This window comes from Vigna umbellata, chromosome 4 (assembly GCF_029865625.1).
Source record: "Vigna umbellata cultivar VRB3 chromosome 4, Vumbellata_1.0, whole genome shotgun sequence".
Lineage (NCBI taxonomy): Eukaryota > Viridiplantae > Streptophyta > Magnoliopsida > Fabales > Fabaceae > Vigna > Vigna umbellata.
The window spans coordinates 10,770,140-10,903,441 of record NC_142168.1 but is presented as its reverse complement, the minus strand read 5'-3'; the positions used below and the strand labels follow the sequence as shown (position 1 = coordinate 10,903,441).

Genomic DNA, 133,302 nt, shown 5'->3' with positions numbered 1-133,302 from the left:
AAACCATTTTCACATGTTTAATATAGAAAATGTGAGTCCCAGCATGTTGGTTTGTGCGGAACTGACTTTGAATTCTATGAACAATGTTTTATGTCGTAATCTTTAAAATGAAAAGCATATAATTAATAATACAATGATTAAAAAAAGAGTGAGAAAAAAAAAGAGAGTATATTTTGATTTCCTTCGCACTTAAAAATATGTTGAAAGCTGGTATTTGCGAATGCTTTTGTAAAGGTGTTTGCTTAGTGAAAAGTGTGCGTGTTTGTCTGTTGAACTATGTATTGGACACGTAGAAAAGAACATTATGTTCGTTTGAAGAGAAAACACTGTTAAGAGGAATTTGAGAAGATGAATTTTGAAAATAATTGTGTTCACATTAAGGGATTTGCAACGATTGATTCTCGCTGATTTGCGGGATGAGGTGCTTTTTTCTATCCACAGGGATGCAACGAGATTTGGAGGTGATTATGCTGAAAAATCTTTTCTACCCCTGTGAACAAGCACAGACCACATGAAGCACAGTTACTCCTCCTGCCCAACTTTATAACAAACATAGGATTTTATATGATGTGAAGAGAACGTTGTTTTGTCTCTCTTGACAAAATATTTTATATAATTTTTTTTAACATCACAATTGTTTTATTTTTATATTATACATAGTTAATAATAATAATAATAATAATAATAATAATGATAATAATAATAATAATTAATAATAATAATTATTATTATTATTTCAATTTACTAAATTAATATTTTTTTACATTTTAATAATTAATTTTATTTTTTTTTCTTATAAACATTTTTACAATTAAATATAACATTAAAAATTATCATTTTATATCACTTTAATAATTAGGGATATTTTGGTAATCTTAAATTTCTATCAATTAAATAATTTTGTTTTATCTGTCACATCAATTAAATCCTACACTAATTCTCACAAACTTTACCCTCAAATCCACTCTCAATTACCCACAAATCCACTCAAAAAAACAACAAAAAAATTATTCTCAAATTCACTCAAATCCATTCAAATCATCTCTCCCAAATCATCTCCCTCAAATTCATCTAAAAGAACACGTCCTAAAGAAAGAAAATGAAAATTGTTGTTTGATTGAATGTTGAGTGTTGCAGCAGCAGCAGCAGCAACAGTAATAATAGGAAAAAAATGTAGAAGAGAGAGGGTGGGTTTAAAAAGAAGGAGAAGCAGAAAGAGACACGTGTCTAAGAGAGATGGGTAGTTGCGTTGTAGAGAGTAATAACACTGTTCCTCCTGTCACCTCAATCTGACACACAACCTAGCGCTTTTTTTCACCACATTCACATTAGCCACGTCATCCTCTCTCTGCAACTTGCTCCTCTCTCCAACCGTGCAGGGACGCGTGGCAGTCACCCGCTCAATGCAGAAAAGCAAAAGCGCAAGTTGGCCTCTGCGCTGGGTCCCACCGCCGGATCTCAATATCTCATCTGCTGCCGTGTTGTCCGGAGATTCCTTGGGCTTCTGTCTCTCCCCAACCATTCTCCACCCTCCGATCCCAATCATCCTCTTCTTACGTACGATCCACGATTCTCCCTTCACACAACTTGCTATTCTCTATTTTTTTATTTATTTATTCTCTTATTAATCAAACTACACATGTTTATGTCATCCTCATGGCTAATCTTCGAGGAAAAAATAAATGTAAACACAACTTTCTACAAATCCTCACACAAACCATGAATGGACCAACTTTTGTTATATTTCCTTATTCGATTTGAACGATGTAAACAATTACTTGAATTCATATATTTCACTGAAATAGAACCTCCAATAGAATTATATATGCTTTCTGCTCCTTCTAATCATTCAAAATAATACTCATAAAGCAAAACCATATCGAGCAAAAATTATCGAATATATATACAAAGCACGCAATGTAAGATAGAGAAATTATTAAATTCATAGCAATTGGTTTAAAAACCACTAATTCTTTGTCTGATACAATAAAGAATGAATATATTAAGAGACTTATTTAAGGAAAATAAAGTCATATTTTTAAAATGGTTTGTTTCAGAGAAATACTTAAGAATTGGGTAAGAAAGAGCACAATAGAAAAAAATGAAAAGAAAGTGTTCATTGTTAAGTGGTTGTTTTTAAAATTAATTATTTGAATAAAATTTTGATAAATGATTTTTGAAAAACAAACCATGCTAAAAATATAATCAAAATTTTGTCTTCATTTCTCCTCTACTTTTAATCTCTGGAGGTTTTTGTGACTGTTAAAATTTAGATGCAAAAGTATTAAATATGTGAATTTAATGAAAAAAATAATTAAAATTGAACCATTTTAAAGGTCAAGACTGTTTTTTTGAACAACCTTCTTCAAGTTTCAAGATTAAAGATTGAGTGTAGGAAAAACAGTATTTATTTTAAATATTTAATTTTTTCTGTTCTTGGAAAGAGTAAAATATATACAAAATATTATAATTTTATTATTTATTACACTTGTTAATAACAAATTTATACATTTGTTGTCATAAAAACATTAATCTTTTTAAAGACGTGTTTGGATAATATTTTTATTCTAGATTTTTGTGCCAAAGACATTTTTTAAAGATTTAAAAAAATTGAGTGAACTTTCTCAAAAAAAAAATGAAACGGTGGTTATCAGAACGTACTCACTCAGATTAGTTTTATTTAAAAGAAGATAAACTTGTATATAAACATGATTGATTTTATTGATCTACGGAAAGACTCGAGAAAAAAAAACTAAATGAATAGAAGTAAGGAATTACTTTTTGGTTAGACGAAAGAGTAGTTTATTAACCAAAAGGCAAACACGTCCTAAGGTTAGATGTTGGGAGAGAAATACGGTGCAGAGGTGATCGAAGTGAGTGAAGTAAAAGCCAAAAGAAATTGTTAGAAAAGATTGTCGTGTATGGAAGCAGAGCAGGAGGGTTTATAGGTTGAAAGAGCGTAGAAAAAGTACTGCGAAAAAACAAGAACCCAAGAACATGCATTTGCGAAGAAAGGTGTCGTAACCGATGAAAGTGTGCGATGATTCATCATTCAATTGAACTAGTTGCTCTTGCACAGGAAAAGAAAAGAGTGCAACTGAGTAACCCTCCCTCACCCTTTCACCTCAATCAATTTCTTGTTATTGGGTTCACTTGCACACAAAATTAACTTCAAACGATCCAATAAACCTGTGGGGACCGATTCAGAGTAATCATCGAATTATGTGTTACAACGAAGAAAAAAACATATTTTTGAATGAAAAATTATAAATGAGAAAAGGTTCATAAATATATTGTATTGAAAAGGACGCTACATAATTGACAGAAGCACATGTCTTGATCTTTCGTTGTTCACTGTCTGTCCATGTAGGCTCCACGTTCAACCCTGTTCATTTTATTCATATAAATTCTATAAATATTCTAGCTTTCAACTTGAAACTGTAACTGAATTACTGAATTAATTCAAATACCCATTTAGTTAACTGATTTTATTATCACATTTAACACCATATTAAAAGATCAGTTACTCAGATGTAAAATGCTGGCCAGTAACAGTAATTAAAAGATGGGAAGTTTAAGAAAATTATATTCAGAAAGGGATATGTGTTACATTATTATTGATGATAGATGACATAAAATCTGGGATTGATTCAGTCATGTGAGTAGATAAAATAAAATATGTTTTTTTTCTCCTGTAAAAAAAAAAGAGTGAGTGAGTGCAAGCTGGGTGTTGTGGTTATCTTGTATTGCAGTATTCATCCTAACCCATATATGTGTCACCTTCTCATTCCATCACGTGTGGTTTGCTTTCACTCTCACCATTGTGGCGACACGTGTGTATCGAAAATTGCAATAATCTTTCCCAATTTTCTTCTCTCCCACCTTTCCTTTCCTACGAGACAAACACAATAGCCTCGTACGCGCCACCTCACCACTCTCTCTCATAGCCACGTGTACCTCCAAGCTTCCCTCCTCTCCCCACGTGTCGCCTCCTTATCCCTTAGCCCCATTCTCGTCATTTCATACCTTTTCACTCTCCGCTCTTTTTCCTTTCTCTCATTAATTCCCTTATTTTCTCTCTCTTTATCCCTCTCACAACAACACACTCAGAAAATGTAGAAATGCAACAAAGTTTTCTTCCAAACAGAAAACTGATGAATTGGTCGGTTTAACAATGAATCATCTTTCCTTACCCACATAATCACCAACTCCAATTTTACATTTTTTTTTTCAGGTTTTACCCTCTCTGTCTCTTTCTCTGTTTCTGTCTCTTAGTTTCTTTCAATGGCACAAGTTCAAGACAGAGACAACACCCACAACAAACATCATTACATTTCTTCAGCATCCACAACAACAACACAATCTCCAATGAACAATTTGCCACGAGATCTGTTGAGAAGCTTCATGGGAGTGAATAATCATCACAGCCGCCATGGTAATCATCAGAATTTGCCTCTGCCGGTGGTGAAGTTGGAGGAAGAAGAGGAGTTGGAACTAAGTCTCGGGCTTTCTATGAACGGTCGATTTGGGGTGGACCCCACCGCCAAGAAGATAAAGAGAACGACTTCGATTCCGGAGTTCGTGAGGGACGAGGAGATGGGGTACGCTGCTGTGGGGTGCACGGGGCCTCTGGTGAGGACATGCTCGCTGCCGACGGAGACGGAGGAGGAGTGGCGGAAAAGGAAGGAGATGCAGACGCTGCGCCGCATGGAGGCTAGAAGGAAGCGCTCTGAGAAGCAGAGAAATTTGAAGGCTCTCAGAGAGCAACAACAACTAAGGGTTGGGTCTGAAGGGAATAATCCTGTGGAACAAGGTGCAGGGGCTTACCCTGAGGGTGCACCCCTGGGGAGAACCGTGTCGTTGACCACACGCGTTTGTGGACTCGGTTTGAATGGGGACATCGAGAAAGAGAAGAAGGAGAAGGGTGGAGTAGTGTTGGCGCCTCCATCGCCTTCGCAGGGTTCCATTGGTTCTTCCGGAACCTCAGAAGTTGAGTCTCAACAAGGTCAAGGTAATAATTATTAATTGCTATTTTTTATTTTACACTTTTTTTCAAGGGCTTTTGGTTATTTGTTTTTGCATTTGATTGCTTTCTTTGACTGTTCTGGTTTTATTCCTTTTCAATTTTTTTCCTGTTGTGTTTTCCCTTTGGGATATTGGTCATCAATCAAGCAGGAAAAAAGTTGAAATATTTTTTGCTGTTTTTTATTTTTTAACTTTTCACCCCTAGTCAGGAATTAAGTTAGGGAGGGTGAGACCTACTACGGTCCCCCATAGTGGCATGATTGTCCTAGGTTATGATATCGGGTTTCTCATTTTATACCAAAAAAGAGAAATCAGGAGAAGTCAGCCTCTGCTTGGGGTTTAACTTTTCAACTCTTAATTGAAAATTAGAATTACTGTTTTCTTAATAGATGTAAATTTGTTGAATTATGAGATGATCAGGATGAGTGAGCTTTTTTTTGCAGATGTCAGATCATGTCTGGGCCAGAAAAAATTAGTCAGAGTTTTGTCTTAGTTCAATTTTGCATTTGCTGGGTAATTTTTGTAACAACCCAACTAGATATTTAGGAGTATTATTGTTTAAGCTGAATTTGGCCTTTGATTTGAAATGATAATCTGGGATTGGTAACTTTTTGCATTCTTAGCCTCATATCCAAAGTGGCTAGTATTTAGCACTTCACCGTGATCTTTTGTGCATACCTTTGGGCTGACATTTGTTATGTTGAGAATGTCTCCAAAAAGATAAGCATGACACCAGAGGTTGTATCCTTGTGTGTCAAACAAAGTTGGAGAACATGAATGTTGAAAAAATTATATTAGTCATTTTTCTTGTAATACTTATTCATTTAGAGCAAATATCATTACCCTTTACTTCCATTGGGTTCTGACCTCGAATCAGTTGATTGTGAATTCTCTTTTGGAAAATCTAATGATGGCTACTGCAGTACAGTACATGTAAGCTTTAAGAAATGGTTGTCTATAATCACTGTTGCATAGTTCTTTAGATTGCTTGCCTCTATTTGGTAGAGCAACACAATAATATCTTCTAAGAGCTGAAGAATTCAGAAAGGTGTGTTCCAACGCATCTATATATTTAATTTGGCATTCTACTGAAAATTTCATTTAATCGGTTAAAATGTATATGAAATTTATATTATCAGAACTCTTGGGAATAACAAGCTAAATAGTAATTAATGAAATGCTTTGTTCATCATGTTCTATCACTACTAGTTGACACTTCTGCTACTGCAAAGCCATTTTTGGTATCTTAAATTATTTTGCAACCTATTTTGGCTAAACTTCAGGACCAACAGCCATGGATGTTAGAAGTCCTACTAGTGCCAACTTGGTGCCAGAAGGTGATCTGAAATCACCAATTGCTGCCCAAGCAAGTGTTGCAGAGAACGGTAGCAAGAATGATGCTGCAGTGGCTATGAGAAGTGAATCTAACAAGCATTCACTACCCCAAAACAGAACCAAAGACATTGTGAGGAACTTGTTGGAAGACATGCCCTGTGTCTCCACAAAAGGTGATGGTCCTACTGGAAGAAGAGTGGAAGGTTTTCTTTACCGGTATGGGAAAGGGGAAGAAGTGAGGATAGTGTGTGTTTGCCATGGCAGTTTTCTCACCCCTTCAGAGTTTGTTAAGCATGCTGGTGGCGGTGACGTGGCAAACCCATTGAAGCATATTGTTGTTAGTCCAAGCATTTTGTGAGGCCAAGAGAAAGAACCAACCAATCATGAGTCATCAAATTTTTACTCAATTGATTCCTATGTTCACTCTTAACTCACCTTGACTTCTAAACTGCATGTTATGTTCAAGTTCTGTTCCTTTCAAATCATAGATAATATATTATTATGAATCTGGTATTCTTCTCCTTTGTTCTTATGCATTAGAACGGAAGGGGACATTTGTTACTTCTCAAACTTTGTTGGTGGGCTGCTTTTCATTTTTCTGATATATGATAACTGGCAAAAGAAAAGTTTAACATGGTTTATTGTTTCATATTTTACAACTGAAAACGTATAATCAATTTTTGTTGTTGCATCATTTCATATATATGTGCAATTGTATGGATTGATACGCCAACCTCTTTATACTAAAGACCCGAAAAATATTTTGTTTTTCTATTGAGGAGAAATATTTTTCTTAGTGTTTACATTTATTTTTTTCTCTTTCATCCCTTCCCCTTCCCCACCGGAAAGAAAAGTAAATATTAAGCACCAAAACGTTTAATCTATGAGCAATGGTAGGTTGAAATACTTGCACTTATTTGACATGATATTTACATAAGAGATTACAATAGGAAAATGAGAAAATGTCAAATGAGTGTAGAACTGTATATTATTACACTGGGAATTCTTTTGTTTTTTTGTGTCTACAATTGCATAATCTACTTGATGCCTGCTTCTGATTTTGTTTTTGTTTGTCGTCTGTTATACTTGCTTGCTATTATGAAGGAATTGAGAAAAACCTCTCCAAATACATATTGTATCATACCTCTTATTGTTTTATTTCACTAATTAAGGATGCATTACTGTGTAATTTTTACACTTTAAATCAATTAGAAGTTATTATTGAAATCAATGTGGGAGATAATTATTACAAATATTATTATATATTATTATCCTATACATTATTACTAGCTACATGTCTTCTTGGAGTTTGTTTTTGGATAAAAGTAATAAAACAAGCAGTATCAAAATCTATCTTAATCTCATACAGCTATTTTTATTTTATCATCACCAAAACCTTTGCGTGGATATCTAAATAACATGCTCCCTTCCATAAGCACAAAGATATCTCAAAATTGAAGAAAACTGGGTCCAACTAAGAGAGTGTGTGATCTTTGATTAAGAATTTAGGAATGTTTATTTTTCTCGATGGAATGCTTATTATAAATGGTGATGTATATCTTATAAATGTGGACAATTTCTTTCTATATTTATTTTGTACTCTCATAAATTTTTATATTTCAAATTAGATAATTTAAAATATATTTTTTATAAAAATGTGGATAAAAATTGTTTTATTTTAAATTATATAATTTAAAATGCATAATGTGCATAAAAAATATGGTACAAGAAGAAGAAATGATAAGGTGTGTTAGCATCAATCATCTCAAAACATTCTTCTAGATGTATCAGTTCAGTCATGGTAGAGAAAACAGAAAACTATTCTCCATTTCCAGAACATAAATTTAGGGTGAAAGTTCAATGGTGTCAAACATTTTACTCCGTAGAAGTAAATATGTTCTTTTACTAATGATACAGGATGGTCAAAGGAAAAAATATAAAATAAATATGCAACCCACATAATATATTTTTATTTAATTAGAAAGTAAAAAGTAAAAAATTACTTTTTTATTTCTTAAAACTGAAATTTTTAATTTAATTTATTTTTTCATGAATCCAAAATTTAAATTTTTTACATCTTCCTTAACGGTCACGTTATCCTAAGCTCTTCAGAGCCACAGAAATTCCCCAAATCCCAGGAACGAGATAAGAGCCAGAAACACATTAGAACGAACAACACCAAAACATAAAATTTCCAATACTTTCTCCGTGGATTCAAAGAAAGCCTCAAATCAAAATTGGCAAGGTGAATTGCGTTTTTTCTTTTTTCTTTTTTTTCCAGTTGATATGCTTTTGGTAATAATTATTGAATGAGAATGAATTTCATTTTATTTTAATTTTGATTTACTGGCATGGTTGATTTTAAGGCTTTGGTTTGGCCATGGAAGTGTTAGTTAGGAAATGCCTATGTGTTGACGGGATTATGATTTGAGAGTTTCTGAGTTCAATAGCATGGGAGTTTGTGGCCTAGTGGTTTGAGATGCCATGTATCACGATGAAGAGAAATTACATTTGTAAAGCTCCTTAGTTTTCTGTATGACAGAGAATTATAGGAAAAACAACGGGAAGTGCTTGATTAGAATTAGTCATTATCAGATAATGTGGTGTACACAGAAGGCACAATAGTATGGAGAGTATTTTAACACAATTTGTATGACTGAAGAAACGTGTGATTGGGGAAGGAAATTTTTCAATGTGGCGTGCTTTGTGGTGCTTTGGTGGGAACGTGTGTTGCGGAGTGGTGGGGGCTGTTGTTGGTGCAATGAAATGGAATGCATATGATAGTATTTGTCAATGCTGTGGTCCGCAAATAATGTGTTACATGCTACAGTCTTGTAACTATGTTCGGATTTCTTTGGAATACATAAGTGGACAACAGATGTAATAATATATTAGATGCTTTTTTGGGGCTAATCCTTATTCCAAATTAGAGTTTTACTTTGATTTCAGTAACTTGCATAATTGAAGCTGACTCTAATTATCAGGATGAAGTTTCAAGTTTGATTGAAATAATAGAAGTTTATTTTTAGAATTGATAAAAATAAGATATCTTTTGTTCAATAACTTTGAGTTCTGTTTCTTTAGTTTCACCGTTAGACCAAAAATTTGTCTCAATCATTTCTTTATTATATATTATTGAATTTGGAAGCAAGTTGAAAATGAAAGCTATAAGTTGTTCATTGAATCTCAGTTCTGCAGTCTCTAACCCAGGTACACTGGCCTTGTGGTAGTTCAATACCAGTTCTGGTAGCTAAGCCAAATTATGAACAAACTGTGGACGTCTCTGGCTTCTGCCTTGGTAATGTAATCTTGTAATTTCTTGCCAACACAAATTATGAATATTTTTGTTTCAACTGCTATTTTCACATACCGACTCAAGCGTTGTCCAGTGAACTACAGAAAGTGTGAGAAGATTTTTCATGAGTCGAATATTACTTTACTCAAACACACTATCAGAGCTTCGGATCTTTTTGGTGCAACAAAACGTTTAATTAGTTTGGACTTGTTGATGAGAGTCATTCTTCGTTTTGAAGTGTTCTATTAGGAGGTTGGCTTATCATTCATTTTGGATCATTAAATTAACCCGGGTGCTTTTATAGCTTTGTTGTCTCAATAAGCTTGAACATCATTTGATAATTAGATTCACCAGGATCCTACATCAATAGATGCCAAACATAAAAATTCTGTTAAAAGTTATAGGGAACTGACTGAACTTCTAATTACAGAGGAAAAATCTGCTAAACTGCAAGGTTTAAAAAATTCTTAAAAATTCTTAAATATTAAATTTACCTCACCACATTAACAATAACTGATACGAGATGTAGAATTTCATAAATTACAGTGAACAAAAAATGTTGACAAGGATTAAATTGAAAAGTAAGATTACAAGAACTTGTCCAAAAACTTGTTTGCATTACTCCTCATCTGCTGTTAATCCACCAGAGGAGGTTACTGAACGAGTTTCCATCATCGAAACCTGTCAACGTTCTTATTTTCTTTAATGCTGTGCTTTTATCATAAATTCCTTGCAAGGCATAGGTGAATCCCTTCCAGCCTTCTACATTTGTTTTATTCTTCAAAGAAGGCAGTGTCCATTCCACAAGCTCCTTGGTATAAACAGTATCAGAGAACAAGGTCTCAGTGACAGGCAACAAGGGTAGAACTTGGATACTAAGCCTACACTCTCTACACTCGGCAGTAGCCCACCATAGCTTACTGTCCCTCTTGTTAGCCCACAGAATACCCACAATCCTGTTATCTTTTGCAAATTCTTCTTCATACAAGTTGTCTTCCGCTTTTACATGCCACCATGTTTGTGTAGCACGAATTTCCAATGCTAACAGTGTCGATCCAGTATCAACAAGACGGCTATCACCATAAGCTAAACCCATCAAAGCTGCTGCATAGTATGCATTTACAGCTTCACTTGTACTCTCCTGATTCCTTCCATCTTCAAATTCAGTCAGCCCTGAAGCCCAAGAGTGTAACTTGTAAAGGTCAAAACACCTTAGGCGTGGATAATCTGAGTTATATCTTTGGCCCAAGTTCATAAAATCTGTCACAAGTGAATAAGCTTGCGGTTTGAATTTTTTGCCCCAGGCAGGGTCAATCTTTGCAAGAACTGCAATTCCATAAAGGAAGTACCCCAAATGAAAATGGTGATCGTTATATATTCCAAACCCAAAATCAGCAGTTGAATCTGTGGAGCCTTGTTCGGTAACAATTCCACGCCATTTTCTTTCGTATAGAAAACCATTCCCTTTGAAAGTTCCATCCAACCAGGGCTCAATGGTTTCCTTCAGAAACTTTTTAATCTTGGGAATCACCTTAGGATAAGACACTTCTTCTGCGATCAAGGCTAACCTTGCAGCCCTTCCAACAAGCTTTCCATAGAAATAAGATGAATTTGTTGTTATTGCAGAAGAATTTAGCCCCTTGACATCCTTATAAAGTGCTGAGACAATCTCACCAAATGACTCTCTATTGATCCCTTTTTTAGAATGCCATGTCACAGGAATAGGGTCCGTCTCCAACACCCATGAATCTCCAACAACACCAACAAGATCACCGTCAACACTTCTATACTTAAAATCGTGCAGAACGGTAACGTTACAATCATGTGATAGAAGCTTAGCATGAAGAGGGTGCGCTAGCATGAGCAAGTCCCCTGACCTTTTCTTTTGCCATTTATACTCCACTCGGAAACGCTTACTGAGTGCAGCACCACCCGACACAGGGTAACAAGAACTGAACTTGTCAAGAGTTGCCACATTATTGGGGTTGGAATCAGGCAACGCTGCTATACGAATGATGCCAGAAAACGGCTTGGATGTAACCTCAGAAGCAACATGGTTCAAATAGATTGGGGAGGAGGCGTATATGAGCCATGTCTGAGTGTTGTTAAGCTGAAGGATAAACTTGGTATTGTCATCATAGGAAGACAAAGAGACTATGGTGTGCACTGTTTTGATGGAAAGAGATGTTGGCTTTGTGACAGAAGCGGTTATGAAAGGGCTTCCTCTGACAAGAAAGAACCTGAGGTTGGAACTGGGGATGTCCAAAGTGACACCAAGATCACTGTAGGATGAGATGACACGGTTTTGTCCATATGAGTTTGTTTGAGAGGCTGAGATGGTGAGATCTGGGACAAAAATTTGGTACAGCACAGCTGCTGTAAAGAAGAGAAAAGGGTAGGAAGCAGAGAGTGAGGAGTTTGAGGACTGAATGTGGTAGGGGTGAAAGTACTCAGGCACTGTACCATTCGGAATAACAAAGTTTTGGAAGAAAGAGTTTGTGGGGAGTGGAGATGAAAGGAGGTTTGGTGAGAAGTAGGTTGAAGGATCAGGGACAACTGTTGATTGAGTTTGAGGGAATAGAAAAGAAGGAGACATTGTTTGTGACGAGGAAGAGATGTGATTGCTTGCTGCAATGTTTGTGATCTCTTATATGAACCAAGCCAAGAGTTTCTTTGACCTGCCAAGTTGACTTTAGAATAATGCTTTCGTATATTATTACACTTATTGCCTCACCATCCTTGTGTTTGGTTTTGTAATGGTAAAACAACATTTACCTTCTCACACTTTTCGTATACTCCCTCCCAGACGTGACGTAATTGAAAGCTATGCGATTAAGTGTGTGTAGACTGGGTAAATTATACGATTTTTCATTTGTTGGTTTGTGTTTGCTGGCAGTTTAGTTGGAGGACTCGGAAGATCAATTCCAAGGCTTGTTCAATTTCCAAGCCGAACGGAAACTTTTTCTTTGCTTTGTTAAACCTCTCTCTCTCTTTCTCCACTTTTCAATGTATTGTTTAGTATTCAAACACGGCATATTTTAAGAGTTTTTGTTTATGGATCGGACAATGTTATATTCTTGTATAAAAGATATTTAATATCTTGAAAACATAAAATGTTTTATATATTTATTTATCTATTATATTACTTAAGTAAGAAAAGTAGCAGGAAGAAATTTTTAGAGGATTCAGATTGACTCATTCTTATATAACTATTATTCTAAAGTGTATAGCACATGACATAACTGTTATTGTTAATTAAGTTAAAAATAATATATAGAAGTTTAGCAATTATTGAGAATATTGCCGTTGTAAAGAAGTATCTTTTGGATTTTTGTGGACATACTTTGCTGGCTTTGTGTGTTTGGAAGCAGAAAGTGAAAGGTACTGTAGTTCTTGAATGTCGAATCCGTATGTAGCACAGAACACAAGCAGTAACATAATCCCATTTATTGTTGTGTCTTTTTGAAAGTGGAAGCCAAAAGCAATATACGTTACAATTTGATTTTTCTTTTTTCTTGTATGTGTGTAATATACGTTACAATTTTTTTTTTTTCTTGTATGTGTCTAACGGTGGTTTGATCAGATTCACTTAGCCATCAAATTTATTTCTAAAAGTCTATCATAATAAAATTTAATATTTATTAGATATATTATTTAATCAATTAATATACAAAATATATATATATATATATATATTCTCGTGAGATGAGTGAATTGAAAATCTTGAATAAAGTTAAAATTAAATTAAAATATATAAATAGGAATAAATTTTATCTTATATAAAGTTGAATTAGATTTAAAATTCATTTTTTTAAAAAAATTATAATTTATATCTTTCTTTTAAAATTTTCATCATATCATATATGAGATTTTCTAAAAATACATAATAACAACTTTATAGATCTTTTACTCATATTTTATTCATGATACTTATATTTAAAGTGATACTTTAATTTATCTTAAATTTTTAATAAATATTATTATATATTAAAAATTACTTAGTTACTATGCAACTTACTAAGAAACTAAGTTTGAACATGTTATATTTTAGTCAGCACACACTTACTACTTGTTGGGACCTTAACCATTTTGAATACAATTATCATATTTTGAATGACTGGTGCTTGTGATCTAGACAAAAAGAAATGAGGAGCATATAATAAGTGTAAATCTATATTTTTCTTAAAATACCATTATTTAATAAAAGTGTAAATGGATTTTGTTGTTTGATTAATATTTTTTAGGAAGTTCTTTAAACAAGTTGTAGAAAGAGTATCACTCCAATTAGTTTTATAAATATCTCATTTATTTTTTATTTGGATATATTTAATAATTTTATATTATTTAAAAATTAAGATAAAAAAATGTAAATATATGTTATTTTTAAAATTTTAAATTTTTAAATAGATTTTTTAAAAACAAAACTATAATAAGAATTTCTAATTTTAAAGTCGAAATAATACCTGAAATATACCGAATATGACAATAATGAAAGATTAAAAATAATTTAAATACATTGGCATCCATATGTTTTAAAAAAATAAATAATACTTTAATACGTATAATGAATTATTAAAATTTAATATGATCAGAGGTATTAAAGTAAGAATTTTATATGCATATGTAGCAATAAAACTATGAATCGATGAAAAGTATATATCTCTTATGAAAGAAACGACATATCTATATATACCACTATTTTTTCAATTAAAAGTGTGATTTTGATGGGAATATATATATATATATATATATTTAAAGTATGTCCTTCCATGTAACTTATTTTTTATTTTTATAATATAAGAAATAGGTTTAACGAAACGTAAATACATTTGAAATTAAGACAAACAATAAGATTGATTTTAAATTGATGAAAGAAATAAAGTAGAATGAAATACAAGGAGATTAATTTCTATGTACAATGAATGTAAAATATATAAATTAATAAAAAATTATTATTTATATGATTTTTAAAGTAATTCTTTTGAACACTAACTAATTTACAATACATTACCGTAAGTTAGATAAATTGTCTTCAGTGTTTTTGAGTATTTCCTAATTGGAACTACAATTTTATCTTGATATTCCATATAGTACAAGTTTTCATTAAACAATAATACAAGTTAGTATAGGTTATTAAAACGAAAATTTAATTTTAATTAGAGATTAATCTAAAAATTGTATCTAAGTTTTATAAATCCTTTATTATATTTACTCACCATCAACTATTCTGATGTCAGCTAAAGTTTTCATTGAATTACTTTTTTTTCTTAGCAATGTAAAATTCTATATGATCGTCATTATTTTTTCTTATCAAAATTATGTTCATCAGCTTGTTTTAAGTTTTTTTTTTCTGTTGTTGTAGATTTAATGCTGCTAATTTAAGTTTTTATTTTATTTCTAATGCTTAGAAATTGTAGAAAATGGTGTATATTTAGTTCGAGTTGAGGGTATATCGAGGGATAAGAAAACGCAATAATTTTATTGAAAGTAAGGAGTAGAAGAGAAAATTCTACACGAAAATAAAAAGATCAAAGTAACGAATATATATATTTAAATTTATTCTTCTTTTGAAAATCTATAAGCAATTTTTAAATAAAAATCAAATTAGAAATGTGTATGATTTGATTTGATTTTATTGAACTGTGTTGTCAGAGTAGATGACCGTTGAAAAAATATATTGTAAATTAATTCCGATAATCTTCAACGCTTCATTAATTGTTAAAATATAATATAATATCATCAATCTGGTTGAGTAATGGCTTAAAACACTGGTGAAGAAATTAAGAAAAAATCACAAGGAATTAAGAAAATACATTGTTCTACACAGTCTTACGTAAGAGTTTAGATTTAAAGTAGTTTAAATATTATTTTTCTTTTTTATTTTTTAAGATAATCTTAAAAATAAAATCATGATGAAATTACATACTTTACGATAAATAACATATTAAATATTTAGTGATGGACTATAATGATATTATAATACACGTACATCGAAACCATATCTATTTTGAAATATTAAATTAAAAGAGATATCGAATATTATTAAATTGAAAAATCTAAAACGTAGTCCGTAGGAAATCAAATATCGATGGTTTACGTTAAGACGCTCCCTTATAGAAAAGGTGACCGTTAAAGAACAAACAAAAGTGTTTTCACATATTCTAAAGCAAATTAGAAAACAAAAAACCACCGTTGGACTTTATTATTATTTATTAACCGAAATCCATTAATTTATGCACTAATTAATTTTCAAAATTAATTAGGGTAACAGTTTAAACTTTTGTGACTTGAGTTAATATTATTATTATCATCAACAATTTAATAATAATGTATTTTAGAAGATTTTTATTTCTAGTCAATTATATTTTTTAGTAAGTGATATAAAAAGAACAAAATAAAAAATTTCAAAGTAAAAAAAAATCAAATGAAGACACTTAAAAAATAGAATAAGCAATATTTTTTAATAAAAAACGAAATAAATTATTATTATTATTTAAAATTAAAAAATAGTTTTTCTTAATTTCCGTGCAATTCCCTTTGATATATGTTTGATTTTCAATTTTTTAGTCCACATTGACGTTTCAATAAATGCACCAAAGTCTTGCTTTTTCTGTAGACGTGCTTTGAAATTGCAAAGACTCTTCTTTCTTTTGTTTCAATAATTCATCTCTCTCTCTCTCTCTCTCTCTCTCTCTCTCTCTCTCTCTCTCTCTCTATATATATATATATATATATATATATATATATATATATATATATATATATATATATTTGTGTATATTGTTTTTATACAATATTACATTCCTTCTTCTCACAAAGTAATTTTTTTTTTACATATAAACAATTGTGTCAATTATTTTTTTTATTTTAATGACTTTAAAAGTGTCGAATATTAATGCTTTTACTAGTAATAATAATAATAATATTACATATATATATATATATATATATATATATATATATATATATTATTACGCTGTAAAAATCAATTGTTATAAATAATCATAATCAGAACTAGTTTTAGCATAAAGACAACTATTTTACAAAATAATTAATTTATTTTTAATATGATAAAGTTTGTTTTATATATAAGAAGAGTATCTATAAACCTAATGCAGAAAAAATAGTTATTGAAAAATAATCATAAGTTATAAATTGTTAAATTATGAAGACTTAAAAAACGTTTTAACTCCTTAATTTAACATAACTGTTTTAAGTATTTAAATTATGTAGAAATTAATCTTAAAAGAAGAGTATTAATAATTCCTTTTAGTACGTTTCAAATTATCAATTCAATTGTGATCTGGAATTAATGAATTCACTGTAAAATAAGACATGTCGATTTTTATTTTTGATTTATTTCATCAATTCTTATTAATTTATTAACGTTGAGGAGAAAAGAAATAATATGTTATGCCTTAATGAATTTTCCTTTTACTAAAATTAAAAATATATTTTAAAATCCAGCTTATATTAAAGAGAGAGAAAAGAAAATGAGAAAAGTCGTTGAAGTGGTGTTTAGTGTCCAGATGTAGGAATTGGAGCATAGGTCAAGCATAGCAATAATCTGGGGCAGCCATGTACGACCCAAAACCCTAAAATAATAGAAGCAGCAGCTATGTCACAAGGCCATGTGTTTGGTGGCAACTTCAATAATTTTCTTTTTGGGAGCACTCTCAAATATTACTTACTTTTCTGTCAGAGACTTCTGTTAGGAAAATAACACTTGAACAATCATTTTTGACAACATTTAGACACGCACACACGTGTCAAAATCTGAGTGGTCCTGTTGGAAAAATTAAATGAAAATGGACCACTCAGATTTTGACACGTGTGCGCGTGTCTAAATGTTGTCAAAAATGGTTGTTCAAGTATCATTTTCCCTTCTGTTATCTATTCTGGATCTCTTGCACTTTATTAATTAAATTTGTTAAATAATTTTGTATCTTACTTTTTAATTTTATTATGTTATTTTAAATGTTTTTAAATTTCTTTTAAAAACGTTTGGAAGTTGAAATTAAGTCTCGATTCTTAAAAAATGTGATACTGTTAAATAAGATAAAAACAATAATTAAATATAAATAATAAACATTAGATAATATTTAATAACTAATATTAAGTTTGACAATAGATATTATATTTCTTTATTTATTTTTAAAAGAAGTAAAAATTAAAAAATATTTAAAATAGCAAAACCAAATTTAAAAAAGAAACATTATAATACTAAGATCGAAACGCCTTTTCAACCTAATTGAATTTTTTTGTTGCCCTTGTTGATAAAAGAATAATGTGTTCAGATCTATTGTTATTAGTTAACTCTTTTTTCTTTTTGTTGTCTTACACTAATGATTTGATGCATGTTGCCTCGTGCTTATAATTAATTATTGGGTTAGTGAGTTATGGTTGTCTTTTTAATGATGGTTGATAAATAATAGATATGATAACACGAGTCTAAAGTGATTTCATTTGTTAAATGGAAAATGTATTTTTTACACCACTTATACCCTTTGATAAATTCAGTTTTAAAGATATTTTTTTGTCATAAAAAAGAGTTAACTGTTATATTTGTAAAAAAAAGGTGACAGATGGAAAAATAAAATAATAAATGTTGAATATAAAAATAATATTATCCTTATTAAATTTATAAATCTTGTACCTTAGAACAGGAAAAGGTAAAATAAATGTAAGTGGAGCAAGTACAGTATTTTGTGAAGTGAAAAGAATAGCATCAAATATTGACACACTGAATAATGTAACATCATTATAAATCCAGAACTGTCAAGGAGAAAAGAATGTTAAAAAAAGAACATGTTGTTACCTTAGAGTACACATGAAAAATTACATTTTAAATTCATGGGAAAGTTCTTCATATGCTCCTCTCCCTATTGGCTATTTTATTTTTTATTTTTCTGTCATTAAACATCACAAAGTTAGAGTTAATAATTATTTTAATCATTAGAGAATGTTTAGTTAATTATTACTAATGGGCTTAAGTCAAAAGAAATGAATTTTTTGAGAATGGGCCTTTAGGGTCCAATAGGAGATTGCTATTTATAAATCCTAAATCATATATACCCAGCTAATAGTTCGTTTGGCACAGGATAAGTAGAATAAAGGAGAAGAAAAAAGAAGTTATTTGAAGGATGAAAGCATATATTAAAAAAACAAACAGAAAATGTTGTGAATAATAAATTATAATGACATTATTGATTATGGTAAATTGAAAATGTACCCTCCTCTCTCCTTTTCTTTGATAAGATTAGTAATACCTTTTCAAAATTTATATTATATAAAAGATAAGTAAACTTTTAAGTTATTTTTCAATCAAATGTATTTTATTTTCATATTTTTCTCCTTTACTTTTTTTTTTTCTACCAAGCATATGATAAGTGAATGTAGTTCATTCATTACATATGTTTCCTTTTCTTTTAATTGATATCAATATAGTATTTGACATTTTCAGTAATATTTCCTTAGTCACATTTATTAAAAATGATAGCATAGAAAAATTTGACATCTGTAGTAATACTTTTTAAAATAAACGTTGCTATAAATAACATGAACACAATATTATAATAGTTTTAAATAAATGTTACTATAAACTAAACCAATCCCGCCTATTATATAGTTTTTAAAAATGATACTAGAAGGTCATTTATATAAAAAAAAGTATATTATTATTATTATTATTATCACTTATTGCTTTTATTATAAAAATTAATTATTTAAAATTCATTTCATAGAATTACTATTTCTCTGTCAGTAAGTGAGTATTTTTTTTATGTCCGAATATTATATTGGTGGAAATGGAACAACTGTAAAATTGAAAGCGATAGTAAATTTAAAACTTTTGGAAGAGATATTACATCTCTTACACAATAAATCGATGTTAAAAATGAACTCAAGCACTCTAACTTTTTGTTCTCACTTTTTTTTAAATGTTCTTTCTTCTTCCAGTGTTGGAAGTTGACATATTGCATAGTTTCAAATTTCAGATCCATCATAAAAAATTATAAATTATAAATTGATGTAAAACACATCCTACTTTTCAATTGATGTAAAATACAATCAATGTTAAAAGTCTTTTATCTTTTTTTTCAAATAGTGCTAAAACAAATTTATTTTGCCTTCTTTTAATATTTCTGAAATAGTCATTCATCATTTCAAAAAATCCAACCGTTTTGTTCAATGAGAAGTTGTGTTTGAGTAAGCTCCCCTTTGTCATTTTGTGAATAAAATTATCGAGTTCTTGATCAAATTACTTAGACTGGATCTTAAACTAGTTTGATTTTTTATTTAAGTAATGTGGTATATATATATATCTTGGTTGGTTGAAATATATAATAAGTTTAGTACAAATAGGTTTTGTTTGATTAGATTATATTGATATGATTATATAGCAATTTTGAAACTGTTTTAATTGAAAAAGGAATTTTTGTTATTTATGAACTAGGTTACACAAAATTTTAAGTTAAGTGAAGGGTTTCTTGTTCAAGCCAAATTTTGACAATAAATTAGATTAGATATCAATCTAATTTTTTCATTTAAGTGAAGCTTTATCGCTTAAGTGAATATTATGCAGTATTGATAGAAGTATTCTTGATCTATATTTGCTTAAACAAGATTTTAGTCGTTCAAGTAAGATTGAGATTGAGAGTTAGTTGGTCTTTGATCAATACTTATCCTAGTAACGAAAATTTTACTTAAGCAAAAATTGAACATAAAATCACCTTGTTTGCAAGTCTACTATTGGTTGCTGAGAGAAGTCTTTTCCTCAAGCAAAGAAAAAGAGAAATGTATTTTATATTAAAGGTATCTTTCTTTAATTAAATAAGTACAAGTGTCTTTTGCTCAAGGAAAGAAAAAGAGAAATGTATTTTATATTAAAGGTATATTTCTTTAATTAAATAAGTACAAGGGTTATATGTGCATATGAATATATATAATTTGAAATATGATTTGAAGTGATGAATTTAATGTGAAGTATTACAAACATAAATGTTTATAGAAAAAAATATCATGTTGGGTCTAACAAAGAGAAGGTTTTCCGATGAGACACAATACCGATGAAATATGAGTCCAACTATAGAAAAGATTGACACCACTGTCTATCCAAAACCTTAAGACAGTGAGTTAATGGATCTTTCACCTTTATATACTGCTATACTTTCTCATTTCTATCTAATGTAGGACTTAGACTCACACTTAGATTCCTAACACATAGTGATTCTAATATATGCTTGAAACTTGAATGACTTGTACAATGGTCTATGTGTTTGTTTTTCTCTTTCCTTCTCTTTCTCTTTTTCTCTCTCTCACACTCACAGTTTTTAACATAAAACATTAAGATAAAATGTTTGTTCCTCTTTCTTGTCTAATATATCACTCATTTTTTTTATTTCTATTCAAAATGAAACTTCTCACTCAAATTTAAATTCTAACATCCTTAATTTTCACTACAAAAATAAAATATACGGATTTGGATCTATCTAATCCAAAATAGTTCACGAAAAATAATATAAAAACTTATCACATTTTTATTTTAAAAATAAAAATTAAATAAATCAATCAAACTAATCTTATTATTATACATTTAGTTTCAATTCATCTCCATAAATCACGTTTATTAATTTGTTCCTTTCCCTTCCTTCACTCTTTTTTTTTTGTTTGATCACCTCTCTACCCAAAATGGAGTGTACAAACATTTTTCATAACAATTTGTTGAGTAAGGAATACGAAAATCACAACTTTTGTTTTCTTTTTGAAAAGTTTCATTTAATAATAAATATTGTACATTAGATTTTTTATTGTCTTAAATACTATTTTGATTTTTATTTTTGTTGATTTTATTTTATGTAAGACTTTTTTTCCTAGACATTCAATGTGGTCTTTTTTTTAAATTATTTCAATTGCTAATAAACATAGGAATAGTGTGTGACACGTGTCAATGTCAATCTGGTTTTGTTTTAATTATATAATGTGTGAGTGTTTTATATTCAATTCAATCTAATTTTTGTTAATTTTTTTAATTTATTTTTACTTTTTCCCTTACTTGAGATTAAATTAAATTTTTATAAAATTCACATTTTTATTAAATATTTATTCATTATTTTAAAACCAATTCTAACTAGAATATAACTATTACATTAATGTTTGAGTTTTTCTACCTATTAAAAGTAGGGTTAGGATGGGATTAACAATAATAATGAAATTTTCTTTTTCTAACTTTAAAAATAAGTTAAAATTCTTGGATGATCATATAATAATAATGAAGAATTTTTGTCTAACTTTAAAAATAGGTTGAAACCGCGGAGACCGCAAACCCCCGCGCTGCAAAGACGCCACCACCGTGATACTTGCGGTGTCGCGAGAATGGAGGTCACGCTTGCCGTAGGAACTCACATCCCCTCCCTACGGAAAACATCCTCCAGAACGAGAAAAGGGAAAGAAGAAAGGTTCCTTCCCCCTTGCACAAGCCGAATAAGAACCAAAGAAAGGGGAAGGAGAAGACACCCTCCTTAGCCAAAGAGTCCCTCCAAGCATGGTTTGTTCGAGAAAGGGAAGAAAAAGAGCCAAGGGTTTTCGAGGAAATGACACCCAATACCACGTCATCCAATTAAAAATAATAAAGGATTTTCGTTCTATTTATAGAAATAAATTAGAATTTTTCTTTAAATTTTTAAACTGATGAATAATTGTCCTTATAATTTTAAAAACAATAATGAAGAAATTTCCTTTAATTTTAAAAACAATAATGAAGAAATTTCCTTTAATTTTAAAAATGATGATTAATTTTCCTTTTAATTTTAAAAATAATGAATAACTTTCCTTTTAATTTAAAAATACGAAAAATTTTCCTTCTAATTTTAGAAATAAGACAGATTTTCCTTTTAATTTTAAAAATAATGATGAATTTTTAATCTCATTTTAAAAATATTGAAAAAAAAATTCTTATAACTTTGAAAATAATGAGGAAATTTTCTCTTAATTTTAAAAATAATAAGAAATTTTCATTTAATTTTAAAAATAATGAACAGTTTTTCATTTAATTTGAAAATTTTAAAAGTGATGAAATTTTTTTTCTAAAATTGAAAATTAAGTCTAAATAGAACAAAATTAACGAAATTTGAACTAAATTAACAAAATTAATGAAAATTATAAGTGAATTAAATATAAGACACAGACAATATTAAAATTGACTTACACATAATATTAAAATTGACTTACGTAACACTAAAATTGACTTCGGACATAACATTGAAATCGACTTCACATGTCAAATTAATATTGTTGCATGATACAAAGTTAAAGTGAATAATTTTTTTAAAATTAAAAAAATTAAAAAAAAATCACATCAACACGTAGCACATTATTTTATCTTCCATTAACTATTTAAACAAGAAAAAGAAGAACAAAGTAAACATAATATATCAAAATATGAGCCACGTTAAAATATGGAAAAAAAAGTGAATATGCACATTAACAAAGTCAACGACAATAGGAATAAAAGTATTTAAGCTTTTTCTTTCCTTATGGAGATTCCAATCTCAATCTGCATGTTCTAAACAATCTCTTATATATATAGGAGGCAACATACAAGATTGCATACGGATCAACGAATCCTTTTGCTCTTCCATACAACAATGTCTTCTTCTTCCCCTTTTGTGTTCCCTCAAACTCAATCCACAGTTCTCCCAGACCCTTCAACTTACTTCTCCTCAAACCTTCTTTCATCTCCACTTCCCACAAACTCTTTTTTCCAAAACTTTGTTCTTTCAAACGGATCAAAACCTGAGTATATTCATCCCTACCTCATCCAAACCTCAAAGTCCTCACTATCTGCCTCATACCCTCTTCTCTTCTTCACTGCAGCAGTCTTGTACCAAACTTTTGTGCCCGATCTCACAATCTCTTCTACTCAAACACTTTCAACTCAACAAAACCATGTAATCTCATCCCACAGTGACCTTGGTGTCACCTTGGACATTCCCTCCTCCAATCTCAGGTTCTTTCTCTCAAGAGGAAGCCCTTTTATAACTGCTTCCGTCAAATCTTCAACATCTCTTTCTATCACAACGGTGCACACCATACTCTCTTTATCTCCCAGTAATAACAAAAACACCAAGTACACCCTTGAGCTCAACAACACTCAGACATGGCTCATATACACCGACTCCCCAATCTCTTTGAACACGCTTGGTGCTTCTCAGGTTACATCGAAACCATTTTCTGGCATCATCCGTGTAGCAGCGTTGCCTCATGACAACCCCAACAATATGGCAGTTCTCGACAAGTTCAGCTCTAGCTACCCTTCATCGGGTAATGCAAAACTAGAGGATCCTTTCCGTTTGGTGTATCAATGGAAAAAGGAAGGTTCTGGGGATTTGCTCATGCTGGCTCACTGTCATGGGCCCAGAGGAGAATATTCCTCTTCAGGCAGAAAATGATAAGTTAGTTATTGAGGAAGGACACGTGCAGCCTTTCCAGAAAATGCTTTGCTCAGGAGGAGCACACGCACTAAGATGACCAACACTAGGCTGAGAGATTTCGTGCAAGGAAAGTAGGCTGGCAGTATAATAACAACTTTTGCCCTTTAGTGAGGGGGTGTGTAGAATGATGAATTGTCTCTTTCTCTTCTCATCTGTATTTTTCTGATTTCTCTCTCTCACCTCATATTCTCTAATTCTGTACTCATCCTTTACTATTGGTACCTATTTGCTGATAGAAGAATACAGTTACTGCCATTCCTCGCCTTTTCCTTTATTCTGATTTCTTTTCCATTTTTAGTACTGTTACATTGGTGCTTTCATTCTGCTACATCAACTTTTCTGCAAATGGCTGAGAATACTCGCATGAAAGAGGTGACCTCAGATATTCGTGATTTGAAGAAAGTTGTCGAGCTGTTAGAGCAACGCGACAATGACTTTGTTGCCTTATTAGACACTCGAGATCAACAAACTGCTAACCGTTTGGATGGAATTGAAGCTGCTTTGGAGAACCTAAGACTTACTCTGGTTCATCAGGGACCTCATCCTCCACCTCCTTTTAGCACGGTAAGCACAAACATCTTCGATCCACCTCCTGGGCCCAAACCTCCATACCATGTGAGAAATGTTAAGGTTGATTTTCCACGCTTTGATGGTGAAAATGTTTTGCAATGGCTGTTTAAAGCAGAACAATTCTTTGAATTTTATGGGACACCTGATGAACATAGATTATCTATTGCTGCCCTACATTTTGAAAAGGATGTGATCCCTTGGTTCCAGATGATTACTAGAACTCAACCTTTTCAAAATTGGAAACAATTTGTAAAAGCCTTGGAATTAGAGTTTGGTCCTTCACCTTATGATTGTCCTAGATCTACACTCTTTAAGCTTTCTCAATCAAATTCTGTTAGTAATTACTATACTGAATTTATGTCTTTAGCTAATAGAGTTTATGGCCTTAGTCCTGATGCCCTCCTAGATTGCTTCATTAGTGGCCTTAAACCAGACTTAAAACGAGAAGTTATAGCACAAAATCCACTTTCCATTCTTAAGGCTGTGTCCTTAGCCAAACTCTTTGAAGAAAAATACATTCCCAAACCAAAATCTCAACCACCATATAAACCTTACACACAGACCACCCCATACACATATCCTAAACTACAAAATTCCCAACCCCCTCTCTTGCCTACCCCCACAGTTAAACCATTCGCCCAACCGGCCAATCCTATTAAAAAAATGACACCCACTGAAATGCAGATTCGGCGCGAAAAAGGCCTTTGCTATACTTGTGATGAACGTTTTTCACCAAACCATCGGTGTCCTAACAAGCATTACATGATCCTGCAAGTTGATGAGGAGCAGTGCACCCATGAGGACAATGTGATTCAGACTGATTCTGTAGACAGCTTAACACAGGATGCAATTGATCATCATTTGTCTTTCAATGCTCTAAAAGGCAGTAGTGGAGTTGGTACCATTAAGTTCCAGGGTCAAATTAATGGTTGTTCAGTAAACATTTTATTGGACAGTGGCAGTTCTGATAATTTCTTGCAGCCACGGATTGCTCACTTTCTAAAATTACCAATCGAACCAGCCCCAAATTTCCAAGTGATGGTGGGAAATGGAAATTCAATGTCTGCTGAAGGCTTTATTTCTGACCTGCAAGTTGCGGTGCAAGGCTACACTCTCCAATTTCCTGTCTATTTGTTACCAGTAGCAGGAGCAGACTTGGTGCTAGGTGCAGCATGGTTGGCAACCTTAGGTCCTCATGTGGCTGATTACAGTGCTCTAGCCTTCAAATTTCTGCTAGATGGTAAGTTTATCACCTTATATGGTGAAAAACAGAACTTGCCTCAGCTAGCCCAGTTTCACCATATCAAAAGGCTCCATCAAACTCATGCCATTGCTGAAGTGTTTTCTATACAGCTACAAGAATCTGACAACAAGTCTGAATTTTGTGAGGAAATACCTCAAAATTTGGAACCTGCACTTGTTTTGTTGTTGCATACTTATAAGGAGGTTTTCACCAAACCCTCAGGTCTACCACCTCAACGGTTTCAGGATCATTCCATACCTTTAATAGAAGGCAGTAATCCTGTTAAGGTCAGACCGTATAGGTATGCTCACAGTCAAAAAGCTCAAATTGAAAAGATGGTTGCAGATATGCTCGCTGAAGGCATAATTACACCCAGCACTAGTCCTTTCTCCTCTCCAATCTTATTAGTCAAGAAGAAAGATGGATCATGGAGATTTTGCACTGATTATAGGGCCCTTAATACCATCACAGTTAAGGATAATTTTCCTATGCCAAATGTGGATGAATTACTTGATGAGCTTTTTGGTGCACAATTCTTTTCAAAGTTGGATTTGAGGTCCGGATATCATCAAATTCTTGTGAAGCCCGAGGACAGACACAAGACTGCTTTCAGAACGCATCAAGGCCATTATGAATGGTTGGTGATGCCTTTTGGGCTTACCAATGCCCCTGCCACATTTCAACAACTAATGAATCGGGTGTTTCAGAAATTACTGAGAAAGTGTGTTCTTGTATTCTTTGATGATATCCTCGTGTATAGCCCCAGCTGGTCCTCTCATCTCCAACATTTAGAAGCGGTTTTACAGCTTCTACAATCTCATGTTTTGTATGCAAAGTTGTCTAAGTGCACTTTTGCTACACAACAAGTAGATTATTTGGGCCATACCGTTTCTGCGAAAGGGTTTCTATGGACAAAGCAAAGGTGCAGGCTATTTTAAACTGGCCAGAGCCAACAAATCTCAAACAGCTCAGAGGGTTCTTAGGCATCACAGGTTACTATAGACGGTTTATAAAGAATTATGCTGCTCTTGCTGAACCGTTAACAAACCTGCTCAAAAAAGATGCTTTTCATTGGTCTGACATTGCATCAAAGACCTTTCAGAGCTTGAGAGAAGCCATTACCACAGCTCCAGTGCTTGCCTTACCTAATTTTAATCAGCCTTTTATATTAGAAACTGATGCATCAGGGACTGGTATAGGCGTTGTACTCAGCCAAGGCAAACACCCTATTGCTTTTTTCTCAAAAAAGCTATCCCCTCGGATGCAAAAGCAATCTGCTTATTCCAGGGAGTTATATGCCATCACAGAGGCATTGGCTAAATTCAGGCATTACCTATTGGGCCACCAATTCACAATTAGAACTGATCAACGTAGCTTGCGACATCTAACGGATCAGACAATTCAAACTCCTGAGCAACAACAATGGCTTCACAAATTTCTTGGCTATGATTTCAAAATTGAGTATAAACCTGGGAAAGATAACATTCCTGCGGATGTTTTGTCCAGATATTTTTACATGGCTTGGTCTGAAACTCAACCAACGTTTTTGCAGGAGCTCAAACACGACATTGCCATGGATGAGTATTGGAAACAGCAGTTACAGGATTGTGAGCTGGGTAACAATCAAAATCCTCATCTTTCTAGTAAGGATCAACTTCTATTTTGGAAAGGCAGATTGGTAATTCCACAGCAGTCTCCCTTGATATCCAAAATCCTAGAAGCATATCATTGCTCTCCCATTGGCGGTCATTCTGGAATTGCAAGGACGATTTCAGAGTGAAAGCAGAGTTCTATTGGCCCAAAATGAAGGAACAAATACACAGGTTTGTACAACATTGTTCCATCTGTCAACAAGCCAAATATGCTGCTGTGCAACCTGCTGGGCTGTTGCAACCTTTGCCCATCCCTTCTCAGATATGGGAAGATATCAGTATGGATTTTATCACTGGCCTGCCAGTTTCAAAAGGCTTTACTGTGATTCTGGTCATAGTGGACAGGTTATCCAAATATGCCCATTTTCAACCTTTGAAAGCAGATTATACAAGCACTCAAGTCGCTGACCTGTTCTGCAATACAGTGGTTCGACTTCATGGCATGCCTAAGTCCATTGTCTCTGATAGAGATAAGACTTTCACAAGTAAATTTTGGCAGCAATTGTTTAAACTACAAGGCACCACATTGGCCATGAGTACAGCTTATCACCCCCAATCAGATGGGCAAACTGAAGCTGTCAACAAAGCCTTGGAGTTGTATCTAAGGTGTTTCACTTCACAATCACCTAAGAATTGGGTCAATTTTTTACCATGGGCTGAGTATTGGTACAATACTTCCTTCCATCATAGCATTGGCATGACTCCTTTTAAAGTGGTCTATGGCAGAGACCCTCCTGGCTTATTGAGGTATCAACCGTCACCATCTGATAACCCATCAGTTAAGGATTCCTTACTAGCCAGAGATGCTTTGTTGAACAAGCTTAAGGAGAATTTATTCAGGGCCCAACAGTACATGAAACATCAAGCAGATAAGAAGAGGATTGAGAAACACTTTCAGATTGGTGATAAAGTGTGGGTGAAACTGAAACCGTACCGGCAGCATTCAGTTCAGTTGCGAAAAAATCAAAAACTTAGCATGAGATACTTTGGCCCTTTTACTATCCTTGCTAAGATTGGTTCGGTGGCTTACAAGTTACTGCTGCCAGTCAATGCTAAAATACATCCTATCTTTCATGTTTCACAGCTAAAGGAATTCAAGGGAGATGACACTGCAACAACTATTCCTTTTCCATTACTTATTGATGAAGAAGGTATCATGCTGCAACCTCTGCAAGTCCTCAACCGACGTACGATTCTTAAAGGAGAGCAACTCATTCCTCAGGTCCTGGTTCAGTGGAGTGGACAAGAGGTTTCTGAAGCTACTTGGGAAAATGCAGAGGACATGAGCCACCTATATCCCAATTTCAACCTTGAGGACAAGGTTATTTTTAATGGGGGAAGCATTGTCATGGGCCCAGAGGAGAATATTCCTCTTCAGGCAGAAAATGATAAGTTAGTTATTGAGGAAGGACACGTGGCAGCCTTTCCAGAAAATGCTTTGCTCAGGAGGAGCACACGCACTAAGATGACCAACACTAGGCTGAGAGATTTCGTGCAAGGAAAGTAGGCTGGCAGTATAATAACAACTTTTGCCCTTTAGTGAGGGGGTGTGTAGAATGATGAATTGTCTCTTTCTCTTCTCATCTGTATTTTTCTGATTTCTCTCTCTCACCTCATATTCTCTAATTCTGTACTCATCCTTTACTATTGGTACCTATTTGCTGATAGAAGAATACAGTTACTGCCATTCCTCGCCTTTTCCTTTATTCTGATTTCTTTTCCATTTTTAGTACTGTTACACTCACCCTCTTCATGTTAAACTTTTATCAAATAATAATAAAACTGGTAATATTGCCATTTTGCATGATTTTAAGTATAGTAGCATTGATGGTGATCTTGTTGGCGTTGTCGGAGATTCATGGAAGTTGCAAATGAATCCTATTCCCGTGACATGGCATTCTAACAAAGGCGTGGAAAAAGCGTCATTTCAGGAAATTGTCTCAGTACTTTCCAAGGATGTTCAAGCACTATCTCCAATAGCAACGGCATCCTCCTACGCATATGGGAAACTTATTGCAAGGGCTGCAAGGTTGGCGTTGATAGCGGAAGAAGTGTCTTTTCCAAACGTGATTCCCAACATTAAGGAGTTTCTGAAGAAGAATATTGAGCCTTGGTTGGATGGAACATTCCCAGGGAATGGTTTTCTATATGAAAAAAAATGGGGTGGACTTGTAACGAAAATGGGGTCAACTGATTCACGCGCTGATTTTGGGTTTGGAGTGTACAATGATCACCATTACCATTTGGGGTACTTTCTTTACGGAATTGCGGTTCTAGCAAAGATCGACAACGAGTGGGGAAACAAATACAAGCCACAAGTTTATGCACTTTTGTCAGATTTTATGAACTTGGACGAACAAAACGCTCATTATCCACGTCTAAGGTGTTTTGACCTCTACAGGTTACACTCTTGGGCTTCAGGGCTGACAGAATTTGGTGACGGACGGAACCAAGAAAGTACAAGTGAAGCTGTGAATGCGTACTACTCAGCAGCTTTGGTGGGTTTAGCATACGGTGACTCACATCTTGTTGCCACTGGATCAACGCTACTGGCGATGGAAATTCTCGCTACACAAACTTGGTGGCATGTGAAAGTTGAAGACAACTTGTACAATAAAGAATTTGCAAAAGACAATAGGATAGTTGGTGTTCTGTGGTCTAATAAGAGGGATAGTGCATTATGGTGGGCGGCTGCTACATGCAGAGAGTGCAGACTTGGAATCCAAGTGCTACCCTTGTCGCCTATCACTGAGACATTGTTCTCTGATGCTGCTTATGTGAAGGAGCTTGTGGAATGGACATTTCCATCTTTAAGTAGTCAGAGTTGGAAGGGAATGACCTATGCCTTGCAGGGAATTTACGATAAGCAAACAGCATTGCGTAACATAAGAACGTTGACAGCTTTTGAAGATGGAAACTCATTCTCTAATCTCTTGTGGTGGATTCACAGCAGATAATTATGGAGTCGTGATGCGTAACTTTGAACAAATAATGTTTCAACTCGATAATCTAGATTGAAGCAACATGTGCAACGTCGAATCTCATCTCAGTTTTGCTAGTTTCTGATTATGGATATCAATTTACAGTGAAGTTGAACTTTTGTCACAGTTATATCTTTAGGTTATTACTCTATCACAGATAAAAGAGATTATGTTGAAGACAAAAACAATATAAATATTTATTTTAATTTTATGATTTATATGAAGGCATTTTTAGAGAAATTTAAAATATTTGAAGTCTTTTTTAAGGTATTTACAATGTAAAGAATTTTTTTGTATCAAAACTGTACTATAGGATACCTAACCCTCCAACGGTCAACCAATAACAAACACTGAAGGTTACTATAATGACGTTCGACCACACAGCTTGGTCGATCACTTGATAACCGACCGTAATAGCTTACGACCACGTGACGCTCTCGACCATTTGAAGCTCGACAGCCACATAAGCGATGTCGCGACATGAGACATACGTCCGACACGTCATCCACTTAGGTCGACACGAATGATGATCGACATACAGAGGCTCGACAGCCGCATAAGCGATGTCGCGACATGAGACATACGTCCGACACGTCATCCACTTAGGTCGACACGAATGATGATCGACATACAGAATGTGACACCGTGATCTAGCAGTTAAGCAGTTACACACCTTGACTGAATAACGCCGCGAATCACGACCATATATCGTGGAAATAATTGACTCAGTGTCAGCGCACAATTCGACGGTTACAACTTCCACTTCAGTAACTGACCGGATTTTCAGGTAAACGGTTTATTATGTTAATTTAAATATACGAAGCACACCAGAAAAAAGGTACGTTTTTCCCCTAAGAGAAAATTGATTGAGATTTTCATATTTCGAACAACACCCCTGTTGACTTGAGCGTCGGAGTGCCTTTGCAGGTACCCAGCCCACTTTGCTTACGAAGATTAGAGAAGAGAGAGAGAAATACAACACAGTGAAGCCAGCACCAGAGAGAAAGGGAGCAAGGTTGTTAGGTTCGTATCTTGGTCTCCACATCCCTACTGAAACATTTTGGCGCCCACCGTGGGGCACGAGATTACTATCCCAACAACGACCACCGGAACAATGGAAAATTCCGATACGCACGATTTGATCAGGCAATTGCAAGCGCAACTTGAGGCACAGGCACAAACCATGCAGGAGATTCAGCGTAAACACGCAGAGGAGATGGCGGCACTGTGAGCACAGATCCCAACGCCAGAGTTATCTGCTTCCAACAGACAGGAAGATAACGATGCCAGCCATCATGGGGAAGCCTCCGAACGGGCCGGTGGAGGAAGGAGGGGGCCTACTCCTATGCGCCTCACTAACCTGCTTCCATTCACAGAAGCCATCATGCAAGCAAGCATGCCGGACAAGCCTCCTCCAACTCTGGAACGCTACAATGGCTCTGAAGATCCTGATGACCATCTACGCAATTTTATAGATGCCATGGCATTCTATACCGATAGCGATCCGGTGATATGCAGAGCTTTCTCCTTATCCCTCAAGGGGGAAGCTCTGGAATGGTTCCATAAACTTCCCCGATATTCCATAGATTGCTTCGCAACCGTCGAATCTTTATTCCGGAAACAGTACGCGGCCAATAAAAAACCGGCGATGACTGCTACTGAGCTTGTCCATACCAGACAGGAGAAGGATGAGACCTTGAAAGCTTTCATGCAGCGGTACATCGAGACAGCCCGGCGGGTGCCGGACATAACTCCTACTTTCATCATCAGCAATCTGTCGTCCTGCTTAAAGCCGGGGCAATTTTCGGAACAATTATATGCTGACCCTCCAGCATCCATGGAAGAATTACAGTCTACTGTGGCAAAATTCATCCGCATTGAAGACCACCGTAACGCCAGAAAGAAGCACCACCAAGATGCCCCCAATCAGGAGACAAGAAAACCAGCGAAACGACCCCCCAACGACTACAGGCCAGACCGAGTACCTCGGAAGGAGTCGGGGTGGACATCTAAATATGATCGTTACACGGCCCTCAACGCACCAAGGGCGAGGGTACTGGAAGAGGCCTTACACGCCGAACTTCTCACCGTGCGGCGAAAAGTCACTCCCAAGAATGCGGATAACAGCAAAACCTGCCGGTTCCACATGAACCATGGGCACGACACGGAAGAGTGCAACATGGTAAAAGACGAGTTAGAACGACTCATTCGGGCAGGTTATCTCCAGAACTATGTCAAGGAGAGAGTTTCCACTAGAGCAACAACTCCTCGCCGAAGAGACCCTCCTAGGCGAAGTCCCCAGCGATCACCCCGCAGGGACGATCGACACCGCAGGCGGTCGCGCAGTCCGCCTCGACGCATAGAGAGAGAACACTCAGTCCGAGGCCGCATCGACACCATATCTGGTGGTTTCGCTGGGGGAGGCGTGTCGGCTTCGGCGAGGAAGCGACATTTGAGACAATTGAAGTCGGTCCATATGGTCGAGCGGCAGGCTCGGTCGATCCCCGACATTACGTTCACGAACGCTGACTTCCATGCACCCGACCCCGACCATGACGATCCTATGGTCATCACGGCTAACATAGCTCGTTATGATGTCAGCAAAGTCCTCGTCGATCAAGGAAGTTCAGTCAATATCTTGTATTGGTCCACCTTTCAGAAAATGGACCTATCCGAGGATCTCATCGCCCCGTTTAACGAGCAGATTGTCGGATTCTCAGGGGAAAGAGTAGACACCAGGGGATACCTTGACCTACGGACTCGGCTCGGAACAAGTCGAGAAGCTCCTGAGCTTCGGGTCCGATTTCTTTTGGTCGAGGCAAACACGTCGTACAATGCTCTGCTAGGACGACCTTGCCTGAATGCGTTCGGGGCAATAGTATCTACTCCCCACCTCGCCATGAAGTTCCCGACAGATCATGGTACTATTTGTACCGTCAGAGCCGATCAGCAAACAGCCCGACAATGTTATGTCGCCGGGCTAAAAGTCACCCCTTTTGTTCCGTCCAAAAGGGCAAGAGGAGTCGAGGCAGCAGCAGTTGACTTAGACCCCCGGACCAATGTAGACGAACGTCTTCATCCGCAAGGCGAAGTCAAACTCCTATCCCTGACGAATGACGCGTCTAAAACCACCAGCATTGGCGGAGACCTTCCCTTGGGCGAGGAACACGCCCTAGGTCATATACTGCGAACCAATGCAGACTTATTCGCATGGACAGCCGCTGACATGCCAGGAATCCATCAAGGGGTTATGGCTCACAGGTTGTCAATCTTCCGGGAGGCACGACCAGTCGCCCAGAAGAAGCGAAGGTTCGGAGAGGAAAAGCGTCAAGCCATCCAGGTTGAAGTCGACAAGTTGATGAACGCCCGATTCATCAGGGAGTTAACATACACTACGTGGCTGTCAAACGTAGTTATGGTCAAGAAGTCGAACGGTCAATGGCGGATGTGTGTCGATTTCACTGACCTCAACAAGGCATGCCCTAAAGACTCGTATCCCCTGCCCAGCATCGATCGCCTCGTAGATGGAGCTTCGGGTCATGTCGTATTAAGTTTTCTAGACGCTTACTCGGGGTACAACCAGATCCCTATGTATCACCCCGATCAAAGCAAAACAGCCTTCATCACAGAACGCGCCAATTACTGCTACGAAGTCATGCCGTTTGGATTGAAAAATGCCGGGGCCACTTATCAACGCCTCATGGATAAAGTCTTCCATCATCAGATAGGACGTTGTATGGACGTGTATGTTGACGACATGGTCATTCGCAGCAATTTTGTGGCACAGCACCTGCAGGATTTGAAGGAGGTCTTCGGCCAACTCCGACGGTACAGCATGCGCCTCAATCCTTCCAAATGTACTTTCGGCGTCCCCGCCGGAAAGTTCTTAGGATTCATGCTCACACGTCGAGGCATCGAAGCCAACCCCGACAAGTGCAGGGCGGTACTAGACATGTCTTCTCCAAAGACCCTGAGGGAGGTACAACGTCTAGTGGGTCGCCTCACCGCCCTATCCAGATTTATTCCAAAGCTGGCTGAACACATCAAACCCATCCTTAGGAATTTGAAAAAGGGTTCCCCGCAACACTGGGACGATGATTGTGAGACTGCATTCAACACCGTCAAACACATCTTAACCAGTCCTCCCGTTATGGCTCGGCCGGACGAGGGATCCGACTTGCAGCTGTATATCTCAGCTTCCCAGCATGCCGTTAGTGCAGCCTTGGTACAGGAAGCACCCTCCCTCAAGTTAATATATTTTACCAGTCGTACATTGCAAGGGGCAGAGGAGCGATATTCTCGAATTGAGAAGTTCGCATTGGCCCTTCTCACCGCCTCTAGACGACTTCGCCCGTACTTCCAGAGCCATCAGGTGGTAGTCCACACAGATCACCCCATAGCCAAGATCCTCCGCAAACCAGATTTGGCAGGAAGAATGGTCGCCTGGTCAGTCGAACTATCTGAGTTCGGACTTCGTTACGAGCCACGTGGGTCTATCAAGGGCCAACATTTGGCAGATTTCGCATCTGAGCTCATACCTGCCCAAGAAGACTCAACGACAACGTGGCTACTCAGCGTCGACGGCTCTTCCGACAGAAAGGGGGGAGGTGCCGGCATCGTCCTAGAAGGGCCTGATGGTTCAGTTATAGAACAAGCCATCATATTCAACTTTCCAGTTAGCAACAACCAGGCCGAGTACGAAGCCCTGATCGCCGGATTATCCCTGGCCAGAGAGTTCTCGGTCGAGCATTTAGAGTGTCGAATGGACTCGAAGTTCGTCGTCAGCCATGTGAATGGCGTCTATCAAGTCAAGGACAATCAGCTGTTACGTTACTTCCACACGGTTCAGACCTTACTCCGAGATTTTGCCAACATTAATATGGGGATTAGATGAAAAATGATTATGTATAGAATGAGAACTTTTGAAAAATTTTTCCCTATATGATATACTAAATCCATTTTCTTAATTAAAATTCTTGAAATATTACCATTATTATTATAAGTAAAGTTGAGTTACAATTCGTTTTCGTTATAAATATATATACAATTTCACGTTAGTTAAAAATAACATCAATTTAAAATATATTACTTAGCATAAATCTTACTTTATAATTTTTTTTTTATAAATTAAATTTGACTTAAAATTCACTTCTTAATTATATCAATATTTTTTTTTATAATATATATAACTTTAAGTTATAATAGGAAAGTGCTCTTCATTAAATATTTTCAATAATATATTTTAGTTTATAAAATTACTTGATTAATTAATTTATAATATATTTTTCGATGGCCAAATAATTTTAAAATATTTCTTCGGTATCAACATAAATAAAACATTTTCTAACTACATACAAATATATTTTATGTGAAAAACTAACACGATAACATGTGTTATGTTTTCTCAAAGTGGAGTTAGAGGGTAATTTATGGCTCAATGAATTAACAGAAGTTCTTCGAACATGGCACGTTTAAACATTAATCAAAGGCATTTAAAAAAGAAAAAAAAAAACATTAATGAAGAATGCAACGAAAAAGTTTTGGTTCCACCGTAGGAATTGGACGTGCCTTGGAAATTGAGACATGTTCTGCCTCGTAAGAACAGGAAGCTCATGCCATAAAATATAATCAATCATTGACACCCTCCAGCTTACTCAAGAGCCTAGAAATTCAAAATTAATAACAAAAATAATACTTTGACACGCCTCTTTACTTTTTCACGTTCAAATGACATTGTGGATCCCATTTTTTTTAATATTTATTAAAAATAAAAAAGTAATTTTGGAAAAAATAATTAAAAAATAGCATAGTATCAATGTATCCGTGCTCAATTAATAAACAAAGGTAAACGTCATTTACTACTCATAACAAAAGAATATTTATTTTTAAATATTCTTTTTAATTATCTTACATTGTTTAACAAATATTTTGAATTCAATCGATCTTTGGTTACGTTATCAGATCACATGTTTAATTTTATGAGAAGGATTTTTTAAAAAATAAAATAAAATATTAATAAAATTTAATGTAATATGTAAAATTAGTTTTTAATGTGGGAACGGAAAGTACTACTTCCGAAGTAATAATATCTTTCGTTTGATTCTATCATTTATTTATTTATATTTTTAAACTTTCCAAAATAGCTTATTAATTTTAATTATATGCATGCTGAGAAATAAAAATAATAATATGAATGAAAAACGAGAGATATGAATGAATTATAACAAATTATAATAGTTTTAATATAAAGAAAAATGTCAATTATTTTTTAATGTATGTATTACAATCTCTTAAAGTTATTTTTAAAATTTGATTTGAGTCTAGTTTAACTCCATAGATAATAGCTTGTAAATGTTTAACACTTTATAGGTCTACACGAGAATTTGTATTTAAGATCAAATATCAACTATAATAAGATTAATATAAACAATTTTTATCTTACAAATTAAGTTTATAAAATTTAATTACATTGATAATGTTAAAATCTGTTTTATAAATTGTTTGCTGTTGGTTCTATCAAATTACTTGTTACCTAGTTCTAATTAATTGAATATCATCAAATTGTTATTAATCCATTTACAAATGTTTAATTTTGCAATCTCAACTCTCGTGGGTGTTTGAAATCAACTTTGACTAGTATACGAGAAACATAATGCTTTTGTAAGATAGAGATCATAATTATTTAACAAATCAGTGGATTAAATTAGGTTCAAAAGTGGATTCTAAGATGATGCTACATGTACCAGTGGGGACCGGACGCCAGATAGGCCGGACATCTGCACTGGACCAAACACGCTACTCTTTGGTTCATCATCGAAGGTTCGATACAACAAACCGGACGTCCAGGCGTCCGAGATCACGCGACCTTACCCCGTCATCCGGATACACTAAAAGGTCGGCCGGACATTCTGTTTGCTACACATGCCGCCTATAGGGGTCGGCTGGTCCACAAGCCGAACTTTAGGAGACCGACCGGTCATACCGCTAATTAACCAGGTTTAAGGTAAGTTGAGGTTAAGAGCTATTGGGCTGAATTTGGGTCGTGATTAACTTTTCACTAATCCCAAGCCCATAGCGAAAACTATAAATACAGATCCAGGGTGAGTGGTAGATAGGTTGCATTTACTGCACATTTATTATTGTTCGATAGAAAAACGCCATTCTCAACTGACTTTGGCATCGGAGAATCTTTCGCAGGTCTCCCACCCGCGGATTGAGGAAGAAATTGAGGAGCGAGTACGGAGGACCGGACACACTAAGTACCAGCAGAGGAGGACGTGGAGACATTGGACGACACAACCCTACACATCCGAAACACTACATTTTATCTTATTGATTTTGATGGACCTCTTTATTGAATTATTAACAATCTGCCTACAAAATTTTAGTCTTTGCAAACTTGTAAATATTTAATCGTGTAAACAAATGTGATAATGCTTATCCTATATTTAAAAAATAAATTTAATGCTTACAATCTATTTATTTAACAAACAAAAGCTTCATGTTGTATATATTTTAATGGAAGATAACTAACTAGAGAATATGAATATATATAAATTAGAAGAGTGTTCCTTTCCCTATTACACAGGAAGATTATGAATTAACATTTTTTAGGGTATACTTATCAAGGAACGGGAATAAAAATATGTAACTTGTAATTTAATAACGGGATGAAAAGAGTCTTAAAAGAAATATAAGGTCGTTAACCAAACGTGTGGGGCAACATATATAATATGCAAGAAGCAATGTTATTCAAAGAAAAACAAAATACCCTTTGTACGTACGTACCTTGAAAGAAAAATTATGCAAATAACAAATGATACCACATACGGAAAATATAAAATATGTCTAACTTAAAGTAAAATAAATATCATAATTTGTTCTATTAAGAACATTAATGCCTTTTTTATTATATGGAAACTGATGTTTTAACATTTTTGGATTTCATTAACTACTTATTAATTTATTATTGTTAAAAGTTTTAAGTCCCTTGTCGACTGAACGGTAAAAGTTAGATGACATAAGACCCTAAGGAACCGAACGATCAACTGCAGGAAAGAGCCTCTCAGCCGTTCGATCCCGACAACCGTTGAGCAGAGCTAATGTACAAATAAATGTGATAACGACTACGGTTAAACAGTTAAGGTTTCCATTAATGACCGTTAAGAGGAAACTAATTTTTTAAACTCTATAAATAAGGGTTTAGGATTTGAGGTAAACTCACGTTTTACTGACTACTAAATTATAAAAGGCCTACAGAGAAGATTTCTGATTTGAGCGTCGAAGTGTCTTCTACAAGTCGCTCACATTCGGTGTCCGGTTGACTGGAGATAGGAGAAGGAAAGACACTCAGCAGTGGCAGCAAGACGCTCGACAGCAGCAGGAAGACGTTCGACGGAGATCCTCATCCTATTTCAGCATAAACAATATATAAATAAATATAAATTTCATCTTATCAATTAATTTTATGACATAGAATCATAAATAAAGTATATCCTAGAATGTTAAAAATTAAAAATCTCATAAGAGATAAAATCCATTTATAATTAATATATATAGATGCAAACATTATTTTATAAGTTATTTTTTAAAATAACTTCTAATTTATATACTATTTACAAATTATCGTATTAATTCAAATATTTATATTATTATATTGTTATAACGAAGTAGTTGTACTTAAACTAAAATATATATATATATATAAAAAAGCATTATTACTCGTTATATCATACACTTTCTTGCACCCGTGAATCATGAGCTCAACAGGAAAGAAAAAAAACTATGAACGCAAAATTAGCTAAAAATATAATACATCAAGTTGCTCTTTCATCTTATTTATGACAACTTAACAACATTTTCTTCATTTTTAGTATAGCACCATTTCAATATTTTATACTAATTGTTTCTCTCTCTTTTAACTTGCTTCCTTGCACTTATAGACTCTAAAATGACATTCAACATCTGTTCATAATGATTAAAAGAGTAATAAATAAGAGCAACACAAATTGTTTTATTTTTAATGAAACTAATTTAATAATAATGAGTGTACTGGCAGCCGGGCAAGAATATAAATTTATAGCTTAGCATTTCTCTTGGTTCTAAAAGTCAACCATTAGGCCAAACAAACTCTTATCTTTACTTATAAAATGGCTGAGGCAGCGGCTGAGGCAGCGGCACCACACAACACTGCAAGAAGCAACCACAGACAACAATGTCTTCTTCTTCTTCCTCTTTTCTGTTCCCTCAAACTCAATCCACAGTTCTTCCAGACCCTTCAACCTACTTCTCCTCAAACCTTCTTTCATCTCCACTTCCCACAAACTCTTTCTTCCAAAACTATGTTATACCAAACGGATCACAGCCTGAGTACATTCACCCTTACCTCATCCAAACTTCAAACTCCTCTCTATCAGCCTCATACCCTTTTCTCCTCTTCACCACAGCACTCTTGTACCAAGCTTTTGTGCCAGATCTCACCATCTCTTCCACTCAAACACTTTCAACTCCACAAAACCGTGTAATCTCATCATTCAGTGACCTTGGTATCACTTTGGACATTCCCTCCTCCAACCTCAGGTTCTTTCTCTCAAGAGGAAGCCCTTTTATAACTGCTTCCGTCACATCTTCAACATCTCTTTCTATCACAACAGTGCATACCATACTCTCTCTGTCTCCCAACAATGACAAAAACACCAAGTACACCCTTAAGCTTAACAACACTCAGACATGGCTCATATACGCCTCCTCCCCAATCTATTTTAATCATGATGGTGCTTCTCAGGTTACCTCAAAGCCATTTTCTGGCATCATTCGTGTAGCAGTGTTGCCTGATCCTAACTATGCGACAATTCTTGACAAGTTCAGCTCGTGTTACCCTTTGTCGGGTCATGCAACACTGCAGGAGCCTTTCCGTTTGGTGTATCAATGGAAAAAGGAAGGTTCTGGGGATTTGCTCATGCTGGCTCACCCTCTTCATGTTAAACTTTTATCAAGTAAAAATAACGGGCAAATTACTGTGCTGAGTGATTTTAAGTATAGAAGCATTGATGGTGATCTTGTTGGTGTTGTTGGAGATTCATGGGTTCTGGAAACGGATAGTATTCCTGTGAAATGGTATTCTAACAAAGGAGTGGAAAAAGATTCATATGATGAGATTGTGTCGGCGCTTGTTAAGGATGTGCAGAAGCTTAATTCTTCAGCAATAGGAACAAATTCGTCTTATTTTTATGGAAAGCGAGTTGGAAGGGCTGCAAGGTTGGCATTGATAGCGGAAGAAGTGTCTTTTTCGAAGGTTGTTCCCACCATTAAGGATTTTCTTAAAGAGGCCATCGAGCCTTGGTTAGATGGAACTTTCGTAGGGAATGGTTTTCTGTATGAAAACAAATGGAGTGGACTTGTAACCAAACTAGGGTCAACGGATTCAACCGCTGATTTTGGGTTTGGAGTTTACAATGATCACCATTACCATTTGGGGTATTTTTTATATGGAATTGCGGTTCTTGCAAAGATTGATCCCGAGTGGGGACAAAAATACAAGCCACAAGTTTATTCACTTGTGACAGATTTTATGAACTTGGGTCCAAGGTATAGCAGAATTTATCCACGTCTAAGGTGTTTTGACCTCTATATGTTACATTCTTGGGCGGCAGGAGTGACCGAATTTGAAGATGGTAGGAACCAAGAAAGCACGAGTGAAGCTGTGAATGCATACTATTCAGCAGCGTTGGTGGGTCTGGCATATGGTGACTCAAATCTTGTTGCCACTGGGTCAACGTTAGTGGCGTTGGAAATTCTAGCTGCACAAACTTGGTGGCATGTTAAAGTGGATGACAACTTGTACGAAGAAGAATTTGCAAAAGACAATAGGATAGTGGGAATTTTGTGGGCTAATAAGAGGGATAGTAAGTTATGGTGGGCCAGTGCTGAATGTAGAGAATGCAGACTTGGAATCCAAGTGCTACCCTTGTTGCCTATCACCGAGACATTGTTCTCTGATGCTGCTTATGTGAAGGAGCTTGTGGAATGGACATTTCCATCTTTAAGTAGTCAAAGTTGGAAGGGAATGACCTATGCCTTGCAGGGAATTTATGATAAGCAAGCAGCATTGAAGAACATTAGAACGCTGACAGGTTTTGATGATGGAAACTCTTACAGTAATCTCTTGTGGTGGATTCACAGCAGATGAGGGATGATTGGACACAAGTTAAATTTCTGGACTATTTATGATGTTTCAATTTGACTATTTATCAATGTTTTCATTTGTAGTAATTTCTGAAATTCTGTATCTCTGCGATTTTTCAAGAATGTAATAAAATTTGCAGTTTAGAGTGGTACTCTAGAGCTGTAAAAGTTCAGATTCATATATGTTGATTGTAACACAACATTACTCACTGTTTTGGTGTACGTTTGTCTGAGCTTTGGGAATGTAGTCAAAGGAATGATGCTGAAGCACATCGAATCTACAAAGGTAGCAAAATTCCCTGTAGATATGATTTCATTTTCGTACCTTTTGGTGCTTTAAAAGAGTGTTATTTTGGCAATACAGAGTTTTTAAATAGGCAGAAATGGATAGTCCACGAACCGCACAACTCTTTATGTAAATAGCAGTGTTTGATGCAACGTGAACTTAAAAAGTGATAAACCTGAAAAAGAAAAATCAAAACTAAATTATAAAATTAAAATTTTCAGTAGCACAAATCCTTTTTCTTTTGTTAAAAATAATAAAAGAATGCGTAATGTGGATCTTAGAAGCCAGTGTTCAGACTCCTCCTTAATCACTTCATCTGGGCCTTCGAAAATTATGGATGACCTTTAGCTTTAGGCCTTTAGGGATTCTCCATTAAAACTTCGGTGAACAAGACTACCATACGGTCGAAGTTCCAAATGATGTGACAGGCCCACTACCATTAGGCCGATCACAGGTTCGACTAGGCCGATCACTCGAGCAGTATAGCCAAACAAACATGGTTGATTGGGTATCATTAAATGATCAGCTATAATGACTAGGTCTCTAAAACAAATTAAGATGTGATTTGAATATTTTTAGGTCAGTAAAATGTAAAAGTTCATCGTAGCTATTATAAACAAAGGTCTTATGTATCACTTTAACATCATACACACAATATATATATTTAACCATCAAAATGTTTACCTACTTACTTAAACATGAGAGTATCTTGTGCATGTTACTTCCATATGTTATGGATGATCATAACAAATTGTAAATGAACTTTCCAACAGCTCGATCAATCTCTCCAATAGCTCATCCAATCTATTATAGGGTCAGTTCCATACATGTCCTGCTTCGTCTGTTACAGTGCACGATCGACCTTCTACATTTTATGCCCGATCTGCTACGATGCTTTTCAACCATCTCAAACTTCAAATTCGGTCTAAAACTCAAAAATAAAAACTTCATGAATCAAAATTAGATTTTGTACGGAAAATACCCAAATTCAGAAAAGTCCAATCTGATTTAGTAGTTTGATTTTGACATTTCTTTTACTCAAAACTCTCGTAATAATAATAATTATTATTATTATAAATGCACTTAAATAGACTATATTCTCATACAGAAACGCCCATTTCAAACCATTTATAGAAAAAATGGTTAACTGAAGAAAAAATGTTTATTAGAAAGTTCCAACAAGTAATTACAGAGGAAACTTATCGTGAAAAAGTATAATCAATATAATCTCATCATAATTTAAAAAAAAAAAAAATAACAGTTATTTTTTTAATTAATGTGCAGTTCACACTCACAAACCATACTCTATTTCTCCCTTCTGTATTAAATTATCTTTATTGTAAATCGCTAAAGAAAATTATTAATTTAAAAAAGGGCTATAATTGTGAGTTTATTAAAAGATTCAAATAAAATACTAACAAAAGTACGTTAAGAGAAAAATTAAAACATCTAAAGAGATATTGTTGTGCATGTTAGTAAAAGTGGTGGGACGTAAGAAGAGTGATGATTGGATCTTAAAATATTTCAAGTCCATCACAAATTTATAAAAACGTTTTAAAGTGAAGATTTGAGTTTCTATTGATTCGACTTTTTTGATGATTGGATCTTAAAGGTAGAATAATTCGGATGGTACTGAAAAATACAGAAGTGACAAACATGCTCGTAAGATCGAAAAACTTAGTAAAAGAGAATATAGAATAATAGAGGGAAGATAGGTTTTAGAAGAGACGAGAAATACCTATTTTTATATACCAAAGGAAATCCGTATAAGCTTTAAAAATTATATACCAAAGGCAATAAATAAATAAAGTAAATAGTAACGTTGTCAAGATTAAATTAAAATGTGTACACAATTTCTAACTAGACATGTCAAAGTTAGTCCAAACTGGTGAATCAATTCTATTTATCATAAATGAGTTAAGTCAAGTTGAAAAATTGAACATTTTGTAGATTATGAGTTAAAACAGGTTTGACTCATTCTTTTTTCGTTTCTCTGTTTTTCTCATTTTCCTTGTGAACTATTTATTGTTTTTGCATCACTATTTTGTGTTCCTTTACTACTCTTTTGTGCTCTTTCATCATTCCTCTGCCATCTCTTTGTTTTTCCGTCTCAATCGCATTCCTTCTCCATATTTCTTTTATAAAATTCATATTTTAGATTCAATCCTACATTATATTTAAAAACAAAAGAAAATAACAATTTATAACTTTTACAAAAATAAAGTTAGTCAACCTATTTAATTCACCATAAGTCTTAAAAATTTTAGTTTGTCATAAAATAAGTTGATTAAACTCATTCATTTTTAACTTAAAATGTGGTGAATCAATTTGTGTAAGGTGAGTTGACTTTGTCACCTTTAAATTCAACCAATACAGAACTCACTTCCTTTGTAATCCACCTTTTAAGAGTATAAGAAATGTTTTAATATACAAATCCTTTGAACAAGGGTCATCTAATCAATGTTGGACTAAAAGTATTTTGGCAATACTCAAATTTTCACAAGAGTTGGTAGTTTGGATGATTGAAGGTTGAACACGTCTCTACTCTTAAGTGTGGCCTATTTATTAGAAATCAATTTTGCGGTAATTATGGCAATGTCAACAAAGCCTTCTTACAAGGCTAGTAAGGGAGTTAAGCATTAAACAAAGTGACGTCAAGTTGCACTATGATATGAAATTTAGTCAGATATAACTTAGAACATTAACATTTGTGACCTACTAATGTGTAAATAGGACAATTACCACCAATGAGTTCCAGCATAATTTGGACTCATCGAAGATTGTCGATTGCTAGACATAATTACAACCCTAAAGTCAAGAGAAAAGTGAGGGATATTTTGTTGTTATCTGCCATTGGGCTGAATACTTACTAAGGTGAAGTTGACGTGCATAGTTCATATTCTATTAGGTAGATGTTATAACCAAGCTGATTGAATATGTGCTTTAGCCTTGTATGTATCATAGGCTTATTGCTTTAGCCTTGTATGTATCATAGGCTTATTGCAATACAAGAGTAATAATCGATACAATAATAACTATTTCTAGAAACTTAGGCACACTAATGAATCTCATATACAAGAGTAATATTTCTTAGTCTTTCTCCTTCAATTTATGAGTCGAATTGATGGGTAACTCTCAAAGACATTTTGACGCTCAAATCAATTAATTGTGTCCGATTGGTTATCATAGTCAAGTTGTAAATTTGTAATAAATGCAATCACCTACTTTTTTATCGTACTTATGTATTTATAGGTTTCAAAGAGGACTTTTAATTAGAATTAATCCAATTACGGCCCAAAAATTTATAAGTATATTTTACTTGTTTTCACTTGTTAAACATATGTTGAATTTGTGATAATAGTCTCAATGGTGTAATCATCAATCGATCAATTGTGTAATTTTGACCGAAGAGTCGACTGTGATGACATTCCTTTAAAATTGGAAAAATCTTCAGTGTTTCTTTAAGATTGAAAATACCGAGCGATCAAGTGAAGATCGAACGGTTGGTACAAGAATAATAGTCAATGCCATTTCAGTTTAGAAAGAAATAGAAAAAGTAAATTAACAAGGAAGAAATCAACTGGTGAAACACAACCGGTGGTAGAGAGCTTGACACGTATTCAATTGCAACCGCACCACAATGTACCTCAGGGGCAAATACAAAAACTGTAAGTAGTTTATGAAGTATAAACTTCATAATTAATCAAATATGGCATCATTGACTGAATTGTTTTTCTCAAATTTGAATTCGAATAGTTCAGATGAAACTCCTGAGTAGAAAGATGAGCCAGAAAACAGCATAAAGAAAAAAGAATAGGTGTCTTTTTAAATTAATCAAGGGATAAACTGATTCAAATAATTTATGAAACGGCCTCTAAAAATTAGAAATAAACTCGTCAACTAATAAAATTTGTTTGTGTGTGAATAGAAGTATAGAAGTAGAGAAAGAAAAAAAGTGTTTTTTGTTCACCTAACTATTTCAACAACAGTAATGTTGCAGGGCAGAGGCCCCATCAGAGACAGCACTGTTTGTCTTCGACTTCACTGCATTGCACCAACATCACTCCACACCTTCCACTGTTGTATTGCAACATGTTCTTCCCTAACCACATGCACTCAAACTCTCTTCACATGCCAAACAACACCCTTCTCATCCAAAATATTCATATATGTATAATTGTTTAGCCCCAAACAATCAAAGCCTTGTGCTACCTTAAAATTGACCAAACAGCCATGTCTGTCACCACTACCACCTCCATCTCAAATTCAATAACTTTAATTTCGTAGGTTAATGGAGTTTGAGTGAGTGTGTGGACTGTTTGTCCCGTTCCTCGGTTCCAGACTTTGGACTCTTCTCTGTAGTTTCTGTACGAATTACTATTATGTAGCCGAACATCATTATGTCCTCCATTAATGTATCACAATGTAGTTCTAAGCTTCTCCATTTACCACACACATTTCAAAACTACTATTCTTTTCAAAAATCATATTTCGTTTTCTTAATCCACCTTCCTTCAATCTTCTCCTACTTTCTTTAATACTATAATTTTATTCTCTAGTTTCTCTTTAGTTATTTTATTTTTTGAAAATTCAATATCAAATATATATAAGATAAATATAATATATATATATATATATATATATATATATATATATAAAAGTTATTTCCAACCTTAAGTCGATTTTATTGATATATATTTAAAGTTTGCTTTTTAATACAACACTATAATCATCTAAAATTTATTATAATAAAATTCATCCATTATTAAATCACCATTAATATTTAATTATACATTCAATATATATCACAACATGAAAAAAATATGATAGAAATTCTAATAATAAAATAGATTTTCAATACATAAACGAGTGCATATGACTTTTATTATTAATATGATAAATGTAGATTAAAATTATTTTATTCTAAAATATTTATATTATGATTAAACTTGTTTACAAATAAATAAATAAATATATATATATATATATAATAAATACACATATATATATATATATATATATAATAAATACACAATTAAATATTCAAAATAAGAGTCTGTGTTGCATTAACTGTAGTTTGTTATAGCCTACGATACCATTCATATCTTTGACATTTTTGCACAGTAAAACAATGGTCCTCATAGAAATTATTATATATGTATTTTGGACCAACATGCATTGATAGTTATAATTAGAGCTATGATAACCAAGCTATTTGACACAACCACTATACAAATAATTTAAATTTTACAAGTCACTTCTTTTTATTGAAATGCTTTCTGCACTTAAACAATATTTTATAATTAAAATGAGGTTATCATATATAGTTGTTTGCAAAAGCTTAGTTGTAAAAAGATAAAATTTCCTTCTAATTAATCTTTTTAACGGATATTCCAACTTTGTAATTTTCAAAAGAAAATATTAAGGTATTTTAGGGTTTAATTTGGAAAATAGTACTCCTTCCCAAAAGTGTGTTCAAGGAGATATTTTACTCTTAATATATTCTTACTCACCCAATTTCGATTAAAGGATATATAGTGTAAATAGTTTTTGTTTTTTTTTTAAAAATAAAGGTTAAAATTAGTTTATACATAAGTTAGTTTAAAGAGACTTTATATGATTTTTTAAAATATTTATTAGTTTAAACTTATATAAAAAATAATAATTTTAGATTTTTTTCATGAAAAAGTATTATGAAAAAACTCGTTTAAATAGACCTAATTAACTTCTATTGCTTGTTTTGTTTGATCAAGCTAAAACTTAAACATGCATTTTTCATCTAATCAATGAAAGTCTACCATCTTAAAAAAACCATTCAAACCTTTTTCTACCGTTATCTATTTGATTAGGTGATTGAGACAAGTTAGTATTATTATTCATTATTGTTTTTTATTTTCTTTTGTAATGACAAAATAGCTTTCCCACATGGCGAATGAACGATGAGGAAAAAAAATGTGTTCTGTCTGTCGTGCTTGGGATTCATGCATGTCATGTTAATCTCAGCTGCAAAAGCTTTCTGCGACCTTGCATGTGCGTGCTACGTTCAGACAAAGCTTCAACAAACGCGCTTATATTTGCTTCTTTTACTTTTTCTGTTCTTGTGCAGTGATTTCAACATCAATAGTCAACACAAAAAAAAAAGTTAGAATTTCAAGGAGCACATAATCACTCAGAAACTCATAAATACTCAACACCTACTACAATTAAGATAAGGTTTTAATGCTTTTACTATTGCAATTTTCTTTTAGTTTCTATATTTAATCTTTTATAGGTTAAAGTATTAATTTAAGAATGTTTAAAAGGGTCTTGCAAACCAAAAAAAAATGGAATAGTAGTAGTTGAATCTTATAGTTGGCGTGAGTAGGAGAGACAGTTGAAAGGACACGTGTGCAGCATCATTAGTAGTACATTTATTGATATCTGAGCATTTGATAGTACTAGTTTCAGAGTTTTGTCACTCAGAAAGAAATAAGATATCAAATTCAGGAAGAAAACTTATGAAGCAAGAACAACACAGAAAACTTTCAGTGAGAACACCCTGCAAACTTGTCCAAGAATATGTCAAATGAAATTCAGCAACAACTTAAATTTTGATCATTTTAATGTCTAGTTTTGTTCTAAAGATAATGAATTCTCAACATGACATTTAATAAATCAATTTGAATTAGGTTAAAATGAGTTTGTGATTACTGAGAAAATTCCAACACAGCAGCATTTGTAGTTTTTTATTGAACAAGTTTTGTGGTGGAATGAGTTGTGATAAGATGTATGATAATTAGGTTATGATGAGTTTGATTGAACAAGAGTTGGCATTGTGATAAGATGTGAGAAAAGGGTTAATTTGAGTTGAGAAATAAAAAATGGAGTTTGAAAATTGAAGTGGATGAAGAGAGAAGAGAGCATTAATTAAGTGAGAATAGATGTGACAGTGAGAAATGGGATTGAATGAATGGGTTTGAATTTAGGTAGGAAAGAGGTTAATTATGGACCTAACTATGTCCCTATGCTATGCAAAGCTCAAGTTCCAATTCCAATTCCAATCACTCTTTCTATCCTCTTCTCCACATTGCCCTCATCATGTCCTTTCAACATTTCACATTTTTTTTAATTACATATACAATACAAGAAAATACTCAAATTTAACTAAATGAGTGTTTTCAATGAATTAAAGTTATAAAAATTTAAGTTACCTGCTAATTGATTTAAGGTTAATACTACTAATAATAATAATAATAATGCAGTTACGAAGACTTGAGATTTTTTTTGTTTTCAGGTTGAGTCTTTAAAATGCACTTATATGAATATATTTTAAAATATCAAAATTATTGTCATGTATTTGGAATATTCGAAAAAGAGATAATACAAAAAATTTAGTTGATAAGTCATATTTAATTATGGATTGTCATACTTTAATCGTATGTGTTAGCATCTTAAAAACACACGAGTAAATATTTTAATGCAATTTGTATTTATGTTAAATTTATAAGAATCATTTAAACATTAGAAGAACTTGAAATGAAGACTTTCGTATGTTTTTGTTGAAAATTGATTCTATTTTAGTTTATTATATACTTTCTTAAGATTTTTTAGAGGTTTAGAGAAAAAAAAATTCGTTAATGTTTTTTTGTTTGTAAGTATATTAATTAAAAGTTTCTTAAAATTTTATAAAAAAAAGCCATTTTACTAATAAGTTAGTTAATTTGACTTTAATTTATATAATTGTTTAATATTTTACTTTCATTTCATGTATTTATTTAGTTTTTTTTTTAAATATAGTTTACTTTCTATTTCGTGAAGTATAACTTTTATCATAGATTTAATGTGATTCATTTTTTATTTAAATAAATTTTTATATAATGACAAATGATTTATGAATGTCAAAATAATTAAAATATCAAAAATTATAATAATATTTAACATGCGCTTATTTTAAAAATTTGAGTTACTATATATATAATTTTTGTTTATCGCAGTAGACAACAAAATATTATAAATGAAATTTCATTTTTTTCATTATATTCCTATTGCGATATTAACTTGTTTTATTTTTTATGTTTAATAAAATTTTAACTTTTTCATAAATTTATATAATTTTAATTAAATTTTTAGAAAAAATTTATTAAATAAAAAATTAATTTTGGAGACCAAAATAATTAATTATAAGTTCAAACTAAAAAATTATTCATATCCAAAATAGTTTGCATTATAAATAAAAAATTATAATTGATTTATAAATAAAAATTATAATTAATTTGTTTATTAAAATCTAAATTATTCATTAACATTAACTATTAGTTATTATTATTGATTTTAAATTAATTTATAATCTTAAATTAGAAATTAAGTTAAACACTAATTCCTTGTATTTTAAATATATAAATAGAGACTATTTTAAATGTTAATATAAAATTATATGTAGATTAGACAATAAAATAATTAATTATTTTTTGTCGTCAAATTGATCGTTATTTAATTATTTTCTTGATGTTAAAGTCTTTATTATTTCTAAAACTTAAAAGAATGTTTTGTAACTAAAATTGGATTAAGATGAAATTATAATATAATAAAGAATGAAAAATTTATTTACTACAACTTTTTATTAATAGTTAGATTTTTACATGAATTTTAATTTTTAACCCAATATTTTAATAAACTTAAATATATTAATGATAAATAAATCATCACAAATAAAAGAAAATAGAATAAAATGAAAAACAATAAAATAACTGACAAAACAAATTATCAAAAGGGAAAACGAAAAGGAAAAGGAGAAAATCTCGACATATTTGTAATTTGAAAATCCAATTTGTACATACAATCATTAATAATAAAAAAAAACATGTAAAATGAGAAAAAAATCGCATAACTTATTACAAAATAATACATAAAGACCCGTGTAATTTCATAAAAATAAATAATCATGTCAAAATAACTTAGTAACTAATAATAAAAACAAATTATATAGAGAATATAAAATTAGTACTATTAAAAAAAATCATATATTATCGATAGATATAATTTGTTAGAAATAGAATTTTTTTTTAATAATTTGATTTTATTAAGATTATTGATGATAAAAAAATTGTTAATAACTATTGATGATATTAAATCTATCCATAAATATATATTTTGATAATTATTGACAAACTAAAATTTTTAGATAAATATCATGATTAGTTTTTCTTTTTGTTTTGTTTTCTTTCTTCCTTTTATCCTTTTCTATTTTTTCTTCTTACACCACCATCGTTTTGGATTTTCTCTTCATCCCCTTTCTCTTATCTTTTGTTATATTTCTTTTTTTCTCCTAACTTTGTATCATCATTATCATTATGTCTTCTCTTCTTATTTCTCTTTTTCACCCTACTTCTTTTATTCTTCTTACCATATATTCTTAATATAAAAAGGATTTCAGAAAATTTGGTAAAAAATTTATTACTTTTCTTACAAATAGAAATATCCATCAGTAATATAAACCACGAATTATTAACAAATTTTATTGATGAAATTAATCTTCAGACAAATTATCAATAAAAATATTTATCAATAATACAAATTATAATTTAATGAAAAATTTTTTACGAGCGAAAATATTCATTTATAATTAAAACTCTAAAATTCATGAATAAATTTGGGTTTGTTAACGAAAATTTCATCAATAAAATCTGTTTTTGTAATTACAAAATTTTGTATAGTGTAATAATCTTACGGGATTGTAAAATGAAGAATATATAAAAAGTAAGACTTGCAAAATTTAACGTTTAAGGTTAAAGATAATGTTAAATATTATACTATTAATTCATTACTGGATAGATTTAAATCTCTTCGGGTTAATCAAATCAAAGAATCCAACACATTCAAATATATAATGTTTAACTTACTTGTTAACAAGTCCAAAAAGTTGTTGTTCAAAATAAGGAACAATCTATAAGAAGGTGATTCTTCCACAAAGTGTTTATAGTTTTGAAATTAAGACGTAATTGTGTGAATGGATGTTTTTAAGATTTAACAGAGGCAGGCTGAGCATTCTATTTCGAGAAATTGTTGAATGGAACCTCTGATTCCCACACCACACCTAGCGTGCACGTCAAGAGAACTGTTGATAATAATGCTTCTTTTTCTCATCTTTCTTGCCTCGTCTCTAATTAGAAAAAAAGGACAATTTCTGTTCCTTCGCCATGATTCTTCACTTTCACCAAAATGGAAAATGTGTTGCTACTTATTTCACCTTCTTTTCTAGTTTAACCACTAATTCAATATCTGTGCATCACTGCATCATTCCACCAATATCCACATTCTTTTTAACATCTTTTTTACTTTTGCATTATCGCATATTAAAACTAATTCCCATTTATGACCAATAATAGGATATTGTCCTCATATACCGTGCACACATTCAACAACACTCTTCTATTCACACATTTACATTATTATTCTTTTATATTCTGACATATATTCTTTTAATAAATGAAATTCATATCAATTCTATTCAAACATTTCTTTCTTTTTTTATTTCAGTCGTATCAATTACAATTCCTTTGTAAATTTGAATATTTCTAACTGTTTTTATTAAATATTTTTTGTGCACTGCATATTCAAACCTTTTGTATTTTTTAATCAAGTTTTTTCTATTTTACATTTTCATCAATTTAATTTATTTTGTCTCTTCGTCTTAATATATGTCAATATTACTATTTATATAAAATGACAAACAACTTTTTTTTTTGTTTTATAATCATTTAGTCAATTCAAGTAATGACTCGAAAGTCATTAGAGAATAACCTTATTATCTAACACATTCTTAACAATATAACAAATTTTATTTATCGTCTTATATTAATAATATAATATCTTTTTATATTTATCATAAAACTTTACATTTTTTTAAGACAGATAAATAAGCAAGGTAATAATTAGAGTTTCAAAAACTTGTTTTTTTTTTCTATTGTCTAAATTTGTGATTTTTTACTTAAGACTCCAAAATAAAATAATTAATTGTGTCATCCTAAAGGAGGATAATAACTCAACTAAAAATATTTAAATTTATAGACACTGAAACTTAATTAAACCTTACTGATAAAATAATATTAAAACCATAATTAACAAAAATTTAATGTGATACTTGTTCATCAGATTCTTGCATTGAATGATTTATTGGATTCTTTCTCTTGTATTCAAGTACTACTATGAAATTTATCCACACACTTATTTTATAATGTTTAATGAATTTGGCAAAATGAGAAGTCACTTTTCGATTCAGAAAATGTAAATGACATTCACGTTCTTTTACATCAGCTCTGATATCTGAGCATCTATAGTTAATTTGCAGAACAGTGCAAGAGCATTTAATCTTATCACTCACCCTTTCTCACTTTCTTTTAAACCTAGCAAATGCTTCTTCTTCTTCTTCATCTCCATCTTTTTGGCCCGTGCTTCTTCTACAAAATTGCGACAATAATTGCAAAACTCCATAATCATTAGCCCAAGAAACTCTAGTTATGAACTACGTACCCCAAGATATATAGAACACAATAATTTGTTCAATTATGGGTATTGTACAAGACAAAATAGATATTTTCTAACTTTTGTACACAATGCCCAGATTGAAGCAAAATAGATTGAATAGTAATAGATAGATGTAGTCAAAGTTATTGTGCTTAATTAATGGAGGTTCAAAGGGACGCTTTCAAGAGCTCTTCAAAACACCATGTGTGAGCCACTCACATAATTAAGATTCAACAAACCCATCAAAATCATTCATCCCTAACTTGATTTTTATGCCATTTAATACCAACCCCACTTTCCAATCTTTTCCTAATCATCAACCCCATGCATAAAATACAATCTTTTTTTAATAAAAAACAAAAAGGTGGCCCCTTTCTTAGATTCATAACAAATCAGTATTTAAGTCATCATTTAATTAATCACACAAAAGATAATAGTTTGAATGAAATTGAACTTCACTTTGTTGATTAAAGCTTTAAATTGAAATGCTGTATATGAAAACTTATAGTTGAAAGAGAATAACATGATTTTATGAAATAATTATGGTTTGATTACATTTCTTGTTTTCTTGTCATTGTAATTATATCTAACAAGTTTAATTCATTTACTCTCTTTTTTCACAAGTCTGATCTTATGTTTTGATTTATTTATTGCCTTGAAAACTTAATAGAAATTCTAAAGTATTATGCAGCATTATGACATAAATGTGCTGATGTAATAAACTGCTCTATCACTTTGCTTTGTTAAATTTTATGTTTAGTAGACATCAAAATTTATGATGATTTTCTTACAAAATAACGATAAATAGAATGGATAGATAAAAAAATGTAATTAAACATTAAATATTTTGATAAACATCTCCCAAAATAAATAGAAAGAGCTTCACTCATATATTATTCTTATTTATATAAAAATATTCATTAAAATTTAAAAAGTAAGGCTATAACCAGTGTCTTCAGCTGAAAAAAAGAAACCTTTTATTGGGATTAGAAAATGCACGTTCTGTTATGGTTTTCTTAATAGGTTATCATGTGATTTTTAATATGTATTAATTTCTTAACTAATCCTCTTAAGATATCGATTACCATTATCGAAAAGTATAATGAAGGAAGAATGAATTGTGTGTTTGATGAAATTGCACTCTCTGTAATTATTTTCTTAAACATTTTTCAACGGCAGTGGATCCATATATCCTATATAATGATTTTATTGAAACTCCTAAGTCCTACCTAACATGAACTAGGTGTAACAACTGACACCTTTACACATATTTTTCTTCCTCTACAGTTTCTATATCGACATTCTTTGGTTATAAGATAAACCAAAATTAGTATAGTAGCTAGACAAAATAGGGTCAAAATAGTATTTTGAACGAAAACTGGTATGTAGCCAAAGTGCCAAAAGTGTTTATGACACTCATGGCACTCTTCCCCTCTCTCTCCTATTTAATCCACCATTTTCCTAACTCTTTTCACTCTCACTCTCGTACACAACCACCAGTTCATACACATTTTCCTTTCTCTTTTGCTCTTTTGCTCATTCTTCCTCACACCCTTTTCTTCATTTTCACTCACCACACCAAGCCATGGGGAAAAAACAGATCTTTTCTCATCTCTTCATTTGGGTTGTAATGATCTTGGTCGGAGCCTCTTGTGCTAAAGCAGGAGAAGAAGAAGAAGCTGTTGATAGGATTTTGGCACTCCCTGGCCAGCCTAAGGTGTCATTTCAGCAATTTTCTGGCTATGTTACTGTCAACAAGGTTGCTGGTAGAGCTCTCTTTTACTGGCTCACTGAAGCTGCACAAAATCCTCTCACCAAACCTTTGGTCATTTGGCTCAATGGAGGTTAGAAGTTACATCTTCCAACCATTCAAAACCTCTTCTCTTTCTTACACAGAAAACCACTGCATATCATCTTCAACCACTATGATCTCAAATGATTCTGATGATCCAAAATTACTACCGGACCATTTCTCTTTCTCACACATCACAGGTCACTTTAACGTTTTGATTAAGGAAGAACAATTGCATGCAAATTTTATGTTTTCTTAACGGTCTGTGCATAGCTGAAGTCACTGTTATATCGCGTCTTGATTAGAGAATGGTTTTGGTTTTGTTTTCCTCATTTGGTATTTTTAATCTTTTGCTTTCAGTAATGCCATCAAAGGGTTAAAAAATACAGCTAATACTATTTTGCTACCGACATACCAGTCAACGAAATGTACAAATACCACTATATTTTTTTGAACCCTTTAAATATTTTTCTGTGCATCATTAATTAATAAGAAGTTTTACTTCTTTTCCTTAAATACCGCTTATGCGTAAGCTTATAAGTTTGACTTGAAATTCAATGAAAACATTTATTCTTTTTCCGTGTTACTTACTTTTTAAAATGGCTTCTTTAATTAAACCCGCTTTTGATTGCATTTCTGGGGTGTTGAATTGGAGGGAGAAAAATGAAAAATTTAAAAACGAAATTTGGATGTGGAAATGCATTGAATTTGTGTACCGTGAAAGAAACAAAAGAAAGTGTAGGTAGAGCCCACATGAGTGGGTTGGCAAATGGCAATGGATAGCTTGGAATGATGACCTAACTAACGATGAATGGTACACACAGTGAACTTCTGCACTCTATTTTTCTCTCTCTATTTCTTTTTTCTGTGTATGAATCACAGATACATACAGAGACGCACACTTACACACGCATGGCACTTAATGCTTGAAAGCAACTAAAAACCAGACTCATTAATGATTAAATAGGCTCATAGCCATTATTTAAGGTTCTGTTATGCAACTTGTCAGCTGCCATTGCCACACCATCAATGCAACCCTATGTTTAGCACATTGCCTACACCTTTCTCTCCCTATTATGCACATTTATATCTATCCAACCATTTAATTCGTCTTTAATTAATCTCATTAAATCCTTTCTCACCAAAACATACCTCTTCTTTTCTCAATCACTAACTCATTAACTAACATCTTTACAACGAAACATATATATGGATAACACTTTCTAATATCAACCTTTTGTTTTACTTTCTTAACCACTACAACTTAGAATGAAATACTTTCTAATTCTTTTAATAACTCTGCACTTGTTTTTACATGTTATAGTAATTTTAGATGCATCTCATATTTTTTAAGACATTTAACCATATATTAATTCCAACCACGCCTTTACATGATTGAGTAATTAAGGTTATTTATGTACATTAATGAATTTAACTTTTAGAAGATACTCATAGTAGAACATCTATGCTATTTTGTAGCGGCAATGGTATAGAAGTTTGAGTGTAAATGAAGTAGTTGGAAATAATATAAACAACTGTAAAACAATAAATAAGGGTAATTTGGTCAAAATGTATATCTGTAAAAATCTTAAATATTTGAAAGTCTTGAAAGAGAGTAGTGAAGAGATTTTTTTCTCAAGTAGTAGGGAGATTTTAGGAGGATATATTATTATTACTCTATCATAAATTTCTTAGACCATAATTGATAAAGATAATGGTAAAAAAATCAATGAATAAGGAAATGTTTGAACATAATGGTAAAGAAAGTAAACCCAAATCCATATTTTAACGTAGTGTGCAAATTTGTTGTATATTAGGTCCAGGATGTTCATCAGTGGCATATGGAGCATCTGAAGAGATTGGACCATTTAGAATAAACAAAACAGCTTCTGGGCTATACATTAACAAGTTTTCATGGAACACTGTGGCCAACCTCTTGTTCTTGGAAGCTCCGGCCGGCGTTGGCTTTTCGTACACCAACCGTTCCTCCGACCTCCTTGACACCGGCGACCACCGCACTGGTAGGTCCCACAACCCTCAATCCTCATTAATTGTCACCACTGTTCACGCTTCATATATTTTCCCTATAGTGATGATTTTCTTGGTAGGCCATGGAAAATAATAAAGATGTACATGTCCTATAACTAGTGATAAAATGTTAATTACTGCTTCTAACATTATTATTATTATTATTATTATTATTATTATTTATTATTATTATTATTATTATTATTATTATTATTATTATTATTATGAGTTGATAAGTGTGTCCCGGAACATAATTGCCAGTTGATAATGATGGACCAATTTTGGTGGTCCACGTTTATCACATAATAATTTATGTATTGAGCAACCACGTACCTCATCAACATAGCCACATTGTACTTGCAGCACTCGCTCCAGTACAAAAATTTCTCATCATCGTAGTTGAAACTTCCACAACGTGATTCAGCTGAAAACAACACCTAGAGACTAGAGTTCAGCTTTACCACTTTTCACATCCATTTGATGACTTTATCAGCAACTAAATGTTGGTCTCTCAAAAACGAATCATACCAAGTTATGATGATATCTACCAACTCATTTTCTTTGTTTCTCCTCTTAAACGTCTCTTCATAAATATAGTGATTAATCATTTTTCTAATCAATGACTAATGAATTCTATATATCCTTTTATGTGTGTTGAATTCTGTATATCACTTTTCAGCCCAAGACTCTCTGGAATTTGTTCTCCAATGGCTGGAACGGTTCCCCCGTTACAAACACCGGGAACTTTATATCACTGGAGAGAGCTATGCAGGCCATTATGTTCCTCAATTAGCTAAGGAAATAATGAACCATAACGCAAAAAGCAAGCACCCCATCAATCTGAAAGGCATAATGGTTAGTGAGGTGAAATGAAATTTAGTATATTGAATGAGGCATTGTTAATGATATATATGAAAATGCAATGCAGGTAGGAAATGCAGTGACAGACAACTACTATGATAACTTGGGGACAGTGACATATTGGTGGAGCCATGCTATGATCTCGGACCAGACTTACCGGCAATTGATGAGTACATGTGATTTTCACCGGCAGAAGGAATCTGATGAGTGTGAGTCAGTGTATAGCTATGCCATGGATCAAGAATTCGGTAACATTGATCAGTACAACATCTATGCTCCTCCATGCAACAACTCTGATGGTAGTACCTCTCCCACCCGCCACACCATGCGCTTGCCTCACCGACCCCATAAGGTATCGATTTAATTTTCACTACTACTATCTCCCTCCCACTGTAATCATTTTCTTCATAATTCTGTGTAGTCACATCACATCTTTTAAGAAGCAACATGTTAGTGTTCAATACATGAGATCAACATACCCTGATAAATAACTAACTATCTCCTTTAAATATGTGATTAGAGATTTTATTTTCAACTCTGAATGTGTGAAGAACAGATAAAGATGTCATTATCTTAAAAGAGTTTTATGCACTGATAGAATTAGTCTTTAATCTCTTAACTGAGATATATTGATCACCCCAAAAAAATGTTCATGATGAAAGTATACAATCAAGTTGTTACTTTGGAATGTGTTCCTTTTAAAAGAACAATTATGAAAACATTGGCAGTTTTATACAAGATAAAAGTTAATTAATAATTTTGAATATTTGTGCAAGGTTAAATAGTTGACATTGAATTTATCGTACGATGTTGTTTCTTTCTGTATATATGACATATAATCTTGTTCGTACGAGCTTATGGAGAATTTATTTATTCACAGGCTTTTAGGCATTGGTCTGGCTATGATCCATGTACAGAAAAGTATGCAGAGATTTACTACAACAGACCTGATGTTCAGAAAGCCCTCCACGCTAACACAACTAGAATCCCTTATAAGTGGACTGCTTGCAGGTAAGTTTGTGCTGTAGACTTTATGAAGGATTGAATAAAGGGTTTATTGATGATTATGTTTGTTTTTATTTGGTGCAGTGAGGTTTTGAATCGGAACTGGAATGATACAGATGTATCTGTTCTTCCCATTTATAGAGAGTTGATAGCTCACGGAATAAGAGTTTGGGTGTTCAGGTTGGTTTTTAAATGCATATATACAGCTCTTCTATGCGTGCACCCTTAAGACTCTCTTGTGGCTGCACCATCTAGTTTGAAATGCATATAGTTCAAGTATATCTTTTGTATCTTAGAATCAGAGTTTCACTTCTATTGAACAAAAGTTTATATTAAAAGTTAAAATAAGTTATCAGATTGAAACATTAACTTTGAAGTTTTGACTAGAGAACAGGATCAAGAACATCTAAAGAACCATGCCTAAATTGAGGCAAATCCCATTAATTGTCCCATGTCTCTTTTTCTCTCACACGAGATAGTGCAGTTCAAGTCAAAGATTAATGGTTAGATGCATATCAATTATGTTTGACACTTTTTGCTAATACAGTGGGGACGTGGACTCAGTGGTACCTGTCACAGCAACAAGATATGCCCTTGCACAGCTTAAGTTGTCAACTAAAATACCATGGTATCCTTGGTATGTCAAAAATCAGGTAAGTGGTTTGAAATTGTTCTTCCTCTCCCATACACATTTCTGAGTAATTACTACTTAGCAGTTATTGCCTTATATATTGCACTGTTTTAATTAGCTATCAAGCTACACATGAAAAAGAAATTTTGTTAGAGTGGATAATGAAGCTTAGTTATGACAAAGGAATAGTCAACTGTATTAATTAATGGTCTTGAATCCTAGGGTAGTTAATTAAACATTTCTGGTGTGTATTGTTTCAAAATCAACCTTCACCTGATGCCAAACGGTGAACTTTAAAGTCTGAAGGTCCTACTGTCCTACCTTCAATCATTATTTTAAAATGTTCCTTTACCAGCATTTCCCTACAGCTTCTAGCCCCTACTTTAGTTTCATCCTCCATTGTGGAGCAAACCTACAATTTGGCTCAAAACTGAAAAAAAAAACTGCAATTATGTTGAGGCAACAGCTACTACTATATACACAGTAAACAGAGTTTTCAAATTATCATGTTCACTGCAATTTTTCATCACATGTGATACACAGGCAAATCCTTAAAGGATGCATGTGCATACTTTGATATATTCACATTTAAATGCACATCCTTATTCTTTAAAAAAGTTATGAGTGTCATTTAAGAGGATACAGTGGGAAGTGAATGCAAGTTTTTCTGTATTGTATGAAAATGAAAAATTGAATTGACATAGTTGAGTTATAGAAAGTGAGGGAAATTTTGTGGTGTTTATGTGAAGGTTGGAGGGTGGACAGAAGTGTACGAAGGAGTAACATTTGCAACAGTGAGAGGAGCAGGGCATGAAGTGCCTCTATTCAAGCCAAGAGCAGCCCTTCAGTTATTCACATCATTCCTTGCAGGAAAGCCTCTTCCCAAGTCCTGAAACAGCAAAAATAAAATGTTCTTAAGGGAAAATGAGGTGACAAAAAGAAAACAATGACAAAGGTAAAAAAGAAAAAGAAAAGGAAAGAGAGAGAGAAACAAGTGTAAAAGCCAGAGATGCTAATTTCTATTGTCTTGTTATCGTTCTGAACAAATGTGACATTTTTCGTTGTCAACCAATTAACTGAAATTTGTATTTTTTTTCCTAGTGAAATAACTTTTATATTTTTAACAGAAAATTTCTTCAAAACATATCTAATTTGTATCAAAACAAATCTAATTTGTATCAAAACAAGTCTAATTTGTATCAAAACAGAGGGTTAAGTAACTTAAAAACAGGGCATGTCTGGTTAACATATTAAGGTCAAGGAAAATGTTAAAAGACAGTTGTTAGAGAAATAAAAATGTTTTTATAAAAAAAAGTAGATATCTTATCGTCTCATCATGATTTTTTATGTCTTATCTCTTGTTGGCAAGCACATTAATATGGTCCTACAATTGGTATTAGATAATTAAACAATATGTTATGGCATACCGTGTTTGACACAAGGGAGACTTTCCTTCATTGGTTGCATCATTTTCGCTTTTCTGCAAAAGTAAGGTACCTAATGTTGGAGACAAGTGCCACATTTTTTATTGACTGCACACTTTGACTATATAAAAGATAATAATGTAAAATGTTTACCATGGATGTCGGGTCAACTTTCGAATTCTGTTTCTGCAAACCCTTGTATAGAAATTGTGTAAAAGGGTCTAGAAGGTGCTTCTAAAACTTGTTCACGTATCGTTTAATGATCATTCTTTGTATGATGTCACTGATTAGATCATGTTCTTTTCAGTTTCTAAATTGTGTGATTGCACATTTATTCTTACAAATAATTCGTCTGATTGTCTAGGATCTTTTGGGTGTTTGAAAATTACATCTAATAAGCATGTGTATTAAGAAAAAGTAATGTCAAATTAGAATAATTATGTTGAAACCATTACATACTTGTTACAAGAATTTTCTAACGCTGAAAGTTTGCTTGCATTTCAAGGGTTTAGGGTTCATCGATTCTAGATGTCTACAAGTTTCTTTTTATATCATTTCTAAAATGTGATATAATATATATATTTTTACAATATAAGGTAATATTGTATTAATATTTTCATTATTTTAATCGTACACCATTTTCTTATTAATTTGGTAAGTTTCTCATTATCTTTTTTTGTTTGACGATGTGAAAGAAAGTTAAAAAAATAAAATATAAATTATTTAAATATAGTAAGATTGAGAAGAAAGTTAAATAAATTTATTTATTATCATTACTTTTATTTTCATTTTCAACGTTATTTTTAAATTTTTATAATATAAAAAATGTATTATTATTATTATTGTGATTATTGTTATAATATTTCAGAATTAAGTATACAATTCTTTATTATTTTAGCAACATAAATTGAATCCTTGGTCACAATTCAAGATTTTTCACCCAAATAGTATATTTTGATTTAAATATTATCCAAATAGCATATTATGTCAAATATTTACATAAATAACATGTTTTTTTTTCAATATCAAAAATTGAATTTTGAATTGTATTATTTTTTGTAATTTTTTTTTTCAAAAATCTCTTCCCCTTCTTTTTAGATGGAAAAAAAATAAAAATTCTATTTTTCAACAAGTTTCTTTCCAATCATAATTTAGAATTCAAAATTTCCAGAAAGTGAGTTATGACCTAAGAAAATGTGTTATGTGTATAAATATCTAGCATAATATGCTCTCTCTAAGTAATTTTCTAATCTATATGTGAAAAAAAAATCTACAATGCAATACACAAAAACATTATAAGTGATAAAATGTAACTTTCTTCTTCAAATAAAATCAAGTTAACAGTGATCATCTCTAATTCTCTCCTTTCTATATTTGCTGCTACAAATTGAAGTGTGGAATCAAAGGAAGTGTTAATGCTCTCCAACAACATCACAAATGTGCATCTTTGCTGTAATTGTAGGACTTTACGAAAACCACATTGACCAAACCTCTTTCTTTCTACTTTTGGTGTGAATCAAAGGCCATTTTGTGCTTATTTTCTGTGTCATTTTGTCGTGAAAGAACCTGAAAAAGCAGCAATGGAGCCCAGATGTTAACTAATTTTATGATGATTGAGTCACTGTTTACACTTTATATATCAAAGTAAAATAATGCCTCTTCTTTATTGTCTGTCAATTCTTAATTATGTTTCTGCCGTCCAAATTATTCACCATCACATCTCTATAACACTGTTGTTATCACTACAACAACACTTCCAAATTCCCTTTCTCAAAATATATTATGTTCATAACTTTTCTCTTTTTTGAATAAGAAAACACTATGAGGAGACATGAATTATGTTCACACACACGTACCTGCTTGAATCTAATAACAAAAATACATAGTTTTTTTCGCATTGTTAAGAAAGTTGTCCAAATCTAATAAAAAGTATGTAGTAAACAAAGATCGCATCAGAAAATGAAAGAAAAACTTTTTCTTTTCCCTGTAAACAGAATCACACTTCGAATAGAATAAGAGATCAATATGAAAAGTTAAAAAAATGTACATGAATAGTTTAGTTCAAAGAAGACAATGTATATTGAATGTATAGATATGTGTATGTGTTGTCCCACTTACACCCAAAGGAAAAAGACAAGAGTCCAATAAGTCAAAAGCACAAACAGTAGTAGAAGAAACTCTTGAATGAACCCATTCGATTGATTTAGATACATCATGTGAACAAAGCTTATAACATAACAAGAGATAAGTTCTAAAATAGTTCCTCAAAATATGTATTTATTGATTTAAAAAGAAATTTTTTTAACAGTATCTTTATTAAATTTATAACTAGTTTTCTTAATGAAAAGAAGGTGTCTGATCATAATAATATTTCATGATGAAAATCACTTTTTATTTATTTGCTTATTTTAAAAATAAATTCACTAATTGCCACTTGTATACACAATAGAACACATATATATAAATCATATACGCTTTTCCAAAGCATACCTGTTCTGACATCAATTTTAGTTATTGTCTGTTTTATTGTTTTATAGTTCCGTGTAATTTTGTCTTTTTCAAAGGTATTTCGATGAATTAAAAAAATATTTATACATCTGAGCTTTTTATATGTCAAAATCCACACCATATAAAAGAATTAAGAGTGCTCAAATAATTAAGAAAAGAAAATTAATTTAAAAAAAAAAAAGGTGATAGTCGTACAAACCAACCAGAACAAGGACCAGTACGAAAATTTCAATATTTTAAGGATAGATCGTAAAGGGTAGTAACAAGCAGTAGAAAGAAAACGAATTTGAGATTGGTAATAGAAATCGCAGCCACGCCAATATTTTTCATATTATCATTGTCATTACTATTATTATTATATTTATTTTATCTTTTTAAAGCTCCTAAAAGAGCTCTTCCTTCTCCTTCCCTTTCTCCTTGTTAACACAACTGTGTCTGCCTTCATAAAAGTCAAAACAGAGCGTTCAGTGCTTTTGATACTTCTTCCGTCCTTCCAGATCTTGCTCACCTTTCAATTCTCCTGCTTCTTCTTCACTCAGATTTTTGTTGGGTTTTCCTGATATCCAGGACGGAAGTAAAGGTAAATTTTTTATGTGTTCCATTTTCTTGTTTCATAATTATCCTGCTGTTATTCTTCCCGGTTCATCTGGGGGTTGCAATATCTTTATTTTGCTGGTTTTGTTATGGGTTTTGTTTTGTATCTATGATAACAGTTAATTTTGTTTTGGGGGTTTCTGCAGGCAGAAGGAGGATTTTCATCTTAGCCACCTGAACTTTTGGTGTTGAATTTGGTTGCTTATAAATTGTTGAAGTGGGTAAATTGGAGGATTGTGGAGGAGGAAGTGTTGAGCTTGATTTTGGGGTTCAAAAAGGTTGGAAGTGGTTTTGGTGATTGTTGTTTGTTGAAGTGGGGTTTTTCAATGGCTGTAGAGGAGTCTGAGTCTGCGATTGGAGAGCTAGAAAGAGAGGAGAACTTGATTGCTGCAGTAAGGCATATTGTGAAGGCACTAGGGCCGAATAAGACCCTTACCAGTGATGCCAAGAAAATTCTGGCTGATCTTGGGACCAGATTGTCTTCCATGTCCGTACCTAGTGAGAAGGAGGAGGGAAAACAAGGCCAAGGAGGGGAGGGCGGCAATGATCATGATGGTGGTGCTGATGACGAGGAGGAAGAGGAGGAGGATGATGAGGGTCTTAATGCTATTGAAGAAAGACTTAATGTGATTCAGGAGAAAATTATGAGATGGGAGGAGGATCAGTCCATGATTTGGGATTTGGGAACTGAAGAAGCGTCTGAGTATCTGAATGCTGCTAACGAGGCCCGCAGGTTGATTGAGAAGTTGGAAAGCTTGCATTTGAGGAAAGAGGATCAAGAGTACGAGTTTCTGCAGAGGGCTTATAGTGTTCTTCAAACTGCTATGGCACGCCTTGAAGAAGAATTCAGTAACTTGCTTATCCAGAACAGGCAACCTTTTGAGCCTGAATATGTCTCTTTTCGTTCCAGTGAGGAAGATGTTGTTGATGAGAACTCCATAATCTCTATAGGTGATGAATCGGTTGAGGAATCACTTCAAAGAGATAGTGTCAGCAGAGCGTCTGAGGAGCATATCATTAATTTGGTTCATCCAGCCGTGATCCCGGATCTCAGGTGTATTGCAAACTTACTTTTTGCTTCAAATTATTGCCAGGAATGTTCCAATGCTTATATCATTGTCCGGAGGGATGCCCTAGACGAGTGCCTCTTCATTCTTGAAATGGAAAGGCTCAGCATCGAGGACGTTCTGAAAATGCAATGGGGTACTCTGAATTCCAAAATCAAAAGATGGATTTGGGCCGTCAAGATCTTTGTTAGGGTGTATCTTGCAAGTGAGAGGTGGCTCAGTGACCAGATTTTTGGGGAGGGTGAGCCTGTCAGTCTATCTTGTTTTGTTGATGCATCTAAGGCTTCGATATTGCAGCTTCTGAATTTCGGTGAAGCCATGTCCATTGGCCCTCACCAACCTGAGAAATTGTTCCGTGTTCTTGACATGTACGAGGTTCTGCAAGACCTTATGCCAGACATTGATGCTTTGTACACAGATGAGGTTGGTTCCTCGGTTAAAATTGAATGTCATGAAGTTCTGAAGAGACTAGGCGATTGTGTGAGGGCAACATTTTTTGAATTTGAAAATGCCATTGCAACAAATGCATCATCAACCCCTTTTGTTGGTGGTGGGATACATCCTTTAACCAAATATGTTATGAATTATCTCAGAACCCTTACAGACTACACTGACATACTCAATCTACTTCTGAAGGACCAGGAAGAGGAAGAATCCATTTCGCTGTCACCTGACATGAGCCCTGGTACAGAAGAAGATAGCAGAAGCCATGGGTCTCCATGTAGAGTTTCCTCAATGGCCCTTCACTTCCGATCACTCGCATCTATCTTGGAAAGCAACCTTGAGGAGAAGTCTAAGTTATACAAAGAAGTCTCCTTGCAGCACTTGTTCTTGATGAACAACCTGCATTACATGGCTGAAAAGGTCAAGGGGTCTGAACTCAGGCTGGTGTTTGGAGATGAATGGATTCGAAAGCGCAATTGGAAGTTTCAGCAGCATGCAATGAAATATGAGAGGGCTAGTTGGAGTTCCATTCTTCTCTTACTAAAGGATGAAGGGATTCTTGTTCCGGGTACAAATTCGGTCTCAAAAAGTCTTCTTAAAGAGAGGCTACGAAGCTTCTACCTTGGTTTTGAGGATGTTTACAGGATCCAGACAGCTTGGCTTATCCCAGATATTCAGCTTCGCGAAGATTTACGGATTTCTATATCTCTCAAAGTAATCCAAGCTTATAGAACTTTTGTTGGAAGGCATAACAGTCACATAAGTGACAAAATCATTAAGTACAGTGCTGATGATTTAGAAAACTACCTTTTGGATTTCTTTGAAGGATCTCAAAAGTGGTTGCAAAATCCTCATAGAAGGTAGTGATAGCAAATAGGCAAGAATAATCATGTTCTCTTTTACAGGCTTGTATGTGTTCATAAACAGGTTAGGGTTTCCAGGTCAAAACCTTATTGTCCCACTTAGTGTGTATTATATTTAATGACTGTAAGAGTTTCATCTGCCATTTTGCAATGTATTATTCTTTTGATTTACTTAAATTTGATTTGATTCCAAAATAGAGTGATACCATATTCTGTTTTCTTTCTCCTGAAGTTGATCTATCTGTTCAACAAATGCAATAAATCTAAAAGAATGGAGTATAATGAAACAACATGCTTCTATAATATTGAAATTCTCTGGTAATTCAATTCCCACCAAACTTTAGCACGGTTATAACTTGCATAAATTTCTAGGTTATGTTTATTGAGGCATACAAGACCATAAGCCAATTCAGATAGTTGGTAAGCATTTTGACTCCAGTGCATGGTCATCAAAGAAATCCATTGTGGTCAAAATCTAGAAATAACATTTGAAATGGCTCTTGATAAGAAAAAAGATATATTATAAATTTGACCTATAGCTGGTGGCATTGTATGGAATGAAGACATTTGAAGTCAACTTGCGATTTTCATGCCAGATGCATTCATCAGAAAAAAGCAATTTGTTACTAATTGCAGTGCCATCATTTTCAAGTGTAAGATATTGTGGCTTTCTTCTCAAGGAGATGAAGCAGACACAGTTCTAGGAAAAAAAAATTAAAAATTAAAGCAATATTTTTTAATGGGCTTTATTGTTTAAGAAGAAAAGTTCAAGGAGTCTAATACTGCTATTTAAGAAATTGGTGAAGAGCACTTGGTCTTTTCCCCTGGAAGTGTAACCCTATTTACTGAAAGAGACACTTGCTTGAGCAACTTGAAATCTTGGGAGGGTCCTGAATGCAAATGGCCAATAGTCACATCACTGGTCAATATTTTAAATGAAAAATTGAATTTGGACCTAACTCTTTTTATCATGCCATGTGAATCATGAAGGTAATGAGTCCCTTTGCCCACCTTCATGCTCTCCAAAACTTAAAGGGAATAAATTAATGCACCAGAGGAAGCACCCACCAAGGGCTTGCCACAAGCAACAACCAATCTTTCTTCTCTTGTGGCAATTCTTCAAAGAAAAAGGGGTTTTGAATGAGAATGAACATATGAGAAAATGTTAAAGAGTCTCTTTTGCTGGCCTTATTTTATTGTTTAAAGACTAGAAATTTAGTTGTTCTTTTGAGTAACGAAATATCTCTCCCTTTGACCGAAAACTATGCCAGGAATCCCTTTTTTGAAAAATATGCATTACGTAGACATTCAATGTTTTGTGATCTGAGCTATGATTCAAATTATCTTTTAAAGCTTCAAGAAATTCTTAGTAGTTACTACAATCCCAACCTTGTGGCTGAATCTTGAGCATTCACAGTCGGCAAATTTATGGCCACCAAATTAAGCAAAAAAAAATAACTGTGCTTGTAACTTCTAAGTGGAAAAATCCTGTTTTTCACAGTTATATCTGTAAATTATTATGCAGAAGTAAAGTGTAAGTAAATTATGATTAAGATAATTCGATCAGCTTATTCATTTAATAGTTACTTCAAATTATGTATATTTAAAGAAATGAATAAAAGTTGTCCTAAATTGTAAGGATTACTGCTACTAAATCATCAGAAACCAAAGACTTTTCACAATATTCAGATGCTCAACAGAAAATTTATAAAGAAAAAAGAAAAGTAGTTCAACAATAAGCTGAATTGGGACCAGAATAAGGATGTGATGAATTCAACCAAACAAAATAGAACTTTATAGACAGAGACCTAAAGTAAAATCAATAAGAAATGAAACACACATGGAACAATTAAGTTTGTTGAATCTTCAACAATTTCTAATGCTTGACAAAATAATGCCACGTGGTATCCTCCATTGGATCACTTCATCAGAGTTTGTTGAATTGAAAACCAATCTTCAAATTCAATTGGGTAATTCTAAATGACCAAGTGGCAACAATCAAAATAGTCCTTCTTCTTCACGGGTAGTGGTTATTTTCATTCCTGTCATTGATTGGGTGAGAAATTGTCCTAGCTCTTGGGATTTGAGTCTCGATCAACTTCATTTTCATGAACCAATGGTGCAGACGAACCATCTTAGTAGTATTTACTGGCTTTAGGGGAAAATAATATAGTGTTGCTGCCATGGAATGAGTCAAAAGAAACTTCAACATCTACAATCTAACAGTCTCTATTCTCGTGTAATGAATTTCACTTGTAACAGATGAAAATTATACATCACTGATTTTTAGGAGTTTCTACGTGGAATACCATTATTGCGTACTGAAAATTGGACAGGTCAAGCTTAAAATAAACGTAATAGACAAGCAAAGGTGTGTTCATATTTAATGTTCTCATTTGGTTGATTTTCTTCTAACTTAAAATTCAATCTAATAAAATATAGATGAATGACCGCGCAGTGAGAATGTAACTATTTAAGTTGTAATCTAAAATTCTAATTCAATCATATTAAATTATTAAAAATTTTGTTTGCTTTACTATTTCCTTTCTAGTTGTTCGAGACCTTTTATTCGATTTAACTAACTTTATTCAAAAATTCATGGAGCATGAACCAAATGACATATCTATGATATTCTTGAATTAGATTATTTGGATGAAGATGTATGAAATCCACACCAGTGGTTAATTTTTTCTTCATCAAGGATATTGTGAAGTGACATTATTTTGTTATATATTTTGGTCACAGAATATTTCAAACATCTTATGAATGAGTTGGGTTACAGCAAGTGTTGCATCATAATTTTGGGACCCACCTTTGGCAGCACCATGGGTTGGTTGGTGAGAAGAAAGAATGAAATATCTCTTTAATGAAATTTGTTTTGGCTCTTAAGAAAAAGTTTCTCAACAGTAGTGGCGGACCTTCATTCGGGGTGGAGATGGCTTCAGGCCCCACTTCGTCATGACATTAATTCTTTTTTCAATAATAATAAAGTTAAGATAAATGTTATTGATGATTAAAGAAAATACACTTATTTTATATTGGCTTAATTGTTTAAAGTAGATTTTGAGTTTTTTTTTATGTTTAAAATAATTTTATTTTTTAGAATTTTTGTTCAATTTGGTTATTTTATTTAACGGGTTTAAATCATTAACGACATAGTATTCAGGTTAGTCATTACTGAATGAGTTGTTAGTTTCTTATATACGTAGCAACATCCGCAATCTTAACCCTCCACTTCCTCCGTCACCTTCCTCGATTTCATCTTCCACCACTTGGTCTTTGTCGCCTCCTTCGACTTGGCCTAATTTGCAGACTTGTTTAGGTACCAACTTGGAGATGTGGTGAAGGTTATAGGGTTCCATAACTCAACTCCATAAGTGATGTTTGTTAGACGCAACAAGTCTTTGTCTTTAGTAATGACATTTCGTGGAGAGTTTTTCTATACAATATGTTTTGTCATTAAGGTTTATTTCCTAAAGTTTCCATTTTTAGTTGTGATCGTGACTATTTTTGGAGAACTTAATCATGGCTTTCAATGAATGTCCTTTTTTTGTATTTTATGTTTATCAAAATTGGATCTTAGTTCTCATTATTGGGTTTACCGAGGAGGTTCACTGAAAAGATACAACACCAATGAGATATGAGCCCAACCATATAAGGTATTAACATCACTCTCTACCAAAAACCTTAAGGCAATAGGTTAATGGATCTTCAACCTTATACGGTGTTCTACTTTCTCATTTCTACCAAATTTTAGACTTAGACTCACACTTGAAATTCTAACAATCTCCCCCTTCTAGGATGAGTCCCTTTGTCATTGGTACATTCTTCCTCTAGCAGAAGCAATTGAGTATTCATTTTCGTATTGTCGTTCATCTTAACGAGACACACTAACCTGAAATCCTTTGTTAGGAAGACTTTTGATACAGAGATCATTGTACTCGTCTAAGCCTAATTTGACTCTCATTGTACTCATTTGAGCTCAACCTAGCTCTAATACTACTTGTTGAGTTTATCGAGGAGGAGGTTAACTAGGGAGATACCACACCGATGAGATTTGACTCCAACCACATAAAGGATTGACATTACTCTCTATCCAAAACCTTAAGACAATGGGTTAATGGATCTTCAACCATATCATCTCCTTTACTGCTTCTAAGATAACTACATATTCAGTTTCAATGGTTGAGAGGGAGACTCTTCCTTGAAGTTTAGACTTCCAACTGATAGTTGTACCACCCAATGTAAAAATGTAACTTGTTGTGATCTTTCTACCATCCAGATATCCTTCCAAGTATGCATCAGAGAACCCTTGTAAAGTGAGATTGCTTCCCTTTTGAAAACTTTAAGTGAGTTCCCAAAGTTGTATTTCTGGTTTTAGCATTTCCAACATTAAATCTGCTATGCAAATTTTTTTCTATATATTTATCTTGAGATAAGTTTAAAATACCTTCATATCTATCTTTGGAGATTTTCAAACCAAGAATTTGTTTGGCAAGGCCAAGATCCTTCATTTCAAAATTTTCTGACAATTATTTCATCAACTTGGCCTCTTACCAAAGGAAGTATCTTATATGTATATAAATTCATGTTCATCTCTTGTTTTATCTCACATGAAACTTTTGTTTGTATCCTACCACTCACCTCAGTTCATCTTTTTACCAATAAAAACAACTACGATGAAATGAGTTTTTTCTTAATGAGTATCATCTTTTTGTCTTGCGTATGACCAAGTTGAAGAAGAGTTAGTGACTAGCAAAGTCAAATTTGGGACAGAGATTGAGCCACTCAGGAAAAGATTGAGTTTTACTGGTTTAGGGTACTTAAGTGAACGATTGAACTTATTCTACAATGCCTTTTAACTTCTATAACTCGATCTTCTTTCGGAGTGGTTTAATCTATATCCTAAGTTTGGCTTTTCTACTCATCAGCTCTTCCTTTCCTTGACTAAAATCCTTCGTTTAATAAGAACATGTAAACTCTAAAGTTCATAAATACTCATTTTGTATATTCTTTTATTGGATGCAGGACATTTAACGTTGATTCTCATTACACTAACACAAAGGGATTTCAATATCATCATTTCCACATCAAGTGTAGCAAAATCCCACATTAAAAATGCATGAGAACATTTTTGTAAATATTTTGGCCAAATTGACATTGGCCTACCTCCCAACTAACATGTTAATTTCTATGAATACTATGTAAGTTTATAAACTATAATATGATTGTATGTATGTATTAAGTATGTTATAAAAGGAAATTGCAAGGAGAAATTTCCCGTGTTGTTTTAAATTTTGTATGTATTGATGTAAGGATTTAGTATAAGTGTTTATGATGTTTTAATAATCATCCAATCTTAAGTAGAGAATGGTGGAGTATGTGGTGAGAGGAGTAGGAGGTCCTAATATAGGAACTTTACCTTGTCCTGAGGCATTAAAGGACTAACCTTGTGTATGGTAGAGAAAAATTCATTGGCAATAACTCTGTAGAGAATTGAAGGTTACCACAAATACATAACCCACCAAAATTCTACATCAGTACATATATCTGAATGGTTAAGTCTAGAGTTAACATCTTTATGTTTAGGAATTGTTTGATTCACTTGTGTTTAATTGTTATTTTCATAATTCAATTATATATATATATATATATATATATATATATATATATATATATATATATATTTATTTATTGGTAATATTAGTTTATCGTTATATTTGTGTTTGTATATTCTGTTTGTTTTCTAGGTTGCAATGATGATCTTAATTATCCGAATAGACGATTATGTTTTTGTAGAACAAGTGTTTGGTGTTTGGTGGTGATGGAGCATATAGACATAAGATATTACTTTTTATTTTTATAAGATCTTTTGTAAAACTCTAAATATTAAACTTTTATTTTATTGTGATACAATTCTTAATAAATTAGGAACTTGCATATATTTTGACGTTGTAGGTACGTTGGTTAACTCTAAGCATTCTAATAGCATTTTATATGTTCCATAAAATTAACAGTTTTTTATATGTTAAAAGTGTAAAGAATCCTATAATAATTTAATATTATTAAAATGAATATGTATATAATATTTAACAATTAATAATTATTATATTTTGAATTTTTTTCACCTCTAATCTTAATTATTCATTTTATGAATTTCAATTAATTATAACAAAAGTTAAACAATTTATCATGATAATCAATAAATGTATAAAAATATAAAATAATATTACAGTCTATGTATATTTTAATTTGTAACACGAAAATTTATTTTTGCTTTATATACTTCTGGATGAACTGTTATTTGTGTATTGAAAATTTAATAGGACCATGAAAACTACAATACTACATATCTTCTATTTTAATTGTTAGCTCGAGTTAATCTAAGAGTAAACTACCGGTTATTTAAATATATTATGTAGAATAGAAAATTTAAGGGTTTATTCTCTGTCGTGAAACTTGAACATGAAATTAATAACATTTGTTTCATTAAGGTTGTGTTTATTTAGAGGATAATTTGGAAGTATGTTCACTTTAGATAATATATTTAGGAGAGAGAAAGCAGATAAATTTGAGTATTTGAGAATAAATTGATTTTGTTTATTTTAATAATATGGAAGAAAGCGATAATAAATTTAGAAATAAAATTTATGATAATAAATGTAAAAGTATATTTCACAGATAAAAAATGATTTAATTATATAAATTGAAAATTATTAAAATAACTTTAGTAAAAATAATATAAAATGATAATTATTAATATTATATATAATCATAAAAATTATTATAACGAAAAAAAATAAAAATTAATTATTATTATTATTATATGTTTATTATTGTTATTATTACATTTGCATCATTTGTCTTGAACCGCATTCATGTTAAATCTTCATACACAAGTATGGAAACCAGTAACACGGTTATAAATATAAATATAAAGACCACATTTTTAAATCTGCGCATATATCTGAAGATTGAAAAAATGATTTTATCTCTCAATTATTCACTTTCCATTCTTTGCAATGAAAATAATGCGTGTTTGCCAATCAATTTTAACATTAACTTCATTCGAAACAAATACGACTAGCTTAATTACAAATGCTTTATATACATTTCCTTTACTATATAATTCAATATATTTTAATATATCATTTAAATAGTTAAATATAGTTTTTAATAAAATAACGTTTTATTATTTCGTTTAGAGAATTTTATATGATACAATTGAATATCTAAATTTATAAAACGTTGTCACCTATAAAAAAATGTTCTTAATATGAAATTGTCTTGTGCATAAATAAATTTTGGAAATTTTATTGAAATAAACTAAAAAATATTTTATATACTGTATATTGAATTCTTATCAGATAGATTTTGTAAAGATCATCAATTTTTGCTAACTCTTTTTCTTCCTTGGATTTGTGATCATGAATCATGTTTTACATCAGACTCTGAAATATATTTTAAATTTGAGATATTATATTTAATATTAATCCACTCTCTGGAAGGGTAAGTTGGGGAAGGGTTTTAAAACAGAGTACATTATTTTAGTGTTATTTATTCTAGAGTCACCACGTGTCAAGTTGCAGAGCCAAAGCCCTATTTAGTTCAGCGTGGAGATTCAAGGGTTTTAGGTTTTAACAGCTTCACGCGCCTCCGAAAGAGAGAACCGAGTACAACAGAACCACCGTTCTGTTCTACAAGGCCGGTAAGATCTAAAGTTCACAACTTTCTTTGGACTAATTTCTTTTACGTCTATCAACATTTTACTCTTGCTGGTTTCTTTTTCCCCTGCATGCCCTTGTTATTGGATTCGTAGCAGTTTCTTATTTTTCTCTTTGGTTATGCCCTACACTCTGCAATATTTAATTTTTTACGATCCGCTAGCCTTCTTTTTGTTTAAATCACAAGTGGGTATTCTCATTTTTTTTATTTGTACTTTGGCTGGTGGGTTTGTTTTTTCCCTCAGAAGTTTATGACAGACCTATTGCACATATGAACATGTATTCAGCATATATAAGAGTTCTTGTCGATTCAGTGTCTTTCTAGTGGGGCAAACTTTTTGGTGCGAAAGGCTATTATATGTTAGTAATTTTAACTGGGAATGAATTCCTTCTGAAATGATACTGAAAACATTCATTCACGAATCCATAACTACTATGAGTTCATGGTTAAGTGGGGAATACGCTGTATTTCGATTGGATTGAACAAGGCACGCCACAGACTTGATGCTGTGGAGTGTGGAGTTCAACCACAACTCCACAACGTTTGGTGGTCACTTTTAATTTTTGAGCTGTGGCTAGTGAGAAAATACATTGCAATTGCATTGATGATTATTTTTAATATGAAAGAATATGATCTGGGGTTTGGAACTTTTGTGTGCCGATGAGCATAAGTTACATTGATCAATTAACATACTGTGTAAATTATTGGCTTGTGATACTTTTGTAGGTTTGAACAATGGCGTTCTTAAATAAAATTGGAAATCTACTCAAGAATTCTGCTGTCAAGCACATGAATCAAGATTTTTCTATGTCTAGCCCCTCACTTTTCCAAGCAATTAGATCAATGTCATCTGCAAAGCTTTTTGTCGGAGGTACTTTAGCTTAGCATGACGTATATTTTCAGAATGGAACTCAGCTTAAGTTTTTAAACTTTCGCTGCAGGTATTTCTTACAGCACTGATGATATGAGCCTGCGGGAGGCATTTGCTCGCTATGGAGAAGTTCTTGATGGTACTTTTCTGACATACATAGTCCACTAGTTTTTCATTATTTGAGGTAGAGGTAATAAATAAATATCACACTCATGAAAAAGGAAAAAAGTCATTTGTGAATACTTTTTTCAGTGTTCCGAAGAATCCAATGACATACATTATGAATATGCTTTGATAGAGTGGCTACTCATTGATAGTTATGTACATAGTAGAAATACTTTAGTCTGTCCTCTGTCTTCGTATGAATTTCACAATTGTAGTTTTTAGCGATGATAGTGTGTTTTAACAGCCACCATCTGTATTGTGTAACAAAGTGGCGGGTAACAATCAAATGTTTATATAGCAAGCATTAAAAAATGTCTTTGTCGAGCAAACATGTTTAATTTCATAATATGTTGCTTATTGATATCTGCTCTGAAACTGTATGTTTTGGATATTCTTCCAGCCAAGGTTATTATGGATCGTGAAACTGGTAGGTCAAGAGGTTTTGCCTTCATAACCTTTGCAACAAGTGAGGATGCATCTTCTGCAATTCAGGCCTTGGATGGTCAGGTACTATCTATTGTCCGTGCTAACTTTTAAAAATGTCATTCGTGACATTTCACGTTGGAAGCATGTTGTTAAATACTTCTGTAATTTTATATGTATGTTTGAAGAAATTATAAAGTTGTCCTGATATTATTTATGAATTAGTGAAAACCTAGTATTCCTGGAGTAAGTTTAAAAATAAGAATATTTGTGAAACCAACGAATTCTTATAATATGGAGTTAGATTTCATAACCATGATCGAGACTTTGAAAGATACATGTTTTAGTAAATTGTTTAACCAATTAATCTTGTCTATATAAAATAAAGAAGGAACAAGGATAGAATTCTTCACATGATAGTTCCATTAGAATTTAGCATCGAGTAATTGTTACAGTTAGTTCAATAGATTAATCATGCTAATGTCTGCCTACATTACAAGATTGGCAATGTTTCTTTGGTATCTCTAATAGTTGTGTTACAGGATCTTCATGGTCGGAGAATTCGGGTGAATTATGCTACAGAAAGGGCACGTCCAGGGTTCGGTGGTGGTGGAGGTGGCTATGGTGGAGGTGGTGGGTATGGTGGTGGTGGTTATGGTGGTGGTGGTGGTGGCTATGGTGGAGGTGGATATGGCGACAGCAGGGGTGGAAGTTATGGCGGTGATAGTTATGGAGGAAACAACAGCAGGGGTGGAAGCTATGGAGGTGGTGGTGGTTTTGGTGTTACAGGAAGCTATGGCGGTGGCAATGCTGAAACTAGTAATTACCAATTTGGTGGAAATTCTGGTGGAGATCTTGGCTCAGCTAGTGGTGAATTCGGAAGCAAGCAAAATGAAGGAACAGGTGCAGCAGACAATTATGAATTCAATGAGCCACTTGAAGACAATGTGAGGGGGAACAGTGATGAACCTGATGACTATGCTCAGACCCGCAGGTGAGAATTTTCACCATGCCTAGAGCAAGTAACCGGTGCTTGTTCCAATATCTTGTTTTAACTTTTTGATTTTCAGCAGTTCATTGCGTGGTTTGAACATGATAGTTTGTCAGCTCAAGGACTGATGAAAAATAATATTTTTGTAGGAGTTGAACTTCGTTTAGAATAGTTTTATTGTTGATCTACATTCAGTATCTGGAATGGTAAACGAATATACAAAATTAAATAGTTCATAATATCAAATGATATTAAGAATGGGAAAGCTGGAGTTAAGAAAACAACAATCTATTCCAGGGAAATACAGGATGCAAAGTAGTCTTGCCCACGAAGGACATTTATTGAAGTTGTTTACTTTTTCAAATTCCTCATTCAAGGACATTCTTAGTTTGTTGTTCAATGGGAAATGGCTTTTTAGGTGCTTCTGTTTCATTCGTTTGATTTTTAAATGTTCAATTATATTAATTAGATTTCAAGTTCACATTCATTTAATTGGGCAAGACTAGTTCAGATATTTTTTTGGAAGTGATTTGAATATGGTTTTAAAGCCAGATTTTTGCAAATCCATTATTGGTTTTTAAATTATGAACCAAATTTTAAATTTGTATCAAACCATGAACGGGTTGAAAAAACGGAGCCAAAGATGACAGATAAAGTAAAATTGAAGCTACTTTAGTCAAAGTGTTCATATTTTAGTCAAAGTCAGTATTAATATTTTTAATTATAAACCAATTTTAAAATTTGTATCAAACCGTGAACGGTTTGAAAAAATGGAGCAAAGATAGCATGGATAAATTTAGACTGAAGTTACTTTAGTCAAGATCAAAGTGTTAATGTTTAAGTCCAAAGATTATCTAACTAATTTTGAACTAAAGATGTCTCGAGTGAAACTCCTAAGACAATTTTCCTGATTGAGCCCAAAAATTCAACCTAAGATCTAGTCAAACTAAAATTTATAGATTTTTAGATTGAAACTTCTAATAAATATATCAAGTAACATCTTAGTTGGTGTCACATAAATAATTACATAGACTGAGTCCAAGTGAACGATGTCGAGAGAGAGATAAGACCTTAAAGTAAGTGAAAATATCATACTTGAAAATATTTTCACCAAACAATATTTTAGTATTAGCATTGGTTTTAATTGTTTTTTTTAAATGAACTAAACTTATTTATAATTATGAAAACTAGATTGGTAAAACAGGTTAGGCCATGTGGACTTCCCCACAGCCCGGTGTAAAAAGGAACGAACGATATATATTTTTGTCAACATTTCATTGTTAACTTTTTTGTATTTTATTGTTGTGTAATATAGTTTGTGATTAATGTGATCAAACATTTTTTATCATTTACCAGTAGAAATCTAGATTTTATTTCATCATCTATTTTAATATTTTTTATTCTGTGATACGCTTAGTTATTTATAGTAAATAATAAATCATTTGTTTTAAGGTTGTTTTTTTACTTGTCATTCTTAGTAAAACCTTCATTAGTATTACGGAATATATTTTCCGGAACATAAGCGAACTACTTAAGATTTATTTGTTCCGTAATTACATTTTCGGATAACCATTTAGCCTCCATATCAGACCAAGCAAGCAAGAAGAATCTCCAACAATGCAAGACTAATAATCCTTTCTTCTTTACTGTGCCTCCTTGTTGATACAGATTTCAAAAACGGATAAAATTGGAATTAAATAAAATGATGGGATGCGGGAAGAAAATGACAGAGTACAGAAAGCAATTGCCAATTTATTTTAATTTTCTTTTAACTTTCTAAGAGACTGACCCGCATCACAGGCCCTACAAAAATGGATTTAGAGGTGAATTCAAACAAAACAAACTTTAAAGTAGTTTGAATTGGTGTGAAAATGGATTGGATTTTATTACTTACATATACACAGGATTTTGTGCAATTTATATATTGGGATTTAAAATCGCTGACCCAAAATAAATAAATGAAACGTGAGATTTCAATAATTAGAGTATATCGCACTGATTTGTATGAAAATGGTAACCACAGTTTCATTATCAGTCAGGACGAAAAATTGAAGGGTTTCTAACAAGAAAATTTGGGGTGAGTGAAAACTGTGACTTATCACTGCACAGTAAAGACGCTAGCAGTGTTACATGCATACGACAAAAAATTACAACATACGATTTCTCTAACGAAGCATGGGAATGAGAAATTACAACCTTTTAAATTCCTCTCAACAGTCAACTATGTCGCTCCAAAAATCATGCTGAGGGCTTCCTTTCCACCCGGAAGAAGAGGACACAATCAAGACAATATTTACACATCTTATGTCCAATTTACACTTTGTAGCTCATAAAGCCCAGAAAGGCTTTTGAACCCCATTTGCTTGGCTGCCATGAGGAAATGATTCCTCTTTAGAATCATCTACATCATCGTCATCCTCCTCTCCGTATTCCATTAGCTTCACCAAAGTATCTGAAATACGTAAACGTTACATAAAAACAGTCTAAAGATGGCTAATAAAACGAAACATTGTAAAGTTAAAATTTCAGGGTCAGAACAAAAACTAGATATTCCATAGAGAAAAAAGAAATGAAGCTTCAAAGCAGTAATGACCCAAATATAGTAAAAACAAGCTTGATTCTAACCAGGAACTGCATCAGAATTTGTATTAAGCAAATTCTTGTTGTCTTGTACTTTAACTTCAGATGGACCCGAAAATTTAGGTGGAGGCGGTGGTGGCATAGTTTTCGGTAGAGGTGCTGGCATTCCGTTGGATGATGGCTGGACCAACTTCTTAGGGGCAGGCATAGTTGATATATTCCTCACAACAAGACCATCAAGTTGTTCATTAGGTTTTATAGGTTGCAAACCCTGCAATCAAGATAGAGTGGGAGAAAACAAAAACCCAAATACAATTTTTGAATCAGGTACTTAACTAATCGTCCCAACACGCCAGACTTGAAAGTCAAATAAAGACACTGAACTGCAAACGAGGAAAACAAACACAAAAAGCAAGGTAAAACACTACATGGTAAAATAAACAGGTACCGACTTGTTGCTAGTGTACCGTAACATCCAAAATTGATCTACTGAGACAAACAATAGCAGGAAGCCAGAAAGTATAAAAGCTAGCCAGATTATGTAAATGGTTAAGTAATATTAAGACAGGTATACAGTAATTTATTGCCATTCTCCAAATAAAAAATGTTATAACTGTAAATCTGCAGCCCAAATTTCCCCGATAAATGGGTTGGAGTTCATATACCAAATGTAGCATTGATGTCAAATATTCAGATAAAATTATTTGCACAACGAACAACGGTGTTGTAAGATGTTCTAAAAGTGTGACGATAACTAAGGGAAAGAACTTTTTTATTTTAATTTACTTCGCCCATAATTTTAATCTACTCTGATGTAATCCTTTTCTTATTATACCTACCTATGATATCTCATTCTCTAGTTTTATATTTTCTACTATCCCAAATTGTCTTCTTCCCTTTAAAAGATTTCATCAATTTGGTATGATAAACCCTTCCCTTCAAGAAATTGACAGTCCCTGTATGCAGGACTAGAGGAGGGCATGATCGCCAAAAAGCACGCCACATCTTTTGCAGCAATTTTACCAATGAAGGAAAAAGTCACAATACACGCTCCTACTCCTCCAAAATTGAAAACCCTGTCAAACATACAAACCAATGGCCCAACAGACAGGTCCAGTGTCAGGCTTTTAGCTTCATAGGTCAGAGAAAATACCTGGAATATGAAGCATTACAGTCAGCACAAAAATACACGTTTAAATCGGAACAGATCTAAAGATGAACAGTATTTGAGAAAAAGTGTTCTGCACTAATACTTTTATGATCTCTTTGCTAAAGCAAGAAATAAAGAATTAAATTCTGAAGGGTATGATATCAACAGAAAGCTACGGCTGTAGTTCAAAGGGAAAACAATACCATAACATGGCTCTTTGTTCCTGATATGCCTCCACAAAAGACTTAATTTAGGTTTAATTTTACTTGTTTGATCCCTACAATTGCACAATACATCTTTTATGTTGAGTTTGGATGAGAATGAAGAAGGGGATTAGAGGACATAGGAAAGAAAAACGAACTATGGTGGTTTGATTGAGTGAACAGAAAGTTCAAAAATCCAAATTGAGTGATACGAAAACTTTCTGCATAAGAATGAGAAGTGGAAAAAAACTTAAGACACAAAACAATCAATTGTTTACCAATTATAAAATGGTTAAAAATAAAAACACTATGTTGTCAACATAACCGATTATGTGCTTATATTTTTTAACACAATCCTTATATTCTTGACCATACAGTTAACCCTGTTGTCAAGAATAGAAGGATTGACACTTAATCGAATATGCTGTAAAGGGTAGAGGGACTGTGCTAAAAAATAAGAGCACATGATCGATTCTGCAGCCAATTTAATCGATTACAGTTGTTTTTCAATAAAAATATATATTCATTTTCATTCTCTTTCTCATCTATTTCTTTTCCAAACAAATCATCCCTATTTCCACTGATATCTCAATCTTTCTCTTCCTTTTTTGTTTCCCTTCCACTAACTCTATTTCTTTCCTCTCTAACAGAACATTAAACATCTCATTTTAGTAATACACAATTTCTTTTAATCTCTTATAGTTCCTGCCTGTACATCATTTTTAATCCTTTTTTGTAAATAAAAGGAATTAAAAATAGTATGTAGAGCCCAAGGTGGAATTTATTTAAGTATTGGAACTAAAAGGTAAATTTTTCGAAAACTATTACAAAGACCACTAAGTAATTAAACCTTTAATTTATTTTGTTTTTTCTTTGCCAAATGGCAAAGTTCATCTAAATGTGTAAACAAGAAAAATGCACTCATCATGTACGCATAAGAATCATTCCATGTAGCAGGCAGAGTGGGAACAGTGAAAGGGGAAATCTAGAAAATATTACTTTTATCCGGCAGCACTGGGGACTTATATATATCATATCAGTCAATTTGAAGGCATTAACCTCCGACAAACCTGTCTACATATAAGTGACCTCCCTTTCCAAAGCATTTGAAATTCAATATCATTTCAGTTATTGAATTAGAATCCTATAAGCAGGCTTCCACTCATTATGGAAACAAAATACCACAAGGACAACCAACATCTAAGAAATTCAATGAATAATTGAAGATTTTCAATAGCATGTGTGTACAGAATCTTTAATCAAAAGAACCAGCATTCTTGTACGAGATTATGTGAATCCTTCGGGAAAAATGTCAGGAGTTGGTGTAAACCTAAGGGGGCTTTGAAAGAAAATGGAATTCCAAGCTGGTGTTGTCTTGTTTACAAAATATGTAAATTAAGTGAATTGAGATTCTTAAAAGCTATTCTGCCCATCAAGAATACAAAACGGTTTTTTCCTTGCTTCGTGGTGTCCTAGTTTCAACTCTGGTGATGGCAAGTAACTCTAGATCTGATGCTTAAGGTAGAAATAAATCTAAACTTCAACCAAGTCCTTCATTCTTTTGCAAGCTTACTATAAACAACTAAATTAAGGGAATTTCCCTCAATGCATGCAATGATGTATTTAAAGATTTTATCAATGGCAATTCAATGACCTGATTGAGTTTTGCTGTGCCTTTCGAACCAACTGGTAATTCTTGAAACTTTCGTTTTTGGGGTGGCCGCTTCTCCCTTTCAAGATCAAAGCATGAGGTTGGCTTGGACTCTCCGTTTGATGCTAATGTTGTGGGATCAACTGTTGAAGAGACAGGAGGTGAGTGCCTCAAAGCAAGGGCAACTTGTTGCAAAGGGGTAGCTTGAGGATATATTCCACCATATCCAATATAGCTAGTGCCACCAGATACTAAAGGGGGGGGAGTGTAACCAATGACGTTTGCTTGATGGCCAGAGCTTAAATGTCCAGTAAGTTGTGGTGTCATTCCCAAAGTGAGGGCAGCGGTGTCACCAATCACTCCAACCGAGGAAGCTGGAGGAAATGCTTTCAAGGCCACTACTGCTGCCATAGAACTACTGGTTACGCTGGTAACTGCCTCTTGCTCAACTGCAGGGCTCTGAACTCCTGTCAACTTCGGTGGGGGTGGTACAGCGCTGTAAACTTGTGGGGGTGAAATGACTGTAGGAATCTGCTTTGACAATGAAAGGCCATCATAAACCTGCTGAGGTGGTGGAACAGCACTATATACCTGCTGGGGAGGTGGAACAGCAGTGTATACCTGCTGTGGAGGTGGAACAGCACTATAAACCTTACATGATGAAACCCTATGACAGTTAAATCATAAGTTATTCCCTAAAACTTATATAAAATCAACATGAAGTACCATATCACAGCACCAACAATAAATATAATCAAATAACACAAGTTAAAAGCATTGAAATGGTACAAGGCAGAGGAATTTTTCTCTACTGCCACAATTAGATTTACCAGATCTTAGACTTCCCACCAAAAACCGCCCTAAACTCAATCTCAGTTCCACAGAAACTAAAACTATATTTAACTTTGATGCAAACCAATATAAATTTCATATTTGAACTATCCAGCAATTCGTAGTTAAAATTGGAAAATTAGCCCTTAATAAAAAACTGCACCTGAAACCCGAAAGTACGCAATTGTAAACAAATAATAATTGCAGCAACCGTATAATGATGATATTAGTGGACTAGACAGCGCTGGGAGGGGAACATACATTCATGAAAACAGTGTATAAACCAATGAGCTGCTATCATGGAAGCGAATGGAGAAGGGCATAAGCATTTAGTCATCAACATGATACTTAATTCTAGGGTAGCCCTCTTAGCAAGGACTAACACAAAAACCTAGAGTGTTCATTTTCCACTCATCTCATCCTAATGAATGTAATTTTTTTTATATTAATGAGAGCCCCTAATATGGCTTTGTTGTTTTACAGATAGTGCCTTAAAGCACAGCATTTACAGATGTGAGAATATCAGCACCAGGTGCACAGCCAGGCACTTGAGTCCTCTGATTGATATCTGTATGGTATAGGTTTAAATGAGAACACCCTTAAATTAAAAAGGGGATCCATGTTTTCCCAGGATTGATGGATGGAGAGAAATTTACTATTTATATTACAGCCCCTTTTCCTCAATGGTACTACTTAAGATTGAAAAGAAATAATTCTTGAGGGCTTAATTGATCCCTCTCACAATCTTCTATTTATAAGAATAAATTGATACACAAATACATGATAAATAGGGTAACCCTAGACACAATATAATCATGATAAATAGGGTAATCCTAGACACAATAATATAATGATAAATAGGGTAACCCTTGACACACTATAATGATGATAAAATAGGATAAATATCCTAACACTCCCCCTCAAGCTGGAGCATACAAATTGTATGTACCAAGCTTGGAACAAATAAACTCAATCCGAGGACCCCTTAATGACTTAGTCAATACATCTGCGAGTTGATCGTTTGACCCAATAAACTCAGTACATATTTCTTTGGTCAACAACTTTTCACGAACAAAATGACAATCAATTTCTATATGTTTAGTCCTCTCGTGAAACACTGGATTTGATGCAATGTGGAGAGCAGCTTGATTGTCGCAATACATCTTCATAGTATGGATGTCACAAAATTTAAGCTCTTGAAGGAATTGTTTCACCCATATAAGTTCACATGTTAATGATGCCATTGCCCTATACTCGGCTTCCGCGGTTGATCGAGCTACTACATTCTGTTTCTTACTTTTCCATGAAATAATGTTTCCTCCCAGAAAAACACAATATCCTGTTGTAGACCGTCTATCAATAGGTGAACCAGCCCAATCTGCATCACAATACCCAGATACATGAATGCTTCCTTTATCTTCATATAACAATCCTTGCCCGGGAGCCTTCTTTACATACCTTAGAATGCGAATGAGAGCATTCCAATGGTCAACACATGGAGCCTGCATGAACTGACTAACCACTCCAACTGCAAAGGATAGATCTGGCCTTGTAATAGTGAGATAAATCAGTTTGCCAACCAGCCTCCTATACCTCTCTGGATCGGAGAATAATTCACCTTCTTCTGTCCTTAATTTCTGGTTTGGGTCCATGGGACTGTCTACCGGTCTACAATCAATCATGCCTGTTTCTTGTAATATATCAAGAGCATACTTCCTTTGAGAGATTACAACTCCATCTTTTGATTGCGCTACTTCAATGCCTAAGAAGTATTTGAGACTTCCAAGATCCTTGGTTTGAAAATGTCTACACAAGTACTCTTTTAGTTGAGATATTCCAACAGCATCATTTCCTGTAATGACAATATCATCAACATATACTATTAAGTAAACACATTTCCCGAGAGAAGAATGACAATAAAAAACTGAATGGTCTGCTTCACTGCGTTTTAGCCCAAATTTTTGAACAATGGAGCTAAACTTTCCAAACCAAGCACGTGGGGATTGCTTGAGGCCATATAGAGATCGATGCAATTTGCATACCATACCAGACTCCCCCTGAGCAACAAACCCAGGAGGTTGCTCCATATAAACTTCTTCCTCAAGATCACCATGTAGGAAGGCATTCTTGATATCCAATTGATGAAGTGGCCAGTGACGAATGGCTGCCATGGCAAAGAAGAGACGAATAGTAGTCATCTTGGCAACAGGAGAGAAAGTGTCACAATAATCAAGACCATAAACCTGAGTGTAACCTTTCGCAACAAGCCGAGCTTTGAGCCGATCAATTTCACCATCAGGGCCAACTTTAACTGCATACACCCATCGACAACCAACCGCCTTTTTTCCTGGGGGAAGGGGCACCAGCTCCCAAGTATTACTGTGGTCAAGAGCCTGCATTTCGGCAATCATAGCTTGTCGCCATCCAGGATGATCAAGTGCTTCTTTCACATTCTTGGGTATAACAACAGAGGACACTGAGGATAAAAGAGAAAAATAGGAGGGCGACAATCAATGATAGCTTAGAAAATTATAAATGGGATGAGGGTTCCGAGTGGAACGAGTACCTTTTCTGAGGGCAATAGGCCATGCTGAATCATTTGCACCAGGAGGCGTGGGAGGAGGTGACGAGGGAGAAGAATCTGAAGGAGGAGATTCACCATTGTCTTGGGGAGGTGGACTATCCATTGAGGCCCTGTGTGGGATGATCTCAGTATATGGAGAAACAGGTGTAGAAGGATTGTGATCAAGACTTGGAATGACAGAGATAGTGGAGCTATGCGACTCAGCCATTGGAATAGGAAGGACTTGCTGGAGGATAGAAACATCCTGAACAGATGGAGAGAAGTAAGGAGTCTGTTCAAAGAATGTGACATTGGCAGACATGTAATACTTCTTAGTTTCAGGAGAGTAACACCGATATCCTTTTTGAAGTCGAGAATAGCCTAAGAAGACACATTTGAGAGCGCGAGCGGAGAGTTTGTCTAGACCTGGAGACATGTCATGAACAAAACATACACAGCCAAACACTCGGGGAGATGTATGAAAGAGAGGATCATTAGGAAACAAAATGGAGAAAGGGACTTTATTATCAAGAGAGGAGGAGGGCATCCTATTAATAAGATAACATGCAGTTAAGATGGCATCCCCCAGTGATGGACAGGAATATGGGCACCAAGCAAAAGGGTACGAGCAGTTTCAACCAAGTGTCTATTTTTTCGTTCTGCTATACCATTTTGTTGCGGTGTATGAGGACAAGTAGACTGATGTAAGATACCATGAGAACTCAAGATGGCAGAAAAGGAGGATGAGAAATACTCTTTTGCATTATCAGTTCTTAATATTTTGATTACTTGACCAAATTGATTCTTGATTTCATTCAAAAAGGATGTAAAGATAGCTAACAATTCAGAACGATTTTTCATAAGATAAACCCAAGTACATCTTGAATATTCATCAATAAAGGTAACAAAATATCTAAAACCAAAGGAGGAGATACGACTAGGTCCCCATATATCAGAATGGATGATGGAAAAACTAGAATTACATATTGATTGAGACCTTTTAGGAAAGGAAGATCTAACATGTTTTCCTAATTGACATGACTCACATTCTAAGGTTTGGAGACCACTAAGTTCAGGACACATCTTTTTTAATTTGGACAAATGAGGATGACCAAGTCGATCATGTAGCACTTTAGGATTAGGAACAGCAACACAAGACACCCTTGGACGAGATCCAAAATGGTATAATCCGCCAGCTTCATATCCTTCTCCAATCTGTCTCCCCGAACCACGCTCCTGTATAACAAAAGATTTATGATCAAAGGTTATTGAACAATTTAACATTTTAGTCAACTGGCTTAAGGAAATTAAATTAAAAGGACAATTAGGGACAAAAAGGACTGAGTTGAGATTGAGGGAGGGAGACAAAGAAACATGACCGACTCCTTTGGAAGAAGTTTTAGATCCATTTGCAAGGGTTATGAAATGAGGTTTTTCTCGAAAGGAAATAGATGAGAACAAAGAGCTATTACCAGAAATGTGATCAGAAGCACCTGAGTCAATTACCCATGAATTTTGACATTCCATAGATTGAGAAACGCAGGCTGTTGATGTATTGGGAGATTGAGATGGTTGTGCCAAGCTGTTAGACTTTAACCTTAAATACTCTTGATATTCATCCTCAGAAAACATAGAAGTGGAGGTTTCAGTTTTCGAAGTGGAAGTTTCAGTCTTCGAAATATTGGCGGTTTTGGAAGGGAAACCATGTAAGGAGTAGCAATTCTCTTGAGTATGACCCATCCTTTTACAATATGTGCATTGAGTACGTCCCCGACCTCCTCGTCCTCCTCCTCTAGTGCCACGTCTTCCTCTTCCTCGTGTGGCAACCATGACAGATAGTTCCACTAGTTCATGCGCTTCTTGAGTTTGAGATACCGGGACACGCAGAAGGCGAGTGGTCAATGTTTCCATAGAGGGGACCTCATGACTAGTTAGAAGTTGATCTCTGAGATGATCAAAATCGGGATGTAGGGCACGAAGGATCAACACCATGTAAAATTTGTCTAGTTTCTTTTTGATATCCTCTAATGGATCTACTTCCAAAAACATCCTAAGTTCTTCGACAGCAGATTGGGCTTCAGCCATGAAGGACACCATATCATGGTCAGCCATTTTAAGAGATGCAAGCTTGTTCGTAGTGTCATAGAGACGTTGAATATCGTTGGCATAAATGTTTTGGGCTTTCTTCCAAAAGGAGTGACAAGTTTTGAAAGCCCTCAAAGATACAAGAAGTTTGGGTTCCACTGATTGCCATAACAGGGTACACAACTGGAAATCTGCTTGTTTCCACTGAGCAGCTTTTTCAATAGGCACATGGCTTCCATCTCGCTCAAGGTGGTCATAATGCCCTTGGCCGAGGAACCACATTTCAACCGCAGCAGACCATGATAGATAATTTTTTCCATTTAGCTTCTCGGAGGTAATTGATGGACTTCCAGAGAAGGAAAGAGTACTGCCAGACGCCATCTCTGAAGAAGACAAATAGTACTAGCGAGGAACAAGAAAACCCTAAGGGTTTAGACGAAGGAAACTGTGACAGTGATGGACGACCGGTGGCCGGCAACGGCGGGCGGTGAACGGCGGGCGGTGAACGGCGGCCGGCGGCGGACGACGGTGGCCGGACGGTGGCCGGCGGCGGCGACGGTGGCCGGCGGCGGCGACGGTGGCCGGCGGTTGACGGTGGCCGACGGCGGGCAGCGGCGGGCGACGAAGAACTGTGGCGCCGGACAGATATATATTACGAGACAGAAACCAGAGCGGGATCGACCCGCTCTGATACCAACTTAAGATTGAAAAGAAATAATTCTTGAGGGCTTAATTGATCCCTCTCACAATCTTCTATTTATAAGAATAAATTGATACACAAATACATGATAAATAGGGTAACCCTAGACACAATATAATCATGATAAATAGGGTAATCCTAGACACAATATAATCATGATAAATAGGGTAACCCTTGACACACTATAATGATGATAAAATAGGATAAATATCCTAACAGTACTAAAGTAATCTACCAAAAGTTCACTGAAAATAAACTAGTAATATAAATGATAGAACGTGAAAAATGTGTTTTAAACTTGTCATGTTGAAAATCCATAAATTTAATTATCAAAAGGTATGTGTCATGTAACATCAGCTATCCCATGTAAGAAATTGGGACTGTCTCGAAAAAATTATGTTTCTTCATGGCAAGAATTAAAATCTAAAGAGGACACAAATTTCAGAAATTTCCACTTGGGAGGAGAAACATCTTGCCCATAGATCCCATACCCTATTACAGTACAAAACTAAATACCTTGAAGCACCACACTCAGTACAGATTGTATCCAAAAGATTTTCAGCCAAAAGCTTAGCATCATCAAGGCTTTTTGCATTGCTGCTGGACAACAACAGATGCAGAGGCTGCTGTCCATCTGCAACCAGAAAGGTAATCAAATGAAAAATATATACAATGAATAAATGAACTATGCTGAAATACCATGCCCTTCAGAAGTCGAGATGACAGAAATGAGAAGGCACCTTCTGCATTCAAGCATTCATTGTTTCCTGAACCATGTCCTCTCAGTATAACTGTTGCTCCTGTTTCATTCATAATGTGATTTATATACTGGTCCTGCACGTTCAAATCCAAACCACCACCAACACCAAAACAATTTCTCCCAATCGTATGGAGATGTCAGAGAAAGCTTGAAACATTAGATTATCTCGACTTCATTGTACACGATGTAAAATTCAGAAAACACTAAAGAATTATATCTACCAAATAGAAATAAAAATATGGCAATGGCATTGGATAAAAAAATACAGACTAATTATTTCTATAGGTCAAGGTTACTAATTAGCATAGTTCCGGATCTGTTTTTGGTAAATATAATTTTACATATTGAAGAGTAAATACAAAATGTCCAGCCTATATATTTTACTGGTAATTAACTTTCTTACTAGTAGTATTTGGCAAGCGCCTCCTGTTCTTGTGACTTCTGAGTGTGGACACAAACTTACATGTCAGACAGACTCTCAGACAAGTTAAATATTCATTGGAAAAAGGTGCTTCTATAGTAATCAGACAAGCCGTTTTTCACCTTTTTGAACATTACTTTCAGCAACTAACAAGTATTACAGTGGCATATGTAACCATAGAGGGCAACAACTGTCCATCCACCCTTTTCTTGCCTAATCAACTCATGGAAAAACAGTGCTCATATTAATACCTCAATATTTTCACACCATCAAATCAGATGTTAACAAAGACATGGGCACTCCTAGTGAGTGAAAGGCTAGAATAGTATGAAAACAAAAAACATAAGATGAGTAAGTGGTCACATCACATATCAAATGAGACCAAATAAACATGTAGGCTTTAGAAAGCATCTAATCAAATTTCTTAAAGGATTATCCAGATACGGTCATGCATGAACTCTGACCTCGAAAAGTGACTAGACAAATCAATTGAGTACAGAAGGGCTTACATTTGGTCCACGTATCCGAGCCACAATGTTCAATGAAGGATCAGCATCAAAACCCAAAAACACACACGTAGTCAGCACCTGATTCAGTAAGACATTTCAGTTGTTAACACATCACGTCAGAACTGTGCACTTGCTAGTAATATATTTATGTCTACCTTCGGTCCATTAGGTGAGGCAGAAGAAATTGACTGTGAATTTTGCCCAAGCTTGAGCATTTCTTCAATCATTGCAGCAGCACGATCAACAGCTAAAATCCTTTCTGCTGTCTCTTTTATCTGCAATACATTTGATGTCACCAAAAGCAAGCCATCTTAGGTAATTCACTACTGTGTAACACTACCATTAGAGAACATGAAAACAAACAAAGTGCAGATAAAAACAAGGCTGCAGTTTCTATTTCAAGAATAAGAAAACATTTTAAGTTACAAATACATCAATCCCTTTCATATGACATTTCATTCATTGCTGTGATTATATATTATTTTTCTTTTGACTTCTGAAATCTTTCCAATCCAAGTTATAAATGTTTGCTTTCATATCAAAACAAAGAAATACAAAAAAAAATAATGAAATCTGATAATTTAACTCGATCATCATGCTATATGAAATCAAGTAGCAGCTTTTACATGAGCTCCTGCAGATATGTGAAGATACAGTGGTTTCTCTCCATCAAGTGGTACAGTAGGAGGTCGATACTTTCCCCTGTGGGAAAATTCCAGATATATGTTACATTAACAGCATATAATATAAAAGACTAACAGGATTTTAGAAATGCCTTAAAGACCTACCTAGTAATTACTATGGCACCAGTACACCTCTGGATCTGCAAGAAGAAGAAGATCAATCACTAAAGATTAATTAAGAGGTGTTTGCAGCTAAAAATGTAAAATTGATTATATATGTCACCTCCTCCTGTGTCTGGCGTTTTGTCAACTTGTAGCGAACAGAAGACTCTGCATCATTTATGACAATTTCCCGAGCAATTATTAATTCATCTTGGATCTTTTGCTACAGGAACATTCATCTCACAGTTAAGATAGATAAGAAACTTGAATATCATTTGAAATATAAAAAAGAAATTCATAATAAATAAATAAATAATGAAAAAAGTGGGGAAAAGAGGCTTCAGAAGCATGCTGCAAAATATCTATGTAGATATGTCATTAATTAGACAGATTATACATTATTCATCTACACTTAAGCAATTATTCTGAGGAATGTATAAGGAAAACAATATATACAAAGAACACTGATGTCTCAAAACACGGACCATCACACTACACAAAATGAAATGATAAAAGTTAATATAAACACAGACATAGCCTATTGATTATATCGAAGTCAAAAGTATAGTCACTATTTCACTCCATCTCAACCAAAACACATTATGAAAACCTATTATTGACTGAGTCAAATTTCAATATAATGTTTAAAGGCTAAAAAAATATAATGTGAAAATATACTTCATCTTAAATATAACCAACCTAAAAAGGCATACGAGATAGAAAAACAAAATTTATAAATCATGTCATTGACAAACTGCAAAATCAAATTTCCAGAATTTCTAAAGTTTCGATATCAAAATGTTGTGATGGAGCAAGTTCCCGATAGACTACATCTAGAGAAGGTCACTCCAAGTCTAACCAAATAGAGGGTGACAGGAAAATTCAACAAGAGACGGATATTTGTTTCTGCATACTTGAACTTTTCATTATATACTTGTATCCAGTAATATTACTTCTTATTGAGCCAAGGATTTGGTCTTTCAAATTGAAGAACTGGTGGAGCACAACTCATCCTCCTTATCATGTTTATTGCAGCTTCAAAGATCTCCCGATCATTCCCAAATTACAAATCCTAAGATGACATTTCATTTAACAACTACAAACTCCCTTCTCCAAAGAATTAAATGTTGATGCAGCAATTTAACCAAGAAAGGGCACCAGCAAATATGATAAACATCATAAGAGATTTGAAATCTACACTCACTTGATTCGTTTTTTGGGCGGCAACAGCAGCTGCAGCAGTTTGTTGCTGAAAATGAGCAGAAGCTGCCAGAGGATTCGTCAAAAGGGCACCGGAGATCACCGGAACCATGCCAGGATATGGAATCCCTCCAAGTGAAACAGCATTGCTCAAAGGGAGTGCTCCAGGTACTGCCATGCCAACTGGCATCAACGAATCCGCTGGTTGATCCCACTTTCTTTTCTTTCTAAACAAAAACCACAACACTCAAAAATGAAATCCCGAAAGACATGCAACAAAATAAAATTTGTTTAGCATTCCCATCACATGTCGATGCATCAACAACACACTATTGGCTACCTGACATCACACCACACCATTCTCGGATGTCGATGAGACCCTAATTCTAAAATTCCAAACACTACGCTACAAAAAATAACAATTACAATAACCAAATAAAAACAAAGCAGAACGACTAACAAAACGATAGAATCAACACCGCACGAAATCCAAACGAATTTCGCATAATTCGAAAAAACACGGAAAATAAGGCATTAGAGTTAAGAAGCCTTTACCTCCGCCGCGTTTGCGAAGCATCGTTGGACACGGAGGTTTCGTTGGAAGAAGAAACCCTAACGCTGCTATCTTCTGTCATAGTTTAACCAAATCAAGATTGCGAAACAAGAAGATGACGAAGAAAAAGAAGTGCAATACTGTCTTTGTTTCTCTTTTCGCTTCTTTTTCGTTTCCGATAGAAAACGAAAGAAGACTCAGGGAGCGTCGGTATTGGATTGGACCGAACGCAATTGCTCGGCGAAACGGGGTTTTGTGCCTCTCGCCCAACGTCGTACGGTTACGTGACTCGGAATAGGATTAAACGACACGATGCAGAAATTAAACGACACACTACAGGGATTAAAGTATGACGGGGTTTCACAAGACCAAAGATCATCGCCTGTTTCGTACGTACTACTACTAGAGTCGTGTAATAATATTTATTTGTTTGTTTTGGACTATTTTTTTAACATTTTTTTTCCAAAAAAAAAATGTGTTTGTTTCTCATTTTTCTCAATGATCAATAAATAAGGAAGTGGAAACATATGATAATATTTTTTTCACTCTTACAGTTACAAACTTAATTTTTCTTCTATCTTAGTTTCCACTTTATTTTATTTTTCTATTATATAATTTTTTTTTTATCTTTGTCCTTGTTTTTCAATGATCAATCTTAGATGTGGTCTACCATGGATTACTATTATATTTTTTGGGGACATTTTTCTGATAAGCAATATTTGTACACTTATCATATAACATGTAACATAATTAGGAGATTCATAATCTCCTAGAGAAGCATTATCGAGGTCAATCCAAGTAAATGATCATTAGATATCCTTTGAGAATGTGATTTTCTTTTAGGAATTATACGAGGATTACATTTACATAAAGTTACACGACAAAAAATAAATTAATTAAAATTAAAGTATATTTACCAAATTTCTATATCATTATAAATATAAATTCCAACCAAATGTTTTATTGTCAAATATGTCATATATATAAGTGAAGTAGAATAAATATAAAAGAAAAAAGAGCAATGATGTATGGATTCAGAAATTCAGAGAAAGTGGAAGACAAGTTTATGCATATGATTGGACCGATCGGTTTTTTACGGTAGTATATAAAAGAACTTTTCAAAATTTTGTGTCATTCTCCTCTGCGTGCACTTCTTCTCTCCAAGTTTCTAAATTTCATTTTCTTCTCGTTCTCTCTACAAATTCTTTCTAGAAAATTCTCACTTTTCTTCATTTGATCATCAATCATGTCGTGCCTAAGCTTTCCTGGTGTCAGAAACTTCCTTCTACACCAATCAAAAACAATCTTTGAATTGGTAAGTTCATCCTCTTCTCAGAAATTCTTGTTTATGTTACATGCAAGTTAAGTCTCGAGTTGCATGTGTTCATCAGATTTCTTTTTTGGGTTCTGACTTCATTTTGGTTCTATGTTTGGTCTTTTCTCACCAAACATTGATCTATAGGTGTTCATAGAGTTTCTTTCGGTGCAAGATTCAAGTTGGGAATTTTGGGATTAAGTTGTTCAGATTTTCTAAGGTAAGGGAAGCTAGTTAAATTATTTGTTTAGTTGATGATGTATGAAAACGTGGTTTGATGGTTTTGCATGTGGGAGAAGTTGAATGTTTGAGTGATCAACTTGGTTTGTTTGATATATTAAATGTTGTGATTGTTGAGTTGTATATTATATCTATCTTGGAAGGAATTCTGGGTTGAAAAACATTCAGTTTTGGTAAATTCTAGTGTGTATTTCATTTTGCAGAAGTTCTACAGAATTATGCAGAATGTTGAGCGTTCGTTGTTGACCGCTTGGTCAGGTTTAGGTATTCATTTTCATAGTAGTATTCGGTCTTAGGATCGTTCGGTGTTGTTCTAACGTTCGTTTTTGGCCTTGGCAGTATTTAATTGGATAATAGCATTCGAGTTAGTATCACTAGGTTTTGTACAATGGTTAGGTTTTGTATTTCCATTCGGTCTTAATAGTTGTCGCAACCGGAATTCGCGACGGGACGACGATCCAAGAAAAGAAACGGGTTTAGAAAAAGAGATTTGGAGTCGCCACCATAGTTTATTCTGGAAAACTACGGAAAAACCATAAAATGATAAGGCATGGTCTAGGAAAAACCAGATTCTGGGTTCGGGAGTCGGTTACGTGTAGGGAAGGTATTAACACCCTACAACGCCTGCCCTAAGGCAGTACCTTTAACTAAATACGCGAATATGATGTGGTTTTCAAAATGTTTAACTATGCCCTATGATAAAACTCTAAAGAGAAAAAATACATTTTTTAGTTTTTTGGGCCCGACAAGGATTGACCTTGCTCCTACGTATTCTCATTCAGAATGAGAAATCAGGGTTACGTAGTTCTTTTGAAACTGTTTGAGAAGTTTGTTTGGAAATTGTTTGAAAATTTGTTTTGAAATGATTTTGGATTTTTGGGAAGTGAACCTGACAAGGACGAACCTTGCTCCTACGTATCTCCACTCTTAATGGAGAATCAAGGATCACGTAGTTCTGGCTAGAAATTGTCTGTTGCTTTGAAATTGTTGATGTTTTTAGTTTTTGAAAATTTTATATTTTTTGATATTTTTATAAAATAAACGGAAAAGGTATTTAGCACAAGGACGATGCGTGCGATCACACGTGTGCTCAACCTTTAAAATATTTTTTGTAATTTTATTTAAGAAAGAAGAAAAGGTTTTAGCACAAGGACGACGCGAGCGGTCACACGTGTGCTTAACCTTTAAAACGTATTTTTTGTAATTTTATAAGGAAGAAGAAAAGGTTTTTAGCACAAGGACGACGCGAGCGGTCACACGTGTGCTTAAACCTTTAAACGTATTTTTTGTAATTTTATAAGAAAGAAGAAAAGGTTTTAGCACAAGGACGACGCGAGCGGTCACACGTGTGCTTAACCTTTAAAACGTATTTTTTGTAATTTTATAAGGAAGAAGAAAAGGTTTTTAGCACAAGGACGACGCGAGCGGTCACACGTGTGCTTAAACCTTTAAACGTATTTTTTTGTAATTTTATAAGAAAGAAGAAAAGGTTTTTAGCACAAGGACGACGCGAGCGGTCACACGTGTGCCTTAACCTTTAGACGTATTTTTGTAATTTTATTAAAGAAGAGGTTTCTAGCACAAGGACAACGCGAGCGGTCACGCGTGTGCTTAAACCTTTAAAACATTTTTTTTTTTGTAAATTTAGTATATATATAAATATTTTTTTTATTTTTTATGTATTATTAAATATATATTTTAAAATAAATAGATGTTTAGAATAAATAAATAAAATAACAACAAATAAGAACAACAATAAAAATAATAGAAAGAAAGAAGAAGAAAAAAAAAATCAAATAGAATAAGATAAATAAATAAAAAAAACAAATAAATAAATAAGTAATAAAAACAAAACAAAAAACAAAACAAATAGGGGTGTCCAAATGAGAAAATGGGGTGTCTAAACTATTTTTTAATTTTATTTACAGATTGGGCCTAAACCCAAACGGAAAGGGGGTGTGAAAGTGAGAAACAGGGACTGCGGGAGAAAATTATTCTTGGGCTTGGCCCAGCACTGGCCCGGGGGTGTATGGGGGTGCGCGGGTGAAAAGTGGGAGTGCGCAGGAAAGAAATTCGGTTTTATATGTTTTTGGTTTATTATAGAGAGTTGGGTCGATGAAAAGAAAAAAACAGGCCCAAGGCCTTTCCATTCTTCAGCTCAGGAAACCCTTAGGGGTTCTCCCATTCTTCTCATCACACCATTTTACCGCCACTGAGACCAAGGGTCTCTTTCTCTCTGAGCAGGAGAAGCCAAAGGCGTTCACCCCACCGTTCTCCGACCACCTGCCAACCTCCGTCCAAACGCCACCGCGGTGCGCGAGGGGAGACCACACTCGCCTTCCGCCTTGTATCCTCGTCGCCGCTGCCACCGGTGACAGTCTCCGCGCCAATACCTCTGCGAACCAGCCACCACGCCACTGCTTCTCTCTCGTTTTCTTCTCCGCTTCTTCGCGCGCGAGAGAGAAACTCTCGCCTCTCCGCGCCACGCCAACGCCACCCCCGGTGAGGCCACCCACCGCAAGCCGTGAGCCAAGGTCGCGCCAGTGATGCAGCTCGCCGCCGGGGTCGTTGCTGGTCACCGCGCCAGATTCTCTCCTCTAATCCTCTTCCTCGCGAGAGAGAGAAGTGTCGTGCTCCTTCACGTCACGTCCTTGCCGCCACGATCGAATCCAGTCGCCACCAATGCCTCCACGGTTCGACCCTTCTCGCACCTGAACCGCTGCAATCCCCAGCCTCCGTCACTGACCCGTGACTCCTTTCTCTCCCTATCTCTATTGATTCCACTGAGGCTTGCCGAGACGAGTTTTGGGGTTCTATGTATGGGTTTTCTGGTTTCTGTTGTATATGTGTTTCCTGCTCAAGGATTCAAATTCTTCGGTGTTGATTGGAGATGAAAAGGAAGCTTGAACGATGGGTTGGGTCTTTACAACAAAGTAGAACTTCATTGCCAATGGTGGCTGAAGAGAGTAGTGGTAAATTTGTTTCTTAATCTAGCATTGAATTGTGTGAGGGAATGGAAGAAACTTTGGAATCGGAAGATGAGTAAATGGTTTATTCTTTGTATTTCAGGTGTCGAACAGAGTGGAGAAGAGATGGAGAAGAGAAGATGACCATGATATATACACGGTTTGGAATATTCAAGCAACAATCACACACAAGCAGAGCATAAAGCTATTCTAACAACGATTATAAATGAGATGCAGCCAGCCTACCTCTTGGAGCTCCTTTCTCTGTACTGTTTGCTTCGTGCTTAAGATGAAACCCCTTTCCTTGCGGTTTTCTTTTTTTTGTTTTTTTTTTTTGTTTGTAAGTGAATGATGGATGTTGTAACAAAGGTGAATGGGGCTTGGTGTTGGATGTCAGGGGAGTCTAAGATTTCTGCCTTTGGCTGTGGTAATCAGAGTGGATTATGGTTGAAGGTGGAGATGAGGAAGAGTCCAACGTTGTGTAGCCAGGCTCTCCCCCTTCTTGACTCTCCAAAGCTGGATCCTCGTGAAGCTAGTTCCCCTCCCAAAGATCCTTCCCTCTATAATCAGGGGCGTATCCTTTTTTTAATTTTCTGTTTGTCTTTTTTCTCTTTTTATGTTTTAGTTGGGTCAATTGCTCAAAGCATATCAGAGATCCTTCCCCTTATGTATGTATGATTGTAACTTTGCGTATGGACATTTGGGTTGCAGACTGTGAACATCATAATGCAGGAAAGCTTAACTTATGCAGGAAAGCTTAACTTGTGCTTCTGTAGCCCGAGAATAGGAAAAAGAAAAGTCTGCCATTCCTAAAAGGACTTAGTTGACCATTATATTTTTCTCTTTTCTTTCCTTTTTTTTTCTTAGATTTTTGTTTGTTAACGTTTAACTAAAAACATTTATATAAAATAAACCTTAAACAGTAAAAAGAAACTAACATAACAAAGGATAAAACGAAATAACTCTAAATAATAAAATGTAAAATAAAATAAAATTAAAATTAAAATTAAAATTAAATAAAATGAAATAAAACAAAACAAAATTAAATAAAATTAGAATTAAGAATAATAATACAAAATAAAATAAAATGATGAAAATACATACAATAAAATAAAAAAGTACAAGACATATTACTTAGTCACCCGGACGAAATTGGGTGTTGACAGCTGCCCCTCTTTACTTAGATATTACTGAATAATATGAAAATTTATATTTTCGTATTATTGGAGTAAAAGCTAAGTAAAGAAACAAACACTAATTTCGTCCGGATTTCAAAATGGACAAGGAACAAAGGGGAATTTAATCAAAAAATGAACAGGGCTAAGAGAAATTAAGGTGTGCAAACCTCATGGAGGGCGTCATAACCCTATGCATAAAAGAAAAGCGGTGCAACAACCTTGTAGAGGGTGTAACAACTCTATGGATGAATGCTTGAGGTGTAACAACCTCGTGGAGGGTGTAACAACCCTATGGATAAATGTATGAGGTGTAACAACCTCGTGGAGGGTGTAACAACCCTATGGATAAAGTGAATGAGGTGTAACAACCTCGTGGAGGGTGTAACAACCCTATGGATAAAGTGAATGAGGTGTAACAACCTCGTGGAGGGTGTAACAACCCTATGGATAAAGGAATGAGGTGTAACAACCTCGTGGAGGGTGTAACAACCCTATGGATAAAGGAATGAGGTGTAACAACCTCGTGGAGGGTGTAACAACCCTATGGATAAAGGAATGAGGTGTAACAACCTCGTGGAGGGTGTAACAACCCTATGGATAAATGTATGAGGTGTAACAACCTCGTGGAGGGTGTAACAACCCTATGGATAAAGTGAATGAGGTGTAACAACCTCGTGGAGGGTGTAACAACCCTATGGATGAAGGAATGAGGTGTAACAACCTCGTGGAGGGTGTAACAACCCTATGGATAAATGTACGAGCGTGATCATTGGGTTCGACCATTGCCTAATAGAAGGCTGGAATACAAAAAGAACACTTGAACTTAGGGTGCCAAAGAAAACTGGGCTGTGGGGGCCAGGCGAGCTGGGCTTTATGAGCCAGTGTGGAAACTAGGCTTTGGGGCCAGTGTAGAAACTGGGCTTGGGGGCCAGTGTTGAAACTGGGCTTTGGGGGCCAGTGTAGAAACTGGGCTTGGGGGCCAGTGTTGAAACTGGGCTTTGGGGGCCAGTATGGAAACTGGGCTTTGGGGCCAGTGTAGAAACTGGGCTTGGGGGCCAGTGTTGAAACTGGGCTTTGGGGGCCAGTGTAGAAACTGGGCTTGGGGGCCAGTGTTGAAACTGGGCTTTGGGGGCCAGTGTAGAAACTGGGCTTGGGGGGCCAGTGTTGAAACTGGGCTTTGGGGGGCCAGTGTAGAAACTGGGCTTGGGGGCCAGTGTTGAAACTGGGCTTTGGGGGGCCAGTGTAGAAACTGGGCTTTGGGGCCAGTGTAGAAACTGGGCTTTGAGGGGCCAATGTGAAAATTGGGCTTGGGGCCAGACAAGCTGGGCTTTGTGGGCCAGGTAAAACTGGGCTTGGGGGCCAGTGTAGAAACTGGGCTTTGTGGGCCAGTGTGGAAACTGGGCTTTGGGGGCCAATGTGAAAATTGGGCTTGGGGCCAGGCAAGATGGGCTTTGTGGGCCAGGTAAAACTGGGCTTGGGGGCCAGTGTAGAAACTGGGCTTTGTGGGCCAGTGTGGAAACTGGGCTTTGGGGGCCAGTGTAGAAACTGGGCTTTGGGGCCAGTGTTGAAACTGGGCTTTGGGGCCAATGTTAAAATTGGGCTTTTGGGCCAGTGTGTAAACTGGGCTTGGGGGCCAGTGTGGAAACTGGGCTTGGAACCAATGTGAAAATTGAGCTTTTGGGCCAGTGTGTAAACTGGGCTTGGGGGCCAGTGTGGAAACTGGGCTTTGGAATTTTGAAATTCTTGAAACTTGTAATTTGTGAAATTTTTTGTAACTTTGACAGAAATTTGATTTTTGAAAAGACATCAAGGTGTTGAAACCTTTCATTACAAAGTATTAAAATCTTGATGCAGGATCAGGATGTCAAGACCCTATAATGAGAGAAAAACGTGATCGAAATGAAACAATATGGCTTGAAAGAGAAAATCTGAATGTTATTCTTTTTGTTTTTGTTGTTTTTTTTTAGCGTGAGTCATTTGTCTTACTTGCAATCATCAAACTGGTCATTATTTCCAATGGTTCGAAAAACGAGGAATGTCATACATCCGAGATCTAATTTTGAGATGATTACATTTTGACTTTTTCTTCCGAGACTTTAGTGTACACATGCTTGAATTTACTGGCAAGTGAGAAAATGGGAGCTGTTTAGAATAGTTTGGAAGAGAATTGGATAGCCATGTGGGCAAGTCACCTCCTACATTCCTCAAAGGAGATGCAATATGGAAATGTAAAGGGGAATGAGATACCCAAAAGTTGCCCCGGCTTGGTGTAATCAGTATGGTGATGAATCCAATAATTCAGGTGGAAAATTCAAGTAAGATCCGCAAAGCTGCCCCAGTCTTGAGATTATGGGTTGATGAATTTCAAGGAAGACGCGTGGTGAGATCCACCAAGCTGCCCCAGTTCTGTTGTTGTTTTTTTTTCATGAGGTTTTGTTTGGAAGAGGTAGTGGGCATGAAAAGGATTGGTTAAAAGGATGACCCCAATTGGTTTGATTTTCTTCTGCATGCTGCTGGCTGGTTGGCAAAGAGATCCCTTCTTCCTGAGACATTACTTTTTCTTCTTTTTTTTTTTATTCATTTTCAAAATTTGTTGTTTTGTTGTTTTTTTTTTGGACACATTGCAAGTCATTTCGTCTTATCGCAAATTTAAGCTTTATGAAAACTTGAGCAAACATTATTCAATCTGTGTGGACTTTATGAGGCTTGTAATGTGGCTAGGGCTATAAGGTATCGAAAGAAAGGGTTAAAGGCCCAAATGAATGCTTGTCGGTTATTTTTCTGAAACAAGGGCTATCACCTAGGCATCGCATCAACTTATTTGACTTTTTGAGCACTTTTGCTTTTCTTTTCTTACACTTCGTTTTTTCATTCTTTTCATTTATCACCACTTTGTGACTTTTTCTTTCCTTTTGTTTTTTTTGTTTTTTTTTGTTTACCCTTTTGAAGGATTCTCACGTTTGATCATTGAGTGCTCTTCATCTGCTTCCTGAGTTGACTCATACCGATGATAAACCTTGCTTGGGAATGATTTTGAAAAAGAGTTTATTTTTGGCTCAAACGGGGTGACAATGGATATATTTTTTTTCTTTTCAGATAAAGAAAGAAGGCCACACATCATTTTGAACTCTGATTGCTTTATTTTCAAAAGATTAATTCTACGATTAGATGACCTCAACATGAGTCATTTTTCTTTTTCCTTCTTTCTAGACCGCCCTTTCGGGTTTTCAATCTAGTGGACTTATTCTACTTTTGAAAGTTCTTTTGTTTGTCTCAATGTATTCAGGGATCACCCAACTAGCACAAGTGAGAGTAATTTTGGTCAGACCAATCTGCCCCAGTGTAAAGGTATTCGTCGATGACGGTAGTGTTATTGTTTGTTAGGAAAGATCCTTTATTTTGGAAAGGTGAAGGGTGAAGGTTTTCAAGCAACAAGCGCACAAACGTCTAAGAAAGAAACGTCAAATTTTTATTTTTTGATTAAATACTTGACCTCAGAAAAGCTTGACATTGCAATTTTCTTTTTGATTATTCATCATTTTTCCTTTTTTCTATTTTCACAAAAAACAAGAGTTTGAAGATTCACAAGAAAGACCAGTGACTCAAGATTGCCTTCATTTTTGTTTTTTTTTAATTTGTTCTTTGCGGCTTTCATTCTCTCCGCGACACCCTATTAGGACATGATTTCCAGTAAACCTTGGAGATACCTCATAACGAAAGTTCACATTAAAAGTCATGGATGAAAGTGCGATATCAATGCGCATACCTCCCCGGTAGCAAGACACTTCATTTCTTTATGGCATCTGTAGAGACATTCTCAAGCCCTGCCTTAGTGTTGGATTAACTGTCTTCAAACTTTAACCATCTTGAATCAATTAAAGTTTGTCTTTGCGCTTGAACGCCCTACACTTTTTGGTGTATTCTTTGAATGATTCACTCTTCTTCTTTACCATGCTCCACAGTTGTAACCCATCAGGTGCCACATCCATGTTATATTTGTACTACTTTAAGAAAGCAGTCACTAGATCCTTCCAGGACAAGTTGCATGAAGGTTTAAGATGAACGCACCAATTAGTGTCATGCTAGTCCAGTTCTCGGAACAAATTTCCATCATATGTATGCACAATCATTTTTCTTTCCGTACATCATGAGATGACTCTTGAACAAGTGGTCCCTCCGGGTAATTTAAACTTTGCGAGGTATCACCATATCATCTAGGACTAAGCATAACCCTGCAACATTTGCAAACTTAGAGCTTCCTCCACCCTATATGGCTATCATTATTTTTCAGCACTTCAAATTTGTGCCTGACAACCTCAACAGACATGGGGAGAAGATTTCAACTCGGGCGGCTCTGTCCTCATCGTGTTCACAATACTTGGCTTAATCATTTCCCTAAGGACCATGAAAGTGGTTGCCCCAAGCTCGTTTCCTCTTTTAGCTGCATTCTCTTCGGCCTTTTGAGTGTCAACATGCCCCGAGTCTGCCCCTCAAGGTGGAGTGTCATTTGAGGAAAGACCAATAAGGAGGGAAAGTTTGTGCCTCTGGAACTCTCTATTGTAGTCGTGGTACGCACGAATCTCTAGGGTTTTGTAAGGCATTCAAAGCCTCTAGGATTTGGCTCATTTGTCTCTTCAGTTGTTGGATATCGACTTTCATCCCTTCTTGAACTTCTCTTTGGTTCTCCAAGATTTGTTAACTGGTTTGATTCCTTTAGGGTATCTTGGATGTTTAGCTGTATTTTAGTTTTTCTTGTTTTTTTTGTTTTTTGTTTTTTTTTTTGCAAAACAAATTTAAGAAAAAAAAATAAAAAATAAAAAAAAAATAAAAAGAAAAAATAAAAGACAACGTAATTCAAATTCTCTAGTCAGAAATTATAAAGCTGTGAAAATATTGCCCCGGTATAATTTGGAAATTAACACGAAACAGAGTTAATAAGGTAGTTCATCATTCAGAAGTTCCCAAAACGTGAGACGCAGGAAGTCTTGGTCAACCATCTCAGGCTTTAGCAATCACATTCTTCATTTCTCTTATCAGTTTCTTGCAGTAATTGAGGAAAGTTTCAATCCCCTTAGGCGGGTTAAAGATTAACACTACAGACTCAAGATCAGTTAATAAATTCGGAACACCTTCAATGGCTTCATTGGCGAGGGAAGCTAGTTGTGAGAGACTTATCATCCAATTCGCCCTTGTTCAACAATATGCCCCTTCATCTGAATTACCAATTCTTGATGTCTCTTTTTTTCCTAGCTCGATGACATTTCTTCTCCAGTTTTGTCACTGTTGCTTTTATCCACTACTCGTCATTTTGAAATTGTTTTTCACAATTTGAGTCAGGGGAGATTAACTTGAATGGCAACTGGGTTGTCTTAACTCTTTCCACGATCCACTGGCTGAGGGAATCTTTCATTAACAGTCCATGATCTTGGGCCTCTCTTGAAGCGAAGAACATTGCCCCAAGCGTCCCTAACTTGATGAAGCTTTTCAGCAAAGATTCATTCCTCATAAGATCTACAATGCGGCAAGAGATGCAGGCGTTGGCATTCCTCTCACAGGATACCCAAAAGTTTTTTTTTTTTTTTGCTGACACATGGATGTAATCAATACACAACACCGGATATCCGTGAGGGAGACATCAGGATAATTTCTGCAATGGTGTATGATACGCGATCTTTGCTGCCAAGAAAACATGCCTTTTAAACTTTTCCTCCTCTAAGCCTACAAAGAGCTGTGTTCATTCATTTGCCTATTTCCCTTCTGGTTTACATCGCAGTAGCTCCTCCATAGGACACGTGGCATTCAAGGCTCCCTTACTCATCCGAGAGATGAACCATGCATGCACCACCGGTAAGCAACACAACATTTCCTGTCCTTTAGCTCATATCAACGATGAAGGGTCCCATAAACTTCAACTAGGATAACAGTGATTGGATTCTCATAACGCTCTTTATATCCCACAAATGCATTCATGGCGGCGTAGTCGATGAAATTCTTGACGTTGGAAAAAGTATGACACGATAGAGGACAAGAGCTAATACATCCATAAATGTTTTCCACTTTTCCTCTTCAGCCAAATGATGCAAGTACTGCTCCAGGTACCCCTGAGGAAGGCCCCTCACTTTACCCTTGATTGTGACCTCACTTTCCAACTGCATAGGGTGAACTTTCATTATCCTCGCTATCTGTAAGATAGGGATATACTGCCCAAGGTAGTTGTAGGGAATTTTTCCTTCAAGAGGTATATCTAAAATTTGCTCGAATTCTTCTACCATAGGCACCAATTGGAAATCCCAGAAAGTGAAACATCTCAGTGGTGATTCATAGTACTGGGTTAAAATAGTAATGGCCGTGTTTGAACTTTCACCTTTAACAGGCTCAACAGATTCCCATACTCCTTCCTGAATGCATTCTTTTGGGGTTGTCTTCATTTTCTTCAGCAGTTCTCTCAGGCCATCCATATTACCCTCCTTTACTTCAATGGCTAACATTTCCTTTAAAATGTCTGAACTTGAACCCCCCTTGACTTCAGATCTCATGTTAATTTCCATTTTATCTTAAAGGCTTAGTCACAAATTTATAATTTCTCGACTATAATCCACAAAGTGTGACAAGACCATAAAAAACACGAGCTAAAAAGAAAGAAGGCAAAAAGAAGAAAGAAGAAAAAAAAAATGTATAAAGAGATATGATTATATATTCAAGGTGCGTGATTTTTTTTAAGCAAACATGAGGGTTATGAAAATTGCACACATCTCCCTTTGTGCCCTATAGAAGGTCCAACACTTAAGATTCAAGGTTAAGTATATGCAATCTCACAAGGATGGTTCCCTGAGCCTAAAGGTCAATGGTCACTAGAGCTATGGCCCCCTTCACAGCATCTCCACAACAGTCGAGTAATCAACTAGATGTAAAAACACAAATGAAGAGAACAGACTCTAGCTGGGGTTCTCACGATAGCCAAACAGGAAGTATGTCCCAAATGGCACCGCTACACAACCCCTCTATTTCTAAGTTACACTCAGACCCGGGTATAGGGCCCCACTCATGATATGCATAATGTGCGTGTGTGAAGGGAGAATGCAATGCATACCCAAACCCCCACCTGCAAAACAACCAGAAAATTCTCCCAGACAGATATAAGCATGTTATCTATTCTAGAATTCAATATCCCACAATTATTTCAAACCTAAAGAAACAAGCAGAAGAACTCACATGCAATTATTCCAAAATATCAAACATAGATAAAAAAGAAAGGAAGAAAAACATAAAGCAAAACCACATCGAATTCGCGCATCTAATTAAATGGCTTGACTCTCTAACTTCCCCAGTGGAGTCGCCATCTGTCGCAACCGGAATTCGCGACGGGACGACGATCCAAGAAAAGAAACGGGTTTAGAAAAAGAGATTTGGAGTCGCCACCATAGTTTATTCTGGAAAACTACGGAAAAACCATAAAATGATAAGGCATGGTCTAGGAAAAACCAGATTCTGGGTTCGGGAGTCGGTTACGTGTAGGGAAGGTATTAACACCCTACAACGCCTGCCCTAAGGCAGTACCTTTAACTAAATACGCGAATATGATGTGGTTTTCAAAATGTTTAACTATGCCCTATGATAAAACTCTAAAGAGAAAAAATACATTTTTTAGTTTTTTGGGCCCGACAAGGATTGACCTTGCTCCTACGTATTCTCATTCAGAATGAGAAATCAGGGTTACGTAGTTCTTTTGAAACTGTTTGAGAAGTTTGTTTGGAAATTGTTTGAAAATTTGTTTTGAAATGATTTTGGATTTTTGGGAAGTGAACCTGACAAGGACGAACCTTGCTCCTACGTATCTCCACTCTTAATGGAGAATCAAGGATCACGTAGTTCTGGCTAGAAATTGTCTGTTGCTTTGAAATTGTTGATGTTTTTAGTTTTTGAAAATTTTATATTTTTTGATATTTTTATAAAATAAACGGAAAAGGTATTTAGCACAAGGACGATGCGTGCGATCACACGTGTGCTCAACCTTTAAAATATTTTTTGTAATTTTATTTAAGAAAGAAGAAAAGGTTTTAGCACAAGGACGACGCGAGCGGTCACACGTGTGCTTAACCTTTAAAACGTATTTTTTGTAATTTTATAAGGAAGAAGAAAAGGTTTTTAGCACAAGGACGACGCGAGCGGTCACACGTGTGCTTAAACCTTTAAACGTATTTTTTGTAATTTTATAAGAAAGAAGAAAAGGTTTTAGCACAAGGACGACGCGAGCGGTCACACGTGTGCTTAACCTTTAAAACGTATTTTTTGTAATTTTATAAGGAAGAAGAAAAGGTTTTTAGCACAAGGACGACGCGAGCGGTCACACGTGTGCTTAAACCTTTAAACGTATTTTTTTGTAATTTTATAAGAAAGAAGAAAAGGTTTTTAGCACAAGGACGACGCGAGCGGTCACACGTGTGCCTTAACCTTTAGACGTATTTTTGTAATTTTATTAAAGAAGAGGTTTCTAGCACAAGGACAACGCGAGCGGTCACGCGTGTGCTTAAACCTTTAAAACATTTTTTTTTTGTAAATTTAGTATATATATAAATATTTTTTTTATTTTTTATGTATTATTAAATATATATTTTAAAATAAATAGATGTTTAGAATAAATAAATAAAATAACAACAAATAAGAACAACAATAAAAATAATAGAAAGAAAGAAGAAGAAAAAAAAAATCAAATAGAATAAGATAAATAAATAAAAAAAACAAATAAATAAATAAGTAATAAAAACAAAACAAAAAACAAAACAAATAGGGGTGTCCAAATGAGAAAATGGGGTGTCTAAACTATTTTTTAATTTTATTTACAGATTGGGCCTAAACCCAAACGGAAAGGGGGTGTGAAAGTGAGAAACAGGGACTGCGGGAGAAAATTATTCTTGGGCTTGGCCCAGCACTGGCCCGGGGGTGTATGGGGGTGCGCGGGTGAAAAGTGGGAGTGCGCAGGAAAGAAATTCGGTTTTATATGTTTTTGGTTTATTATAGAGAGTTGGGTCGATGAAAAGAAAAAAACAGGCCCAAGGCCTTTCCATTCTTCAGCTCAGGAAACCCTTAGGGGTTCTCCCATTCTTCTCATCACACCATTTTACCGCCACTGAGACCAAGGGTCTCTTTCTCTCTGAGCAGGAGAAGCCAAAGGCGTTCACCCCACCGTTCTCCGACCACCTGCCAACCTCCGTCCAAACGCCACCGCGGTGCGCGAGGGGAGACCACACTCGCCTTCCGCCTTGTATCCTCGTCGCCGCTGCCACCGGTGACAGTCTCCGCGCCAATACCTCTGCGAACCAGCCACCACGCCACTGCTTCTCTCTCGTTTTCTTCTCCGCTTCTTCGCGCGCGAGAGAGAAACTCTCGCCTCTCCGCGCCACGCCAACGCCACCCCCGGTGAGGCCACCCACCGCAAGCCGTGAGCCAAGGTCGCGCCAGTGATGCAGCTCGCCGCCGGGGTCGTTGCTGGTCACCGCGCCAGATTCTCTCCTCTAATCCTCTTCCTCGCGAGAGAGAGAAGTGTCGTGCTCCTTCACGTCACGTCCTTGCCGCCACGATCGAATCCAGTCGCCACCAATGCCTCCACGGTTCGACCCTTCTCGCACCTGAACCGCTGCAATCCCCAGCCTCCGTCACTGACCCGTGACTCCTTTCTCTCCCTATCTCTATTGATTCCACTGAGGCTTGCCGAGACGAGTTTTGGGGTTCTATGTATGGGTTTTCTGGTTTCTGTTGTATATGTGTTTCCTGCTCAAGGATTCAAATTCTTCGGTGTTGATTGGAGATGAAAAGGAAGCTTGAACGATGGGTTGGGTCTTTACAACAAAGTAGAACTTCATTGCCAATGGTGGCTGAAGAGAGTAGTGGTAAATTTGTTTCTTAATCTAGCATTGAATTGTGTGAGGGAATGGAAGAAACTTTGGAATCGGAAGATGAGTAAATGGTTTATTCTTTGTATTTCAGGTGTCGAACAGAGTGGAGAAGAGATGGAGAAGAGAAGATGACCATGATATATACACGGTTTGGAATATTCAAGCAACAATCACACACAAGCAGAGCATAAAGCTATTCTAACAACGATTATAAATGAGATGCAGCCAGCCTACCTCTTGGAGCTCCTTTCTCTGTACTGTTTGCTTCGTGCTTAAGATGAAACCCCTTTCCTTGCGGTTTTCTTTTTTTTGTTTTTTTTTTTGTTTGTAAGTGAATGATGGATGTTGTAACAAAGGTGAATGGGGCTTGGTGTTGGATGTCAGGGGAGTCTAAGATTTCTGCCTTTGGCTGTGGTAATCAGAGTGGATTATGGTTGAAGGTGGAGATGAGGAAGAGTCCAACGTTGTGTAGCCAGGCTCTCCCCCTTCTTGACTCTCCAAAGCTGGATCCTCGTGAAGCTAGTTCCCCTCCCAAAGATCCTTCCCTCTATCATCAGGGGCGTATCCTTTTTTTAATTTTCTGTTTGTCTTTTTTCTCTTTTTATGTTTTAGTTGGGTCAATTGCTCAAAGCATATCAGAGATCCTTCCCCTTATGTATGTATGATTGTAACTTTGCGTATGGACATTTGGGTTGCAGACTGTGAACATCATAATGCAGGAAAGCTTAACTTATGCAGGAAAGCTTAACTTGTGCTTCTGTAGCCCGAGAATAGGGAAAAGAAAAGTCTGTCATTCCTAAAAGGACTTAGTTGACCATTATATTTTTCTCTTTTCTTTCCTTTTTTTTTCTTAGATTTTTGTTTGTTAACGTTTAACTAAAAACATTTATATAAAATAAACCTTAAACAGTAAAAAGAAACTAACATAACAAAGGATAAAACGAAATAACTCTAAATAATAAAATGTAAAATAAAATAAAAATAAAAATAAAATTAAAATTAAATAAAATGAAATAAAACAAAACAAAATTAAATAAAATTAGAATTAAGAATAATAATACAAAATAAAATAAAATGATGAAAATACATACAATAAAATAAAAAAGTACAAGACATATTACTTAGTCACCCGGACGAAATTGGGTGTTGACAATAGTGTTTGGTGTTGTATTCGTGTTCCGTTTGTGTAGGACTCAGGGTTATATTAACGTTTGATTTTTAGTAGTATCCGGTTTAGTTATAACGTTCGCTTTGTACTAGTATACGGTTTGCCTATAAAGTCCGTTCTCTCACTAGTGTTTGGTCTCGCGTTATCGTTTAGTATTGTATCGATGTTCGATATTAACGGTGATAATTTTCCTATGGGCCTTACCTGTTAATGATCGTTTGGTCACGTCTTAGAGTTTGATTTTATCTAAATATTCGGTCTAAGTTCTTAGTTTTCGGTTTAAGTTTTATGTGTTCGATCTAAACTAATAGTGTTCGGTTGTTCTAGCTTTGGACTCTTTAATTGTTTTAGGATAGTATTCGAGTATTGCTTGTAAAAGGAGTGTTCGGTCATGATTGTGTATTCTGAGTGTTTTCCCGTTCGGTCATATTCCTTGGTTATGTTGAGTTTTTCGATCTGTCGTACTCAAAGGTTGTGTGTTGTCTGTTTGGTTCTGTTCTATGAAATGATATTCGGTCTTTACTATGATTTCATTGTTTGGTTCGGTTTAATTATTAGAGTGCTTTGATATATCTTGTATGAGTTATTGTATTAGAATTCAAATAAAGTATGATGTTTAAAATGGTGTGAAAAGAGAATTCCAAGGAGGAATGTCTCAGTGATTGGATAAGCAAGAGTGTTGGTATAGTATGAATATGGATAGCGAAATCTACGGCGTTCATCCTGACATTCTGATGATTACCAAGTCTCAAGTAGAGATGGGTAAGTCATGTCGTGAGAATAGCAGGAGGCCCTAGCCGAGGAGGGGGTCCTACGGTGAGTAATAACGGGTTAACCTCGTGTGACAGCTTATGGGTTTCCAGTTACTACATCCACGAGTGCACGAACAACCAAAGCTACATATTCATACTAGTCCGGACGGTCGGTTAAAGTGGTCTATCAATATGTGTTATATATTTTTCTACTTGTGTTTAATTATTTTACCTGTTTGGTGTGTTTTGAATTGTATGTTAAAATGATTTTTATTATTACCTTAGCTTACCCTTACTTTCTGTGTTGTTATGTTGTCGTTCAGTATTTTCTTCTTTGCAATGATCATCTGGTGGATGTGAGCAGATGATTGTGATGTTTCGGTGGAGCAGGCGTTGGATGGAGAGGACCCAGCAGCATAGATTAGGATTAATCGGTCATGAGAAGATTTGATTTTGGACCGTTCGTTTGTGTTAATAGTTTTTGGTTGTTAGGCGTTTTCTGTAAAGTTTTAATTTTATGGTTATTTTGGATAATTGTACCGTTAATACTTTAATTAATTAGTAGCTGATTGATCTATTGTATCATCTTATGTGATAACTCTATTATCACTACAAAAATGATTGATTTTAGAGGGGTTTTGCCGACGGTTTTGGAAACCCCAATAATTTCCAACGGTTTATCTGTAAAACCGTAGGTAACTATTTTTTATTATTTTTTAAACTTTTTTTATTTTTAGAATACTTACCCAACCCATATTATTCCCTCCCTGCGCCTTCAGTCGTTTATTCATCTCATCTCTAATTCTCTGAAATCTAAACCCTAATCTTCCTCCCGCTTTCATCAAATTTTCTCTCAAACCCTTTCCCGCACCACAATCTTCTCCTCTTAGGCTTTGTGTTCATCTTCTTCTGTTTGGCTTCGTGTTCGTGTGGTTGAGCGTCGAGGTGGAGGGGTCGAGGCGTCGAGGCATTTGTGGGTTGAGCGAGGTCGAGGTGCTCTGGCGCGCTCCCGCACTGACCGATCATAGGTCGAGGTCGAGGTAAGACTGTGTTCGATCTTGGTTGTCTGGTTTTGGCTCTCTCGTTCTTTGTTCGATCTAGTGATGTTCGATCTTTGTGTTATAACTCAAAACATTTCGTCTCTGGTTTTGGCTTTCTAGTTTTTGATGTTTGTATTATAACTCAAAACATTTTGTATGTGGTTTTGGCTTTCTAGTTTTGGCACTTACATAAAAGTTAATGAAACTTGTTGAATGTAATAGGAATCTGCTGGGGCGATTTTTATCATTACAGTACAAAACATTTCGTCTCCAAACCCTCAAACTCAAATCCTCCCTGGTATGTTCATCTTATCCCTGGTTTAAATTCATATCTAGTTTAGTATCTTTGAGATTCGTGATTTTGTATTCTAAGTTATAAAATGGTAAAATTAAATTTAAGTTTCTTATCTTTAATCAAATTAATTTAAGTTAGTCTCTTGGTCATCCGAATAAGTTTAATCCATGAATGTATGGAAGATGAGTTGATTGAGTTTTTGCTTGAACATTTTCTGTCTGCTAATTTAGTACACTAATTTGTTTTTATGTATTTTGGTATGGACACCTGTCTTCCACTTTCTGAATTTCAAATGCCCTCTCATTGACACCTGGCTTCCACTCACTCTTTTAAAAGTTCTGACAATTTCGGACACCTGGTTTCCACTATATTAGGGAATTTAATGGTTCTGACATAATGCAAAAATTAACAATGCATGGAATGATATGCATGATTATACTATGTAATATAGAAAAAAGAAATCTAAAAATTCAAACTTTTTTGAACTTTCATCATAAAATTGATTATATAAAAAGTAATTATTTTTTTAATTCAAGTGGTTGAAGTTCCATTAACCAAAATTTCTACAATTTTTTGTAAATGTTTATTTAACTTATTTTCCATCTTATATATTCTATTTGTAAATTCATGAATTCTCAAAATCTTTTTTCATCTATTATTCAAAACGTGGTTATCGCATCTTATTTTTTTCATCTCGTGTGTTCTTCTCATTGTGTTCTTATTGAAGTTGAATTATTGAACTACATGTGACTCAAATAGTGATTTATTACTTATTTTACAGAAAAATATTTTGTTTCTATAGGACCTTGATCTCATCCCATTAATGACTTAAAGAAATTATTTTTCTTCTATCTCTTGCTTCACAATTTAAAGATTGTCATAGTTTAATTGTATTGACTTAACAACGAAAATAACCAACCAATAAAAGTGGTTTGAGCAAATCAAGAAAGTTTATGAGTCATATTGGAAGAAAATTGACATATTCGACCTTATCAAAGTCAATAAATTCGATACATCATCTTCCAAGATGTTCATGTTATTAATTGTTGTGTGTGCATTATATCGAGATAACAATGCTTTTATATTATCTTATGAATTTTTAACCCAAAATGTGATTTCTACCAATAACTTTAAAGCCTATTAAAAAACATTACTATTAAACTTACTATCATTACAAACAAAACCTATAATTTGTTGTTAACAAGACAAAACACGTAACTATTTTGTTGTATTGACTATCCACTAAAGTTTTATATTTTAGGGTCAATTCCAACTTCTTCAATTCTCTTTATTTTGGCTTTTTTCATTTCATAGTTATGTTCATATTTATCTTACTAAACTTTTAATTGTTGTTTATTTTACGTTTCACGAGGTTTCAAATGTACTTTATCTATTAAAGTTTGCCAATAACTTGTGCACCCCACATGATTTATCCAACTTTGGTTATGCTTTTTAATCTTTTGAGTTTGTTAGGATGTATCAATTGTTTTATGGCAAAAGTAAAGTGAGTTAAGTCAAAATAAATTCATGACACTTTGACTCGTACGCTCTTAATAAATAAAAAGTTGTTTGTTTGTTAATAATTATAGGGTTAAATATGTTTTTGGTTGTCACTCTATCATGCGTTTTTGGTTTTAGTTTCTCTTCTAAACTTTGTTTTATTTTCATCTCTCTTCTTAATGAAACTATCAGATTTAGTCCTCGAATACCAATGACGTTAATTTTTGTATGACTTGGCTAACGGTATGCCACATGTGATGACATGTGTACACTTTTTAAATGTTTTTCTGAAATTGAAAGTTATCTTGAAGCTCAAATTAGGGTTCTTAAGGGTTATTTACTTCAATCAAAATCTATCATGCATTTTTGGGTTTAGTCTCTCTTCCAAACTTTGTTTTATTTTCATCTCTCTCCTTGATGAAACTATCAGATTTAGTCCTCGAATACTAATGACGTTAATTTTTGTATGAGTTGGCTAACAGTATGCCACGTGTGATGACATGTGTACACCTTTTAGATGTTTTTTTGAAATTGAAAGTTATCTTGAAGCTCATATTAGGGTTATTTACTTCAATCAAAATTAAGTGGATGAGAGTGAAGAAAAAAGAATGACAAATGATGATGATAGGTTTGAGATGGAGAATGAGAGAGTGGTACGCGATCGTATAAATATTAATCCTACATTGGATAGGTGGAGTAGAATTAAAAAAGAAGAAGAAGAAAACGATGAGGAGAAGATGCAATGTTGGTGAATGGTCATTTATCATTAATGAAGAAGTTGGAGACCATGACATAAATGAAGGTTACAATGTTGATGATTTGTCTTCAAATGTAGATAATGATGACGATGTGAGTTTGAATAGGGAAAGTCTCCAAAGTATAGAGCGGAGGAGATGAACAAGACCTTCAAAATTAAATTGGGGATGAAGTTTTGTCATTGAAAGATTTTAAAAAGGCGTTAATGAAAATAACATTATAAATGGTAAAAAAGTTCAATTTGTAAAGAATGACCAGAATAGAGTTAAGGTTGTGTGTAAAAAGAAATGTGGTTTTTAATTATGGCTATCAAGGTAGGAGGCAACCATACGTTTATGGTGAAGACTTTGGTCAGGCGTCACAGATGTGGAAGGGTTTTGGGGAATAAAAGTGCAAGTGTACAGTTGATTGCACAAGTATTAGTGGATAAATTTGTAAATGTGGGTAACATGACAATCAACCAAATCATTTAAGAAATTAAGAAGTCATACAATGTTGGAATAACTCCTTGGAAAGTTGGAAAAGCAAAGTAATTTACAATGGATTCTTTAGTGGGAGAGGGAGAACAATAATATTGTCGTTTATAAGATTATGTTGTTGAACTGTTAAAAGTTAAGGTTGGAACCTTCAAGATTAAGGTCAATTAATCCCAACCCACTTTGCCACCAAGGTTTGAGTCATTTTACATGTGTTTAGATGGTTGTAAAAAGGGTTGGACCCACATGTTTGTGACATTATCGAATCAATGCTCCTTCGCGTGCAACCAAATCCTCTATTGTTAGATTTCATTTCACTACAACAATGATTTCAAAAGTAAATTACGTACATGGTCAAACCCTATATCGCCAATCCTTCCTTTTATTACCACAAAAACAAAAAATCACCTTACTTACATATCTTCTAGAAGAAGACCAACACCAACTTGAACCTTTTTCTCTTTGGGTTTTTTTCCAAAGTTAAATGTTGAATTCGTGTTTCACGAACTGCACACCAACCATACATCTAATCACACAGCTTAGGTGATATGTTTCGGTTAAAGTAAAGAACCTAAGGAACCTAAAAAACCCTAATTTAAGCTTCAGTTAAAATAAGCTGACTTCCAATCTCAGAAAAATATCCAAAAATTTTAGACATGTCATCACATGTGACACACAATTAGTTAGGTCATACCATGCTCTCAAGGTATACTTATATTTAGGTAATGATGGAAAGAGAAAGAAATGAGGGGGATTGATATTGTTGTGATTAAGAATAAGTGAGTACATATGGGTGGGAAGTTTATAAAACTTACTTGATTGGGATGAAAAAAAATAAAAATCTAAATTTTGATTGCATTACATAGCCAATCACTAAAATATCCTATCTTAAGAATTAACTTTCATAAAATAATTAATAAAATAACTCAAATTAATTTAGAGTTGATATAGAGTAAATCCTTCCTTCCCCATTTATGATTGAGAATAACATATATAATATCTAGTTTTTAATAATATACCTATTTTTTAACAATAAAAACATTACAAGTTCAGATTATTTAATAGAAGAAAAACTCGTTAAAAAATATAATTAAAATTAGACACTTGACTTTAATCTGTTCTTTTTTAACTCACCTTTTCCAATATTATGAGACATGAAATAAATATCACATTGTTGACCACATGTTAATAGCTAACAAATGTGGCATGTTCTAGTGATAACAAGAGATTTGGTTTGAGTTTTAAGATTACAGTCTATAATATTACCTTTTGTTTGCCATGAAAAAACTAGAGAATGTCTTATTATTCATCTTGATTGAGTGTAAAGGTGAATTTCTGTTATTATTTTTTACTGTAATTAACTTTTACTTGAGAAGAGATTATTTATTTCTCACGGTGCAAACCTTCCAACAACATCAAATGGTTTTGTATTGTAAGTTTGTTATGTTGTTAGTGTAATTTTGTGTTGGTTTAAGTAATTATTGTGTTTTTTTTGAAATTTAGAGGTTTAGAAAAGGAGGTAATAAGTTAATGCACACAAAGAATAAGAGAAGATTGTCATAAGGAAGAAAACATTCATTAGAAAATCTAAATTAATTTTTTTCTTTACTTTAATTTGATTGATTGTTAACTCATCTCATCCAATACACGAAACAAAAGAAAATATCATATTTTTTCTGGTACTGTGTTAAGACTTAACAAACGTGGCATGTCTTGACAAGAGATTTGAGTTAAATTTTAAGATTGTAAACTATGTTCTTGTCTTTTGTTCAACGTGTACAAGGTAAAATTTTTTTATTATTCAATTAAATTGGACATCAAGGAGAATGCCTATTATTGTTTTAATTATAATGAATCTTGACTTAAGAAGGAATTATTTTTTTATGTGAATCTTTTAATGATATTAAATACTTATTTATAAGTTTGTTCCATTGTTAGTTAAATTTATGTTGATTTAAGTAGTTAAAATATTTTTGTAAAGTTTAAAAGTTTAAAAAACATAAAATGGAACATTCTTACAAGAAAGTTAAGTAAAAAATAAAGATGGTCACCTAAAAGAAAATTATTGTCTATGTTGAGTTAAAATATTTTTGCTATTTGCTTCAAAATAAAAATATCATTTTGTTATTTTTATAAATTTCAAATTTTGTCTTGAGACAAATTAGATTAAGTCAAATCACATATCACTCGTTGTTCCTGAACTTCTGAAAAAACTTTAAACTTTTTAATTAAAGTTCCACAACTGTGTCTTTAATTTTAATAATTAAGTGCATGCAATTAGTGTAACTGTCATAAATTTATGCTAATTAGTATTTTCAAATCACTTGTCAAGAGTTCCCACAATACATTTCAAATGAAAGGGAACACCAAACACAATTTTCTAAATAATTTTAAAATAAACTATAACTAATAACTTACAAATTATAATAACGAAATTAAAGTTTGTTTATTAAAATAAGTAAATAATACATTCCAAGTAATTTCTGACATAAAGAACAAGATGCCGGGAACTTTGCCTCAAATTTTTTGATAGGAAAAGAAAAAGCCCCATTGGTTACCTTCCGTGCCACGGATCGCGATCCCAGTGCTCCTACTTTAAAGCACTTACAACCGTTGATTTCTCTTCCCATCAACGGATGCGCGTTTCCCTTTTCACGTTTCAGAAAAGGCTTTCACAATTCCCGCGCCATTCTCTCTCTCTCCCGTGTATAAATATTATCCCAAATCTCATTTTCATACTCATCCACTGCAATTTCCTTCACATTCTCCAGAGGTTAAAATTCCCAATTTCCTAAACTTTCTCAGTCGAATCTCTCTTCGACATGGCTCGTACGAAGCAGACAGCTCGCAAGTCCACCGGTGGTAAGGCACCACGTAAGCAGCTGGCGACGAAGGCTGCCCGTAAGTCTGCTCCGGCCACCGGTGGTGTGAAGAAGCCTCACAGGTTCCGTCCGGGGACGGTGGCGCTGAGGGAAATTAGAAAGTACCAGAAGAGCACCGAGCTCCTCATCCGAAAGCTTCCTTTTCAGAGGCTTGTGAGGGAAATTGCACAGGACTTCAAGACTGACTTGAGGTTTCAGAGTAGCGCTGTTTCCGCGCTTCAAGAAGCCGCTGAAGCCTATCTTGTGGGGTTGTTCGAGGACACCAACCTCTGCGCTATTCATGCCAAGAGGGTTACCATTATGCCTAAAGATATTCAACTCGCTCGTAGAATTAGAGGCGAGAGGGCTTAAAGAGACTGTTGAAATGTTTAGTGGGTATGGTTAGGGTTCTGCCTTTGAATGCTATGGTTGGGATTTGGCTTGGTTGTAAGAATGGTGTAATTGTTTCCGTCGAATATGAAATGTGAATCTATTTTCTTTTGAATGCTACATGTTTTCGTATCTTTCTTGATAATTACTCTTGTTCTTTATTCTTAATTGGACATGTTTTTGAAACCAAGCACTGATTTTGAAACCATTGGACTGTAAATTGTTCCAAGATAGTGAAATATTAGTCAATTGCTTTTGAAGTTAATGTTGTATGTTTCAGGATTTGTTCTGCCCAGCATTGTTTTCTTACTCAGTCTAAAGTTTAACTCTAGTGGTAGTGGTTTATGTAAAAAAATGAGGATTTTCTGAGTATTGGTGAAGATTGGAAGGGATAATTGAAGTTAAATTTGGGATGTATTAATGATTTATTTCTGTGGGTTTTTTGAGAATTGAGTCATTTCAAAACCCTATCTCTTGGTTTCTTGATTTGCTTCTTTCACCTTTAAAACAGTTACATTTGTTATTTTAAAAATATGAATCTGTGTTCCTGAAAACAGTGGAATCCATATATACACTGAATGCTTGAATGTTCTGATAGTCACAGAAATAGTTTGTATTCGTATTTAACTTTTGAAGCCTCGTCTTAACTGTTGTGCATGCTATTTCTCCTTAAGAGCAGTTAGATATCTAATAAAGTTTCTGGCTTTATAGGTAAACCCATGTCATAATCCGTGAGTTGGATCTTCGAACAGATGTTTCTGGCATCATGCATCTCTCTTAATAATGTTGGTTGGACATAAATCAACGAGATTTGAGTTAAATTTTAGTTAGTTTTTTTATAATCTGAGTTTGCAAAAATAACCTTTGCATTGGTTGTAACTAGAACTTGGTTTTAGATCAAATATATGTTTTGACGTATTTTCGAGGAAAATTTTAAAAAATCTTTTCTCTGAATTTAGTGAAAAGTTATAAGTTGAAAGAGGTTGATGCGTAAACTAAACAACCTATTTTATTTGCCAACCTTTTACATAATTATAGCGAAAAGCTAATGTTTTAATTTATCCATTAAGTCTAATTTACTTATATTCAGATCGAGAATTTTATTCATTAAGTCTAATATACAATTTAATTTATTATGAGATTAATAAATTATATTATAGGAGTTTATACTTCTGTAGTTAAGCAACAATAATATTTCCCATAAAATCAACTTGTCAATATTATAATAAGGGTAAATTGCATCTTATTTTTATTTTTTACATTGTAATTAGTTAAATTAAATTACTTCTTAATGATATCTTTAATAAATATATTACATTTAAGGTTCAATTTGATAAAAAGATATGTATAATTGAAAACTATATTAAAACTTTTGATTTTTCTAAAATTCGAAAATAAATTTTCAAGAAATAAAGAAAGCTAAAATCACAAAAAAATAAAAATAAAAATAAAAATAAAAATAAAATGAAAGAGGGATAAAAAAACAATTTAGCTTATTACAAACCACCGAGTGAATAAGTTAGTAATTTCTTAACTAATATTCTTTCGTTATTAATTGCCAAAGATTGACTAGTAAATCTTCAAACTTATTTTCCAAAATCCTTGAACTAAAAAAATCAATCGAGTAATTTTTCAAGTATTAAAAGTATGATAGCCATTCTCTAAAATATTTAAAAAGGTTTTAAATTAGTTTCTAAATATGAATAAAATATAAACATAGGAACTAAACCAATAGCTATTTGATATTTCATGAGCTACTTATATTTTTTTCAAAGATTATTTAAGAAAAACGACAAGTTTTTTAATCTAACTGACAAGTTGGATTCTCTGACAGTGTCTGTCATGAAATTTTTTTGAAGAAGTAAAATCTCTGAAGTTATACATCGCTTTAGAAAGAAAAAAGAGAGTAGATAATGACGATTTCTATAAATAAGGGCTTTCTTTCAAGGCTTTTACTTCTTTCTAAACTTTACAATTAAAAGTTGACTCTGTGAGGCTGAGACAACGTGATTCTGAACTTCGTTCACTTTCTGTATTCAACTTTGTGGCCGTGAAAAGCTCTCGTTGTCCGCGCCATTGCTACACTACCCAGGTCCCATCTCAGCTATCTAGTCACATTCACTACTCACCACTCATTTCCTCATACAAATAAATAATTCACTTTTTTCAATGAAGAATTGAAAAAACAACAAAAATTCAGCATTTTTTAAAAAACTGAAATTGCATTTGTCCAAGTTCCAAACTTTCGGCTTGATTCAGCTGTAATCTTTTCTGTCACCGACTGATATCACGTGGGTTATTTTTCTTTTTCCTTTTTGTGTATTTTTTTTCAGATAGTTGTTGGTGATGGCTCTGGATGTGAGGTTAAGGAGATAAGAAGAAAAGGAATAGTGGTACGTCATGTTGTACTGCTATAGTTAATTTACTGATATGCATCCTTCTGTTATTCAACTTCAACGATGATTGAAAGTTGAGTGCAAGAATTGATTGTATGATTCTATTATGCAGTAATAAAATGGGAGCTGCTCTGTTGCCTGATGCAGCATTTGGAATATTTCCACGCTGTTCCATTGTTCCCAGACACCCTTTGATCTGTAGAATAACTTCTGTTAGGACAATTCGAAGGAGGTGGGCTTATAACTAAACTGAGTCGTGTTATGTTTTTCTGTTACTTTCCACTTTATGTTATTGATAATTTCTTTTTGCAGAAATTATTTCTTTGCTGACCAGAGGATCTCCAAATCAGCACACATTGTTTTTTCACACTCGGTAAGGAGTTGTGTACATAGCTTAGTTGGTGTTTATAAATGGAGAAGATTAACTAATAAGGTTATATAGTAAAGTATAAAGATGGGAAGTTTAGTAAAGTTATAGCCTTTTTTTGGAGTTGGCTAAATAAAGTCACTGACATTTCTCATAAAGATTGGGTTTCGCTTTTCAGCTGTATACTTGCTAGTTTTAGCAAACTCTTCGAACAGTGAAGTATTATTTGGTAGAATCCCAGAACAAAATTAAATATTTACCATGAAGTAGAAGTTATCGGTCAGAGTATTACCTAAGGCAATGCTGCTAAGTTATAAAAATAGCCAATATTTTGAATAGGAATTCTTTACTCGGAATTCACCTTTCCATCTTTCCATGTTGCTTATGAACTTATCATTTGGCCTCGTTTCTCTTCAACATGCCTTTTGCAACTTTTCTTATGACAGTTCAAACCATTTTGCTTGAATCTTCAACTTGACTAGCTTTACCAGGTTGATATATTGTCTGGTAAATTACATCTAACGTACAAGTTATTAAGAGTTGTCTACACCACTTACACTTGGTTTAAAATAACCATTTTTATTGCACGTGATTTTTCTATTACACTTACGCAGTTGAATCATACCTAGTGTCAAATGGTTAGAGTTTGGGGTAGAGTGGAGACGGGTAACAGAATAAGGTATTTTAAAAAGATGACTAGTGTCATTTCTCTGGAAAATGCAGAAAATGAATTCTTGGTGTAAGTAGTTTTAGTTTAGGAACAATTGGCTGCTTGAGTCATTGAGTGGTTAATCATTAACACTACTCTCTGTAAACTGTTAACTTTATCTTTAATTTGTTTTTCCTGAACTGGAATTTTTAAACAAGAAATGTATGTTTTGGAGATTGGTCATTTTGAATAATAGGGTTCAATAAAGTGACCAAGTTTCACATATCTTTTAGTGATACTGTAGTTAGTAGGTACAAATGACAACGGCTTATGTTTCGGTAATGGGAGAGTGACCTATATTTATTTATTTCTACAACAGAATGATTCAGATGACACATTGACAGACGTAGTTGTCGATCAGGACGATCTTTCAGTCAGAAGTGATGTTATAGGAATAGAAGATGAATTAGAGATAGCCAAAAAGGCTCTCTCAGAGGCGCAACACAGACAAGAGGTTATCGAGAAAGAGAGAGATCAATTACTCGAAGAACTTGCTCGTTCTGAGGCTAAAAATAAGGAATACGTGAATACCATTTTACATGACAAGGAAGTAGCTATAGCAGAACTTGAGGCTGCGAAATCTCTTTTCCAGAAAAAGCTGGAGAGCTCAGTGGAAGAGAAGTTCACCTTGGAATCTAAGCTGGTCCTTGCCAAACAAGATGCTGTTGATCTTGCTGTGCAGGTTGAAAAATTAGCAGAGGTTGCTTTCCAGCAGGCAACTTCTCATATACTAGAAGATGCTCAACTCCGAATTTCATCTGCTGAAACCACAGCTGCTGAAGCAGCACTTCTGATTGAAAAACAGATTAAGGATGCAACTGAGGGAACAATATCATCCATTGTGGAAAAATCAAGACATGCTATAGAGAGGGCTTTAGTTGTGGCAGAGGAAGCAGGTGAACTTGTAAAGAGGTCCGTGGATACATTAATGGATGGTACGTCTCCATTTACTGAAATTGCAGACGTCCAGGCGGAAAATATCAAGTTACAAGGAATAATAAGTGATATAGAATCTCAGTTGATGGTTGCAAGAAATGAGGCTGATAAACTGAATTTTGAGTTAGAGAACACCCGACAGCAGTTACAGGCATTTGAGCAAAGAGCTAATGATGCAGAGAAATCCATGCTTGAATTTCAGGAGTCAAGCAGGAAAAACAGTCTCAAGAAGGAGGAAGAGATGAAGTCAATGTTGGACAAAGTGAAGAAAGATGTGGCAGAAAGAACGAAAGCTATTTCCAAGGCTTTTAAGGCTGACTTGAAGAACATCAAGGCTACTGTTGAGGCTGCCAAAGAAGTGGTTCATTGTAAAGATTATGCCTACCTAAGAAGATGTGAAGCACTGCAGAGATCATTAAAGGCATCGGAAGATGCTTTGAAGACGTGGAGACAGAGAGCTGAAATGGCTGAATCATTGCTGTTGAAGGGAAGGCTACAAGATGAAGGCGATGAAGATTCTATCTATGTTGTTAATGGGGGACGGATAGATCTTTTGACGGATGTTGATTCTCAAAAGTGGAAACTACTGAGTGATGGTCCTCGTAGAGAGATACCTCACTGGATGGCAAGGAGGATTAATGCTGTCTCTCCCAAATTTCCACCCAAAAAACTGGATGTTGCTGAAGCATTCACATCAAAATTCAGATCCTTGGAGTTGCCTACAGCTGATGAAGTATGGTCCATTGCTCGAGAAAAGCCAAAGGAAGGAGATGCTCTAGTTGAACATGTTTATGAAAGGGAAACGATTGAGAAGAAGAGGAAGGCATTGGAGCGTGCTCTTCAACGGAAGACTATACAATGGCAGAGAGCTCCTGAACAAACAAAACTAGGTGGTCTTAGTACATTTCTTGAAATTAAATATAAAAATTGCTTACAAAAAGATTTTTTTTTGTTTTTGTGGTCCACTTATATCATTTAAATTTTAACATAACTTCAATGCAGAGCCAGGCACAGGAACAGGACGTGAGATTGTGGTCAGTACATTTACTTAATGACTTCACAGATTTTGCGTATTTGATGCCATAACATTTGTTGATTATAGTTATAAAATGTGTTTTTATAAAGAGTTTGCTGAATTTTGTTTTTACTATAATGCACTGTCTATATTCTAATAATGATATGATTAAAGATACAACAAGCAAAAGGGATCCCTAATTTCTAGCTATACAATCATTTCATATTTCCCTGTTTAAATAGAACCAATCATATCTTTAACAACATGTAACTCTTGCGGTTATTCCATTTTAAGTAAGCTTTCATCTAACTTACTTTTACATGATACTTTAACTTGTGTAAATTGAAAATATGTAGTATTATGCAGTACTTTTAGTGATTGTGTACTATGTGCTGATGGTCAATGATTTGACCAAAGTACCTTTCATTTTGTTCTATTGCATGCATTGTTTTATTTGTATGTTTCTATCTGATGTTGTTCATCAACTCTTGATATTTCATGTATTCTTCGTGTGCATTTTCCGTTGTATGTATTTACCTATTATAGTGGCAGGTAAAAGGGAAGGAAGTAAAAGAAATATTTTTGATGAATTTTCATTTTAACCAAGTTTCAAGGTTTTAACTGGGAGAGCTGGAGGAGGCGCTGGTATCTGGAATTAGCAGCTAAAACAGCTGATTTATCTCATTGTGGGGTGACAGCAGTGTGGCTGCCACCTCCAACAGAATCTGTTTCTCCTCAAGGTGTTACTTGATTTCTTTTGTATTATTTCATCAATATTGATATTTAGGATAGAAAATTCATATCTCAGTTCATGTTTTAGATTAGTCTATCTTCTTTAATAAAGAAACTAAAAAAAGAAGATATCAAAGTCTATGCTAGATCTATTATTGGGCAACTTGCATTGCCATGCTATATAGTCTTGGGAGTGAAATGGTTTGTTGAAACTTATAAGCCAGCTTAGTTGTGGTTACCTCTAGGCTTCATTGTCTTTGAAAACCTACCTATGGAGGGATTGACCAGAAAGCTAAGTGCAGCGTCATAGTTGAAGCCACCAAAACACTGGCTCTTAGCAGGTTGACATCTCACATCAGCTTCAAATAAAAGTTAAGTAGTGCTTGGTTTCGAAAATAGGCTATGGGTAGTCCTCATTTTATAAACTAGTTTTGTTGGGATGTGTTTGACCTTAAGTGCAAATTCCAAGACTCTGAGACTTGGAAAGGGCATCTTGTGATCATAGTAGAATATCATATTTCATTTTTTCCATTTTTTATTGGGTTGTAGATCTAATTATACAGGGCCAAACAATCTGCATAATATGATTCCGTGGTCATAAGCATTCAGTTTGTGTATTTATTTTATGTCCTGATTAATTTATGCTACTGCTGATGGTGTTACAGTCATCTGCTGTTACTTTACCTTACGTGTATTTACTACAAATATATAACTCTATCAAGTATAAGACTAAATTTTCTTCCACATTGAATGGTTGTTTTCAACTGAACCAAATACAACATTTTAACTTTATTGGTATAAAAAATGTCAAACTTTTTTTCATAAACAAACGAGTAAGTTCTTTCCCCAAAAATCCGTTCTATTTATTTTTAATGTTATTCTAATCCATATTGTGCAATAATATGATCAATCCGTGACAGATAATGCATTCATAAACCGTATAAACTATATGCAGGTTATATGCCTTCTGATCTTTACAACTTGAATTCATCCTATGGTTCTGTGGAAGAGCTTAAATACTGTATAGACGAAATGCATTCTCAAGATCTGCTGGTAAGTGGTGCTGCTAATTTTGAACCATCGAATAGCAGAAGACGTATCCTAGGCAACTAATATCTTCAGATACTTTTGGGTTTTAGGTGTCCAAATGTGACAACTTCAAGTCGGGCCCCCTCCCCAAATTTGAATCAAATTTACATTTCTTTTAGGGGCTAAATTATTCAGTTTAAATCACAAAAAAGGAAACTAATCTTTTATTGGAATTAATTAGTTTTTTTTTTAATTTTTAAATGCATATTTGGATTAAAGTTGTCAAACTTAATTTTGTAGTATTCATTTTGCAAAGTAAACCTTGGTCTTGCTTTTATAGAATTGAGTTTTCATGCAAAATATGAGTGTTTGGGCATACTTTTGAAGGTAACCAAACATGTAAAAAAATTGAGTTTATTCTCCAAACTGATTATACAGCCATCCTTAACAGAATCCAACCACTTAACTCTTAGTGGTAGCGAGAATGTTAAGTCATTTTATTTGAGATCACAGTTAAGTTTTTAGGATAATCTGTGTGAGAATGATAGCAAATTATGGTTGTTTTAAATGACATATCCTTTTTTTATGAGACTGAAGGAAACAATTAAGTGCCTTTTTGATGATAACAAGAGAAATGCAAACATAAATCAGTGATCCCTGAATGTGTAAGGAAAATATTTTGATGATTTTTCTTGAGTTTCATTTCAACTTGTGAGTGTTTCACTGTTTCTCCAATGAATTTATATAGTTAAAGTGTTTCTATTGTACTAATGATTATATTTCATATTTATAATTTTTTAAAGGTTTTTCCTTTGTAAATAGGCCTTTGGAGATGTTGTACTTAACCATCGATGTGCACACAAACAGGTAAATTATTGTTTAGCCTGAGTTCTTTTTATATTTACTGAGAAAGGATATCACACATAGTTTGGGCCACTGATTAAAAGTTTAAAATTTGAAGATATTGTGGTTGTTTGAAGTGTTTGAGAGCAGAGTTTCTGGTCTAAAACATTACCTTCATTTTCTTAGGTTTTTTTGGTCATTTTTCTGATACTGTAAGCCCCACAATATAATATGGTCAACTGATCTTCCCCTGCCTCCTCGATTGTTGGTAGAGAAATTATTTTTCAGGACAGGTGACCTGTGAGTTGAGTATTCGTGATTTAAGTTCAAGTCACTCTTATGTAAGGTGTGAGAGAAATGTAAAACTATTCCAGTATTCTACCTAATAGCTTAAGCTTTTAGAAAGCTGGTTCGTGATTCTGGAATATGATGCTACTTGATCTAGCCATGCAACCCAACTCTACCCGTTGACTAAAAGTTTTATTCACAATTTGACAACTAATAAACCAATGTTAACACTGAAGGCAAGAAAATTCTAAGAAAGCAATTCTATGAAAGCACTTGTCTTTGAATTCACTTTGATCTAAAATCTGCAGAAATTTATGAATTGTGGGTTGTCTTAGTCTGGACATGCAAGGTTGCCTATCATTGTTTTGATCTTTGACTCAGTATTATGTAATTTTTATATCCAACACTAGCATATGAAACTTGGGCCAATATTTTTAAAGGCACAGTTCATAATGATGACCATCAAGTGGCTTTATGTAGATCAACAACTTTTATTTTGTTTCAGAGTCCAAATGGTGTTTGGAACATTTTTGGTGGCAAGCTTTCATGGGGACCTGAAGCAATTGTATGTGATGATCCAAATTTTGAGGGGCGTGGAAATCCTTCGAGTGGTATATTTATACATCCTAGAAGAATCTCATGAAACCATTTTTTTGTAATTAATCTGAGTGTTTGCCACTTTCAAATCAAGATTGACAAGGTCCTAAAAAGAGTGCACTGTACTTGTGTCTTATTGAGGTGAAAGTCTAAAATATGGCAAGTCTTCCTCAATAAGACTGCACAAAACTTTACTAGATACTTCCACAATATAAGACAGCATAATACTTTACCAGTTACTATATTGATGATTGGGAGGTTTTACTTATCTAGACCTTTCTAATGCTATATGTAGGTGATATCTTCCATGCTGCACCCAATATTGACCATTCTCAGGACTTTGTAAGGAAAGATATCAAGGGTTGGTTGAACTGGCTTCGCAATGATATAGGTTTTGATGGATGGCGTCTTGACTTTGTTAGGTATTTTTTTTGTCTGCTGAAGCATACTAAAGGTTTATGACAAATTCTTTACTAATTAAGTGTGTAGGTTTTACTGAAAAAAATGTGTTATCCTCATTATTGATGTTTATTTATAATCAAGGAATAAGCAACGTACTTCAGCATGCATGGAAATTAAATTAAAATGGACCCCTAATTTCTAGCATTACGAGTTTCTATATTTACAGTAATCTAATCATATATCATTAACAAAGTCCTACTAAATTGCTCTTTTATCAGTTTGTATTATCAGTAACTGACCACAAAATTTAGAAGAAATTCCTAAGTAAATGCTAACAATCACACAATTGGCATAACCTTCACCACTCTTGTGATGTGTGACAAGTCCATTTTTGTGTATATTGATTGATGAAAGACAGTTTTGATTTGCTTCTATATTGCAGTTAATAAGGATCAAGTCCTCTGTAGTCACTACTGCAATGTATTGGGAGAGCCAAGAAATAAACCGAGTGGCCTAGAATTCAATCCATTCCGCTCTGACCTAATTTTTTGTCAACACATTAAAGTAGCCTTTAGTTTCAGTATATAAGGTCAATCACATTTCAAGTTCAATGGATGATCTATCATGTTGAATTGGTGTGGTAGAGTTTTAAAAACCATTCTTTGGTCCTTGCTTAATAGCTTAAGCTTTGAGGTCAAATGTTTCTTTGGCAAAAACTAGCCATTGGAAAAGGCTAAAATAGAGTTTGTAATAGTTGTCAGCAGCATGCTTTTTCATAGTGTAAAAGAAGACTCATTTCTAAGAAGTATTCAAGAACATTATCATAATTTTAGTTTGCTTACTGAAAATAGTGTAGTTAAAGAATAAAATTGTCAATAGGAGTCTTACCTTCATATCTCATATCAATGGTCGTACAAGTGAATAAGAAGATACTTATTGAAGTATGTTCAAAGGAGCCTGACATCTGAAATCTTTCTGTAGTTTATCTTTACTATTTTGGTATACATCTTTAGCTTTTATCACATGGAACTTGAGAAGATGATCTGGTTCTTTTTGTTTCTTAACCAGCTTATTCTCATGTAAAATTTAACTTTTCATATTCTGTCGGCAGAGGCTTCTCTGGCACATACGTAAAAGAATATATTGAAGCATCAAATCCCGTATTTGCTATTGGAGAATATTGGGACAGCTTGGGCTATGAACACGGAAGTTTGTGCTACAACCAAGGTTATATTTTTCACTGCTTGCAGACTCATTTGATATTAGTCTATCCTTATTAAAGTTGAGTTCGGATTGTGTTTGTTGAAATTGTTAGGTTTCAATTTAGGGGAGGAAGAGAGATAAAAGAGAATGAAACACTGAATTGATGTTAATGGAGATGTGTTACAATGTATTGACTAGTTGATATGCTCATAAAACCTAAAGTACTAACTGTTATTTATACTACTAGTAGTAAAATTAACAAATTAGTGAAACCAAACATGATAAGATAAGGAGATATAGCAACTAATCTTAAGAGATAATAAGGAAATAGGGAAACTAATCCTAACATATAATCTAATATATGATACTTCTTGGATATTTCCATATATTCTAGTAGTGTGATAAAATCATATTTTATATATACTTTTTTGTTTCTGACAAGGACCATTATAAGATTTAATTAAAGGGACAAGAAGACAGGTTTTAAATCCAAAAAGACCATGTAAGAGCAGTCCTGTAGGTCATAAGAGCGACCTTTGTTCCAAGAACCAATTACCCATCATGAGGAGATATGTGCTCAGTTCACATTGGCCGTAGGAAGCAACATAAAAAAGGAATGAAAACAAGAATTCAACTGGCAGGTTGTAACTGGAAGCTATACAAATTGAAATCAGTAAATTTCAGTTATGCTACTGTGAACATTGTTTGACGTTCTATAAGTAAATATATGATATATCATAGGAATGAAACAGTTTGAGCATTCATTTGCAAGAAGAATCGAACTTAGTAGTCTCTGTACCTTTTAAGAAACTACACTGCATGTGACAGTTTGTAAGCGATAATATGGATTTACAACTATGCATTTGTCATCAACTTATTTCCCAGCTATGAAGACATACTTTTTTTTTATGTTACTAATTTTTCTCGTTGAATATGGTGACTTCAAGAAATTCTATGGTATCACCATTTGTGTTCATACCAAATATGTGATACTTTATGCTTATTTATTATCTGTTGGTCCTATTGCAATATTTGAAACATTTTTATAATATACGCTATTTTTATGTTATTGTCTTACAAGCTATTTATGGTGTTTATAATGATTAGATCCTCATCGGCAACGGATAGTGAATTGGATTAATGCAACTGGTGGTACTTCATCTGCATTTGATATAACGACAAAGGTATCCCTATCCACAATAATTAATGTTCATATTCTTTTAAGTCCTGTTGTCTAGATGAGAAAGACTTATATATCTCACATGGAGTTTTCAAACTCAAACTTTGTTATTACAATTAGCAGCATAGCTGTTATTTGACTGCTGTAGTTTTTTTTTTTGTTTAGCAATTATCTTAGCCAAGTTTTGACTTCTTTTTGTCACTGGAGGAGGAAGGTGAATCATAAAAGAAAAAGTTTCAGGATATAACTTTGTATTATCTTGCTGCAAAATTGTTATTGTTTCTGTATGTAACCCTTTCCCAGGGGATACTTCATTCTGCTCTGCATAACGAATATTGGAGACTGATTGATCCTCAAGGGAAACCGACAGGAGTGATGGGATGGTGGCCTTCTCGTGCTGTTACATTCTTAGAGAACCATGATACTGGGTCCACACAGGTTTCATCTCTCTCTCTCTCTCTCTCTCTGTGATGAAGTATGACACATAAAATTTTTGTAAGGAACCCAGAAACATGTTCTGAGTTTCCCAGGAGAGATGACAAAAAACAGTTGGAAAAGAATGTGTTGTCAGTGATTATTGAATTACAAAGGTTTTCTCTTTCCGTGATAGTTACTACTATGACATTGTTGCATTCATATCATATTACCGCCTTCTAAGCTCAATTACTACCTAATTAACCATGCTAGATAATGAGAAAAACGGATTTAATATTTCTTCTTTTTACTTTCAGGGTCACTGGCCATTCCCACGGGATAAACTCATGCAAGGATATGCATATATTTTGACTCATCCTGGAACTGTGAGTCCTTAATAAAATAGCATCCAATACTTTCATATACCTGTCATTGTTGACGATAGTTGAATAATGTTGTCTTGAAAAAGCATGAATGGTATTTGTGATCACTTAAATTTAGTTTCTTGTTGGAAAGGACTAAGGAATTCAAGTAATGTGTTTGCTTACACAAATCTGAGGCACCGTATTGTGTTTTTTTCTGCAGCCTGTAATATTTTATGATCATTTCTATGATTTCGGCATCCATGATGTGATAACCGAGTTGATTGAAGCTCGACGACGAGGCGGCATCCATTGTCGGAGCTCTATCAAGATATACCATGCAAACAATGAAGGTTATGTTGCTCAGGTTGGTGAGGCATTAGTAATGAAGCTGGGACAGTTTGATTGGAATCCCTCCAAAGAGAACCAGTTGGAAGGGAGTTGGCAGAAGTTTGTTGACAAAGGAGCAGACTACCAAGTGTGGTTGAGACAGTAGCTTAATGGCAATCTGTTTGTAGAAATTTCTCTTTTCTGTAATGGAAATTAAAAATAGCTTCAATAAAGCACACATCAATGGAAGACAAAAGAAGAATCTTTTGCATGTAATATATAGCCAACAAACAGGTAAGGTATTTCTTATCTGCTTCATATCAGCTTGAGTCAAATGCCATCATGTAAGAACAATATTTTTATCTGCATTTGAAGTTGCATTTGTTTACATATAGCTGCATGTGTATTCTATTCAACCAAGTGTTCTTACAAAGCGTCCTGCAATTTGTGAGTCCATGCATACTGAATGTAGTTACAACTTTGTAGGCATACATACCCGCAAAGAAATAGTGATGTTGAAGAATGGTTTACTCTAGATATAGCAAATATACGTATTTGAGAGTTTTTTTTTACTAAAATTATACTGTTATTTTCTCAATGGAAAAGCCTTAAAAATGTCACAAATAAACTTAGTTTTATATCTAATATGATGTGCCAAATCCATAAGTTTGGTCATGCGTCGGTCCTCAACAGTATTGAGGCACCAACTTCCTATACTTTCATAATTTCGTCATGCCCTCTCATAGTGTGTGAACAGACCAAACTACCTCTTTAAAATAAAATATTAAATTTTGTTTTACAATGTCGTGTCTCATCACTCTAAGTTTTGTTTTTCGCTTTTTTTTTTTTCTTCTTTTTTTCTGTAACGTGTTTCAGGATTACTTAGGGGAAGACTTCATATTGAGTGGTATGTATACTTTCTGGATTCGTAATTGAGGAATGCCTTTTGGATCAAACAATCTCATTTGAAAGAGTATTTTTAAAAATATTAAATATGATTTTAGTCTTTAATTTTAGAAGCGAAATTGCCGTAGTTTCAAACTTTAATATATATTAATCTCTAAATTTTAAAAATAAATAAATATATAATTTTTAATTTAGTACATTAATTTCTTTTACGTATTAAAGGGTTATTTATATTATTCAACACATTTGTAATGTGAATTTAAATGAATTATATCTATTAATTTAAAATGTAAACGTAAAAATGTTTTAAATTTTTTTTTTTAAATTTTAAAGTAACATATTTTTTTCTCGAATTATACCTTAATTTATTTAACACGGAGAGAAAATTATTTCTAATGATAAAAATAAAAATATAAGTATACGTAAATGTTTAATAAAATAAAAAATAATTGAAATCAGTATAATTGGTGATTTACTTAAAATAAAATTTAAAGTAAAAATGAGATAATTTGCTCGGTTTATGTAATAAAAAAAACTTTAAACTACCATCATAAAAAAATGAAAGGAGTAAATAAAAATAAAAATCTGAGAAGAAAACTAAAAATCTGAGAAAAAAACTAAAAAAAATAGAAGGAAGAAAGGGTATATATATATATATATATATATATATATATATATATATATATATATATATATATATATATATATGTTTATTTTCTATAAATAATCTATATCAATTAATGTTGCCCATATATTTTTATGTTTAACATTAAACAAACACCTGTTAATCTAAATAAGTATTAAATGTACGAAACAATGTGATTTAAGTTGGTGGTAAATTAATGACGTAAATCTTCAATAAGATTACCACATCCTCACTATTCTCACAACGCATATATATATATATATAACACCAAGCCTCCCAAATTCACACACGGCCATTTCTTTCACATGCTTCTGCAAATCAAGCAAAGATAGGTAAGCTACACATATGGCAGATGAAGAGTATTGCAGTGACTGCAAAACTTACACTCCATCAGTACTTATATTAATGCGAATGATCTTTTAACTTGTGGAGCACGCCTCGGTACTTATATTAATGTTGAAAACAACAATATATTGAAAGCTAGTGCTGACCATTGGAGAACGACGAAGGTGGAAGGATATTTCATTATTCATACCTATAATGAAATTCTTGCATGTCTGATAAAAAATGCTAAAAAACAGTATATATTGTGTTGATATTCTTCAATTTTCATGTTAAAAAATTTGTACTATACATGAACTTTTACTGTGTGTGCTATGTATTCGGAATTTCTGCCTGACCAGAGAAAAAAAAGGCACTAACTCTCAAGAAAAAGGGTAAAGTTAACGTTAATTTCTTATTATTATTTTATTTATTATTATTATTATTATGATTATTATTAATAAAAACCAAAATACGTTTTTCAGTTGCAGGATAATGAGAATCAATTTCCTTCTTTGCTGGAAGAGATTACAGGTGATGTTCTTGTTTTTCATGTTCTCAGAAGTTTGGATTGCATGTCAAATAAAAATTGTTTCAAAATAAAAAAGATTTTTCAACAAATACCCTCAGAGTTCAGCCGCCAAAATTGAAGAAACGTTAAAATCCATAAATAATCACTTTCCTTTCCAAATACCTCAAAACAAACCTTACTTTAACCACAAATTCAATCTATGACAATGCTGCTCAACAGTAAATCACCCCAAAGGATGCATACATAAAAGTTGGTCAATTAAGAGCAACCTTTTCAGCTATTAACTTATAACTTTAGTTTATGTAACTTTAATATATTT

General features: G+C 34.1%; 11 protein-coding genes and 1 long non-coding RNA gene across 18 annotated transcripts; 10 read left to right on the top strand and 2 right to left on the bottom strand.

The window, feature by feature from the left end:
* Nucleotides 1-4,065: 4,065 nt before the first annotated feature.
* On the top strand, nucleotides 4,066-6,994 carry LOC124830643 (ninja-family protein AFP3-like). Its single transcript, XM_047304417.2, has 2 exons — nucleotides 4,066-5,011; nucleotides 6,309-6,994. The coding sequence occupies exons 1-2, from the start codon at nucleotides 4,285-4,287 to the stop codon at nucleotides 6,716-6,718; spliced, it is 1,137 nt and encodes a 378-aa protein (XP_047160373.1). The 5' UTR covers nucleotides 4,066-4,284; the 3' UTR covers nucleotides 6,719-6,994.
* A 1,358-nt stretch (nucleotides 6,995-8,352) lies between these two features.
* On the top strand, nucleotides 8,353-9,958 carry LOC148199220 (uncharacterized). 2 transcript variants are annotated; one of them, XR_015786011.1, is made up of 2 exons: nucleotides 8,353-8,605; nucleotides 9,571-9,958. It is a non-coding gene; the product is annotated as an uncharacterized LOC148199220 (long non-coding RNA). The 2 variants fall into 2 exon arrangements; XR_015786010.1 differs by lacking the exon at nucleotides 9,571-9,958 and adding an exon at nucleotides 8,727-9,308.
* A 214-nt stretch (nucleotides 9,959-10,172) lies between these two features.
* LOC124830644 (glucan endo-1,3-beta-D-glucosidase-like) lies at nucleotides 10,173-12,802 on the bottom strand. Its single transcript, XM_047304419.2, has one exon. The coding sequence runs from the start codon at nucleotides 12,249-12,251 to the stop codon at nucleotides 10,281-10,283; it is 1,971 nt and encodes a 656-aa protein (XP_047160375.1). The 5' UTR covers nucleotides 12,252-12,802; the 3' UTR covers nucleotides 10,173-10,280.
* A 10,483-nt stretch (nucleotides 12,803-23,285) lies between these two features.
* On the top strand, nucleotides 23,286-30,705 carry LOC124830653 (glucan endo-1,3-beta-D-glucosidase-like). The gene is made up of 2 exons (XM_088113831.1): nucleotides 23,286-24,052; nucleotides 29,350-30,705. The coding sequence occupies exons 1-2, from the start codon at nucleotides 23,299-23,301 to the stop codon at nucleotides 30,564-30,566; spliced, it is 1,971 nt and encodes a 656-aa protein (XP_087969957.1). The 5' UTR covers nucleotides 23,286-23,298; the 3' UTR covers nucleotides 30,567-30,705.
* A 999-nt stretch (nucleotides 30,706-31,704) lies between these two features.
* Nucleotides 31,705-35,484, top strand: LOC148199219 (uncharacterized). Its single transcript, XM_088112603.1, has 2 exons — nucleotides 31,705-31,817; nucleotides 31,860-35,484. Exons 1-2 carry the CDS (start codon nucleotides 31,705-31,707, stop codon nucleotides 35,482-35,484), a joined length of 3,738 nt encoding a protein of 1,245 aa, XP_087968729.1.
* Nucleotides 35,485-39,762: 4,278 nt separating this feature from the next.
* On the top strand, nucleotides 39,763-41,984 carry LOC124830646 (glucan endo-1,3-beta-D-glucosidase-like). The gene has a single exon (XM_047304420.2). It carries the CDS (start codon nucleotides 39,805-39,807, stop codon nucleotides 41,776-41,778), a length of 1,974 nt encoding a protein of 657 aa, XP_047160376.1. The 5' UTR covers nucleotides 39,763-39,804; the 3' UTR covers nucleotides 41,779-41,984.
* A 13,039-nt stretch (nucleotides 41,985-55,023) lies between these two features.
* SCPL25 (serine carboxypeptidase-like 25) lies at nucleotides 55,024-60,979 on the top strand. The gene is made up of 8 exons (XM_047304422.2): nucleotides 55,024-55,406; nucleotides 57,172-57,375; nucleotides 58,062-58,237; nucleotides 58,311-58,595; nucleotides 59,124-59,254; nucleotides 59,333-59,428; nucleotides 59,796-59,901; nucleotides 60,629-60,979. Exons 1-8 carry the CDS (start codon nucleotides 55,148-55,150, stop codon nucleotides 60,770-60,772), a joined length of 1,401 nt encoding a protein of 466 aa, XP_047160378.1. The 5' UTR covers nucleotides 55,024-55,147; the 3' UTR covers nucleotides 60,773-60,979.
* Nucleotides 60,980-64,132: 3,153 nt separating this feature from the next.
* EXO70E1 (exocyst subunit exo70 family protein E1) lies at nucleotides 64,133-66,956 on the top strand. The gene is made up of 2 exons (XM_047304421.2): nucleotides 64,133-64,391; nucleotides 64,552-66,956. The coding sequence occupies exon 2, from the start codon at nucleotides 64,732-64,734 to the stop codon at nucleotides 66,778-66,780; it is 2,049 nt and encodes a 682-aa protein (XP_047160377.1). The 5' UTR covers nucleotides 64,133-64,391; nucleotides 64,552-64,731; the 3' UTR covers nucleotides 66,781-66,956.
* A 7,376-nt stretch (nucleotides 66,957-74,332) lies between these two features.
* Nucleotides 74,333-77,142, top strand: LOC124821731 (uncharacterized). The gene is made up of 5 exons (XM_047293662.2): nucleotides 74,333-74,487; nucleotides 75,231-75,375; nucleotides 75,446-75,514; nucleotides 75,941-76,047; nucleotides 76,506-77,142. The coding sequence occupies exons 2-5, from the start codon at nucleotides 75,240-75,242 to the stop codon at nucleotides 76,959-76,961; spliced, it is 768 nt and encodes a 255-aa protein (XP_047149618.2). The 5' UTR covers nucleotides 74,333-74,487; nucleotides 75,231-75,239; the 3' UTR covers nucleotides 76,962-77,142.
* Nucleotides 77,143-78,953: 1,811 nt separating this feature from the next.
* Nucleotides 78,954-93,347, bottom strand: LOC124821730 (protein RIK). Of its 6 annotated transcripts, XM_088113158.1 has the most exons (13): nucleotides 92,948-93,342; nucleotides 92,397-92,619; nucleotides 91,314-91,415; nucleotides 91,196-91,230; nucleotides 91,034-91,109; nucleotides 90,563-90,682; nucleotides 90,408-90,485; nucleotides 89,458-89,551; nucleotides 89,234-89,351; nucleotides 83,160-83,205; nucleotides 82,542-83,069; nucleotides 79,580-79,805; nucleotides 78,954-79,406 (listed from the first exon to the last, which is right to left on the bottom strand). In XM_088113158.1, exons 1-13 carry the CDS (start codon nucleotides 93,025-93,027, stop codon nucleotides 79,282-79,284), a joined length of 1,851 nt encoding a protein of 616 aa, XP_087969284.1. In that variant the 5' UTR covers nucleotides 93,028-93,342; the 3' UTR covers nucleotides 78,954-79,281. The 6 variants fall into 6 exon arrangements, with proteins under 6 accessions (XP_087969284.1, XP_047149616.2, XP_047149617.2 ...); XM_047293660.2 differs by having other exon boundaries at nucleotides 82,542-83,205; XM_047293661.2 differs by having other exon boundaries at nucleotides 82,542-83,205; nucleotides 91,314-91,360; nucleotides 92,397-92,615.
* Nucleotides 93,348-117,251: 23,904 nt separating this feature from the next.
* LOC124820961 (histone H3.2) lies at nucleotides 117,252-117,895 on the top strand. Its single transcript, XM_047292752.2, has one exon. It carries the CDS (start codon nucleotides 117,347-117,349, stop codon nucleotides 117,755-117,757), a length of 411 nt encoding a protein of 136 aa, XP_047148708.1. The 5' UTR covers nucleotides 117,252-117,346; the 3' UTR covers nucleotides 117,758-117,895.
* A 1,815-nt stretch (nucleotides 117,896-119,710) lies between these two features.
* Nucleotides 119,711-130,966, top strand: LOC124820959 (uncharacterized). The gene is made up of 16 exons (XM_047292749.2): nucleotides 119,711-119,867; nucleotides 120,109-120,168; nucleotides 120,284-120,403; nucleotides 120,484-120,544; nucleotides 121,567-123,073; nucleotides 123,186-123,217; nucleotides 123,806-123,938; nucleotides 124,886-124,983; nucleotides 125,782-125,826; nucleotides 126,596-126,701; nucleotides 126,983-127,109; nucleotides 128,201-128,316; nucleotides 129,400-129,476; nucleotides 129,776-129,910; nucleotides 130,204-130,272; nucleotides 130,472-130,966. Exons 3-16 carry the CDS (start codon nucleotides 120,291-120,293, stop codon nucleotides 130,742-130,744), a joined length of 2,892 nt encoding a protein of 963 aa, XP_047148705.1. The 5' UTR covers nucleotides 119,711-119,867; nucleotides 120,109-120,168; nucleotides 120,284-120,290; the 3' UTR covers nucleotides 130,745-130,966.
* Nucleotides 130,967-133,302: the final 2,336 nt, after the last annotated feature.

Excerpts from the sequence above, each read along its gene's own strand:
- LOC124830643 (XM_047304417.2), top strand. The coding sequence starts at position 4,285 with ATGGCACAAGTTCAAGACAGAGACAACACCCACAACAAACATCATTAC. Across the intron at positions 5,012-6,308 it reads TGAGTCTCAACAAGGTCAAG|GACCAACAGCCATGGATGTT; the intron begins GTAATAATTATT and ends GCTAAACTTCAG.
- LOC124830644 (XM_047304419.2), bottom strand. The coding sequence starts at position 12,251 with ATGTCTCCTTCTTTTCTATTCCCTCAAACTCAATCAACAGTTGTCCCT.
- LOC124830653 (XM_088113831.1), top strand. The coding sequence starts at position 23,299 with ATGTCTTCTTCTTCCCCTTTTGTGTTCCCTCAAACTCAATCCACAGTT. Across the intron at positions 24,053-29,349 it reads TGGGGATTTGCTCATGCTGG|CTCACCCTCTTCATGTTAAA; the intron begins CTCACTGTCATG and ends AGTACTGTTACA.
- LOC148199219 (XM_088112603.1), top strand. The coding sequence starts at position 31,705 with ATGGAAAATTCCGATACGCACGATTTGATCAGGCAATTGCAAGCGCAA. Across the intron at positions 31,818-31,859 it reads GCAGAGGAGATGGCGGCACT|ACAGGAAGATAACGATGCCA; the intron begins GTGAGCACAGAT and ends TGCTTCCAACAG.
- LOC124830646 (XM_047304420.2), top strand. The coding sequence starts at position 39,805 with ATGTCTTCTTCTTCTTCCTCTTTTCTGTTCCCTCAAACTCAATCCACA.
- SCPL25 (XM_047304422.2), top strand. The coding sequence starts at position 55,148 with ATGGGGAAAAAACAGATCTTTTCTCATCTCTTCATTTGGGTTGTAATG. Across the intron at positions 58,238-58,310 it reads TCAATCTGAAAGGCATAATG|GTAGGAAATGCAGTGACAGA; the intron begins GTTAGTGAGGTG and ends AATGCAATGCAG. Across the intron at positions 59,429-59,795 it reads ATAAGAGTTTGGGTGTTCAG|TGGGGACGTGGACTCAGTGG; the intron begins GTTGGTTTTTAA and ends TTGCTAATACAG.
- EXO70E1 (XM_047304421.2), top strand. The coding sequence starts at position 64,732 with ATGGCTGTAGAGGAGTCTGAGTCTGCGATTGGAGAGCTAGAAAGAGAG.
- LOC124821731 (XM_047293662.2), top strand. The coding sequence starts at position 75,240 with ATGGCGTTCTTAAATAAAATTGGAAATCTACTCAAGAATTCTGCTGTC. Across the intron at positions 75,376-75,445 it reads TGCAAAGCTTTTTGTCGGAG|GTATTTCTTACAGCACTGAT; the intron begins GTACTTTAGCTT and ends CTTTCGCTGCAG. Across the intron at positions 75,515-75,940 it reads CTATGGAGAAGTTCTTGATG|CCAAGGTTATTATGGATCGT; the intron begins GTACTTTTCTGA and ends ATATTCTTCCAG.
- LOC124821730 (XM_047293660.2), bottom strand. The coding sequence starts at position 93,027 with ATGACAGAAGATAGCAGCGTTAGGGTTTCTTCTTCCAACGAAACCTCC. Across the intron at positions 92,620-92,947 it reads GCTTCGCAAACGCGGCGGAG|AAAGAAAAGAAAGTGGGATC; the intron begins GTAAAGGCTTCT and ends GTTTTTGTTTAG. Across the intron at positions 91,231-91,313 it reads AACGCCAGACACAGGAGGAG|ATCCAGAGGTGTACTGGTGC; the intron begins GTGACATATATA and ends TTCTTCTTGCAG.
- LOC124820961 (XM_047292752.2), top strand. The coding sequence starts at position 117,347 with ATGGCTCGTACGAAGCAGACAGCTCGCAAGTCCACCGGTGGTAAGGCA.
- LOC124820959 (XM_047292749.2), top strand. The coding sequence starts at position 120,291 with ATGGGAGCTGCTCTGTTGCCTGATGCAGCATTTGGAATATTTCCACGC. Across the intron at positions 123,218-123,805 it reads GAACAGGACGTGAGATTGTG|TTTCAAGGTTTTAACTGGGA; the intron begins GTCAGTACATTT and ends ATTTTAACCAAG. Across the intron at positions 124,984-125,781 it reads TGCATTCTCAAGATCTGCTG|GCCTTTGGAGATGTTGTACT; the intron begins GTAAGTGGTGCT and ends CTTTGTAAATAG.